Source organism: Sinohyriopsis cumingii, unplaced genomic scaffold (genome assembly GCF_028554795.1).
Source record: "Sinohyriopsis cumingii isolate HCF-2022 unplaced genomic scaffold, ASM2855479v2 utg002371l, whole genome shotgun sequence".
NCBI classification, from domain to species: domain Eukaryota; kingdom Metazoa; phylum Mollusca; class Bivalvia; order Unionida; family Unionidae; genus Sinohyriopsis; species Sinohyriopsis cumingii.
The window spans coordinates 93,067-237,245 of record NW_028316196.1 but is presented as its reverse complement, the minus strand read 5'-3'; the positions used below and the strand labels follow the sequence as shown (position 1 = coordinate 237,245).

General features: G+C 35.2%; 2 protein-coding genes and 2 long non-coding RNA genes across 5 annotated transcripts in view; 2 read left to right on the top strand and 2 right to left on the bottom strand.

Annotated features, from left to right (window-relative positions):
• Window positions 1-9,908: 9,908 nt before the first annotated feature.
• Window positions 9,909-11,620, bottom strand: LOC149770779 (uncharacterized). Its single transcript, XR_016418472.1, has 2 exons — window positions 10,290-11,620; window positions 9,909-10,145 (listed from the first exon to the last, which is right to left on the bottom strand). It is a non-coding gene; the product is annotated as an uncharacterized LOC149770779 (long non-coding RNA).
• Window positions 11,621-26,269: 14,649 nt separating this feature from the next.
• On the bottom strand, window positions 26,270-76,217 carry LOC149770778 (F-box/WD repeat-containing protein 8-like). Of its 2 annotated transcripts, none has more exons than XM_089949126.1 (11): window positions 75,606-76,217; window positions 74,762-74,866; window positions 70,086-70,250; window positions 66,584-66,672; window positions 62,349-62,524; window positions 54,459-54,679; window positions 51,635-51,832; window positions 51,223-51,350; window positions 45,394-45,567; window positions 43,854-43,964; window positions 26,270-33,510 (listed from the first exon to the last, which is right to left on the bottom strand). In XM_089949126.1, the coding sequence occupies exons 1-11, from the start codon at window positions 76,128-76,130 to the stop codon at window positions 33,363-33,365; spliced, it is 2,040 nt and encodes a 679-aa protein (XP_089805252.1). In that variant the 5' UTR covers window positions 76,131-76,217; the 3' UTR covers window positions 26,270-33,362. The 2 variants fall into 2 exon arrangements, with proteins under 2 accessions (XP_089805252.1, XP_089805253.1); XM_089949127.1 differs by lacking the exon at window positions 26,270-33,510 and adding an exon at window positions 37,678-37,885.
• Window positions 76,218-76,339: 122 nt separating this feature from the next.
• LOC149770777 (all-trans-retinol 13,14-reductase-like) lies at window positions 76,340-139,402 on the top strand. Its single transcript, XM_089949136.1, has 12 exons — window positions 76,340-76,634; window positions 88,860-89,042; window positions 93,863-93,972; window positions 95,128-95,259; window positions 98,609-98,813; window positions 101,833-102,030; window positions 104,652-104,771; window positions 111,161-111,281; window positions 114,224-114,354; window positions 126,939-127,105; window positions 129,569-129,728; window positions 135,611-139,402. The coding sequence occupies exons 1-12, from the start codon at window positions 76,430-76,432 to the stop codon at window positions 135,748-135,750; spliced, it is 1,872 nt and encodes a 623-aa protein (XP_089805262.1). The 5' UTR covers window positions 76,340-76,429; the 3' UTR covers window positions 135,751-139,402.
• A 3,991-nt stretch (window positions 139,403-143,393) lies between these two features.
• Window positions 143,394-144,179, top strand: part of LOC149770776 (uncharacterized) — a 24,646-nt gene continuing 23,860 nt past the window's right edge. The window contains exon 1 of the long non-coding RNA XR_016418471.1: window positions 143,394-143,652. This is a non-coding gene — a long non-coding RNA (uncharacterized LOC149770776). The remainder of the gene's footprint in view (window positions 143,653-144,179) is intronic.

Here is a 144,179-nt window from a genome sequence, read left to right as displayed (position 1 = left end):
CATTTTAAGATGGCAGGGCAAATGTATTTTCCGATAGATTTTCTGGTGTTTATCTGGGATATCCTTGTAGAAGGAGTGGCAATAGCAAGACTTTCAAGATGGCCACAACGATGAATGTCAGATCGGTACCATTTTCACCAGGACAATCTAAAATTCATACCAATCTTTTAGTAAAAAGAAGTAAAAATAACAAGTTTACAAGATAGTCGCCAATGCATTTTCATTCAGGAGAATCTGCGAGTCACAAGAAGTCCTTTAGCGAAAACCCCTTTGTGATACGCTAATCCATTTAGGACGATATACAATTGTTATTGTTGTACGACGGCCATTATGGTGCCGATGTTTTATGTCGAATAGTCACCAATTTCTTTTAGGATATATGCATATAGAAAAGTTCTCGTGCGCCTTGAATCTTGACCTTCCATCTTGTTCCATCCTATTTTGGGTACGAGTGCATGACCTAGTGGGTTAGAAAGCTGGTGTATGAGAAATAGGCTATTGGTACCATTACTCACGGCACGATTTCGGTTCCTGCTTGGGATGCATTATAACTCTCCGTACAGAACGAATTGAAACTTCTCTAACCTGTATGATGTATTATTTCATTAAATATTAATTCGGCCTTCTATTATCAAGCATTCTCCTATATAATGCAGGCATAGCACTTTCCGTTCTGTCTGGAGTATATTTATACCCCTCCTCTCTCTCTCTCTCTCTCTCTCTCTCTCTCTCTCTCTATATATATATATATATATAATAAGCTGACAACAAGCAAACTAGTTTCTCACTGGACTGAGAGCTTTCGACACTAATCTGTGCCTTTTTCAAAGGCAAACACAAAACAGAGACAAGACAAACAATAAACACACAAGGTATTGAAATTAGAAAATCTTACATAACTATTTTCACTGGAATCAAAAACCTTGAGAATGTTTTATGTTCCGACTAATTGGCTTCTGCTTGATTGATGATGCTGTGTTTCTATTTATATCGATGTACAAATGAATGTGCCATATCAACCATCTGTTTTTAAAAAATGTAAATTGGAGTAGCTGTAAATTATATCCCGTATATGTCTTTTATTCTGATAGTAATTATAAACGAGTGGGTGATTAATGAGCAAAATGAAGAACAAAAGTAAGTGTAAATGAGCTGGCTATAAAAAGATGATGATTTTGTTTGCGCGTGGTTATCTTTATCTAGTCTTTTGGTTGCAATTTCTTAAGCGGCGCGTCAAATAAGGTTCTTTTTCTTTCCTGGTTTCGGAACTCCAGTTGTGGTTGTGATCAATATTGTTAGAGATAAACTTATCTTCACACTGTTCGTATTCTGTTTATTGCATTTATCTTAATCAATCCCTGACACAAACCATCCTTTGTTGGATCCTGTGCACTAGAATGGTCTGTTATCGCCATATGAGTTGGAGAGAGAGAGAGAGATATTAAATGACGATATCAAAATTGAAATTGGAATTAAAATAGTCCTAAGAGTATTAGGACATCGACTGATATGTATTCTATTTCAGACGTTGTGATCTCATTCATTTATATAGAGAAAGCCAAGTTTATTAATATTGCCGAATATGTCTGAATCATGACTGTGTCTAAAATAGGCATTACAATAGTTTGTCATTCGGATCTATTTTCGTCATATTCTTCTGATGCAGCATCAATTATCAATACGGCATTACTCACCAAAAATCTCGCGCCATATTTCTTTCTTAAACACGTATCTGTTTTCTGTATATATCTCGATGACTCGTCTCAGTTTGAGTAAAGCAATAATGAATACCAATTTATCTTCTTAATATTGTATTCCTATGATGGCCTTATTCATCTTCCACTTCACTCTTATTACACTACTTGATAGCGGCTCCATCATCTGATAGTGCTGTGTGTAGTGCGGTCCTCAGACATGATAACCTTTTAAATCTGATATATGCTGGCATGACATTTTGATTTTGCGTCTGAGAAAAATGTACTTAACGTATGTACTCGTATATAAGACGAGTCGAACTGCAAACAACAAAGGCCATGATCTGCCAGCACATAAAGCGCCGGCATATCAGGGTCTATGTTGTTTGTTTTACTGATTATTCCAAGCAAACTGCATAGAACCAAAACAGCTGGCGCATTATACGACGGGAGATCTGAGTATGTGCAATTTGCAGTTGGAATCGACTGCTACGCGAGTACACAAGGTTCTCTCGTCAGCAAGAGGGTCCGAAATGCTGAACATTTAATTAAGTATAACTGCAAATCATAGGTTGATGTTTAGTTCACTGTTTTAGAATTTAATAATGACCTAACCTTCCAGAATTTAGAACCAGTCTAAAAAATTCAATAGTTCAATGAGGCCACAAAGCGATATAAAGGAGCATTGCTTGGCGATGTAAACCGGACAATACTGTGGAATCCATCGAAGTTAGATGGACGGTCATTACACCTTACACCCTGCTGGCTATGGGGATCAAAGATAGATTTCTAGAAGTATACAGGTACTCTGTTCTCACTGTGCTATCCAAGCCCATACAATGTGTATTGAGCATGGAAAACGTTTAGTGCTGGCCTTATCGAGGCAAAGATGCCCAACCGCAATATCTCAGGCCCTTTCGCCAGCCAAACCTCCTTGGCTGAAATGCTTGAGATGTTGAGACTAGTGATGGGAATCGGTCAGAAATTCTTAATCGATAATCGGTTCCACTTAACGAACATATAATCGATTATAATCGTTTACTAAGAGCAAGTTTTAATTTTTGTTTGTTATACAGTTATATCTTTGATCAATAGTTCAAAATGTTAATAAATGTACAGGAATAATCTCTTTTAATGACATGTATACTTTTACCTGATAAAAATATTATATTTTTGTCTATTGTGTTGTGTGTTATTTTTGTTTTACAACTGTGTTAAATGAACGCAACTTTTTATGGCTGATAAGTCACATGCAACTGAAATACTGCCACAATCCCCCAAAATCCTTTCATTCATATGTTATGTGTTTATAATTTTTAGTGTAGAAGGACATTGTTTTCTTGTTTGTCATTGTTTACAAATACTACAAATAATGATGCATTTAAAACTGAAACAAATCATCAAAATGTGTTTAAAATTATTAACTCAACAATTTAACAACTGTATCATGTAATAATGACTAAATGTTCCTAATTATGAACTTTTGCACATATGAAATATCCTATGGTTTTATATTTGTAGTTGTGGAGGGAATTAATAAATTTCAGGTCAACGTTAGTGGCTGGGTGTTTTAGTAATCTTCTGCATTGCATCTAACTAAAAAGTAGTCTCCCATTACACAAAATCGATTATGGAGTTCACAATCGATTATCATATTGGTTCGCTCAACCACCTGATGATCGATTATAATCCATAATCGGTACAACACTAGTTATGACTACAGACACACGGTACTAATGATATGGAAAAATGGGAAACAGCCTGGAAATGGGTGAACATAAAATAGAGTATATATGGGTTTGGCTGACCAGAATTGGTTAATAATGTAAGTTATGTTTTAGGAAAAAGAATTTTTTGAGAGCTTATCCTAGTAGTAAGTCAAAAATAGAGACACTGTTTTATTGATGGAAATTTAGTCCTTTAACAGGCTTGAGTTTGGAACACTAATCACTGAAATTGGCACCTGACTTTTGTTCAGAATTGAAAGCACATGTTTCAGACACACGCAGGTCCAGAAAATGCATTTCCTTTAGACAGAAGCTGACATCCAGGTTTCATCTATACCGATAAATATACGTTTGATCATGAGCACTCAGAAATTTCAAGTTATTGAATTTTAATATCATGGTATTTGCATAGGTTTACTATGGGAACTGAATTAGTACCGTGAGTCCTGCAAAGATGTCGTAGCAGTCCGAAACGTTACTAATTATGGAGATACTGCTGTCGAGTTCCTAATGTTTCATTAAATGGAATGGGTAGTTAATTGATGCAGCTTTTAACATTACTTTCAAAATGGATTTTCGTTAGAAGATTGGAATTGATCATTTTTGACCCCCATTGAGAAAGTTCTTGAGAAATGTTTAATCACTTGTATCGAAAGAGAAATATGCCCATTTCATCTGATTTAATATCAGTATCTTACGACATCGCCTTCAATTCTGACTTAAAAGTGGACCCTTGATTACCAAACGTTTGGAAAACAATACGAAGAATTCTCAGAGTAATGGTAAAATAATTACTTTTTTATCTTATGAATAAATAATAACCTTTAACTGGTTTTCGTGAAAGCGGGACACGTTTGTTCCTTAAATATCAGTCATCTCTTTGTCGCGATGAAAGACAATGCAAAGGCAATATGGTAAAAAGCAATACAGAAAACGCTGAAATCAAAGTAAATCAATACCAGAGAAAGCAGCGTTTTTTTAATAGAAATTCTTGTATAAGTTTAATATCATCATAAGTAATAAGATTTATTTTCATTTTTTCTCTTTGAACTAAAATTATTGATGAAAATACAAGACAAGACATTACAAGACCTTATTACACTGATTGTACAGTTTACAACATATGAGGTATGAAATAAGATGAAATAATGCTAAATAGGTATTACATAATTCGGAATACACAATCTATGAACTTAGATATTTGTCATGATCCCTTTGTTACATGTATTCACAATCTTACTGGAATCAGATCTCCGCTATCCTTTGTGAAGGTCTGACAGCGACCGCTTAGGTGTCTTGCTATGGTGACCTATATTATTATCATAATCGCTAATTTTATCAACCAATCAAATTAAGTCTGATATCTTTGGGTCTGGGAGACGGAGCAGCGTAGCTGATGCGCATCAATGTGTTCCGAACGATTTTGATTGACTTTCAGACTTTTGAAAGCTGCGTATCCATTGGCTAATTCAAGGATCACTAGAACATGACCCCATAGTGGTCGCTGTCCGATCTTCACCTAAAACAGTGGAGATCTGATTTTAATCAGATTGCCTGTACTCATTAATTTATGGTATTTATAAACGTCAGACCTGGAAATGAATTAATCAGGTTAAAATTTGTGTCTTTCATCATGGAATAAGAACAACGCAAGATAGTGATATACATCACCCATTTCTTGCGACTGACAGAGTGTACACTATTTTTCGTTATACGATGGCATTACAGGAGACATATGATTTCCAGATTTAAGTTTAAGTTTTATATATATTTATTGGTAATGAAGAAAAGATCTTTTCTAAATCATAACTAGTTTGAAAATATCTGTAATTAAGACATTTAAAAAACATATTAATGTTAGCTGCCCAAACTTGTCTGCATTGATCTTTTAGTTGTAGTCCTTGTTTTCGAGTCTCGGGCTCGACCAATGTGGGTTTCGTGTTATATTATCTTTATTTATAAGTTTGCAAATCACAGTCGATGGCATTCAAAATTTTGAACTTTTATATTCTTCAGAAATTCATTTTTCCTTCTCGAATTCCACTGGTTTTATTTTCTGTATTAGTTGCATCAAGTACATGTTGCTGATTACTGTGAATATTATATTTGAAGGCACAGTGAATAACTGATAACAAAAGACCTAAAAATGTACCACTTGAAAATGTTGTAACAATTGGAATTTACTTCAAGCCGTTAGTAAATAATACATTTGATTTTTATCACCGTATTTGCATTTTCCATCTCCTTTGCATAAACCAACTCTTCCAGCCGTACAAATATATATATATATATATATATATATATATATATATATATATATATATATATATATATATATATATATAGAGAGAGAGAGAGAGAGAGAGAGAGAGAGAGAGAGAGAGAAAGAGAGAGAGAGCCTTTAAAAATAAATTATACCCCCAGAATGCTGGAGACATCTACTCCCTTTTTTGTAATAATCTGCACTGATTTTATCTATGCCCTTAAGCTTCGCTTCAGAAAATGAAACAATGTCACAATAATTAATAAATTCAGATAGCATAGGTAATAAGAATGCTTGACTTAAATGCAAACATTTACAAAAGCAAGTTTTAAATATTCAGATCTGGCAGATCATACGTTGAGAAATGGAAAAGTCCCGAAATTTAAGGTCAGACGTCTACAAAGGGTACGTTTAAAGTTTCTGCATGAACAACTGTTTTACGCAACATTAAATTTCTTTCTGCATTTATTTAATTTATTTGACACAACCGTTGTACAAAATCTCTTTTTAACTTTGATTTATGGCTTCATCAGCTTGGATATTGCATTCTAAAATGGAGTGCTGCGATGATAACACAGAACTCATTTTCTCTTTTGCTCTTTGTAATCGACCCCACTAATGCCAGTTTTGGCACAAGCAGATTAGCATATCGGTATCAATCTTAATGTCTGAATTTTCAGTACACCTTGACTTCTTAGTTGGAGAGAGAGAGAGAGAGAGAGAGAGAGAGAGACTTTAATTATCGCCGAATAACCTATTTTTAAATAAGGTTTTGTGATTACACGCTTTCCTTATGTATTGTAGAGACAGAATGACGTGGATGTGAATACAGTTGAATAGTAAGCGGACACATCTCTGCAATAAGTACGAGTTTCTTACGAGTGAACATTCATATCTTCTCTTTCCAAACTTGTCACATTAAAGACGTAGGGAACGACGCGAGAGGATATAACACGTGATTTGCGATGCGGTAATATTTGATCTACTATTTAAATTATTGAGAGAGACACGTTTCGACAGAAACTGATTTCAATCATGATGACACTATAAATTCAGCATTGCATATCTTTCAAATTTAAATGCGATATCAATGCTTCCTTCCACGTTTTATACACAGGCAATTTGTGGGCTACAAGAGAGGATACCACTATAGCTCGTGGCGTTGTAACGGGTGTAGACTGTATTCACTAATACATTGATATATGAGTGGATCGACGGACTGAAAGATGAGTCGATAGATGGATGAATGTTCCGTTTATATTAACACGTAGTTGCAAACAAAATGTGAAAAGCGTTTGAATTCCAAATCTAGATATTAAAGAGATCATGTTTATGTGTCCCAGTCAAAGTTAAGTACCGAGACGATTCGACTTGATCTACACAGAATCACTTGACACAAGACCCATGTTGTAAGACTTCACGTGACAGTGATTCTTGAAACAAGCGTCACTGTTGTAGTTGTCATCAAGTGATGACTAATGGAGTGTTTTATTAATACACACTGATGTAACCTTCTTTTCGCATAATCGGCCAATACTTCTAACTCTTTCACCTTTCCCGCAGCAATAATGTTTTTCTAATTAAAAAAACAACCCTTTTTCCATTTCTAACATGGGTTAGTGTAGTGGTTTGTTTTACTCCCAACAAAAACGCTTTATAACAGTATTGCGTGTCTGCTAATTCAATTACTTGCTTCCTTGAAAACATATGTGACTCACCCGAAAATTGGAATCTGGCAAATAAAAATGACCTGTTAATTCTCTTGGCAAGAAACCGGTTGAGAGCGATGAGGCTACTTGATAAATCTTGTCGATCTATATTAATGGGGCGTGATTTTTCACTCGGTAATTGATACACAGTACCCATCCCATTATACAAGGACCCACCTAACGCAATCTTCCTGTCTGATCAAGCCGCAGTTCTCGTGCAGATATATAATTAAATTATAAGTAATAAAACCAACTTCAATTTTTAATTTTTCTTTTCGTGACAATTGATTTTTCTTGCAACCCATGGAATAAATATAAAAATTGAACTTAATTGCAGAACTGAATCCAGTAATAAAATAATTGTTTTAAAACGGATAATACATGCTAACAATTATTCCTGGAATTACACTGAATCCACGTATATTACCCTCTATTTAATTCTGTAAATTTATATACAATGCCCGTCACTAAAATGTTCCAGATTTATCCATTTTTAACAAGGTACACTGAAGCAAAGTCAAGTTAAAAATCACCAATATAGATACTAAAAGAAAGCTTAATTTGTGGTCTGTTTAGTTATGCAATTTTCGTAAAAGAATCTTGAAATTCAGTGAATTTATTTCAACTTCCAAACATCATATAAAGTCAACGGTAAATCTGCCAGTTGACCACAAATATGGCGGCTGATGACGTCATTCGGGAACTATAGCTTCAGTGTGCCTTGTTAAAAATGGTAAAATTTGGTGATCATATATAGGAGAAACTGCCAGGTTGCCGATCGTCCAGGTAAAATGGTCAGAATATCGTCTGCTAGTGACCTTATCGGGAAGCATATATATACAAGCTTTTAAATGCCTATATAATGATTTTACAATGCCCATATAAGGAATGAGTATGATCCAACTTAATATAATAAATATACTAGCGCTTTTGCACGAGATGGGATGGTTGTGTTTGCCGTGTCAAGTTAACCGTTTCATGCCAGTGTCACCCTCTCCTGAGGGCTAATTCAAGTATAGATGACAATATTTATTTCACTAAGAGGGTAATAAAGCTAGATTAGATACGAGAAAACTGAGGCCAACAACAGGACAGAACTGGCTTTTCAGAATATGGCATTCTTCTATGTCGCATTTTAAGAAAGATGATATTCGTGAACTTCAACAAAAAAGAACCACGCCCAGATCCATGCCACTGAGGTCAAGTCATACAGAATTAAACATTTTCTGTTATGAAGAATGTACCAGTAACCATGTGACGCTTTTTCCCTAAATCTAATGGTCCAAAAAGATATTATTTCTAAGGTATAGTACAAACAACATAGTCAATTAGCTAATTGTACTTTATATTGTTTAAGAAAATCAATATGTTGAATAACTAATATCCAGTTAAGGCACGTTTACACGATTTATTGAGAAGAAAAATGGTATTGGCTTCAGTTCTTGAACGTAAAGCATCATTAAACGAAGCTATCCAACTATAACTAAGTAATAATAGCGTGAAACCTCTAAAAAAACATCCATAAGTGTAGTATATATTCGCTTTTAAGGAAACATCATACAGCCAGATAATGCACCGGCAGATTAAGGTTGTATTTTTTGGTTAGTGCTAATCATTAGAAGAAACAAAACTAACCCTAAACTGCCGACATATTATGCGAGGAAGATCAGGGTTTATGTACTTTAACGATATAGATCGTTATTTTAATGAGAGGTCCAAGTCGCCCATTTACGTAACTTTTAAGTTTTATTTCCCAATACAGCAGTTTAAAGTACGACTCTGTGAGAAGTGCAAAAACCGGTACGAAGGTTAAACACCTTGTCATGGAGAAACATCCTGCTGTATTCCTATTTGGATCTGCGACATTACTATTTACGACATTGATTTTTTAATATAGTATAAGGTACATCATTATCGCGACTCAATTAATGTCATGAAATATTCGTCAGGATCCTGGATTCGAGTTTTCTGTTCGCGGGAAAGTGAGAGTCCTTCAATAATAGTATACTTTATTCTTCTTTTCTCAGCACTCCGCTTTCCTCCACTTCAAAGATCTCTGTTTAACTCTGATTGCACTAGACAACATGTATCATAAAGGAACTACTTTCGGAATTTCTCCTAAAAAGTCGTGTAGGTATTTTTCCAGTGTGTGTGTGTGTGTGTGTGTGTGTGTGTGTGTGCAAAAGTACTGGAATGGAACTTGGAAACAAAAGTGACAAAACTTGTTTGGTCTTCATGTTTGTTACGAAATCATACGAAATCTAGCATAAATATGCATCACTTTTATACGAGTTCAATGAAATGTGCAGGCTTAAGACGTATGATCGGAATTAGATCACAAAATAATATTTGAAAGAAAAACAGATTGATATCTCCATATAATGCACGATATACACAACACATTACCGATTCTAGTTATTTTTCGTAAGCCTTCTTAGCCAAGCAATACGAAATATGTGGTTATAACTTCTACCTTAGAAGTCGAAGGGGAGATAAAAAGGAGAATTTGCAAAAGTGTAATCGTAAACTTTAACATTTTAAAACAAAATTATCATTATCTGATGAAAAAAACATTATTTGATCTATATTGGTAAACGAATCCATATGAAATGAGATCTCGAATGGTATCTGAATTTTTTTATATATAAGAAAACTTTTGAAGCTGACACTTGTATTTGACATTTCTATGTCGGCCGCCTCAGTGTGATCATGGGAATGACACTTAGTTCCCACTCCCTCGATATGGTGTGGCCTGTAATGTGAAAAAAATGCCATTAAATCAACAAAAACAAAACAAGCTGCCTCTATCAAATTTGAAATATACGAAAGTCAACGTAAACATAAACAATTTGAAGGTTTGTGCTTTGCTAAAGCTTAACGGATATGCATTATTTACCGAATCAATCGTCTTTACAGCTTATGTCAATGTTGTGGCTTTTCCATTGCCGTTTCGTTCATCATTGGAAGGAATCTGTTGGATTTATTTGGCAAAAGATATGTATACTTCTTGTATACCTCGTCTTTGGTTATAGGAAACGTCACCAATAACTTCGGACCTGTAATTCCATGGAGAGATGACGAGGAACGTTTGAAAACATTACTACTAGGAGCGTCCAGTGAAGGTAGAAATCCAATTTTCCCACCGACGTTTCTGCTGAGAGATCGCTTCACATTCTGGATGTTGTGAGTCTCTGGTATTGTATCCCGTTCTCGACTTCTTCTCTGATACACTTTATAAGCCGCATTCCAGCTATGATTAGTTCTGTAATTGATTACATTTAGACATTCTCTACGGCTCTCTTCAATCGCATCTCTAAGATCTCCGTTAGTACGAAGATTAGAAAAAGACGTAGACCTTTGCGACACTCGGTTTTCAAGATTATAAGACATAAGTCTTTTCTCGGAGGCGAACTGTGCCAGAGATCGTCTTCTGTGTTTCTCTATGAGTTTTGTGTACTTATGGTTTAAGGGTAGGTCTGACTCGCCACTCGTTTCTGATCCATACCGTTGTAGCTTGGCAATCAAAGCTATTTCTTTTGCTTTCCGTTTTTTAATGGAATCCATGAATTCTCATACTTTCTCTTACATAAACCTGGTCTGTTCTGTGCAAATAAATTATTAAAATGGAAACACAGTCTGACATTCTGACCCAAATATTTGTTTCGAATTTTGTTTGTGCATATAGCGTGTCAGCAATTCATTCGATTTTAACACAAAAACACTGTCTAACATCGACAAAGTTGTTGTTTTTTTTAAAAAACAACCTAAAAGTCGCATTATGTACACAAAAGACTTGTCTTGATAAAATGAAGTCTGGCCGATGGTTCATAAATCTTTACTTGAAATGTCTACTTGACGTCTTGTTTTTGTCGTCTTTGTAGAAATGCATTTCTGTATTTTCGTCTAATTCATATTAACACCTTCGTATGAAACCTTTTCACTTTTTGACATTATCTGTCTAGTTGGTGTGTTGGTTGGAATATCAGGTTTCCCTTCCATTAAACGTTTACTTCTACGCCCATGCATAACGAACCAATTTAAAGAAACAATCCATTTACAATCCGTTTAAGAAAGTTCCCAGAAACCGCCTTCTCCTGTGCATAATAAGAGTATGAAAATATTATTTGTTACATAGGAACGAAAGGAACAAAGATTGGTGGAAGCATAACATCAAACAATATTGCATGTTCGCCTAACCGAATTATGCACAGTTATTCTCTGTCAACTATTTTTAACCATGCCTCCACATATTGAACACTGAACATGTTTGATGTTGGAATTTATCTTTACGATTGTTCGTCACGTTGCAGTTTAGTCTCATTTTACGACTTGTCAATATCTTTATTGAACCTGTCTGTTTTTAATGCTATCTTTATTAGTCTTTTTTATGCTTCATTTTATTATCATTTTATAACACCTTAGAAATAATCATAGCTTGTCTTAGCCGCATATTTATGCATCGACTTCTTTTAGACCATAGGCCCGAGTGGTCTAGTCAATACACACTTGGCTGCCATATACGTAAAAGCGAAACCAAAAGTCAGTTTGACAGGCGCTCATGTTTAGTACGATGCTTGCTGACATTTGGATGGACCATTTATTGTCGCAGTATGATACAGTAGAATTGGGAATAAGTTCTAACAGGTTAAATTAGCCTTCTCAGTACACAATACAAGTACTATAACATATTTCAACATGGCAACAGTTACTAATACTTAAAAACTGATTGGAGAGAGAGAGAGAGAGAGAGAGAGAGAGAGGGCACAATTACAGCAATCACGATTTGAGTAAGTTATTGAAATCGTCAATAAAAAATTCAACAACATATTTGCATAATATATATATATATATATATATATATATATATATATATATATATATATATATATATATATGCAAATATGTTGTTGAATTCTCTGTTTCATTTGCATCGCCCTTTCCCCCAAAGCAGTAACAGTAATTTTCCATCAACTCAGATCGTTACCGGCTCTACTTGGGACGGAACATGAAAAAGTCATTTGAAGTAACATTTTCTGCATTGAATAAAACGACCATACTATAATGATGACAAATTGGCACCATTTGTACAAACTTAGTTGGCCTTCGTCTTAAGATATTTTCTTTCCAGTGACATACATTTCTATTGAGTAGTATTTGACAATTCGCTTTATTATTTTTAGTAACAGCGGTCATATTTTATGGTGGATAATTTGGGTAGCCTTTTTGGTGTGGGCAATGGCTAACCCTGGTTCAAAAGAATGGCAGGAGTTGGCTTATTTTGAACTAAGCAATACTCAAAATATGTAGGGGCGCTGAAATTCGCCTTAAAATCTGTCTTAATTGTTATGATTTTGAATTTAGATCAACTCATAGTGAAGGAAAATTAATCTCATTAGATAATTATCAAAGCGACATTCTAGATGCCAGGGATATCAATATTGTAAAAAGACTGTCTTCGGACTGTTTCATTGATTCGAAGGCGTTTTTATTTATCATTGTGGTGCCACTTGACACAAACCTTAATTTTATATTCTATATTTTTAGGTTTTATTAATATTGTTTGTCCTTTCTTGTTGTTTTTGTTTTTGTTGTTGTTGTTGTTGTTGTTGTTATTATTATTATTATTATTTTGCTGTTCTATTTCTTTGAATTTTTCAAATTCATTATCATCATATTTAATTGGGTGCATTCACCTTTTTTATTAATATTCACCGCTGGCTAAAGAAGGCAGAAGTGACTTGCGTTTTTCTGGGGTGGGTGTGTCCGAGTGATCTAAAACCCAACAACAACAACCTGTGTTTTTCGAAATTTTATATATTTGTATTTAGCTTCATTTCTCTGTAATTCTCTGTAATGAAGTTAGATAAGGGAAATCATATAATTTATATAAAATCACAGATAGGAAAAGTAGGTCACAGTGGCCTACATAATCTGGTCCACCTTTTCGTCAAAATTACTTTTATGGTTCAAGTGTTTTATAGTTCAAGAGTTGTTTCAAATGGAGGAATGTAACTTGGTATGCTAACGTATATCACTAATGCCGCGAGCATTGTGAACTATAATCCTTAAGTTTTCTATCACGTCATCACTGGCATTCAGTCAATCGGAACCACTCCGGTGGCCTAGTGGTTAGAGCGTCCGCCTCGGATGCAGGAGGTCCCCGGCCGAGTCGTACCAAAGACTTACAAAAATGATACTAACAGCTGCCTCGCTTGGCGCTCAGCATTAAGAGGTTAGTGTTAGGACTGGTGTCAGGATAATGTGACTGGGTGGGACATCATGCTACATGTCTGCGGCATGATGCCCAGTGCTAGATATCACTATAAACTGTCACACTGCAGACATCGTAGCGATATGACTGAAAAATTGTGAAAGCTACGTTAAAAATCCAAATCACACACACACACACACACACACACACACACGCAGTCAATCGGAAGCCGACATTATCCCACTGGAAACGGTGACTGAAGAGGGAATTTATCAAGTTGAGTTTTTGACTTCGATGGTGACTACAATCTTTCTCGAATGCTATGTTTGTGATACGACTGGACTTTTCTTGAAAATATCATTAAAATGTTTTTTTTTTTTTTTTTTTTTTTTACCAAAATTCACAATGATTAATCTTCAAAAATGTTATGATAACACAAAATGAGAATTAAATGAAAATTTTTCTCCGCCTGGAAACAGTGACCAAAACTATATTCTAGCACGTATGTTAAAATTATGAGGGGGTTGGGTGGGTTTGTCATTAATAATAACAATGCATTAGAAAATAAGCCTTTGGAGTAGTCGTCTGTTTCAGTTAATGAGCATTCACCCCACCCCACCCCGCCCCTAAGCGAAGAACTTTGTGTGTGTGTGTGCTGTATTATTCGTCTTTCTTTCCGCCCGTCACACTTTCGTTTCCGCTATATACTACCTCTTAATGACCGTTTGAGATATGCGATGAACCTTGGTATACATATCATTAGTAGAAAGTGTGTCTCATGGTCATATCTGGGGTCATATCTTCAAGGTCAAGGAAACAGGTCAATATTTTAAGTTTCCTGTTCCACTTTCGTTTCTATCGTCTCTATGGCTTTTCTAGAACAAAAGTTGAAACCTATTATACAAGGTCAAAATCGTAGATCAATATTTTAATGGCTTTGTTTGCTTTGCTTTATAACTCAAAAGCTGGCTGATTTGCATTGATGACTGTTGCTATACTAACGTCTGTAACAAGAGAGTGCGACATGTACCAAAGTTAAGGTCGTATCTTCGAGTATAAGGTAACTGATCAGTTATAATAACCTCGTTCCATTCTGGCCATTTGTTCTAACGCTTCTGAGATCGAGCTGTGAAAGTTAATACTTCTGTAATCGTGTAATGTGATTTTGTATTTCACTCGGAATCGCGTTAATTATGGTCAAGGTCAAAGATCAGTGGCACCTTTATGTTTACCGCAATCTAACACTACTGCCATTTGAAACAGATGGATGAAATTGAGTACACCAATGCATCACTGTCACAACATGTACTGAGTACCACATTTGGGATCACATTTTCAAGTTTCTCAAAGGTAGGCCGAAGATTAAAAGTTAACTTTTTTGTTTCTGTTACATAGCTAAATAACTGTTTGATTTAAACCAGGGGTCTCAAACTCAAACCACTCCGAGGGCCGCATAAGGGCATTTTCGATGGCCCAAAGGCTACACCAGCTTTGTTATCTCTCATGATACATTGTGACGCCAATCATTTTGCGGGTCACATGATACGCAAGCAGCCCCGTGTTTGAGACCCCTGAATTAAAGGATGAAACTTTGAACCCATATGTTTCGCTACTAGTAAGCACTAAATCGCTATACAAGTCTGTAGTCTTAGCCGTATGCTTCTACTTCTATAGCGCATAAAGTCTTTAATTTGAGCTATATGCTGCTGTTTGTACATAATTTAGAAAGTCTTTCATTTGAGTTGTATGCTGCTGTTTGTACATCCCTTAGAAAGTCGTTAATTTGAGCTGTATGCTGCTATTTGTACATCCCTTAGAAAGTCGTTAATTTGAGCTGTATGCTGCTATTTGTACATCCCTTAGAAAGTCAGTACTTGGAGCTGTATGTTGCTATGTGTACATCCCTTAGAAAGTCGATACTTGGAGCTGTATGCTGCTATGTGTACATCCCTTAGAAAGTCGATACTTGGAGCTGTATGCTGCTATTTGTACATCCCTTAGAAAGTCAGTACTTGGAGCTGTATGCTGCTATTTGTACATCCCTTAGAAAGTCGGTACTTGGAGCTGTATGCTGCTATTTGTACATCCCTTGGAAAGTCGGTACTTGGAACTGTATGCTGCTCTTTTAATCCCTTAGTAAGTCGGTTGTTTAATCTGTATGCTGCTATATTAGTGTCCCTTAGAAATCTAGTTTGATTTGTATGCTGCTATTTTTACATCCCTATGAAAGAAAATAGCTTGGGCTGTATTCTACTATTTTTACATCCACCAGAAAGTGTATTGCTTGGGCTGTATGCTGCTGTTTTTACATCCCTTAGTATGTAGTTTGGTCTGTCTCTTACTCCTTTACAGCCCTTAGAAAGTCAGTTTTTTGAGATGTATGTGCTATTTTTGCATCCATTATGTATCCTATAATTTGAACTGTACGTTGCTAGTTTTACATCCTTTGGAAAGTATATAATTTGAACTGTATGTTGCTACTTTTTACATCCCTTGGAGCAATAATGCTTTCCTTTGGAGCAATATTGTTTGTTTTGCTTTGGAAAAATACTTTTAGAATTGTTTTCAGCTAAACAAATCTGCCTTAAAATAATATTCTATGGGTATGCTGGGAAGAGCTGGAAGGGAATGGAGCATACCCAGAGGAAAAAAAAACAGCAGGAAAATATACAGCAGTGCTGCATATTTGTGTTTTCTTTGTCAATTGACGTAATAAACTGTAACATGTAATTTGAACTGTTTGCCTTTTTTTGCAGTTTTGATACTATATCTATCTCTTTAGCTTTTTAATATAAAAATAAAAAAATATTGCTTTTTACAAACTCTCAAAAAGGACCAGCGATGGATGTCATTAGTGATAGTAGTAGTCATGACAACGGTGTAGCAGTTACAGCAGAGAGAGAGAGAGAGAGAGAGAGCAGTAGTTGTATTTCTTTTACTGTTGCAGTTTGTGTGTGTGTGTGTGTGCGTGTGTGTGAGTGAGTGAAAGGGGTAAACATGAATGAGAAATTGCATTAGCGGCTGAAAGGACTCACGTTACTAATATATATATATATATATATATATATATATATATATATATGGGTTTAGATGGGCAGGATTGGTGATAGTGAAAGTAAGAGTTTAAGAAAAATTATCTTTTGAGAGCTTAACCTAGTTGAAACTTAGAAAAACAGAGACGGTGTTTTATTTATAGCTTTTCAGTTCCTTGAGTTGGAAGATTCACTGATGAATGCACATGTTTGAAATACACGTAGAGCTAGAAAATTCCGTGGCTCATATGGTTTTCTCTACCCAGAAGCATGCAGGATGTGTCTACGCTGATCAATACAGTTTTCACCATGAGCATTCAGAAATTTAAAGTTATTGAAATTGTAATATCATGGTCATTGCATAGGTTTGCTATTGGAACTGAATTGGTACCATGAATCCTGAGGCATCGACATCAACAGGGGCACTAGGTCTCCTAGTTTGTGGAATATCTCGGTGAGAAACAGGCACGAATGTACGTAAATGTAAGCAAAAGCTTACAACCATGCATAAATAAAAGCTGCTGTTTAGTTAAGGGTCACAGCGAGCCATTATCCTAATTATATTGTCAAGAATGCATAGCGGAAAAGTTGGGTCATGTTGTAAAATATGATATTCACGAACTCCAGTCCTTAATCAGTGTCATGTGTGTCACACACGGCATCGTGAAAAAAAACTTTAAAGAGTGAAAATGATTTGAAGGGACAGGAGACCATTTCGTAATATCGTAACTGGAACAAACTACACTGAAGAGGAAGTGAAGAGAAGAAAAGACCTTTAGATGGATAGGTAGTCAAAGAAACAGCTTGATAGATGCACAAAAATCGATCGATAGATAGTGAAGAAAGGGACATGCACATAGACTGATTGCGACGATCAACTGGTTGTACCAGAGCAGGGACAGGATTTGTGGACCCTAGGAAAGATTCTAAAGTAGGCCTCTTTGAATTAGTAATTGTGAGAGTAGTGGGCCCCTTGACTGTTGTGGGACCCCTGAATCTGTCCTACTTGTCATACCCTATCCGTGGCTCAGGTTTTAAATAGATACATGTAGCTATATTGACACGGTATTGATAGATTGGCTGGCTGGCTGGCTGGAACACACACACACACACACACACACTATATATATATATATATATATATATATATATATATATATATATATATATATATATATATATATATATAAAGTTTAAAAGAACGCAATGAAAGCAAGCAGTATAAATTAATCGAAATGCACGTGAAGTCGGGAGCGCTCTGAGTGAGGTTTTCCTTTACAGATTGACTGGTGATTTATCTTTCGGTGCACAAGAATTTGACCCAGATGTATAAACTGCGAATTAGAGTGGTAGTGTACAAATTTCGATGGGGTTAGAAAATGCCAGATTTCTTTTTTCTTTTCTTCTTTGTTGTAATTACTAGCTGTCCCTGGCGACTTCAGACATGATTTTATCTCGCAGCTTGCACCGAACGTTTTTGTTTTCTTTTTTCGTCTAACATACCTGGCAAAACTATCTTATCTGCCATGAAAAAACACAGGCTAGCTTGCACACCTACCTTTGCATTTCACTTTTTAAAAAAATGTTGATTCAGCTATAATTGGAATTCGCAGAGGCACCCTAAAGCTCAGTATGAAGTCGTCGGCGTGGGTTCGATACCCACCACTGAATCAACCCTATTCACTATCGTGACCTATCCGTGGACAAGGCACTTAACTTGTCTCGGCGCGATATAACATTCAAACTCTCTCTCTCTCTCTCTCTCTCTCTCTCTCTCGTCCTCGTTAATTAGTGTACAGACGTACGCGAAGAAATGTGTCAGGAATTAAATTTATGTATATACATAAACGAGTTCATGGAAGAAAAAAAATGTTATATTATGAATGCTAATTTGGGCGGTGCCATGGAATGTGAAACTTAAGAATAACAATATTCAAAACGGGATAGGCTCAACAAATGATGTACTAAAGTGATCATGCATAATGCACGTCTCTATTTAGTCTGTACGTCAACTGTTCAAAGGCAGTGATGTCCGTAGGAGTTAATTATATAAACAAAGAATATAACAGGTGGAAAGTCACTTGAATAACGACATTGTTTCACAACATAATATTCTTGTTAAAAATTTAAAACAAAATAGTTAAATAATAATGCATTATAACAGTTCCGTTACATCTGATGCAATTAAGAGAACCATTTCAGTGGGATGCATTAAAAACTGAACTATTAACACAAGAAAGGAAAACGCAGATGTGACGGACGAAGTCACGATAACGAACAGTCTAGGATTGTCCCGCTAAAACGGGGTGGGGGTGGGGTGGGGGCTAATTTTTGTCATTGGTTCATTTTTTTGTTTCCAAATTTTGTTTTTCACAAGGTTTGAGATTTCTACAAAGTGTCTGTTAAAATTGGCTACAGCCTTGAAACGTTTAGAAGGCATCCGTGATCCTTGTTATCTTGTTAATGGTTTGCGTCTGGCACGTCTTGAATTTTTACCAGACCCGCCTCATCCCCTTTCACTAACTGATAGCTTAGTAAGTTTGGTGTGATCCTGTGATAAACACATTGCTATAGAGTTTGAAGCCCATGAAAACTTACGGGTGTCTAATTTAGCCACATTTTTCGTACACATCAGCGATTAAAAGTCGAGTGCGTGAAGGATTATCGGTAATATCCCGTTTCTGGCGATCCTGTACAAAGACTAAGGTCCCGACTTTTTTTTGAAAGCGAAATAAGTAATGGGTAGTTTCCCTTAAGAAAACTTAAAAACAATTGACGAATGATTGCTTGTTTAGAACAGAAACTTGAATGTGTTGGTAAGAAGCTGCACGTGATCTGTTCATAGCTCAATATTATGACAGAAATTTGGATGTAGGCATTGTTCAGTTCTGATGTTATTACTTGTTCTGTTACCAACCCACCCCGAAATCTTCGTGTTAATACTTATTTTTTTTTCAACAAATTTCACTCAGCTTATGCCAATTCATTGACTTTAAACTTATTAATTTTGTTAACCTGAGGTGTGTAATTTAAGAGAATGGACATTTACAAATTATATATATGTCAATAGTGATGCAAGTCATAAAGTTGGTAATCGTGTTTTACGGTGCTCCATGACAAACAAGTCATTCACAACTTTAATAGTGAATCCTACGGACTATACTTCTAATGTATGCACACAGCTGCCATTTCGGAAAACATCGGCTATTTACAAAACAAGATCAAATTGAGAAAATTTACAAATGATCGAACTTCTTGATTTCATTCGTAACTTTTCCACAAACCCTACCGTCAATTCCGATCCGAACAACGCTCAGCCATTTCCATCTTGTCAGGTTGAGAAAAAACATCCGATGACGTTGGAGGTATACATAACAATTTGATGTGTATGGTGATTTGCTTCTGGTGGAGAACACCACGTCAGACAGGAAAGGCCAGGATTGTTCTGATTGTGACTTTGTCTCCTTCCATCGCTATATTGTTCCATGTAAACACAAGTAGTTCAGAATATAGTTTTAAATGGTGATGAATTCGAGGTTTCTTTCTCTACTTAACGGAAATGACGAAGCTGCTCAGATATGAGTTAGTCCAATTATAGAAATAGCCGATGTTCTACTATCTGATTTGAGGTTTATTATTTTTTTCTTCTTTTTTTGCATGGATGATTCCTCCACTCCCCACCCCGGGTAGATTATTCCACCCGAATACAACCGAGGCATATTTTTGTTTCGCAGAAATAGCTGAGGCGACTCCTAATGTGCAAAAGTGGTTATGTATCAAGCAATCAAGTCGTTGCTCTGCCAACAGGAGGACATATGCAATGACATTATGTTTATCATTAGGTGTCCGGACGTACACTTTTGTTATCGCAACTTCTCCCAAAATACGGGGATGGCTGATATAAACCTCTACACCAGCAGTCATTAAGAGTTGATCCTAAATGGATGTGGTACCTCTAAAACATCCAATATGCCCGTTACGGCGATCATTTTAACATATTAATACTTGTACTTGTATTGCTTGTAACATATCCAATATTTCCGAAAGGCGTTCTTCATGAAAATTATGTTATCACTATTACTCTTTAATAGATGGTCGTATTGACATGGATTTCGCTAAAAGACTTCTTTTGAGTTTATTTAGTTAGTCTTAAAAAGTAAAAATTGGAGCAATCTAACATCCAATATTGCCGCCACGACGGAAATGTTGAAAATCTTGGGACTGCTATTCCTCCTGAAAGTACATTGGTATTGACGTTAAGTATTCACGAAGAGTTTTTATGTACAGTTGGTGCCAACAAATAATGGTGCTGCTATAACTTTCAATATGGCCGTCATAGTGGCCATCTTGAAAATCTTTTCATCGCCACTACTCCTGAACGGATGGTCATATCGACATGAAGTTTTCACTTTCTATGACGTATAGTTTGTCCTAAACAAATATTATGCCCCTCGAACATCCAATTGGCTGGCGTTATCTACAGGATTCCTGTCTCGATATTGTAGCCCGGCGGTAGTGAAAGAAGAAAAGAATTTCAACAGAGAACTGAGCGAGAATGCTGTGAAGAAATAACGTAATTCGAGCCCCCTTTGACAAGAAAGTAACACGTTTAATTTGGAACAAATTAATAACGGCAATTCCAATTCAAGTTAGATTATATCAATAGAATTTAATAGGAGGAGTGTCCAATTTGGATTTATTTCATCATCATAACGAGAGGTGAAAAGAGCGCAATGTCCACGATTGATTGCAACGCCTTCCATTCCTTGACTGTATATCAACGTCCTCCTAGTTAATCCTTTTTAAGCTCTATGATATGTCCCTTAATGGACTTCCTGCTCCTTTTATTTTGACCTCGTCCTTCTTTTCCTCGGACTTCTGTCTTCAGACTGTCCCGTCTCTCCCAGAAAGCTGTTCCTTAAAGGACAAAATAACCCCATAATTTCTGTATACCTCCTCTCTAGAGGTACATAAAATTCACTCACGTTACTCAGAGCATGTTGGCTATCCACATACTACGTAAATTCTGACATAGTACGGTAGGACATTGAACTCGCTTCCAGTGGTAGGTCTTAAATTAAAACGTAAGCTCTATCGAATATTACCGTATTCTTTTACATATACTACTACATGTTTGATTACCATTGCATGAAATTCACAAATTGTAACTCACATCAATCCTTAACCTACAAGATTATTCAAACATTACAAAATCAGATATAATTAGGTAAGTATCGTTAACTCATGATATCTGTATCGTCCTAACAAACAACGGAAGTTACTTCATATATCACTATGAAATCCTACACATATGAACATTTGGATCGCATGCAATCAATTCTATCAATGAACTAATAAATGTATAATTAAAAGGTAAATTGCATAAAATTTCTAGCATCAACACTTTCCATGAAATAAATTGCATAATAACTGTAGCATCAACACATTTCCATGAAACTGAATAAACTATTGATAATATGGAAACCTAGTCATAGCAAACACATTTGCATAAAACAATCAAATAATAGAATATTACGCGAAACTAAAATTGCGTACCTTATTGCTGTTCTCTTTCAGAACTTGTGCGTCCTAGCACTAAAACCTGTCTTTCTTTTTACAAGACGGCCACCTGGTCCCTTTCTTGTTTAATGAGGAAAGCACTATTCTCTTTAGGCTTCCAACGGAGTCGACTACTTTTCCCTTTCCAGGACATTTTCAGACTAAAGAATTTCGACTAAGGTCGTCACTTTAAGTTCTGATTGCTTCTAAAGTGTGCGCCTTAATTTATTCTGCCCAATCATAGGCATCGGTCCCTAATTTTTCCCAAAGAAATAATTCCTTTCATCAGGTTTAGACAGCTCGGAATCTGTGAACGATGGGGCGTAACAATTTTCCTTTGAAAAAATGATAAGTGGACATAGGTTCCTACCAAGCGATTATGGTTGGTAGCTCAGATTTTTAATTTCTAAGGACCGTGTTAAGATACCCCGGTCAATTGCACTGAGTTGGAATGCTGCCCCTTTTGAAGTTTACACTGACATGGAGGAGATGAACGAAGAAAGGTCAAAGTACCCTTTCACAAAGACTTTTCTGGCTTAAATACGATCAGATTTTAATGCTCAGTGTATTCAACTTTAAAGTTCACTGCATTTCAAAATTCGACACTTCACAGACCGAAACGAAAATAGTCTCAAATGTAACGTTCATCATGTCCGCCACGGTGGCAGTCTTCAAAATCGTGCTATTGATACCTTCCTGAACGTGTGGTTGTATCAACATGGGATTGTCACTAAAAGACTTAATCTAGTTGGTCCTCAATGAAAATGGTGCCAATTTGACCTAAAGATTGTATAATAGCTATTTCTTCTAAACAACCGGTCAAGATGTCATGGGGCTTTTATTATAAGTGTCTGCTTTATCCTACAGAGGAGATCTACAGTTTCATACTTTGCTTAGGGTTAAATTTTTAAAGAAAAATGCCTTTCCCACGTTTTCCTCACGGGTTATAGTTTTTTTTTTTTATATAAAAATTATTTATAAAAATGACTTTGTATATGTAGGTACTGTTCAAAGAACTTTTAATTCCATGTATTCTAGCGTATGATTGATGTGTGTAATATATGTTATTGACTACACAGCTTGGCCTTACTTAGATGAGCACCTAAAAAAATAAACTGATAGCTCCGCTTTGTCAATTTTACTTCCTGGACTTCAGAGGCAAATTGTAAAAAAGTGCTGACATATTTTTTCATTTTAGATTCTATTGGGTAATTCATTCATTGCACTTTCAGAAGCTGGTACTATCTGTTCTGGCAAAAATCGTTTTCATGTTTATTAACTGCTAAAGATAGTGTACTTCAGACTAATTCATGAAGATTTTTGGAGCACAAGGGAACAGCCGTTTTAGTTAGCTGTGTGCTCAGATCATGTACCATTTCAAAAAATATATCTAAAGAAATTTCAACCACAGTACATAAAAGTAACACAGAGGTATATCAATATTCTCCCATTGTGCATGTTGCGAATGTAATCAGCTTCACCTTATACCGGCACTCTCTCAGAAATTCATAATATCTGTATTGCGCCCCCGATATCCAATATGGTTGGTGTGATGGTGATCTTGAAATTTTAGTTATCGCCACATGTTCTTAATGAATGGTCGTAGCAACATGGGGTTTTCACTATAAGTCTCATATGTTTTCTAGTTTCTCATAAATTAAAATAAAAAGTGTTCCTCTGACATCCAATATAAATGCTAAGGTCAGACATCTTGACAAAGTTGAGTTACTTCTCCGAAATGGATGGCTGTATCAAATATTTAGCTTTCACTTCAGTACGTTTTATCATATGTAGCTGATAATTAACGAAAACGGTGCCAACATGGCTACTATGGTGGCCATTTTTTTAAAAATCTAGTCATTACTCCTCTGAAAGGAATGCCATATCGACATGGGGTTTTCACTAAAATACCAGAACAAAATGTAACTGATTCCGAATAAAAAATGGGGATCATCTGATCTCAGACATTATATCATGAAACCTCCTGCAAGCAGTGAGGGCATAAAACAAAAAACCAGTAAAACTAGTTTATAATTATCTTCTTGGAACCTCTAAAATTACTGTTAATATAACTAAGAGTGGCCCGGGGGTGGCCGAGTAGTCATAAAGCGCTTGCCGTTACCGATCACTGCCATACCAGGCTCTGTCAATGCGAGTCTCGGGTTCTGCCAATGCGAATATGAGAAAACTTGCCAGTAGCTTCAAAAAAAAAAAAAATCATGTCATGGTAGATCTTTTTTGTCTACCATTCGGTGATGTTACACGACTGTCATTTCATGATGTACGGCATTTAACTGTCATTTAGTGATGTATGGTATGCGTCTAACATTTAGTGATGGTTGATATGTGATTGTGATTTAATGACGACGTGTTAATACTACTTTAATTTAGCGATGTGTGGAATGTGATTGTCATGCGATGTATGGTAAATGACAGTCATTAAGTGATGCATGATATGTGATTATTATTTAGTGATGTCTAATATACTGACAGAATTAATGACACTGTCGCAACCAGAAAGTCAATATTTGAATTTTGTTGACATTAAGACAAGGAAACAGGCCAGGAAAATATTGATCTTGTGTTATTTAGCAAAATTACTAAATAACATGCTCACTGCTGGCAGATTAATATTATATTTGGGTTTACATCTAAACAAGAAACGTATACATGTATGCACAAAACATGTAGATTTTTTCTCCATATATCCAGTTAATTAACCTAAAACGAACAGCTTCAAATGAAGCATTAACAATCAAGTGTTTCTTATTTTCTCCAGTTAGTCAATCAGTAAAATCATGAACTTTAATAAAATTTTCGTTATTTATATTTAAGTTAAAAAATTTTTGATTTAAATGTTTTCCTAATTATTAAAAATATTAATTTCTAATGCAAAATTGTGAATTTCTGCATATGAAATGGAATCATATTTGTGAAAGAAGAATCAGTAACTATTAATTGTCAATGCGTTATTTTGTATGCCAATTTTCTAGTTTACTGCAGCAATGAAAGTGATGACTGCTTTTTACCTTTAACAATCAAATAAACTAATGTTTGCATGAAGTTTGAGGTAGAATAACATTAAATAGTTAGAAAAATTAATGAAATGGTATGGTATATGATGATTCTATTTACATTTACACTCTTGAAATGAATTGTTTTTATACAATGAATATCCTTTTCGCCAAAAATAACCCTTATTCCCACTTGAGAAAATATGGTTGAAACAAGTAAATTATTGCAATATTCCAACTATAATTATAACAAACACAATATTTATATTTCTGCGATTGACTTAAAAGGTATAAATATAAGGAATATCTGTATGATTCCATTTTGCTCCATTTAAAAAAACAAACAACCCATCTCCATTGTTTTTATTAAAAGTGCAATACATAAAATCGTGAACCATTTGAGATTGAGAGAATGAGCATGATAATTTGCCATGTAAAGCCTGGCTTAGAAGCAAGTGCGAATGGAATAGTATTTTGGTATTAATGACAACATATATGGGTGTTGTGACCTATATTTTTTAAAAGTTGTGACCTATATTTGGAGCAAGAATGTTTACTAAAGAAGACTGTGCCAAAACTATAAAAGAAACACGTTTGGTTAAAAGTAAGGTTCTAATAATTCAGTAAAATAGGAAACATGACTGCTTCTTGCAAGCTATAGCAACTATTTTCCCAGCCGGTCTCCACTTCCTGATTAATGTAAACAACCTACACTCAGTTGCTAAAGCCTCATTTTCCTTTTTGTGATTGATATTAGGAATGGCAACTTTTACCATGAATGCTGTTTGATTTGGACCATGGTGGATTCGAACCAAATTATGGGCTGATTTGGACCATGGTGGATTTGAACCAATTCATGGGCTGATTAGAACCAAATTACAGGCTGATCTGGAACACGTGAAATATTATTTGAAAAACATCAAACACACATACCTGATTTATTTTAGTACTTATTACTGTTTCTGCAAACATAGTAAGATAATGTAAAAAGTTGATTATCAGCTCTTAATTTTAGTTCTACATAAATTTATAGTAAAAAAAAGAAAACAGATATAAGCTATAAAATTTACAATTTTAATAACCCCCAATCTTTTAAATGTTCATAATAAAGAAAATGCAAAGCTATTAACAAAAGATCACAATGTTATATAAAATCAGCATTATATTGGTGTTCTTGAATGGTATTAAATTCAGTAAGCTGAAAGTACTTTAACTGATCAAACAGGTTTTGCAAACTGACGACCAGATGTTCTCACTGTTATTGTTTGCAATTAAATTACAGACATGTTTTTCAAACAATGTATTAGACACAGTGACAATGTGATGAATAATTCAATTCAGTGTGTTAGCAACTGCATAAAATTAAATGAGGAAGGAATACAATAACCCAAGATACTTTACAGAAAGATTAGTAATATATATTTCATCATTCTAAAGAGATAACACAACCATTTTAATTATATTATCATTTTCTTTATCATAATTATTACGTGGTGCACAGGATTAGCAAAATAAAAATGTATGATATTGACATATGATATTGTATGGATTTGACAGGATCTCAGCAAAGTGAGCCCGAGAATTTGAAGCAACAGGAGGGAATTTTCTTTAGTGGAGTCCCTATTTTTCTACAGAGAACAGTTTTCATGTTAAGTGCCAATTCTGCATAAATCAAACAAAAGCCTTAATATACGCAGACTGGGATTTACACCAGAACAAATATTTACTGCACAGGATTTCTTCAGACCTTTTTAGTGTGTTTTGATTTGCATAAAATTTAATTATACACCATGAATTCCAAGAAAAAAATTACAGTACTGTAAAAACATAAATAAAATATATTGCATCATTTTAAAGAGATACATCACCATTTTCATTACATTATCATTTTATTTATTGTAATTTATATGAAGTCCACAAGATGAGCAAAATATATACACACGATAATGTAATGAATTAGATCATAAATTTAACAGTACCGGTAATCCAATTTAAATTTTGGTATAAAAGTTATTTTTAGAACTATTAGTACATAGTACAATATACCTTATAACGATACTTTTTACATAACTCTAACAAAGGCATTAACATCCACAGCCATATGCGATATGCTGCCTGTTGTCAAACTTTAAATTGTACTATTTTTCAATGAAATACAGTAATCTATTTCAATCTTGTACGAAGTTGGGTCAGCTACTTAAAAAATATTTTACCATTATGATGGCTATGCAAGATAAACTGTCTTACATTATATCATTTGAATACAAATGATAATGGGTTTTGTTTCCATAAATGTAGTTTTAAACTGCGCAGTGTTACTCAGAAAAATGAGAAATGTTATATTTGAAACATCTGCAGATGTTAGATTTAAATCTAAGACAAAACTTAATAATATTTCTTATGGCCCTAAACAGCTTCTAATGTCATCTGAATCAGCCTGGTGTTTGGTCCGAATCAGATCGTAATCTGGTCTGAATAAGCATGCTCAAAATCAGCCATGGTCCGAATTAACCATAGTCCAAATCAGCCTTTACCCTCTTCCAACACACCTATTGCCAAATGGGTCTATTGTAGTCCAGACCCCATATTCTCCACATGTTTTGAGGAAAAAGCAGAGGCGTAAACTCAGTGTCCCAAAACTTGTCCGCCTACAGCTTTAACAATAATAAAGATAATGATATTATCTATCTCATCTTGGGTCCCTCTTCTAGACTTACATAATTTCCATGACACAGCTGAACCCTTAGTATCCCATTAGGCAGGGCAAACTACTAACATCACAACAAGCAATGGTGCTTGTACTTAAATCCACCTTGTGCTAAAAAGAGGCCATAACATCACTGTGTCCGGCTGCCAACATATCGTTTTTGGACAAAGCACAGAGAGACACTTAGTTACACGGAGTAATTCACAACATATCAGTAAAAAATAAAGTTTTTATTTGCACTTCACTCACTATGTAATGTTTTGATATATTCAACTATAATATACGAGTGGGTACAGTAATAATTGTGTACATTTTATTTCTTCATCATCCTTTTGTATTGTTTTCAAATCTACGTGGAGTAAAACTCTTGTATATGCACATTAAAGGAATATATATATATATATATATATATATATATATATATATATATATATATATATATATATATATATATATATATTTGTGTGTGTGTGTGTGTGCCCATGTGTGTGTGTGTTTCCCGGTGAATGAGTTGAAACCAATATACATTTATATCTACTTTGTTTCATTTTCAGTTAGTTTTGTGCAAAATGTGTATCATTTTAAGGGTGACTGTCGTCATTAGGGACAGCAGTTTTTGTATTACTGTTTCCACTAATAGATGCATAAAATTATACCTCCCAACAAAATGTAGTTGTATATATCTTTTAATTAAGGAAATTATTATCCACGTAGTATAAATATAATCAACCAGTGCTGCTCTTTTCAACACCGTAACTCTAATGAACATAATGCATTCTTATATGGTCTAAGCTGTCATTCAATTATGATTTGTTTGTAAAACAGACATTGAAATAAACATATAAATATCCTCTCCTTTTTTCTTAACTTTGTTACTGATTAACACATCAGAATCAGAAAAAAATGAATAAAATCACTAAATTATAATACCCCAAAATATCCCCAAACAAACACTGATGCATTGTTTCTAAATAAGTGAAATATATAATGCAACATTTCTAGATTATGCATGAATAATATCACATCAACTAAGTAGAGTAATTTTATGCGCTAAACAAAATATAAGAAATAGTCACTTTCCTACATACACCCCTCTCTATTTAAAACATGAATCACATAAAAGAAAACTTCATCAACATTTTTAATAGTGGGGGGGGGACTGACAGTTCCATTGGAATTTCCATTTCAAAATATTCAGGTTATATCTACTGGTGATGAAATGCATGCAATTTTGTGTATTATACTGTTCTAGAAAGATTCATCAAATTTGATATGTTTTATACAGTCTGCAGGCTTAAGCACCAATGTAACTAAAATGCACATGCATATTCAGATTAACAATTTAGTGCCTGGTACATGGTTTTCAGCAGGAACAATAAGAACAACAACACAGAAAAGAACACTGAATGTCATTATGTTGGTTCACCTTGTCCGAATGGCTATTTTTAGAAACTGATGTCACTGTGTGTGATGTTTCCCAGAGGTAAAAGGTACAATCGCCATACAGGAGTGTTATGGGTATCAGTGACCACTACTGATATACTGACTAACACTTAATGGGATACAATTTATTTTATTTATGATTTAAGCTGATTGAGAAATCAGGAATTTATGATTTATTTGCATGCGGCGTTAATCTGTGAATTGCTATTTGAGAATGGTGAAATTCACACCAAAATCGTGAGGGTTGGCAGGTCTAATTACAGCATAATTTCAGTTTTGTTATCTAAATGCAATTCTGGAGAATCTTTTTAAAAAGACTGCATAACAGTGAATTCACAAGTTTTTGAGTTACCAATTTTCATGATTTTGTGTTGCAGACCTTCCAACCCTGACGAGTCCGTATCAAGTAAGGCAGTTGATTTTTTTTTCCATAAGTCTGACCAGTTTTCAGTAAGGTGTAACAAAATATGTAGTTAAAAGTATTCAGAACAAACAGCGATGATAAACAATATATTCAACTGAAAAGTTTGTAAAGTATGCATAGACTTTATTTACCACTAGTACAGTGCACAAATTTTAGTTCCAAACCCTATGCAGCTCAAAGGCTTGTTGCTGTCTCCAAACTTGACGTAATTTCTTGAAATTCTTTTTCCATTTCACATGACGATGTCAATCATATTTTCTGCCATGAGTCATACTCAAACTGGCATGCAATGTCCAATAAACGTAATTGTGTCCTATCCAGCTTTTATTCACAAGAATCTGAATATTCCTTTTTATTTTTCCTGTGTTGATTATTAATATTTTTCAAGAGGCTTATTTTTCCTTTCGTCTTAAACCTGCATCTCTTTCTGGATGCCATTTTTAAAAAACATTATATGATCAACAGTTTGATCATGCAAATGCTTCACATGAACAAATAGGTGCAGATTAAAGCATCTGATGTGCTGCTGTAAAGTTAGTCTGGTTTCCCAGCCAATTTCACTACTTCTAATATGAAATCTGGTTCCAAATCAAACACGGATGAACATATTTATTCCGGAGTTTACATCAATGATCATTTTTCCGTAGTTTTTGCTTTTATGCCGTAAGTTCGTATTTTAAGGGTAATTTTCATAAGACTTACGGCAAAATCGTAAGAGTTGCCAGGTCTGGTGTTGCCTTGTGTTTGTCTCAAAATGAAAAATTTAAAGACCCAACAAACATTTACTGATGAAGTCATTAGTTATCTATCCCTGAAACCACCAATTTATGTATCAATCAATGTTTAATATTTTGCATAACCACAAAAATTTGATGCCCATAAAAATAACTGAATTTGCAGCGTACTTTAGTCCTGAGAAACCTGTCAAAAGTCCCAATGTTAAATTACATAGAACTCTTCAAACAGTGGTCTCAATGCTTATTATTTGGCACTTTCAAACAGTGAGGAGTTCCTATGTTAATTAAGCAGGACTTTTCAAACAGTTTGGAGTTCCGATCTTAATTATATAGGACTTTTCAAACAGTGAGATACCAATATTAATTATGAAGCACTTTTCAACAGAGTAACAATGTTAGTTATATGGTACTTTTCAAACAATGGGAAATACCAATATTAATTATAAACGGAGTCTGAACTGCTAAATATATGACACTTTTCAAAAAGTGCGGAGTCAAGTGCATATTTTTAGAAATTTCTGACTCTGAGACTCTCACGACCGGGTCAAAAAGAAATCATGATCATTTAATATTGTGGAATACATGTAACAGTCATGAGGAAAATATTGTACTATTAAAAATTAATGTAACAAACAATGGATAACAAATCATAACTACTTAATATTATATTCTTTTGCTGAATACACACTTATTTTAATGTTTCAACTGTCTTTTTTAAACATCAAACTTTACCTTGATACATCTGAGATACAGTGCTGATCAAAGGATCTTTTACAAGAAAAACTGCTTTGTCTCATATATGTTAAACAATATGGTAAAAATGAAGCTGTTGCAGTTACCTGGCCATCAACAGCTGAGTGTGGTGAAATCTCTCTCTCAATAATACTTTTACAACTTCTGTCAACAGCAAAGCATTAGATTCTGGTCCAGTAAAAATGTAAAGATAGCTTTTCTTTTACCTACTTGCAGGAAATAATAAAATGCATTCAAATTTCAATTCCATAGAAACACCAAAGCAATGACCCGTTAAAATTAAGTTTCCACTACGACATTAATTGATGCAATACTCATACTGGGCACTTAATAAATAACTATTTGGCTAAACGGCATAATGTACACAACGTTTTAATCATGTATGTGCACATAATGATCAGAGGAGTTACCTCCTTTCATTTATGTTGAGAACTCTCCACTCTGGAAGTTCATTTTTTCTTTACCAGTATGGTTGCAACCAATAAAAGACATAAAATATGTACTTTTGAGACTAACTTAACCTGCAATGACACCCCATGCATTAATGTTGGTAGGTTCGGAGAAAATCATTCTGTTCCAAAAGCATTTTAAGGTTTCTTCCCATGTTCAAGGCATGTTTAAACTGAGAGATAGAAACTTTCAAGTGGTTATCTGCATAAAAGCTGTAGCTAAATAGAAGGCTGTGTGTTTATTTTGATATGTAAAAGCACTAAGTTAAATATGTTACATCATTTTACAAAAGAATCATGATCTTTTATTACAAACACTTATTTGTAAAAAAAAATAAAACAAGACATAAAAATGGAACACTTCTGTAATGGCAAGAGGAATAAAAGTAAGTGTATATTTAATAATGTTCAGTGTTAAAATTGGAGAGAGACATAGTGATCCATATATTCTTGGAATGACTGAAGAAAAACTGAATGTTCCATGATAACACAACTAAAGCAAGATATCTACTGGAAGTCAACCTACAACCATTTTGGATTAAGTATGGCAGCATCACCTTCCATACACCAGTGCATTGTTTTACCAGCTATATCCTGTTTCCAGAAACTAAGACAAAAATAAACTGTGCAGAATGTCACCATTTATGGACAGATGGTTTGAGAACTGTTCTTAATAACTGCATTTAACCTCACACAGAAACTATGTTCCAATGTGGTGCTATGCTTAAGATGTACAAGTTGCAGCAGACTTACTTGTAGTCATCTGCCGCTATGCTCAAAATTAATTTATAGTAAGCATGTGTACAATAATTAAACTGACGCAGAGGCTCCTTTGCACATCTTAAAATTCTTTGGCTTCTGTGGCTGGGTTTTTAAAGACTGCTTACTGCTCTCTAATACAACTCCAAGCTAAGTTCACTCCATGGATAAAGATCTCAAGTTAGATTTAAGATGTATTCCTGAACATCATATTTCTTTTGCTGTTGTTTTTCAGTATTAGCTGAAAGTACATATTTCAGCAGTCTGACTGAACAAGTAAATAACAGAGCTGCCCTTAAGTATATTCCTCTTAAAACATCTTGAACAATGCAATAAAAATTAAATAAGACCAAAAAAATCAAAACACTCAAGTGTTTCAGCTAAAATAAATTTTGGGGATGGTCTCTCATTTTTATCTCATCTCTGCCAAAATTAGGCAGACTTTTAATCAAAGACTAAAAAATCACCATGGAACACCTCTGGTCACTTTATTACTTATAACACCTCGAAAAACATCCCACAACAGCTCATAAACTCTCCAGGTTACAACAGCAATGTAATCAATTAACAACTAGTCATGCACACATGTTAGGCTTCTTAATCTGTTTACTTGTCCATTCATCAATCTGGTCCCCATTAAACTGGTTCTATTTGGTTTCAAATGTGTGGATGGAATATGTACAAATAACACTTTCTTTTTTTTCCTTTGTCAAATTAAAAAAAAAAATCTTTTCATTTTAAAATGCAGTAGATTTCAACAATAAAACGGTATGTACAGTAGGCAGCCTTTAAATCTGTATTTTCGTTCTACCTCCTGTAGAATCACATGTATGAACATGACAATAACTAATGGGCTCCAACATCAGGATACACATTTAGGACTAAAATTGAAGTTTATCATAAGGTACAGCCAAGTTAAGGTTGTAATGAGAAGCCAAGGGTTCATCATAGGTGGAAAGGCATATCTCAGGAACTCCTTGTGTCATTTGGTTGGCTAGGAAGTCATATATCTGCACTGAGCCCCGATCCCTGAAATTACAATAAAAACATAAGATTTGTCACTGTATATTTCTGGCTGCATCTCTGAACCACACAATATGGCATCATAGAACACCAGACATTTCTTAGGTACAGATCAAATTTACTGGCTGACATAAGTATGCTCATTTACAAAACTTCATATTTCTTTGAAACCAAGGTCTATATTTGTTTTATTACGTGATTCACTTCAAAGCTTTGAATTTCAATGGGTCTCACCATAACTAATATACATGAATATTTTTCAGTACTATACTTTAATCCAAATAAAGACATAACAGTGTCTAAAATCTTACATTCAAACCTAAGCATAAAATATTTTTTTTTCCTTATCAAACCTTTTCAAAGAATGAATCCCATTCAAACAGACTCTCTTATGTCACTGCATTAAAGCAATGATGTAAATGGAACTGTTATGTCATGTTCCTTGGAAAGTTTTTATAGCAGGATAAGTACTAGAGTTATTTGCAGTAGTGAGCTGCCAATGGAACTTCTTGCTTCAATTTGCTTGGCAGGGCTTGAAATAGGAGAACTTTGTGTGGGAAACCAAACTTAGTAGGCAGTGCCTGAAGGGGCCATAACTGCTCTAAATGATGACACAGAAGGCTTGAAATCCAACCTATTGGAGGTCAATGGTAAACAGGTGCACGATAAATTGAATTGCTTTATGGAGATAAAGTTATGGAAGGACAGCCTTTGGTCATAACTCTTCTAAATGATTTTGTGGAAAACTGGAAATAAAAAGTCTCATCAATATAAATGTTAAAATCCATACCATGATCAGAAAACAATCAGGGGCCATAACTCCTGTAAATTATTTTATGGATTACTAGAGAGCAAACCAGTTCAAGGTCTGGGTATTAGAAAGGTACATGGTAAATTTCCTTTGAATCCAAAGCTGTGCAGCAGAAACAAAATCCAACAATCAGAGCATAGCTTCTACAAATGCCAGGATACACTGGAAATCAAACTTGTGCAAGGTCCCATAAGAACAGATTTTCAAGTTGTATTCGGTTGAAGTCACACAATCCTTGGTAAAATTATCTGCAGACATTAAAGTAAAGAGGGCTGAAAATCGTGGGCCATCAGTCCTCCAAAATGATGACATGGAAGATTGAAAATTTAAGTCCACTGAAGTCTCCTCAGTATAAAATATGTTGTTGGTTACAAAGGGAATTTTAACACATTATTAACTACAAGCATATTATGCTGTAGAAATGGAAACTTAATGTCTCTCCCAATGACAAAATGAACCAGCCAACTCTGGTTGGCCGCTAATCAATATTAAGCTTATGGTAAATTAATTTAAAATCCAACAAGTCTCTGAAGAGTTATATTGCAGAAACAAAATTGTTGATGGATGGATGGACAATGGGATTACTAGATAACACTACTTAAAAAATGTGTCACATTCAAAGTTGCAATTCAAATAATCTTCAAGATTTCTTGTTCTTGTCAGCAAATTTGAAAATGTGATACTGACTGAATTAATAACTATGATCCCTTCTACTATTTATGAAAAAGTAGCTTTACTGCTAATATTGGAACTCCATTCAAAATTTCTTCATATGTCTTTGGTCACTCTGGCCATTATCATTTCTACATCACATGAATGGAAATGGTGCATGCAAACTTTCAATATAGCTTTGCCAACATTCAATACTGAATAAATGCAATAATGCAGAACAAACAGGACTCAGATTAAAGCTCCATCCCCCATCCATCCAAAACTTAGTTAATAATATGATGATTCTGTTGCTCTCCAAATGAAGAATAATTAAAAATATTCCGTATAACTGGACAAGAGAAGGGGGCCATTAAAATCTAGCAGACCACATGATATGTAAATAAGCTAGGATAATTTCCAGGAAGTTTGCTGCATAGATATCATGATATAAACACAATGTCAAATCATCAGCTTGACACATGCAACTGTCCACAGTCCATCCATATTTAGCTCGAGGATTGAAAATCAAAGTGTAGAACACACTCTAAGCATCCCAGTGTCACTGCCAAACCCCAAAGATAAGCAAGGCTACAAGTTTAATACCAGTTTACAGGATGAGAAAACAAGTCTCATTTTCAAAACATTCAACTTACCGAGTGTACTCAATACTACATTTAGTCCAAAATATCAAGGTTTACCAAAAATAAACAATCTGAGCTCGATGATCTGGATGGAGAATGCTGTGAGAATAATAATTTTGTATAACAATTTTCAAAGACCACATTGCAATATAAGTTAAAAACTGATTTTGAAAGAAAATGCACCTTTAAAATATATATACAAGATAGATTAAGGCAAATCACATGACATCTTGTCAGTCAATGATCATAGGATTGAAAATACTGATAGACTTCAGAGGTGAAGTGACAGTAATTTACACGAGACTTAATCAATGCTATTCATTCTCCTTTTTACTATCATTAACAGAGTGCTGTGAAGAAAAAAATCTTAAAAATATTATTCAAAATGTTCTTTTCATTCACTAAAGAGTATATATTAACAGAACATTCTTTGAGACATTATTGTGGTGATTTCCTTTAAAAAGAATTTTCTTTTAGCGTTTTATGAATATACAAAATCTAAGGGAAATAACTAGTACAAAAGCAAATCATTTACCTAATTTGAGTTGTTTTCCTTGATATATAAATGTCGTTCAGGTCTGATGGATCAATGCCTTGTTGCAAGTTTTAGTAACATATCATTTGTTACTATTAGTAGCATATAAACCAATCTAAATGTACAAGTCCTTTCTAGAATATTAGAGGTGTGTAAATATACAAAAACAACAGAGGGCTGTTCCAGTAAAAAATATATCCCCCAGGGGGAAGGCACTTTCAAATTCAACCAACCCACAACAGAAGCAATTAAAAAACATTATGATCAACTGTCAGATATGTTTTAATCGAAAAACACTGCCCCCTACAGAAGCATACTTTTAAACATAATTTCTGGCTATGGGTTTGTGGGCAGTAGAAGCGATTTTAATATTGGGTTGGGGACGGAAGTGATTTAAATGACAGCTGGCAGGAGGTAATCTACTGAATTCTTATAGATCATATAATCTACTGCATATTTTTACTTGTATTCATTCATTATTATCAATCTTTTGTCCTTTTGTTTGTTTGTGTGTCAGCCATGTATGTCTCTGATACTGTGAAATCACAAATTTTCATGGTGGCTTATTATTTGTAGATGTCATTGATCAGTCCCTTAATACCTACTAATTTAACGTCCATGAATACAGATTTTATAATAGGGATTTCTATTCTAATACAGACATCATGAATTTGTATCATTACTTAACTGTGTGTTTACTAAAGTGATCACTATATTTTTCTTTGGTCTTAGTCATGCTGCTTTTAATTAGAATAATAGTTAAATCTTGTATTGCTTTAAATGTGTGGTCAGATGCTATGATTCCTTGTTATTATTATTGTTCAATAAATGTTTTGGTAAACTTATAATACATAATTTGTCAGAAAAAAAACCCATTAATGCCTGTGGAAGTGATGTTACATTATTTCTGCCTACTTTTACACTATCATTTCTTTTAAGAATATATATTTCAATTACCGATGTCTTATTTTTATGCTTGTTGCAAGACTAATATAAAGTTTAAAAAAAACAAAAGAAATATAGGAAGTCAAACATTTTTATATCATTAATTAGATTTTTAGAAATGGATGAAACTCAAGGAATCATTTTTCCCAGAGTACTCGTAAAATCAATGTCATTGCAGTTAACTGTATTGCCAACAGCATCATCATCATCACTGATGGCCTAGCAGTAACATTCTGCACTTTCAATCCAGTTGTCACAGGTTCTATCTCCCACTTCTAGTCTTTCATATGAGACTTATACCTATGGCTTGAGGGGCTTTCATGGCAGAGTGGTATAAGATGCTTGTCTTGTGATATAGATCGGGGGGGGGGGGGGGAGGGGGGCCGAGTGGTCTAAAGCATTCACCGTTATAAATCACTGCCATCTCACCTCTGTCTGCGTGGGTTCGAGTCTCGGGTTCAACCTATGTGGCAGTAGCTTCTCATGGGTCAGTGGTTCTTTCCAGGGTTTTCCTGGGTTCTTCCTCCAACATTAATACTGGCCATCATGTATAGCCTATCTTGTGTTGAAAAATGGCATTAAACCCCACAACAACAACAACAACAACAGATCTGAGGGGCTTCCATGGCCGAGTGGTACAAGATGCTTGTCATGTGATTACTTGCCTCCAATGTGTAAATGAGAATGTTGTCAGTTACTTGTCGAAGGTCAGTGGTTCTACATAAGTGGTGTTTGGCGTCTCAAAAGTACTTGTATTTTCTTCAGCAGCAAAAATTGGCTGCCATATATAGTCTTCATCTGAAAATAGTGTAAAGGCCATAAAGATCTACTGAAACCCGAGATCTCATGTCTAAATGACTTTGGCGGTAGGAGACAAACATCAAATCGACTGAGGCTCCATGTGCCCAAGTGTACTAAGGTGCTTGCTTTTACATCACTTGCACATCTCACAGAGTTTTTGTCACAAATCAATCAATTTGGGTTGGTGGTCTTTCGTGTTCTTCCTCCACCTAATATATTGTTTAAAAAAAACAACCAAAAACCAGACCAAACTAAATCAACCAACTAATCCACTGTGGCAACAGCAGCAAAGGTACTAGTCCATAATTTTTGCCATAGCTGTATGAGTTTATAAATTTTGACTCTAGTAATTTTTGTCGACCTTTGAAAATCGTCAATTATGCCTTTGACATTTACCAAAAAGTCATCATCAGTTGGTAGTCAGCATATGAGATGGAGAAGTTGTGAGCAATCCTGCATCACACACTGCCGAAAAGTTTACATTTTAGCTCACTTCAAGTTTCTCTAACAATGTCCATTGTTCCGACTAGAACTGTTATAACTTATTCAAGCTATATTCACTGATATCTGGAGATATGCATCTGTAATAAATATTTGTAACAAAGTATGAGAATGCATCAATGTTTTTCAGTGATACATTTGAATTGAGCAACAACCAGAATCAACAAACCAATAAATAAAATTATTCACATCTCTCAGGCAGAAGTACAGTGTATACTGGTAATCATAATCTGCCAAATTTGCTAATTTTTTTCCAACCATACTGATTCGGTGGACAGAATCACCAAAATGTAAAGAAACAGACCAGAACAGATACAACCAGAAGGTTAAAATCGATTTGATAGATCCTTTAAGTAGCTAAATTCACATTGGTTTAGTTAACTGTACACCCTTTATTGTCTTCCCTTTGATGCAATTTCTTACTGAAGCTGAGAAAATAATGTTGCACACATAAAAAAGAGGCACACTTCTACTCATTATTGTTTTTATTATACTTCTCCATTCCAGCCTGTTCTTATGATCTTGTCTCCCCCCACATACTGTTTGTATCATTTATGATATGTATCTAAATTTGTCAATTACTTTTCCTACTACTATACTAATTGTCTGTGAATATGCATATCAATGTGAAATGCAATGGGGAGACTAAATCCAAGATTGAAAACCTCTACATTTCTGGATGTATTCTGCTTGGATTCCATATTTCTGCACAAAACTCAAGAATTCAGGACTCGCTGTACTAATTCAGTTTTCCCACTGTAAACCTGTGCAAACACCATGATATTAAAATTCAATAACTTAAAATTTTAAGTGCTCATGATCAAATTTGTCTCAGTATAGACACATCTATGATGACAGCTTTTGTGAAAAGAAAACCATAACAGCTGCACCATTTTCTGGACCTACACAAATTTGAAATGTGTGCTTTCAATATTGCACCAAAGAGTCAGCTGCTGATTTCAGTAACAAGTCTTCTAAACTTGGGTCTATAAAGGGATGGAAATTATGTTAATAAAACAATGTCCCTCACTTTTTTCAGTTACAAGTAGGACAAGCTCTCAAAAGAATCTTTTTACTAAAATCTTACTTTCATTATCAATCAATCTGGGACAGTCAAACCCATATATACTCTATTTTATCTTCACTGATTTATAGTATGGTTCTTGTTCTTTCATATCTGTAGTGAGTCCTCCAACAACTCTCAATGGTTGTAATCCTTTTTTGACCATGCTGACTGGACACACTGTAAGATAATGTTCACGTTACAGAAATACCATGGGATAACCAGAGACCAATAAAATCAAATAAAATAGTCAAGTTATCTCCCCTGCAGGGATGCTGCCAGGATTTCAGGCTCTACTCTAAGTTTTGTGTGTGTGTGATCTCCAACGAGGCTGTGGTGGCGGGAGGAATAGCCATTGTTAAATATCTCCCTAACACTTAAATATCTGTCACTCTTTCTTACTGTTCCACTCTGTTAAGGCTCTACTGAAATCGAAATACTCAAAGAGATGTCATCTCTAGTTGTATAGCGATTATTACTGTGATGTCATTGGGCATGGTCACGTGATTGTGATGGGGTCTTGGTTGGGATGGCAGAAAGACCATAGGCTTACTCCATATTTGACAGCTAATTACAATGTTGTCAAAAGAATTAAAAATTTTCTAACAATTCAGTTGGACTTGAATTATATACTTGATTCATAGTCAATGAACAGGTTCTAAAATTGATGTGTTTATTTTGGAGCCATGTTCCTCAAACAATTCACGATTTGAATATACCAAAGGTGAAATTAGTACAGTTGCATCCTAAATTACTATCATGGCTACTTCAAATGTTATTTAATGTGAGACTTTAATGCCAGAATTCATAGCTTCAGTGATTTTTGGGTTAAAAAAATGAATTTGTTCTCAAACAACTCAATTTGGTGCAGATTACTTTGGTATTTTTTTATTGATACTGTTAGAATTCTTGATGTGTAAAAATTACACAAGAAACGAACAACATCAGATCAGAAAATTAATACCACTGGGAAAATACTGATAGGAATATGCAGAAATAATGATATTATTTAAATGGAATATGTGGTGACAATATTAGTGCTGGTTCTACAACTTTGCAAAATACACCTTGTACAAATATTCTGTTGTTTATAACAACACTGTAATAATTTCTGCACACATGAAGTTGACCCACTTTTTACTGTAGTCCCTTGCTAAATAATAGTTTTAGATTTTACAAAACTAAGTACGTTTTATCTTTTGACAATAATACATGATTACAAATATTTAGATTGCAAGAAAATAGAAGTTACAATTTTATTAAAAGTACTGGTACCAGTAAAACTAAAGGAGATGGTAAAAAAGAATCAGGATGAGCAGTTTAGTGGTGTAGTATATCAGAATGAAATCAAGTATTTTTTCATCAATTTCATCATTAGTTAATGACACTGCTTCAAAATGTTGTGTACTAGATAACAGTAATCCAATTTGAAATACAAGTACCAAATGATGGCTTGGAACCAAGTGCCAAAAGGTCTGCAGAAAATATCACCATGATCAAAATATAAATAGGAAGAATTGAACACAAACAGGACAAATTGTATCCATCTTGCTTTGAGTTTACAAAGATCAGTCAGTCTCTTATGTTTAATGTCATTTAATTTTTGCACATATAGAGCATGTACTTCATTTGGTAATACATCTGCATGATTTGAAAGTTTGTCTTGTTATTCTTTTGTTGCCAACTAGAGATCTACACACATGTAATTATGTTGCATATGGATTCTCTGATGTTCCCTATGAGCATTAATATGTTGTTTCTGAATTTAATATGATCCTCCTCCTCTGTGTATGAATATTATTCTGTGCTGAGAACTCCTTTCATTGTCTGCTGTCTGAAATGCATATGCATAACTAGCTTGAACAAGTTACTGTTCTTTATGGTTGTGCAATTTTCAACATCTCACAGGTATGGCCCCATGGGTCTTCTCTCTTTGATATCTCTGTTCCAAAAAGAAAAGTTTTCCAGAGGTCTCACTAGGATTTTAAAAACTAGAAGTCCAGGACTCCCATTTTGGTAAAAATAGGAGTCCCACCAGCAAAAGTTGCAGTCCCCTCCCAGAAAACTAGGCAAATTATAAGAACTATTGGTTGCCATTGAGTTTAATTTCTACATTCTTTATAACACTGACATAGCTCTTGTTTGTCCATCAGAGTGAGTCTGAATTTTGTCAATCCAAGGAAGGTCTTATTCAAAGCACTAAGCTAGGCATCACACACTTTCTTACACTTGGCTACTGTCCCATCCAAACTATCAGTTCTAGCAACTTTAGCACTCTCCTGAATCTCGTTACAATCTTCATCAGTTTTGCCATTGAACCCCAAAATATTCATTCAAGTCCAAGTCTCAACATGTCATGATTCCGAGGTCACGTGCACTGCTTATTCCGCTACACTCAGAAATGAACACAACAATGAAAGCTCAAGTTGTTTATTTGATGTACTGTTATAAATTGATGACAAGTACATCTCTGGGTCTTTCTGCCTCTGAATTCAAGCACTGTAAATATCAGTGGATTTTCCCACCCAACTGCCAGTCAAAGCCTTTGATCTTGCCGCCCAGCTATTGCAGCATGTTCTTTTTGATGTACTCTTATAATGGTGACATGTACATGGGTGGGGGGGCTTTCAGCCACTAAATTCTGTCAGTGTAAATATCAGCACAGCTAATTGATCAACACATTTTCTCACTAAGCAGGTGGCTGAAGCAGGACTGGCAAGTCTTTGAATTTTGCTGCCCACCTATTACATTTGTACGGAAGACTCTCGCCTAAGTGATTTTCTGCATCCCAATAAAAAATTGACATCCAAATACGCGTGATTAAGCATTTTCGAGACCTCTGAGTTTTCACTAACATGAACTCTGCCAAAGATTCACTTCCTTGAATCAGTGCTTTGCTGCCTCTCATGCCAGATTTTTTCTCTTCAATAATGCTGTATTAGGGTTTTAAGTCCAACATTCCCATAGTCTGCTTGTTCAGACATGGTTATCTTGAATTAATATAAGTGGCATATTGTCCATCCAACACGTACATCGGACTCGCACTCAACATCAATTTTGTGCTCAAAATCAAAGACTGGTATTTCCAGTGACATTTTCCCAATGTCCAACAGACCGATATACATGAAATTCATTGTCATCATAGCTATCACCAGCCAGTATTTGCCTACTGAAAACGTCGTCTGAAGACAAACCCTGTTGTGATTCAGCCAATTTGGTTTGCTGTGTGGCCCTTACTTAAAACACGCATTTGCAAAACTTCCATGATGAAAATAAGTTTAAAACTACCATAAAAATGCTTGTTCCAGGGCCAATGAACCAATCAAATTTAGTTTAACAGCCATTCATGTCGAACCGAAGTATCCAGCTATCTGGATGTCACATCAAACGCTGCGAGACTGCTACAGGCAGCGAGAATTACATTGCAAAATGCACTCTTACAGTTAAAAGCTTAATAAAAATTGCATACTGTGCAAAGCACGTTTTATATCTGAAACACTGAAATAAGTTGCTGAACGCGTATCACTTCTTTAAAAGTAAGTGAGTTCGTACAAATTACGTGCACTCATGTGTACTGGCATCATTTTCTGACCCAATGTTTTACTGACGTTAGACCACTAGGAGGGGGTCAGATGCGATTTTAAATATATATTCGGTTTATTTGTTTTTTCTGACAACCCCAGTGGCGATTTCTCATTTTGTTAACACAACCCACAACATAAGTGACTTTCCTAACCAAACTTCCACTGTCAGAATCAAAATAGTTTGAAACACAACCTCCTACAGAAGTTTTTTTGAAGTGCAGTCCCCGGGGGATATATGTTTTACTGGAACAGCCCAGATTGTGATCTACATTTTCAGGGTTGATTTTAGAATAGAAAATTTAAAAAGGGGAATTGTGTGAATACAGGAGAAATTTACTGAAGAAATCAAGCTTGAAAATATGATGTGCATTGTTCATACATTCAATTGATTTTTGAATTCAATTTTGTCAAAATTATCATAATAAATCTAAGTTCGTGGGAAGACCAGAGTAGACTTTAAAAAATTTCCAGATTGCTCCTTCATCAGAGGAGAAGATAAAAAGAGGTGTAAAGATAAAGCCAATACAGTATACTCTAGCTTATTTGAGTCCAACTGCAAATAACATAGATACTGATTTGCAATCCAAAATACACTAGTCTGGCAGATCAGGGTCTATGTTGTTTGTTCTACAGATGACTCCTGACCAACTGCACAGACCATGATCAGTCTGTGTATCATGTGATGACAAATCTGGATCTGTACAGTTTGTAGTTGAACTTGACTAATAAGCAAGTACAGACTGTAAATGTGTCCAAGCCTACAGTATGACTAATCATTAGCTCTGCTGCACTTCTTTAAACAAGCAGAAACACTTACCGACGATGGGCAACATAATTATCAAATTCATCCAGTCTGGGATATTTATTGGAGGGGATATTGCCTACAACCAATGTCCTATCCTGAAAGTGGCAATATCGTACAGGATGCCTGAGAAAAGACAAGGAAAACATGCTTAAGAACTTTTCTTATCCCATACCAGTGCATAAGTCTGTCTCTATTACTCACATACAAGTACATGAGATTGGCTATTTTTCTTTCCTTGTGTACAATATATGTCATGATACTTTACATACTGCATATTACATCTCAGAATTTAATGCAAGATATACACTTAATTTTACCTAGCTGATAGTAATGATTTTGAAAAAAATGTACATGGAACTGAATACAGAAAAATTAGTCTACAAATAAATCAGTCATCTGAACAACCAAAATATGCATATAAGGCTAAGGCTTTATTAATATGAACTATAATCAGAACAAAATGAAGGTTAAGGCCTTTTATCAGAGAATATGAAGTGGTAATATGCAGAAAGATGGGTTTGAAAACCTCAAAAAGCTGTTTCAGCAGCTGGACTAACATTGCAATTCTGTCAGACATACCTCTACTATTAAAAATATAAGGTGCCTTACTAAAATGTACACTTTTTTGTCATCTTCTTTTATTCACTCTTCACTTAATTTATTTATAATCTTAATTTTTATGGCAACCAAATTATTTGGGCTGTGCAAGCTAACATTTCAAATAGTTGCTACAATTTTCAAGGTGGCCTAATGGCTATAAAAAGTTTAAAAGGTACTTTGGGAGCTATTACAGAGTCTACATATTTATGGCATATAGTGACACAGTACCTAGGTTCCAGTTTAACATAGCAACCAATGATATATGACTTTCAAAAAACATTAACACGGAATCTTAATGCTGATGATGTCAATGCCACTGGCGCTTGCAGACATGACAAGAAACATTTGCATATCAGGATATAAACTTTTGACACATAGGTCCAGTTGACAATAGCAACTCATTATGTATGTATGTATGTATGTATGTATGTATGTATGTATGTATGTATGTATGTATGTATGTACACATACATGCACCAAATAATTTTGGATTTCATATATGATTATATTAAAGAAATTTAAACAGAATGACAGAAATATAATGAAACAGGTTAAAGAATAATAATGCATTCCATACAGTAAGTGATCCATTGCCAAGAATAACACAGCACCTTGAACTAAGCTCTCATGCACAAGTGCCTTAACCCAAACTGCCATGCATTCATCCCCAATTAGGATGAAACAAGGTTGACAATATGGACTAGAGGTGCATGAAAACTCAATAGGCAGGCAAAATTATTCCAACAGGTTAGAGTTATTATTCATGCAAAGCAGAAATCAAATTAGTGCCACAGGTAACAGCACCAGCATCCTAAAACACATGGACATGCACTTGTCCCCAAAAATGCTGGAACAGTCAACCATCAGTACTATATATATATATATATATATATATATATATATATATATATATATATATATATATGAGGTAGTAAAGGCAGCTGCATTTTACCTGTTATGCCAATCCCAAAGCTTTGTTTTCATCCTCAGGTCCCATACACAGACAAACCCATCTTCACCACCAGACACAACCTTCCATTCATCCATCTGTACAGAGGAAATAATGCAGCTATGTCCTGACAAAGTAACCACTGGATGCTCCTGCCGCATGTCGTATATTCGGATTCTGTGAAAAAAATCATGCATAATGAATACTCAGTCAACAACAGAAACTCATGTATATATATATATATATATATATATATATATATATATATATATATATATATATAAAACTTACAACCTTTCAAACCAAAACTTCTTCCACCTCCAGACTGGTTTTGGTTTTCATCTGGTTTGGCATTTTGTAGTACAGCAATACAAGTAGGCTATTTAGTGCTGAGGCAACTGGACCAAAGTGCCGTGCCCAAGGGCAAACCATGGTAGCTGACCCAAGCTGACCTGTAGGATTCATTGGATTTTAAACCTACACTCTTTCAGTCCAGCACACAAACCATTCAGCCATCATGGCTTATTACCTCAAGTTCAGAGCTGATAAAGAAATTCTACCAGTGATACCTATTTACAGCCATTAAAGGTATGAAGACACATATCAACAGCAATCAGCGCAGTTAGACAGATTTCATAGCCTCTGCAACATTGTGGCTTAGTAATTAATACAAGGCATTATTGACAGATATGAAGTGTTTACCGTATGCATAAGAAGAAAAAAAAATGCAGAAAACACTATGAATAAGAAGATACTCTACTTTTATGAAGACAAAACTAAACTGGCATTGAACTGCTATATATTGTATAGTAAATACCTGGAGATACTCATTTCACAAATGGGGCAGACCTGGCAACCTTAACAAGATCATCTCAGAAAGGCAACTGATTTTTTTCCATAAGTTTGACCAGTTTTCAGTAATGTGTCACAAATATCATGTACTGCTAATGTCGAGTTGGAAAAAGTGTATTTAAAACGTCTGGCATTCCAAACTGATGCATCAACAGTGAACATTATTTTAATCTGAAATGTTTGTAAACTGCACATACACTTTATTTATCTCTAGTACACTTGCACAAACTTTAGTTCCAAACTCTGTGCAGCTCAAAGTGTTGTTGCTATCTTTCAACTTTATGTAATTCTTGGATATTTTTCTTCATTCCACATTATGATGATTCTCCAACTAATTCCACTAAAGCTAATATGAAACCTGGATCCAAATCAAACATGGTCAAGCCAATTATCTGGATTTTACTGCAACAATCATAGTTCCATAGTTTTTCCTTTTTTTCCTTAAGTCGGTCTTTTAAAGATCATTTTTGTAAGACTTACGACAATATTGTAAGGGTTGGTAGGTCTGCTGGGGCCCCAGGTGGCTTAGTGACCTAAGGTGCTTGCCTTCACAAATCACTGACATCTGTCAGCATGGATCTGAGTCTTGGGCTCAGCCAATGTGGGTATGTGAGAAAGCTTGCCAGCAGCTTCCTGTGGATTGGTGGTTCTTCCTCAACCAAATATACTGGCTGCCATGTATAACCTATCATGCATTGAAAAATGGTATTATACCCAAAACAACAACAACATTTCACAACTAAGTTTGCATAAATAGTAGGCATTTCTGTTTAATTTCAAAAGATGATATGATGGATCTCCTACAGAATGTAAATGCAATAAGTGAACAACTTTTTCCCTGTCAGTACTTACTAATAGCCACACCCTTTTTCCTGTGTTATGTACATGTATTTAGCTTTGGATTCTTACTGCGTTCAATTCTACTTCAGTGTTTGTTCAAAAGACTTTAAACTTGGTTTTGGTTCTCAAAGATTTCATGCCACTTGGGCAATGATGGTCATAATTTCAGCAATTTCACATCATTGGCTTAATTGCATAATCCTGTCTGAATATACATATTTTTGGGGGTGACAAAACGTTTCATGGGTATTCATACCCAATTCTTAAAAGGTATTATCACGTCAAAATGTGTGGGTGTGTTTTGGATTTTTAGCATAGCTTTAAAACATTTTCAGTCATTGCTACAATGTCTGCAGTGTGTTTATAGCGATGTCTAGCACTGGGGCATCATGCTGCAAACATACAGCATAATGTCCCACCTAGTCACATCATCCTTACACCAGGTTGACCTGTCCTACCACTAACCTCTTATGCTGAGCTCCTAGTAAGGCAGCCGCTAGTACAATTTTTAAAAGTTTTTGGTATGATTCGGCCAGGGTTCAAACCCGTGACCTCCTGTATCCAAGGCGGACAATCTAAGCACTAGGCCACCAGAGTAGTCTGGTCAAAATGTAACAAGGTACTCTCTAAACTGAAAGTAAAGCAACATTTTCTTTACATTTGGGACAGTGTGTGTGTGTGTGATTTAGATTTTTAACATAGCTTTATTAATTTTCAGTCATATTGCTACAATGTCTGCAGTGTGACATGTCAGTGTTCACCTTGTAATTAAGTCATAAAAATTTCTCAGTTTTTGCAGCCAATAGATTTATTTCTCTCTTTTCATAACAAATCTGTAAAATAAACACCCAAGTACATCAACTATATACAAATAATCCCATACATTCACTGGTCTTTTTCTCCAATGGACACAACCTGTTGATATTCCTGTCAAGCTCTTTGTGCGCCTTTGGCAAAGATTTGTTTAGCCTTCCTTTTTGGGCTCAATGTGCAATAGTTTCTTTTCCTTCTCAATGAGAGCCTTTTCCTTTGAAGCTTGTATTGGCGACATGCAGTGCGTATATTCTGACAGAGGGCTACATCTGTTCTCTCATGCAAGAAATCTTTCTTCTTATAGTATTTAATTGCACTTTTTCCAGATGCCTTCTGAGCTTCAATTTTTCCATATACAGCTTCTTTTGTAGGTGCTGTTCCTAACTCTTCCAACCATGATTAACGTAGAGCAGAGGTCATAAAATGCCAGTCCTCTAGCATTCAGTTTTCTTATAAACTGACCAGCTAAATTTCCATCGACTTTTCGCTCCAGCCATTCCCATTTCCACATGTTTTTTAAACCTTTATCTAAACTTCTCATGTCATGGTCTCTCTCAACAACTCGGGATGCCATTTTTTGCAAACACGCTTCTTCTTTTCATTGTCATCAGTTTCCATTATACAAAGATTCAATGGATGAATTTAAACTTTTGACCAATCAGAATACTCTTTACGAGAGTTGTGGGCTAACTAATATATGAAACGAATACATTACAAGGGTCGTTGTGGAATGGGACCGAACAGACTGTTTTTAAAAAAACGGATCGGAGATGATATAAAAAAAGGGACTATATCAAGAAAAATCGGATTCAAGTCAGGAGAAAAGCGAATTCTGCTTTAAAACAGAGAAAACAGAGGTTTAAAAAACAGAGGTGGACGCTCTAACAACTAGGCCACTGGAGAGGTCACATCTGGGACAGAATGTACTGAATCAAATACACTATCAACTGACAATAAGCACACAAGTTTCACTCTAAAAAAAGATCTAAAGTGATTATGCTTTTCCATCACTTTAACCCTCATATTTGGTAATATTAAACTCACCAGAGGCCAAAACCAGCAGTCATAAGCATATTATTTATGCTGCTGGCAAAATAATACAGCAGCATAGGCTGTGCTGAGTCAGCACACAAACCTCATTTCTATGGTAAAAGTAAACAAGTTCTTGAGAAAACATGCAGCATGTATTTGGTGCAGAAGTACTACACAGAGACTAGACTATAAGCTATGCTTAGTAAACAATTTAGAAGCGACTGGGGAAATGACACACCACACATATTAAGGGGCCCCCGAGTGGCCGAGTGGTCTAAAGCACTCTCTGGCATGGATCACTGCCATCTCACCTCTGTCTGTGTGGGTTTGAGTCTCGGATTTGGCCAATGTGGGTATGTTCTTATGTTACATATTTAGGTTCAAATAAACAGTAACACAAGAAAGAGTGAAAACAACAAGCTTTGAAAAATGTAACAAATAATTTATTTTCCTGGAAAAATACTGTAAAAATGAAAAAATAAGAACTTAAGGTTTTAAGAATAAAATCCAAAAATAATTCAAGAATAATCCACGAATAAAATTTTAGAAGTCCTAATAATAAAATGTTCTAACGAATTCAAGTTTGATCCCGACGAAGAATTCAAGATGGAAGGCAATGACGTATGCTGCACCCTGTACAGTGTGGTTGTCTACAGTTCCTTGTAAAACTCAAGAAATAATCCTTCGGTTTAGGAAATCTGAATAATTTTGTTTAAAGAAACGTCTCTGTTCAAGAATTTCGTATGAGCATGTGTATAGTTCCAGGAAAAAAGAATTAATCCTTTAGAATCCAAATAATCTGAAGAAAAATTAACATATAACTTGAAAACTGGCTTCAACAGAAGGAAAGGGCTTGACATCAAGCATTTTTAAGCCCAGACAGATTATTTCTCTAAAACAATGGTTATACAGTAATTTTGAGATGCAGAATGGGTACCTGTATGAGGGTCACGTGATCATGTTTACATCACATACTCTCAGAATGACCCTGACAAAAACCAATCATTTTACTCTAAGAATAAAAATAAAAGAGTTGTTTACTTCACTAAAACTATTTAGCCTAGGGTCACAAATTAAATACAGCCTCAATCTCACTCTTATTACTCTCACAATAAAATAAATTTAAAAAAAGAACTTGTTGACGTGACTGTTATTAAATTTGAATTAAGGTCGGGAACCAGGTCAGCCTTACGTGTTTACAGAAATGAACAGTCAAGGTCAAACTATTTTCTGGAAAAAGTACTAGTTCCTAGTAAACAGAACTATATTATTTTGACATATAATGAAATTTAAAAAAAAATAGAAAGATTTTAAAACTTACAAACAATTAAATCAGATATAGATTAAATCAAATATACATAACAATGTGAGAAAGCTTGCCAGTAGTTTCTCATGGGTTGGTGGTTGTTTCCGGGGTTTTCTCTGGTTCTTCCTCCACCATCAATGTATAGCCTATCGTGTGCTGAAAAATGGTGTTAAACCCCACAACAACAACAATCGTATTCATTATCTTCTTTCTTCTTCTAAGAACCTGCTAACATTAACATGTGATTTCTGTTTCTTTTTGTTTGTTTAAAAGCCAAATCTGTCTGTCTCTCTCAACATAAAATCACATATGTAAACTTTTTATATTTTGTGATGCACTTAGATATTCTGCACTGTCTTCTGTAGCTAAACTGACAGAAAAGTTACATGCAATGTAGTGGACATCCATTATTACATAATTATATTGTTACTTTTCCACTGAAGCAATAAAACTGAATGCGTCCATGAACCATGATGTGGACATCCACAATGACCACCATATCTGGCATGTGAAGGACAAAATCTTAGAGGTATTAATATCAATGCAGAAATGTTGATTTTCCAAAATCCATGATGCATGAGCCATGCATAATATTACTACTAAATAGTGAAATGTAGTCCTTCACCATACCTACCTCATAAATGGACCACTTTATACTGTCAGTATTACCTTTTAGTGAGGGTGTACTATACTTACTAAGGATCATTCAGTGGGAATAACAAGATGTAGTGATCATATACAGTTATGCTATAGAGTCAATGTTGTATATACTTACAAGTCAAGGCACAATGCATACAACAAAGACCCTGATCTGACATAACATAATGCACCTGCAGATCAGGCTCTATGTTGTTTGTTCTACTGACTAATCCTAACAAACTGCACTGATTATCCAGATTTGCCAGCACAATATGCAATGGCAGATATGGGTCAGTGCAGTCTGTAGATGGTTTTGACTTACAGGTGAGTATATATGGCAGTTCACTTACTTTCTGTCAGTTGAGCCAGTAACAAGCATGTTGGGTGGACTGTGTTCCAGGTTAATACATGTTAGTTTCCATGTATGACCATACAGGGATGTCACCAGTCTATCACTAATGAGATCATACAATTTTACCTGTGAATAAAAGCAGAAATAATTATACTGATTCACAGATCTTGCTTATGTAAACTGTAAAGCAGTGATCGAGGGTCAGATAACTTAAAGTAAATTACTACAAATGACACTTTAGTGCCATGAGACGTAAAAAGTTTCTGCTGCAAGAGTTACAAGTGTTACTTTACATTTGTTTACAGGGTATTAAAGAGAGCAATGAACACAATCTAATTTTGGTGAACATCTGAAAAAAACACAACTTGTGTTCACTGACCTATGCTATACATTCTTTCCTAGAAACTTACTCCCAAGCCACACATAACGGCCAGCAGGGGTGGATCAGTCTTGATGTCGATTCCATTGATACTGACACCGGCAATGTTGTGTATTTCCCTAATTTCTTCTTCTGACTTGTGTAAATAATAAAAATTCACTTTCTCATGTAGACCCAGAGCTACAGCTGGTTTCTCACACTCTGCCTCAAATAGTTTACAGTGGGATATCTACAAAGAATTGAAATACATAAGATATTAAATATAATTAAAGTTTTTCTCTCACAAATCTTAAAATATCTGTACGGAGTTATGAGATTTTAATTTACAAGAAATGTCAGGGAGCCAATTCAGCACAACCATATGCCAGTATTTGATATTGCAAATGTTATCTCTCCACTAATAAAGAAAAGTCAAGGTGTATGCGACTGTATTGGCAACATGCACAACGGAGGGAATGTTGTCACACCCTCATGTTAGTGTTATGTCCTGTGTCTTAAACTGTTTAACATGTGATAATTAGTGAAACTATGCATGAGCTACAGCAGACAGCTGATCAAAATGGTTGCTCTGGTGTAATTAAAAAATGAGTCTGAACTAGTCCAAAGTACACCAACTTTAGCTGTTAATAAAATAGTGAAAATTAATTTTGAGTAGACAACATGAGCTTCTAAGTAACATTTTTCATAAAAAGCCAAGAGTTATTGGCTTGTTTTTTTCCAATTTACTTCTGAAGTCCAGGGAATGAAAATGATTAAGTGGAGATAGCAGTCTTTTGAGAGGTGCACATCTGAAGCAAGGCCATGCTTTATACTCTAACTCAAATTACACCAAACAATCATACATCAAAATAAAGGGAATTAAAAGTTATTTTAACAATAATTAAGATATATTGGTTAATTTATACATAACCAGGAAAACCAGTGAGGGATACATGGCAAATTCTATTCCTATAAAAAACAAGCCATATGCAAAGTATGAAACCTTAGAGTACAACATTAGGATAAATATGAACATTTGCACAATTGCTTTTCTCTTTTCACTTCATCATGTATGATTTTATAAATTAAATGGTAAATTAAGATTGATATTATGTATAAAAATAAACTAATTGTGCCTACTTGGTTTTTGTTCATACAATATGTCTTGTGGCTTCAAATTAGCTGCTTTGGCAGACATATTGTATGTCAGACTGGCACCATTTTCATTTAGGACCAAGTGGACATCATTGTAATTCTTTTCATGAAACTGTCAATGTGACAGTCCATTCAGCAGGAGTAATGACAGCATAATTTTCAAGATGTCCATCATGGCATCCATACTGGATCAACTAAGTATCACACGGAGACAACTGGCGAAAATCCCATGTTGATATAACCATCCATTTGGAAGAAGGAGAAATAAAAAAATTTTCAATTTGCATCATTTTCAATAAGACCAACCGAACACTGTAAGAACTCTTTAGATGAAAACCCCAAGTCAAAATGACTTTTCTGTTTATAAGTAGTGATAATAAGATAGGATCAACAAGGTGCTTAAATAATGATTCCAATGAGGAGTGATACAAAGTGTGTAATCTCTATTTAAACAGCTGTATAATCAGAGTCTTATAAAGGACCTATAGCTGTAAGAGTAACAAACACAAATGGAGCCTGCTTGACTTGTACTTTAGTAAAATTTTTATTTTCGGAAGACTGCAAAGGATTTTGTTATAATTAAATATTATAAGAATTTTAATACAAAGAAAAAAATTCTCATTCTGCAATGCTGTGTACTGTATATACTTGCTTATAAGTCAAGTAAACCTGCAAACAAAGATCCTGATCTGCCATTACATAATGCAAGTCCTGTAGATTAGGGTATGTTTGTTTGTTCTACTGATTACTCCTAAACAACGACAAAGACCTGGATCTGCTCAAGTTTTGTGTGCTGACAGATCTGGGTCTAAGTAGTTTGCAGTTTGACTCATCTTATAAGTGACTATATATGGTATACTGGACTGCCAAAGATAAAACACATGTATAGTTTGGGAGTAAGAAATATTAAAATCGATTTTACCATCACCGACTTCAACTTCTCAAAGGGTGAGAAGGTAGTGATTGGTGATTTCATGGTGACTGTTTCTGAAAATCATGACTGTAAAGAATTTTCATCTTCATCTAAATGTACAGATTTATCTTCTCGAGTAAGTCTGTTCACTACCACTTCAAAGACGTCAAGACGGTGAACATCCTATACCACTAAGCAGAAGCTTAAGGCTGAAATATGCAGAGAAACATGGCTACAGAACTGATGGCTGACACTTCAATATTACTGAATCAAATACCTGAGCATAGAGCTGTCAGAAGGACCACATCCACAGCAAAACAACATCAAGGCAGGCCACATGTGGACAACTATGATTGTCAGCTGCCAATGCTTTAGAAACAGCTGAGCAAATGGATTGGCGGAAGGTGCAAGAAAGGGTCAGCTGACATAACAACCACGATACATCTTAGAACAGCTTGGTTATATAAGACCAAGTATGATGAGGAGAGTGCTACAACTATCTTCAGAGCTTCACAGAGGTGGATGTGTGTAAGTTTACAAGTAATGACATTATGTCAACAACATGTTCTATTACAATTTCTCAGAAACCATGCAGTTTGTTTAGAGTAATCAGCAGAACAAACAAACATAAACCCTGATCAGCACATTTGTTATGCTATGGCAGATCAGGATCTTTGCTGTTTTCAGTTGCCTCGACTTCAAAGTGAGTATACATGGCTCCTTTGTATATGCCAAAGGTTATATTCACTATTAACAACTTGAAGAAAGTTTGCATTGTACATGGTACTTTATGGTAAAAAAAACTTACCCAACTTGTGAGAGCAATATGTTTCACCACAGAAAACTCAGATTCTGCACTTTTCTTTGCAATCACATCCACGAATGGACCATGTGTAAAGACAAGTGTTGGACAACTTTTCCTGGACAGATTGATATTGGTATTTCCACTGAACTGGGACATGTTCTGAGAGAGACTAAAGGTGGACACTGGCTGTGTTCCTGCTTCTAGACTCCAAATATCAACATTCCCTGTAATGAGAAGTATGTACTTTAAAAATGCAAAACATGAGTAAACACCTGCTGTAAATGCAGTTGTTTTGTTTCTTATATTTACATCATTCATCATCCCAAACCCTGTTGACAACCTCTTGGGAATAATTAATTACTGCAAATATGCTGTATTATGTCTGAGTACTGAAAATGAAACCCCAAAACATCACTGTCTGAAAATCCACTCATCTGTCAAGAATTTTCCTCTTTGCTTCCAAGTGAAACATTTTCACAACTACTTTGTCAAGAATGTAAAAACACATGTGAATCATTAAAATTATTTACTAACAAATTTTTTTAAGTATGAAATGTAAGTGAATAACCTTGTATCATTATAAATAATTTCCTCCTTCAACCACTTTTTCTTGTAAGAGAAATATAATCTCCCCAGTTATATCCACAGGCATACAGTAGCACTGTTTGTTCTTTAATCTGAGAAGAGCAAGAACAAGAATCAAGGCGATCATTTTTACACATGATATATCTGATATTATGTTTCAGAAATACGTGTCATATTTTTTATGTTAAACATGCAATATCATACCCCAAATGCCATACAAAGTATAATTTCTATGGCATTTAAGTGTAGAGATTGCTGAAGAGTGTGGCATGTATTGTTTCACAGTAAAGACAAAATAACCCTTATAATGTCAGGCACTGCAGTAAATAATACAAAAACATCCCAAAATTGTAACTACATGACACCTACAAGTGATACCAAAATGACTCAGAAAGAAGTTTTTAATATCCAAGTCACCATGACACCGAGAAGCATATTTGATCTTTTTACCTTCATTTCCAAGGAAAGATCCGTGAAATTAAGTACATACCAATATGTAATTTTTTAAAAATGAAACCATGAAATTGCATACACACCAATTTAAATTAATTCATAAGACCTAGGTTGAGCAGTCTCAGCAAAATCATGTTTATAAGGTTATAATGTAAAAGCTATAAAAAAAGTCTTAAAAATGAAACTGTTGCCAAAAAATGTAACTGATTCATTGTCACAAACTGTATTTCAGTAATCTAATTATGGTGGGAAACAAATATTTTCTAGTAAAATGTGTTTCTTTGTGAAAACTTACCCAATCACAAATACCTTAGAGGAACTACTACCTGACAAATCCAGTCCTCCCAGATAAAAACTTGATAGGTTCCACAGAGCCAATGATTTTGGCCATGTATAATCAGAGTTAGAGAAGATATAAGATAAGTCTTTGGTTTGTTAGATATCCTCTCTTCCATGATGATGAAAAGCAAAAGTGATTATGGAGTGGTAACCTTTGACTTTTTCTTATCAAAGAAACAGAGAAGGAAGTTAGCTATTTGAGGCATATATGCCTGAAGTGGTAGAATGTATTTCTGTGTACAGCACTGTGTAAAATATTTTCATTTGATTATAGAGTCGAGGGCCTCCTTGCATGAGTGATTCTCTCCACAACCGGTTGAGAGAACTTTATTTCTGAAGGCCAGTTTATTATGATCCGGACATACCGGTTCAGTAGGCCTGGGTATGGTTTGAAACAAATGCCATCGTGGTTGTTTAAGCAGATGAGAGAAATTTTCAATTTTCTGTAGAATTTCTACTGTGATATAAAGGCCACTGATTGATCCATAACTTTTCCCATCTGAGTAGTGCAATGAGGTTCAGGTGACACTTCGATTCTCTTGCTACTGTATCACCTTTGGAATCAGAGGTGGTGGAGGATAGGTGTATGCATTCACACTGTTCCAATTTACGGATAGTGCATTGATTGCCCAGGCTTTAGTATCTGGGACTGGCGAGACAAAGGTTGGGAGCTTGTTATTTCACCTTGTTGGAAACAGGTCCACCAATTGCTGGTCCAATCGGGTGCATATCTGAATGAAAACAAAGGAAGGAGAGACCATTCCGTCTGTATAAGATGATTGTTCTGGGTCAAAGAATCTATTGTATTTAGATGTCCTGGAATATGACAGACTTGAACATCATGTGTTATTGATGACACTACTTTATAAAGTCTCACATCAGTATGCAGTGGTCTGGGGACTTGGTTTCCCGATGCCATTTGAGATAAGTCAGTACTGTAGAGCTGTTGGACAGAATGTGGTTTTCCTTTCCAGTTAAAAATTCCTGCCAACAGTGAAAGGCTTTCAAAATGGCTTTTATCTCAAGAATATTGATATGTAGATGCTGATCTTGGAGAGACCACACTCCCCTGGCTTCCCAAAAAGGCAGTAGTAGGTGTGCCCCTAAGTTTTTTCATTTACATCTGCACAGACTGTGGTCTCTGGAGGATGTGGCAGAGGCATACCCACTGCGAGTTGTTAGGTCACTTCAAGTCTGCAGATGGTACCTCATATCTGAGTAGATGGGAAGAGGTTGGTCCAAAGGGCAAAATTTTGGTCGCAAATGGGGTAAAAGAATCATTTGTAAAAGGTGATCATAAAATGATAAAGTCCTCTGCTGCACTGTGCAAGCCTAGATGGTGAAGAAATTCTCATGCAGAGAGAGATTCCTTTGAAAGTAATGAAGCCACCATGATCCTGATTTTCAATGCCCATTCTTGAAGATGTACTCTGTTTATCTGTGTGTTGAACTATTTATCTGTGTGTTGAATTCCATACCTAGATGGAAAAAATTGTTGACATGGTAATAGATAGATTTGTTCTTGTTGATGAGGAAACCCAGATAGTAAGCAGTGTGTCAGGACTTATCATATTGTGTTCTTATGCTGTTTTTGCAGGATGCTGTCCAGGTAACTTGATGCCATTGCCTTGGCAATGGTCTGGACCTGTGCCATAAAATGGTTCAGATGAGTGAAGCTTCAGAGAATGATGCTGAGTCCAAATGGGAAGTATCAGAATTTATAAATGATGTTGTTGTATGTAAAATGAAGAAACTTCCTGGAAGCATTGTGAACAGGGATGTGAAGATCTTTTAAGTCGATGCTGCTTGTGAAGTCTGTCTCTTAAATAGCATTCAAAATGTGCCATGGTGTTTCCATCAAGAACCAAAGACAGTGAATGAATTGATTGAGGGAAATGTCAATGGCAGGGCACAGAGTACCATTTGCCTTTGGGACAAGGGAAAGTCTGGAATAAAATCACATGGAATTTTGAATGATTTCAATCACCCTTTTCTGCAGAAGTTTATTTCTTGCTGCAAGGTGGTGGCTTTGAATGAATCTGTTGGAATGTTTGTAGCTGACGAGACTCTGGACAGAGTAGTTGTTTTGCAAGTGATGCAGAGTCCCTCGGAAACCACTTGATGGGTTCAATGATCATCGTGGCATATACTGTCCAATTTGGCAGGAAAGAATTGAAGCCTTTCCCCTACCAGGATCTCTGGGATAGGCAGCTTGGAGATGATGTCAGTTTTTGAGAAATGGAGGTGGTTGTGAAGACAAACTCTGGTGTAAGCAATCGCTACTTCTCTGTCTTTTGTCCACTTTGGCTCCAAAGAACCATGGTTTATGAATACGATAGAAAAAAACAGAGGCTGGTGTTTGAGTCAAATCCCTTAGTTTCTTTTCTTGGTGTCTCAAAACTTCCCTGCATTAGTGTTGCGGTTGAAGGGTTGGAAAATTAATCTCCTTAGTGGCTTGTTTGTGTACTTCATTGATCTGGCCATTAAAAAGTAGATTAGAGGATAATGGTTGTAATCAATGCTTGGAATTATGATGGTCCTTAAAAAAGGTGGAGGTGAAAAGTGCATCCGTTCCACAAATTGTAAATTTGAAGCTGCTATGATGACATTGGCTAATGTCTGTGAAAAAAGGGGATGGTTGATGCTGATGTAATATTTTCAAAATGTCTGTGATTCAGCAGAAGTACTTTGAAGCTGGATTTTTCCTTTCCCATGATAAGATCAACAAGTGCTGGAACTCTGGACCAGGTGGCTGATAAGGTAGGAGAAGGAGGTAAAAGACGGAAAAGCCTTTTCAATGGAGTCTCTGAAGGATAAGTCCTTCCATGACATGCTGAAATCAGGAAGTGAAGGAGGAGCCTATGAGCAAGCATCATTGTCTGCTTGCATGAGGTCAGGCTAAAATCTCTTGAGTTGGCTTAGACATCATAAAGAGTGTCAAGGTCTGCTGTTAACAATACTCATGGAACACCCTGAAGAAGAAATGGTGATTTCCAAATGGTTACCAATTTGAGTCCCTTCTATTGACCAAGGATTAAGAGAATTGAGAGGTGGCATCTGTTGGAAGCAGAGGTACTAAGTTTAGCATTGTAAATGGAGAGTGCTGTGAGGCCATATGTGGGTCAGACTGGTTGCCATAATTATCTGTATATACCGGATTCAACAGACTGGATGACATATTGATTTCTGGGAACTTTTTATGTTGAGGTCTTTTTCCCTGAAGATCCTTTAGTAGGCCTAGACTAGTCAAAATGGAATGGACCATGTTTGTTGGGAGGATGTCGTCTGAGTCATAATGCTGAGATGGGTCATGGGATGCTATATCCATGTGACCTGTCTGTGTATCAGTGGTGTAAAAGGATACTTTGTTTTGTTCATTCATTCAATGTTTATCCTCAAGAGCTGTAAAGTGGAATCCTGAGGAAGCAAGGCTTAAAGGTATAGCCAGCAATGAGGAGTCCTGTGGTGGTGACATAGGTGCCAGTGCTGTCCCTGACTGTGTAGGTTTCAGCGTTTTGTAACTGGAGAGCACTTTGTTGATTTATCTTCCTTATTCGACAAAAATTCCTGCACTGTAGACATGTCAGCATGTAGGCTTACTACTATACTGAGAGAGGTCGAAAGACAACCCATGCAGGTAAATGCAATGAAGTACAGCATCCAGACATGTGGAGTTATACATATATTAAAGAGTTTTCTTAAAGTCTCAAGGACTTGCACATTAACATCATAAAAGTACAGCCCAAACTTTTATGTCTAGTTGCATAGGCTGCCTGCACAAGTACCTAAGTACAATTAATGTGTAAAAATGACAAAGTGTCGCTACAATTGTAAAGACAGAACTTTGTCAACACAGAAAAAAAGAAAAAGTTGGAGATATAGATGGAGTGTACTTTCCTTGTGAAGTCCTCCAACTATTATCAACAATGATTTTGGCTTTTGCAAGGTCTCTCATGATGAGAACATGCTTCTCAGCACAAGTGCAAGTAGACTCTGAGATATTCATGGGTTTTGGCACCAATCCCAACATCAAGGGGAGATCACTACATGACCCCCACCTAGGTGGGCAGATAACTTTTAGCTCTTTTCAGCTAAAAGTTTTATCTGTACTGCTGGATTTGTGAGGTAGTAGTAGTTCTCCTGAGGTACTATCATTGGGTAACATGTTTAAAGATGAAAAATATATATAAAAAAATTTCAAGCATCTGAGTCAAGTCGATTTGATGTGACGGACGGATGGATGTTACTACAGAACCAAATCAAGTAACTGGCAACATTTTAGTACTTAATGTTGATCTTTAACACAATCAATAGCACCATAGTCAATAATGTTACAAAATCTCATGAATTATTAGACCACTAAGATCTGGAGGTTTTCAGTAAGATAAAATCATAAATGTAACATGTACTTTTTAACACAATCAATAGCACCATAGTCAATAATAAATCTCATGACACTAGTAGACCACCAAGATCTGGAGGTTTTCATTAAGATAAAATCATAAATGTAACAAGTATCACCCAAAAAGCTTCAGTTATGTTCTTCAACCATTTTTCAACACATCCACAACATAGTGACATCATGATTCCTTATATTTTGCACTTAAGCAGCTAAATATAGCAATGAGTGGAGATCTATTGTCTCTGTTTGCTAAATATACCAATGACTGAAGATTTATTACTCTGTCTGCTATATATGCCAATGAGTGAAGCTTTACTTACTCGGTCAGCTAAATATACCAATGAGTGAAGATGTTATTTACTCTGCCTGCTAAATATACCAATGAGTGGAGCTTTGTTTCCTGTCTGCTGAATATGGTATCTGAATACTCCATGCAGGTTCTCGATTCAAGCAAGGTAAATAATTGGTGCCTTCATGTCACCTACTTCGGCAATGTTATGACAAATGACTGGAGAAGATAATTATGAAGTTGCTTGTTTGTGTGTATTATACACCTCTCACACACAATGGGTCCAAAAACACAGACTGCACTAATAAGCGAAAACTAGAGTTATCGATGAACCTGCATAACAATATGAAATGTTACCATCCTAGCTGGACAGTGAGAAAACCACATGGGGGGGGGGGGGGGGGCAGGCAAACTGATCTGTTTAATGGCTGAATAATGTTTTAAATTTGCGTTAAGAATAATTGTCAATAAAATGCTGTTTCTAACGAAGTTATTCATTTTTATGTCAAATTACTTTTATTTTCAAGATACCCAGCTGCTGAGAGATCATTAACATTATTCAACTGGTTTCAACAACCTTCATGTGTATGCAAAAACACTATATGTTGTTGTTAAGTAGTCTGGTTCCCTGATCTGTCTGCTCTCTGCTCTTGTGGAATGCAATGAAAGAAGCATGCTAGCAGGTTACCAGACTAGTTATTATAACATTAACAATCAAACAAGATTCCTTTCATTAAAAGGCATGGAATATTTAGGCATGAAACAGCCGTCATCAACGAAAGTTATTTTTTTTTATTGTTCTATTATAAAAATATTGATGCCATGATCTCATCAGTGAGGAAATCTTAGAGTGTCAATTCAGGATTACAAATTAACTTCAAACTCTGGAACTAGCTTCTCATTAATAAAATGTATCTGTGAAACAGAGTTTTGTGTCCTCAAGTATTTTCATTTCGCTTGGTTGTCTTGCTACTGTTGATCACATATGTGAATGAATATGCTAATTTAAGATACAGGTACACCACTGATTTTCCAGCAATGGATGGTCTGGCAGCTCTTTTAGTCCTGACAAAATTATGAGAGGGCACTTGAAATTCTCGACACCACCAAATTAGTTCACTGGGCACACACTCACTTGGATTGTTTATACTGCAGTTGGTGGTGGTGGTACTTGCAGTTTGTGTGATTCTTTGCTTATTTTACTTACATTTAACCCTAGCTATGGCTTCTAAGAAAAATTCAAGTGTCAGTGGTGGTGTCAAGCATAAGCATCAGTCAATATCAATACAAGATAAAGTAGAACAACTGAAAAAACTGGACTGTGGTGTTTCCGTGCTAAAGCTGTGACACATATGGTATTGGTTCATCAATTAATTACAATATAAAGAAGCAGAGTGACAAAATATTGAAATTCTATTCAGACAGTGATTCCAAGAAGTGAAAGAACATTAGAAAAACAATGAAAGATGGTAAGAGCACTGAGCATGACCGAGTGATGATGGAATGGTTTTGACGATGTCAGAGTGACGGAGAGGACTTGTCTGACAGGATGGAAATGGACCAGGCTCATTTGTTTCATAAAGAACTTAAAGTAGAACATGGGTGTGACTATAGTGAATGATGGTTTCAAAGGTTCAATAAGCGTCATGGAATTTCCATGCATAAATTGTGTGGAGAAAAACGGTTTGCAGACCATGGAGCTGCCGAGTATGTGGACATACAGATGGATGGACATATTTTATGCCCAAGTACTCGCTATGTCCAGCTTCTGCCAAGGCAGGTTCTACAACAATCGACCGTGTGCTCATGAAAAGATAACACCTACCTTGTGAGTAACATGCTGCCATGTATTTATCAGAAGCTGCAACATGAGTGAGGATATTGTCCAAGGTTCCTGTCTCTGACTGATCATCAATAACTAAGGCTGAGCTAGATGGCTGGAAAATACAGGTGGACTCCAAGTCAGATTTGTGCCAAAGTTTCACCTCTCCACTTGAGTAACTGGAAATTTATAAAAAAGTGGAATAAAATACACTGTCTCAATATTACAAATACAGCTACTTCCACAGTTCACCTTGAGAAATTCAAATGTTTTGATTATTCCTACTATCATGACCCAAGGGTGTCATAAACCCCAAGTCTGTTGTATATGTTTTTTCCTGCATACAAATATAAAATTTAGGTCACAAAATAACCACAAGTAAAATAGTATTTGTGTACATTTTATCGTTCTCCCTCCCAGTGACACCAGGGAAGGAAGCTCTGTGGCGGGAACAAAGTGTAATTCATCTGGAAAAATAATGATATGCAGTAGTGATTGTGGGAAGGATGAGTCATCAGTGGAGAAAGCAAAGACATCCAAAGCTAAATCATAGAACTCCTGATTGATGGAGTTTGACTTTATGACGGGCATCAGCAAGGGGAGCATTTTATTCCTTGCATATATTGCAAACACCCTACTGATATTTAGTCATTCTGGAGTGTAGAACATCCATCAACATAGATACAACAAAAGAATTGGGGCAATGCAAGAAGGCACATGTCAAGTCAATTTCAAAAGTAACAAACATGTTCGAACATTCTAACTAGAGTGGCCATTGCATTTCTGATATTCCCTCACTACAATGCAGATGCAAAATGATCATTTTATTATGCTGAGAAAAATTCCCTACGATTTTTAAAAGCGAGCTTGAATAATAGTACCATCTACAATGGTGAGTATCAAGATAAACTCTAAATGATACAGGCATCACAAACACCCCCCTCCACTGAACTACTGAAAGCAGTAAACACTCCATTCTATTCTACTATCCATTGTATCATAAGAGTGTGTACACATGTGTGTTGGTAATATTTGACAGTGCTATAGGACAGACCATTTAATTTTCAGGGAAGGCAGCTTGTCACTTTTTAGAGAAGAATGTTCTAGACCCCATACAGGTTGACAAAATATTCTTCCTCTGATTTAGGCATCAGTTAAGGTTTTCGTTATCTGAAGTGAGTAATTATTTTGCTGTCCATTCTATTATGATTTGCTAAAGAAGGAATAGTTATCAGTACGAAGCAATAATTATGTAGTGTGAAACTCTCTTTCCCATCAGCTCTGAAATAAAACCACCCATAAGTATAACCTGCTTAAATTTCCATTTATACTTCAAAACAGCAAGACATAATCTATTTAACCAAACTTCACTTATCCATACCACATGTTCTCAATCCAATTATTGGTCATAATTGAGTGATTTTATCTGAAGTATTTTTTCTGCAATAAAATGAATACTCAGTTTTATTCTACCTCAAAAACCATGTAAAATGCAGCAAATCCCATCTTTAGCAGACACCTCATTATAAGGAGACCTCCATATAAATGACACAATTCCATAAAAAGGGTGTTTGATGATAAAGGACACTGAGTCCCTTTTCTTAATTTCATGATTTGAACCTCTATATAACTGCAACATATCCACATAGGACAAATTGCATGTGTCCTTAATATACGGGTTTGACAAAATACTACATACTACAGTGCAACTCCGCTATAACGCGCCCCGCTTTAACGTGAATTTGGATATAACGCGGTCGTGGCATGGCTCCCGAAATTTCTTATATTTATTCACACATGAAAAAAACATTTTTTTCCAAAGTACATGAAACAGTGTATAAAAAAATTTATTATCATTATGGGGAAGAGTTTGCGTATGAATTTGAATTTAATATGATCGTGGCATGGTTCCTGAAATTTTAAATACATGTATGTGTATTTTTCTTGTACCGGGAATTATTTATTTATTAGGTCCGAGAAATAGTGTGTAAAACATTTATTATCATTTTGGGGAAAAGTTCATGTATGAATTTTAATATAATACGATCATGGCATAGCTTCTGAAATTTAACAATATCACCAGGTTCTTGACGTGTTATGCCAAAAAAAAACATTATTGGAAATGTTACTTACTATTGGTCCATGAGTCAATTCATCATGTCATCCTTGTGATTGTTTTCAATTAATTCTGCATACAATCGTTGCTCAAACAATAGCCAACATGTATTTCTTCTTTAACTGCATACACAACCAAGCATCAGACAATGCGGTAGTGGATAAAAGATTCTCACAATTTAATAAACATCAAAAAACGAAATCCGCCAACATGTTTGCTGGCTTGGCGGTGTTATTAGATGCAGACAATTGACTCGTAAAAAATGCCTGCTTTATTAGCTGGAAAGTGAAATGGTATGAAATTGTACACGTGTTCAGCTTTAAAAATTTTTTTTTACAAAAGTGACTGGTGGCCATTGCAGGCCTACTGCACTTAGTTACTGGGTTTTATATGTGTATGGGGTTTACTCATGAACTCGTTATTAATTTCCTATTTTTTTAAAAAAAATATTTTACCGTTATGGAAATGCAAGTTCACAAACGCAATTCCTTCTCTGCACTTTGCGCAATAAACAAATTATTATCATTTTGGGGAAGAGATCGTGTATGAATTCGAGTATAATACGATATAGAATACCATCGTAGCGTGGTTCCTGAAATATTAAATAATGTATGTGTATTTTTCTCGTACCCGGGAAAATACTTTTTTTAAAAGGTACGAGAAATAGTGTGTAAAACGTTTATTATCATTTTGGGAAGAGTTCGAGTATGAATTCGAATATAATACGATCATGGCTTGGCTTATGAAATTTAACAATTTCACCAGGTTCTTGAAGTGTTATGCCAAAATAAACATTATCGGAAATGCTGATTGTTACTGATCCATGAGTAAAGCCAGTAAGTCATCTTTGTGGTTGTCTTCAATTAATTCTGTATACAATCGTTGCTCAAACAATAGCCGACATGTGTTTCTTCTTTAATTGTGTACACAAACAAGCAGCAGCCAATGCAGTGGTTGATAAAAGATTCTCACAATTTAATAAACATCAAAAACCGAAAGCTGCCAACATGTTTGCTGGCTTGGCAGTGTTATTGGACGCAATCAGTTGACTAGTAAATAATGTCCGCTTTATTAGCTGGAAATTGAAAGGGTATGAAACTGTACATGCATTCAGCTTTAATTTTTTATTTATTTATAAAAGTGACTTATGATCATTGCAGGCCTACTGCACTTAGTTCTCGGGTTTTACATGGGTATGATGTTTGTTTATGAACTCGTTATTAATTTCCTATTTTTAAAAAAAAATATTTTATTGTTATGGGAAAGCTAGTTCACAAATGCAAGTCATTCTCTGCACTTTGCGCAATGATTAGTATAGTAGTTTTCACACGTTTCTTTCTATATTCACAAAATCTGAAGTAAAAGTTATATGCACGCTGAAAGCATGTGTTGATTGGTAATTATTCTTGTTATAGTCATTCAAACGAATAGGCGTACAAGCCTTAATTATTGGAAATTTGCAATGGATAAATGTACACGGAAATGCATATGAGAAAACTTAAGCAGTTTGAAATTTTTACTGACACCGTTCATAGACCCTGGAACATAATGAACCATACACGTGCTTCGTCTTTCTTAACCTAACTTTGCTGTCAATTTTTCCCAATGAATTCAGACACATAATGATGTGTGACAAAATTATTGAATAGTTTACATATGTATGCAATTTTTACAATGGAATTACATATTTTATGGATTAATTTCAAGCCCCAACGATATGATATCACGCGGCAAGTAAATGGTGTTGATGCTCTGTTCATACTATATATTAAACGTTGAATTCAGACACAATGATCTGGGAAAAAATATTGAATATTTTAAGTCTGTGTGCCATTTTTCAATGGAATTACATGCATTATAGATGAACTGAATTCCACGACGGCACGATAGTAACGGTGTTGATACCCTATTCGTCATATACATTAGACATGAATACAGTGAGTTGTTCTCTGAAAAAAGTAAAATACTTTAAAACCCTGCATTAACGTGACCCCGATATTAACGCGATCCAATTTTGTGGACCCCAATTATCGCGTTATAGCGGGGTTCCACTGTATCTTTTATGAGTAATACAATGGTCCATAGAACAAAGAATAGGTCAACTTAAAGTGCTGGCACTTACCCAGCCACTACTACCTCATCATATGAATCAACTGCACACAGAACTTTTCCTCTAAAATGTTCTAGCTGTAATAATTTGCCAATCCGCCCCTGAAAAACAGGAAATTTTTTAAAATTTATTTTCAATTTATATTTTATCAGAAATAATGTATATAGACAGAATTTAATACTGGCATAAATTAGGAAATCCACAATAAATTTTACATTCACAGCTGTTAGATTAAATGACACAAGTTCCTAACCAAGTGAATGAGTAAAACATAAAATTTACTTCTACTGTTTCCATCAGTGCATTATTTCAGAAAATGTCTTGTTTGATATACTAGAGCTATGATTATCACATGACTGACACCATAACAAGTACTTTAAATTGCAGAACCACTGCCTGTGTGAGATTCACATAACACATCATTATCAATATATTTGATATTTCAAACTTTCAATGTTTCGGGGGAAAATCTAAAGCACTCATAAGAGGATGTTCTGATGATAGGCCTCAGCCAATAAATTGGCCATAGGTGAGAATGCCCTCTCACTTATTCTTTATCAAATACTTAAATCTTCAAACTGTGCATTATTTAGGAAAATGTCTTGGTTTATGTACTGGATCTATGACTACATGACTAACAAATAACTGAGACCATAGCAAGTACTTTCTAAGTTGCAGAACCATTGATTGCCTGAGATTCAAATACCTGGGCATTGTAAAAAAAAGGGTTGATTTCAAACTTGTAATGTTTTGGGGTAAATATTAGGTACTCATGAGAGGGCATTCTTCTTGTAATGGATCTCTGCCCAAACCTCAGCATTACTGGGGAAAATGCCCTCACACCCATTTGTTATCAAATACTTAAATCTTCAATCAGATAAAAAAAAGAAGGACTTTTTGATTAAATGTCAAGCTGACCCTGGTGTGTTGCAAATTATCCTCAAAATGGGCAGGTTGCTCTAGTTATACAACTGTTATCTTTGACCTAATCAGGGTTCAATCCTGCCTTGAAGCAGATCGGCAGAGATGAGTCAGAAGAAAACTGGTTTTTTCCTCATTTTCACCTTCCTTTTCCAATTCAATTAAATGCATGCTAAAATGTTTGAGACTAGGCACACAAAGTCATTAACAAAGGATAAATCAGTTGGACTCTACAGCAACTCAAACTGTGTGTTAAAGGTCAGTTAATCTCGTGAAATTGGACCAAAAAAGTGTTTTTTTTTCTTCAGTTTTAATTTTTGTTTCTGATTCTTCATTTCTAGCAGCTTTAGAAAATTGAGCTGTGTAAAACTACAAAACAAATGAAACAACTGCTCATTTTTTTCCATTCAAACTTTGAATGTAGCACTCCCTTATTATAATGACAACATGATCCTATTATAAGGCAAGTATTGTCATGGATCCCATTTCATAATGTGTAATAAAATTGAAAAGTAATTTATTTATACTTCATTATGCATACATGTACTCACTATAAGGCAATATATTCTATGACTCCCATGAATAGCATTATAATGAGGGAGAGCTGTATTTGGTCAGGCTATTTCCATTCGAGATCATCAGTGTTTCTCCCATATTTATCTTTGCATTGCATAGCATGCACCTAACAATAAACAATGTGACTCACATCCATTGTTACATCATAAACCATCAGATCATGATCTATGAACATGTGACAGTCACAGCAGGTCTGGATCGATGCCATTTGCAGCTGAATGAATGGTACACTCATGTTAATAGATTTATACAGAAATTTCTATGAAACTGTCAAGGAATTACTTTTGTTTTCATTTATGTACAAATTTAATGTATAAAATGATGAAATAAGCTGGAAATATTCAAATTTAGTGCCATCAGCAAAATACAACCCAAACCTCATTGTCCCCAGGTGATTATTTTCATTCATGCCTAAAAAGGGGGCAAGAAACAGGTTTCTTTTCTTTTTACTTTCAACTGCATTCAACCGTATCTTTTGCAGAGATTACTGTTTTGCTGGATGCATAGATGAATAAAATGGTGCTGCTTTCTATTGACTATTTTGCCTGCAAGTAAGCAGATGGCTGATAAATGGACCAAATTCTAAACTGATTGGGGAATTTTTACCTTAATAAAAATCTGGCCTCAAAAGTAAATTTTTTAGTCTATATTTTTTAAATTAATATTTTTGTTGCTGTTTTGGGGGTATAATGCCATTTCTCAGCACAATACTGGCTATACATGGCAGACAGTATAAGTGGTGGAGGAAGAACCCATGTAAACCCTAGTAAGAACCACTGACCCACAGAAAGCTACTGGCCGCTTTACCCACACTGGCCAAGCCCAAGGCTCTAGAGAGATGAGATGGGGTGATCTGTAAAGGTGAGCACCTTAGACCACTCGGTCATCTGTGGCCCCTTTCTTAAAGTAAGAAGTCTAAATTACACAGTATCATGGTACAGCTACATCTTTATCTTTTTCTGCAATTCCATAAACTTGAATCTATCATAAATTGTTATGACACTATAGAACTCAAAACAAGATTACTACCTAATGACACAAAAAATGGCATTTGGGGATAATGAATTAATATGGTAAACAAAGCTGAACAAGGTGGAGAATAGTAAATACACAAAAACAATGATAAGGAAAGGGAAGTAAAATTTCATAACCATTTATTTTAAGGCTAGTTATCAGTCTCTTCCCTAACGCCTGCAAGCTGCCAGTTCCTTTCGAGATTCAATGACTAGTTTCTGTGCCCTATTAATGAATTCCAAAGCTCTGCCTCCAGTTTGCAGTCTATCTTTTATTTATACAAAACAAAATTACAATGGCTAGCAAAATCTCAAGCAAAGTCATGAATAACTCATTATATTATGACCAGGGTGCTCAGCTCATCTGACTATGAGTATGGTTCACTGTTGGTCTAACACAGTCACACTTTATAAAATATACGAAGTTACAATGTTATAACCTCACCATCTATTGTCCAATTTTCATACAAATTATCAGTATTCACCAAACACTGGTCATCATTCTATGTAGGATTTTGAAACTTAATGCCCAAGACTACACTTCCCTTAAAACATAAGTAGCTAAGAGTGCAGTGTATGAAAAAGATCAGACCACATTTTGAAAATGAGGGTCAAGGACCAGAAACTGGAGGTCAGGGCCACTCACCGTATAGATCTCCATAGCTTTCTAAGAAACTGATAAAATAAAAACACAACAACAACACTGATTACACAGAAAATGCTGTCCTACAGAATAATCATGAATATTTCTGACAATTATTTAAATCTTCGTGTAGAGAATTTTGTTTGTGAAGTAGAACCTGTTTTGGGAGCCCACCCCTACTGCCAACATAATATGGTCTCTTATAGAGGGTCATTTCTCTATATAACTGATTAGGCCGCACATGAACTACATGTAAGATCAGTGATCTTTCACCACATTATTTCACAACAAGCTGTACTGTAAGGAGTTTTGTCATGTTAAAATTTCCTTATCCAATGGTAATTACAGCAAGCACCCATACCTTCCAATTCATAACAAGAAACCTCTGCCTTTCCATATTGTGCTGAACCACCTGTTTCCATCTGGACTTGTCCACTGTCATGTAGATCTTCTCATACCCCAGCCTGTGGCATAGTCTGCACCAAAGTAACTCATCCTCTGCTAGACTTTTCCAACTTCGGCTGACCTAGAGAAAAATGGTATGGGTACAGTGTTTACTAAATGATAAGTTGGGGGGGGAATCTTGTCAATTTGTTTAAAAGCCGTGAATAGGCTTTTACCATCAGGTGAAGCTATCTTAACACAGACATTTACCAAAATTTTGTAAAGGTTATGGATTCATCATCAGGTTTTTATCATAGGAGAATTATTATGCATCTCTTATTTCTGCACAATGCTGTATTTGTTCCAGTAGTGAGTTGTAAATGTCCATGGATCAGTAATGTCTTTTACAAAGCAAGCATTTGTAAAAGACAGCTTAATATTTATGTTCGAAAATTTTTACTGACTGGGATCCAAAAACTATAGCATGGCATTCATATGTTGCAAACTGGACAATGAGGTTCAATTAAATAATTAAGTCTTCATCAATTTGCGAAACAAAGAATGCCATTTGTTATAATGAACCTATTATATCCTTAAAATGAATTAAATTTCAAAATACAGTGTATTGTGCGGTTAATGAATACTCACACTGAAGAAATTTGGATCAAAACTAAATACTCTAACACTCCTTTGGTGTTAGGATGTAATCAATATGATTTTATCATTATACTTAAAATTACTTATTGTACCATTCCATTTATCCATAAGATCCAGAGTATGGTCATAAAACAATTTTAAAAACAAGAATAGTGATAAGAATTTCAAGATGGTGACTGGTGTGACAATTGGATATCACAATGGCACAATTTCCATTCAGGAAAAGTAGTAATAACAAGATTTTCCAGATATGATGGCCATACTGGATGTCAGAGAGGCACCATTGCCATTTAGGACCAACTAGATATTTATTATACAAAGTTTTTTTTTTTATTGAAACCCTTGAGATGATATGACTATCCACTCAGGGGTAGCAATAATGTGATTTTCAAGACAGCAACCATGTCAGCTATACTGGATGTGAAAGCAGAACCATTTTCATTTAGGAACAACTAAACATCACGGTGATGTCTTCTTGTCAAAACCGAATGTCAACTTGACCATCTCTATTCAAGAAGAATAACGCACAAAGATTTTTAATATGGTGGCCATATTGGTTTTCACATCAGCATAATTTTAATTTTTGACCAACCAGACAGCATAAGAAGTCTACGTGAAAAGCATATATTATCGGTGCTCAAAGAAAAAAAATGTTTGGCCACAGGCCCAGTGCTGGTGACTATAAAAAAGTCACAAGCCTGAACTACTGTTAAATGCCTCTTTCCAGCATGGGTGGTAATTCTTTATCAACACATAGCAACTGTGCAGAAAAATATGCGTGTGATTATCACTGGATATTAATCAATCTATTTCATGGTTAAAATCATACTGAAGGGCATAGGTCAATTAACTAATCAGAATGTTCAATATGTTACATACAGGTGGTCTCCATTTCCAACAGACATGGTACACACAGAAATGACTTATGTCGATATGTTGTTAGCCATATATGCCAAAAATTAAATGCCCCAACCCCTTTTGAAGGCATTCTTCACAAAGTAAAACTCCATCAACTAAGAGTTCTGAAATTTATTTTTGCCTGCTTTGCTTTCCAAATTGCCTTAAAAAAATTAATCACACTTGAACACTATTCTGGCAAGTGAAACAATAATACTTTCCGTTTTATATATATGGGGTAAAGTCTGACTTCAAAGAACATTGCCACTGGTCACAAACTTGTCAACAATCTTTAATATAGATGAATAAAGCATTCTCATTCAAGGCAATGATATCTAATAGCTTTTGATCACCTAAACACACCAGACATTTGTCTGGTTTACCTATATAAGGTTGTTCCACTTCATGATATTTTCTACCTATGCAAATTACCACAATGGGCACACCCATTGCAGTTTTCAAATGCACCACACTAGCTATCTTGAGCCAATTATGCAAACCATGCAATGGTGGTTTATACCTGACCTTACTGCCTTATAATTGCCTTTATTTAAACTGCCCAAAGAAATCTAATACATCAGCTCCAATCATTACTGCATACCAATTATCCATGCTACATGTAATTTGCATATACTTAAGTGTTTAAAGTTTTGTTCTATTTTTGAAGATTACTGAAAATCATATATTGATTTTCAGAGGAAAAACTATGTTTTTAGCATGACATGGCAAGTTGTGGCAGGTAAAAATCAAGAAAATAAATTTACACATTTCATCAGTGCAGTCAAAGTTTTCTCAGGTAAATTAGGTTTTTGGATGAGCCTGAGGGGCTCCTCACCTGGAATTCAGGATGGGCCAGTTCTGAAATAAGAGAGACCACAGGCATCAGGCTATCATATATTTTGAGCACTGATTGTTATGACCATCCATTGACAGTTGAACTAGCAATATTAACTTCAAGATGGCTGCTGTGATTGCCATACTGGATACTTAAACATCACCATTTTCAATAAAAACCAATTAAACACTGAGGTGAACATGAGTGTCACGTTTTATGGCAATCCTCAGAATAGTTTAGGAGAAGCAGTGATAACAAACCTGTGCTAATGGTCTTACAGATAGATGTCAGCTGACAATTTTTGGACAACAGGTCATCCTATAAGCACTTTCAATCAATGACCGCTAGAGCTAATAAAAAGCAAAAATGTGTTCATATGCCACAGATGCCCCCAATTTTATGATGCATTTAAAATGACAAAGGTCTATGTCATACATCGGCCATAACTATATGAACATCTGCCAGAAAGTAGTAAAAATCAAACTTGCCATAGGTCTTCTTAGCACAAAACATTATATGAAAGCTGGTTTCAATATATGAAGTTCTTCAAAAGTTAATGAGCAGAAATGGAAAGCAAAGTGCTATATCAAACAAAGACCATAACTCCATAAAATTTTCTAGAAAATGGCATTAAGATCATCTTAATTTAAGGCATAATACAAAGTCTGATTTCAATTCATGAAGTCATTCAAAAGTTATTCATTGGTAGTAAAGTTAAAGGGCAAATACAGACTACTGCTGTTTAAATTTTTTCTGCTATTAGACATTGAGCATGGAATTGCAGGCAATTTTGTTTTTTCCAATTAATTCTACAGGTGCACCTTCTTTGGTCACAAAAAGTTGAAATGTATGTGTATGACTTTTTTTAAGTGGATTTCCATCCACATCAATGTTGGCACTAGCTGTGGCAAAAGTTGCTAAAGACAATTACTGGCAATGAAAATATTCAATATATGCAATATCTAGCTGAGTTGCAATGTAAAGTCTTTGATGCCAACTAAAGTAAAGTACTTTCAAGGCTAAAATATACACATTCAATCAATCATTTATTAATTTTAAAAGAAAAGTAACCCAGAACATAATGGGTAGTTATTATAGTAAATGCTAGTAGATAATAACAGAACTCTTAAATTAAATGACAGCAAGATCCAGAATGGAAACTACCATGATATGGCTCATTTCAAGTTAAGCAGATATTCAAAGATATTGTTGTTTTCATGATTTACTTGTGCATATGATGAAACCTTAATTACAATAATGCAAGGAAATTATCACAGTACAGTGCAGATGACCAGGTCAAGATAAGGATTTTTGCATCCTAATGATTTTTATTTTCTAAAAGTTTTCCAGGAGATTTTAAAGAGAAAATAAAAGACAAATTTCAGGAGTCATTTTTAAAGTCTGATAGTAATACTTTAAATACACAATACCATAGCTGAAGGCACATGTGCAACAATTTCTTAGTTACCAGAACCATAGCTACTGACATAACATGATGACTGTTGCAAAATTGTTCAGTGCAAGTTGCAGTGGAAAAATAAAACAATTTCTGTAACAAAATTTTTAGCTTGGCATTTTAATATCAAATTCTAGGACATTTTATGACAAAAAGTAAATTTCAAGGAGGTTTCTATGATATTTTTTGTTGAATTCAAATTCCAGTTGGATTCCAGGACCTCCTTAAAATCATGATGGCACAAGAACCCTGTAAGAAGGCAAAACTGTCAGGCACAGATTATCTCACCTTTTTTTTTATAGTGCTACTAGTGCATTATGCACTACTGTTTTCCTGTGTCCCTTTAAAATGTTGTGTCCCCCAGATTTGGAGTCTGCAGAACACAGTGTCCCTTGCAGTTGGGATTCTAGGTGTGACACTGTATGTCTTGATTCATGCTCTTGATACTCATGCTTCCATCACCTTTCCCAATGTCTTGCAAACCACTCCTATTCTTATATATACCTTGACACCTGACAATTATACTTGCTTAACAGTTAAGTCAAATTGCAAGCAATACAGATCCTGATCTGCCATTGCATAATGCACTTTGCAGACTAGAGTATATGTTTATCTATTCAAATGATTAAACATAACAAACTGCAGAGACCCAGATCTGCCAGCACATTTTGTGATGGCAGATCTGGGTCTGTGCCATTTGCAGTTGCACTTTACTTAAATGAATATATATATAGTAGTAGTAAAAGTTGTAAATTTTTAGAAACTTTTATGCTGTGGAAGAGTATTTGAATCTCTAGTTATATCTTACCTGAGCACAGCTGCATAAATCTCTTGTATCCAGATACTTAAAGATATGAATGGCTACTTCTCTTGGCAATGTTGTATCAAAAAATGGAATTTCGTTTATTTCATCCTGAAAAATTATAAAACACTGACAAGTAAATTTGTTTAAAGGTCAAGAAATTAAATTACTTACTCACAAAACTGTCATTTAACTTAGTTATTTTTCCAATTTGTGTGTATTCTTGAATACCGTAGGTGATTTTGCTAAAATTGTTTTTTCTTCTCAACTCTAACCTGCATTAATACAAGTATATGAAAAACAAAATTTTTTTGTAGTGGCAAGTCTAAAAGGAAGAAAGTGTGTAAATGAAAATATGTTATAATATGCAGTACTGTTCCTTAATGTATTATCATCATTCAACAGCAGGGGAAGAGAAAAATAGTTGGATCAAAAGGTTAAAAAAATGGATCCTAGACTGCAGCTTGTGAAATTTACAGCCAATGAGACTGACAAGTAACACTAACAGATGAATAAAGACAAGAGGATTTTTCCTCAATAGTAAATTATATTTATATAAGAGTCCCATGAGAAAATTACAAATTCAGGGTTCATCAAATCTTGTGCATGGAGCCCAAGGCATACCAGAATATTGGGTCTTGGCTACCATGCTCATTCCATCAAGACTGAAACATGCTACACGAGGCTGTTATTTGAGCAGTAAGATGTGGCATCAAAACATAAATAATATGTAATATGTCTTACATTAATGGACCATGCTAAGACTAAGTTGTCCTTGTCCATGACAGGTTGCAATAAACCTACAGAAGATTATATAAATAGAAGACACATGTCTCCAATAATAACCTACCAAGTCGGCAATAAAGACATCTAAAAACCTCTCTTTTGCCTGCCATTTATCAAGTCTCTGTGCAAAAATATCCTCTATTTTCAGCCGTTTCTTCTCCAAATTACTTCCAGTAATTTTCCTTTTCCTTGCCTCTGGAAGCTCACTTTGAGCAACTGATTTTAACGTCTTGTTTACATCATTTTTACATTCCTCTGATTTTCCAGAATGAGAACCTTCATGTAACAAGTTCCCAACGATGGAAAATGGGTAGTACATTGTATTACGCGCAAGAGCATCTTCCCCAAGTATCCCTCGAAACGCTGGATGAATGTTTTTACAAAACTTGCATAGTACACCGTTACTACATCGACAATGATCATTGTTTTCAGCTGATTTTGAGTCTTTGGAAATAGAAGCACGGTTGATAATGTTTCCCGTGTCGCTGTCACCTGTCTCTACATGGTCCCGAATTTGTTTCGTTTCCTTATTCAACCAAAGTTCTTTTTTCCACTGATCTCTAAACTTTTCCAACTCGTTTACTGCCATACTTAAGATCTGCCGTATTAAAAAAAAATATACGGTATATAATCAAGCTAAAAAACAAAAATAATGTTGAAGCAGAACAATTTTCGATGAAGGGTAGACGCTTTGATTCTTTGTCGTTAAACGCTTATTTCAATTACAAAGAAAATCAATCGTTTGAAAGATAAGTCTTCAGACTGGTTAAAACGCTCTCATATATATCATATATCACGCGAATACGACCCCCAGCGTATATACAAACCTGAACTTCGATCGGTCTGTCATCTTGGTAAAAGGGAAGGTGTCAGATTAACACAGTCAGCATGGTGCTAGGAACAGTTTTTGAATACCTTTTGTCCAGTCCATCTCTTCTTATATCTTTGCTCTTACTGTACGTCTTTGTGTATTGTCTGTCATTGATGTTCTCTGGGCCGAAGCCTGGCCCTAACCCATTCTCTGCGCAGTGGGTGAAACCTCCCAAAGAATTGGTGACTGATCATGCCACCAGGAACAAAGTTCTAAAGCAAAGTAAGAATAGCATACATGATAATGGGTTGCACGAAACACTCAATAAACCAAATTGTTCATCAAATATACCTTTGATACACCTAATATACAGTTCTTTAGGCATATATTGCACGAAAATAGAAAAGTGGCTTGGTGTGCATTGGTAAAACATGCTCATGTATATTACTGGTTTGTATAAAATCTCATTCAAGTTATTTGTTTATTTCTTTGTCTTATGTTATGTGTTTAGGCTCTAATAAACATTATCAAAAGAAAGAGTAAAAACAAGCGTTGAAAAATTTAACAAATAATTTATTTCCCAGGAAAAATATTGTAAAATGGAAAAAAATAAGAACTTACGGTTTTAAGAATTTAATTCAAGAATAATCCATAGATTAAATTTTAGAAGCTCTTGTAATGAAATGTTCTAATTAAATTTGAGTTTGAGTTCAGACTAAAAATCCAAAATGGAAGGTGATGAAGTATACTGTAGTCAGTATTGTGCAGTCGTGTCTACAGTTCTTTGTTGATTCACAAACAATAATATTCCAGTGTTTGAATTTCTGAATAAAATTTTGAGAAATGTCTTTGTTCATGAATTTTGTATCAGCACTCAAATATTTCCAGGAAAAAGAATTAATCTTTTAGAATCCAAATTATTTGAATAAAAATTAAAATATAACTTCAAACTGGTCACAAACAAACACTTTCCAGTGTAATGCCCAACTGAGAAATATCTCTCTAAACATCACTATTAAATCTAAATACTGTGCAATTAAAAAGAAAACAGAATTGCGAAATAGGGCTGATTACAGTCTAAAGTCACATGCTCTTAGCATGACCTTGATAAAAACCAATCATTTTACTACAAGAATAAAATAAAAATAGAAAGTTGTTTACTTGTCTCAGTGATTTCTGAATCAAGGTTAGGAACTAAGTCAAAAATAGAAACCGTGTTTTTATTATTAGGTGTTTGTGAAAAGATTCAGGTCAAACTGAATTTTCTGGAAAATATCAAATTCCTAGTAAACAAAATCACATTACTGTGACATGTATTGAAATTGAAAATAAAAAGATTTTAAAACTTACAAACAAGCAATTAAATTAAATAAAATATAAATTAAATCAAATATACATGACACTTTGAATATTTTTGAATGATGTAAACATTTTCAGTACTTGACTCTTGTATGATATCTTTATAGAGTATCATAAGTACACGTATTAAAAGCATATTTAGGTGTGCATAAAATATATCACAAATACACCATAATTTTTTAATATAAACAGTGTATGTTCTTTGTGTATCATGCAATTGACAAAATTTCAGAAAAGTTGATAAGTGATTTGTTTTTACCAAGATTATCCCAATACACAAATTTGCAATTATTTTATTAAATTAATTAAATTCCAGCTAAATAATCTCATTAAAATATTTTGTCATACTGTTTTCCCCATGTTTGTTTATCTTCAAAGGTAGAATTCATACACCTTTTTACTTAGTTAATATTTCATATTTGTTATTCAAATTTAATTTAATTTTGAAATGCTTATCTATTTTTTCCAAGAAACCATTTATAAAATAACAGAGAAGACAACAACAAAATTAACATGTATTTAGTAGTACAAATTTTTATCATTATAAACAATTTTATAAAATTCAAAATAGAGCTAGATTTTATATCTATGAACAGTATACATGAATGTTATCAAAACATGCATGTAATTATGCAATTGTTAAGCTATGCAGAGAAAATTCTAACCATCTTCTGCAACTTACCTACTTTTCTAAAATTGTTATTTAATATATGACACCTGAATCACCTATATATACTAGGCATATCAAATGTATATTTGGGAGTATTTCAGGTACATTTGGGGTGATTTAGGTGTTTCTTGTAAACCATACATTGACTTATCTGGTCCTATAGGTAATTGCCTTTCTTTTAAATACCCAGGAATATCCATGATACTGTAGGGTGTTGTGTAAGTTAAGATCCAGTTGTATATTTTTTATTCCCCATCATCTTTCATAGCATTTTCCCCGCTATAAATAAATATTCTTATTTCAGTACATTTTATATAAAATGTTTACTTCTGAATATAACACATATGCTTGGCACATCATGTGAGTATGCTTAAAGAATACACAAATAACACTTTATTAATAAAGGAAAACACTGTAAAACACAATCTGCTTGAGTCCAAAGTCTACTCCCTCTGAGAAGTAAAGAAATGACAATTACGAATAGAAAATTTATTTCCCATGAGTGGCAAGTAAAAAATATTTTTAACAAAAAGAGTGGTGAATGAAATAACATATATTTAATTCCTGAAAGTGTAATCAATATATTGAGTCTGTTATATAGAAATTTTTTTGAGGGGTCCCACAAGAACAACGTTTCCATTGAAGAAAACAGTTTACATATACTGTGCCTCTTAGTTGTACATGTAATGCAATCTCTGTTAAGTAGAACATCTAGTTTTTTTTCAGTCTGCTGATTTCGTTACCCATCCGATGTTGAATCATCTGGTAGGTCCTAAAATTTATTTCCATTTCATTCAGGCTTACTGATGAATCATGAACATACATGATTTTATTACTATCCATGCCTTCTTTATTTCTCATAATGTTGCCAACGTCATTTTAAGTTACTTTTAATGAAATCTCTTGAGCAGTGACTTTTTCTTCTTAATCAGTCTATTTTCACTCCATTGACCAAAATAATATGTTCTACATTATGTTTTGATTCAACTTGAAAATTATATCCATTCCATTGTAATATGAATGGCCTTGCTGAAATTAAGAACACATTCTTTATTTTTCTCAGAGGTGAATGGGCTTTCATAAGTCAGAGTTTTCTCCTCACAAAATGCTCTTTAGTCTGAATGATTCTGTACAAAATCAATAATGATGGGGTTTCAGTTGGAATTAAACAGTTAAATAGCATTGGTATTTGTTTTATCGGCAGATAATTGTACTGTGTAACTCCATAACCTGCTTCCCACATACTCTAATTTTGCCTTATCTGGATTGGTGGGTCATCTTGTACATGGTACTGTTATATGATGATAAAACAAATATAAGTTTATTTGACACTGACTTTCTATTCATACAGATTTATAAACTTCAGAAACAAGAAGCACGCATAATTTTAGATGCATCTATTGATCATCCCTAAAAAGCATTGTTTACAGAATTCAAATGGTTCACAATATATGACATGATAGATTTTCACAAGGCAGTTCTTTTATATAAATGTCTACATGTAACTGCACCAGAGTATCTTCTGGACTTATTCAGGCCCTTTTCAACACAATACCTGTTGAGATCAATATCACATGGAAACCCTCTAGCACCAAAGCCGAGAACAGAACAATTTATAAAGAGCTTCCAATACTCTGATACAGTTCTGTGGAACAAGCTTACACTACATGTAAAATCTGCTGGAAATATTAGAGTATTTAGGAAGAGATATCATGAGCATGTATGTGTTTCTAATGGATAATGGAATTTAGTATTTTAATTCTAAACATGTTAAAATAAACAGTAATTATTGCTATCTTCATATAATGTGCATTGTTATACTCTCCTTATGAGGGCCTCAAGGGAGAATAGTCCTTGACTAATGAGTCACCCTCTATAAATAAAGCATTATTATTATTATTATTATTATTATTATCATTATTATTATTATCATTCATAATTCAAGCTGCCTCTTAATTAAAAAAGCTGATACAAAGAAGTCAGATAAGTTGTATGCCTCTATGTTTTTGACTTCAGTAAATAATTACTTGCACATTTGAAAAGTCAGTATGGTCAGACTTATGTGGCTTTCAGGAGTTTAATATTTGTTCATACAAATGAAATGGGCAAGTCATATAAAGAAAGGATAGATTCAGTCATAATGGTACTAGATGGTATGTGCATGGACTTGGTGATTCTCCATACAGCGGAGAAATCTATGGGAATGACAATATATCTTATGGAAATATGTTTTGCCTCAAGACACATACATGTTCTTCACCTGTACCAAAGGAAATGTTTTTGCATTGTGTGGGTTATTAATTTATCTGATAAATATTGAAAATATAATTTAAGTTTTGAATGTTTTTTTGGAAAATATTTTACTTCTCTGTCTTTAATAATATTATGGCATCTTCAATTGCTTTGCAGTGGAGAAAATTTGAATTAGCAATGTCGATACATCTGTACATCCATCTGTCAGTCCTTGTAACTGTTATGTATATTTGATTTATTTCTTTGCTAGTTTTAAAAATAATTTATTCCATTACATGCTAATGTAGTGTAATTTTATTTTCCTGGATTTGACATTTTCCAGAAATTCATTTCCAGAAATTCAGTTAAGTTTGACCAGACTGTTTTTTCATAATCAATAATAATATCAGATGCTGACCTAGTTCCTGACCTTGATTTAGAAATCAGTGATTTGAAGTAAACAACTTTTTTTTTAAATAATTTTTTTCCCCAGAGTACAAATCGTTGGTTTTAGTCAAGGCGCTACGGGGACCATGTGATGTTAGGCATGTAAAATGCTTCTGTGTTGTTCTAGAAACATGATCATGTGACCCTCATATGGGAATCTGTTTTGCATCTTAAATTAGTGTATCACCTTTTTTTATAGAGAATTTAGCCAGTCGGGTTTTAAATCATTGACACTTAAAGGTGTTTTGTTGTGACCAGTTTGAGATGAATTTTTGTTTATTTTTCTTCAAAATTTTTTGGATTCTAAGAGATTATTTTTCCCAGGAAATACTTTTGCTCTAAATAAATTTTTGGACAAAGACAGTTATAGAAATTTATACAGAATTCAAATTGGAATATTATTTTCTGTGATTCAAGAAAGAACTGTTGACATATCAGTACGACACTGACCACAGCATACATCATTGCCTTCCATTTTGGATTTCATCAGGATTCAAACTCAGTTTTATTAGGACTTTATATTACTGGGCCTTCTATTTTTTAATTATTGGATTATTCTTGGATTATTTTGGATTTGATTTGTAAAACAGTAAGTTCTTTTTCTCAGTTTTACCTTATTTTTCTAGTGAAATAAAATATTTGTTAATTTTTACAAAGCTTGTTGTCTTCACTCTTTTCTTGTTGCGTTTTGTAAGAGCCTAAACGTAACAGTAGGCTTGTTAGCAAGAGTTTGTAATTTCATACACTAATGAAATTTGGTAGGCATATAAACATGGCAGATGTTTTTTTTAGGTCAATATAGAAGTTTTAAGTTGTCTTTTGGGACAAATGCTTTGAAAAAATACCTTGATAGCATGATCAAGCAAAAAACACTTGAGGTAGGCAAATTAAATATGGTATGCTTATTTGGATTCATATATAGATAAATCTGAATAGATCTTCAGGCCATTTTGAACATTTTTCGTGTTTTACACATTGTATTTAACTTTGTGGACTTTACATTTTGAAAAAAATATGCTTTTTAGCAAACTTATGAAAAAGCAACTTGAGATAGCCAAATGAAATCTGGTATGTATATTTACATGTGGTTGACCTAAATAAATTTTCATGCAGATTATTTTTTTAATAAAGTTTCTGAAATGTTTAAACTTGTTGTGACAGACGTTTTGGTCTGAATTGGGGGTATATGTGTTTTGCAAACACAAAGATAAATGTTGCAAAATTTACATTCATTGCCAACATACTAATTTTTATTAAATCATAAGAAAATAAAATGAAAAACCAGAAACAAAGGATTTTGGTCAACTGATATACAGATGCAGCATATTACCGTAAGAGTTTGCTACACAAAATGGCTCCTCATCTTTCTTGGTGTTTAACAGTTAGGATGTCAAATAATTTACATTAGGCTCAACATTTTTCATTAAATAAACTGCTTCATAGAATCACTGTGCTTAGAAATAGTGATGTTGTCCAGATTATTGTTCTTGTACTTCTCATTAATGTCAAATACTACCCTGGATGATCCACATGTGCATTTTCTGTTATGTCTGTCCATCATCCTTGCACCATCTGTCTTATGTCTGTTCATCGTCCTTGCATCATCTATCTTATGTCTGTCCATAGTTCTTGCACCATCTGTCTTATGTCCATTGTCTTTGCACCATCTGTCTTATATTGTCCATTGTCATTGCATCATTTGTTTTATTTATGTTGTCCATTGTCCTTGTATCATCTGTCTTATGTCTGTCCATTGTCCTTGCATCATCTGTCTTGTGTCTGTCCATTGTCCTTGCATCATCTGTCTTACGTCTATCTGTTGTCCTTGCATCATCTGTCTTATGCATATCCATTGTCCTTGCAGCATCTGTCTTACATCTGTCCATTGTCCTTGCATCATCTGTTTTATGTCTGTCTATTGTCCTTGCATCATCTGTCTTATGTCTGTCCCTTAGCACAAGTTTGTCATTGCTACAACTCCTTAACTACTTGCAGTGAGCATTGCCTTGAAACTTTACTTATGCATTCATCCCATGATATGGTTGGGCTTAACTGAAATGGTTGCTGCTAGGATATCCAATATAGCTACCATATTGGCCATCTTAAAAATCTTATCACTACTCGTCCTACATGGATGGTCATATCAACTTAGGGTTTCACTTAAAGACTTGTATTGTTTTTCCTGTTTGAAAGTGGTACTGATATAATGTTCAGTCTACCAGCCAATGCACCCATCTTCAGAATATTGTAATACTTGAAATGAAGATAATATTGACAGGGGGTTTTGACTAAAAGACTTCTTGTGATGTCTTCATGGACATAAAAGAATAAAAGGTACCGATCTCACATCTAATATATCTGTCACTGCAGCCTTCTTGAAATCGCTACTACTCTTCAATAATAATAATAATAATAATAATAATGCTTTATTTATAGAGGGTGACTCATTAGTCAAGGACTATTCTCCCTTGAGGCCCTCTTAAGGAGAGTATAACAATGCACATTATATGAAGATGGCAATAATTACTGTTTATTTTAACATGTTTAGTATTAAAATACTAAATTCCATTATCTGTTAGAAACACATACATGCTCATGATATCTTTTCTTAAATATTCTAATATTATCAGCAGATTTTACATGTAGTGGAAGCTTATTCCACAGAACTGTACCAGAGTATTGAAAACTCTTTTTAAATTGCTCTGTTCTTGGTTTTGGTATTAGAATGTTTCCATGTGATATTGATCTCAACTGGTATTGTGCTGAAAAAGGCCTGAATAAGTCTTGAAGATACTCTGGTGCAGTTCCATGTAGACATTTATATAAAAGAACTGCCTTGTGAAAATCTATCCTGTCATATATTGTGAGCCATTTGAGTTCTGTAAATAATGCTTTTGAGGGATGATCAACAGATGCATCTAAAATTACATGTGCTGCTCGTTTCTGAAGTTTATAAATCCTGTCAAGCTCAGATTTGGCACAGTTTCCCCATACATTAGAACAATAATCCATTGTTGGAAGAATATATGACTTGTAGTATAGATTGCGAGTTTCCATAGGTAAATATTTCTTGATTCTGCTGAGAAGGGCAATTTTGGATGACAGTGTTTTACAAAGCTTATCAATATGGTCATTCCATAATAAATTATTATCTATAGACACACCTACAAGCCTTTCATGTTTGACATTTTCTAATGGATGATTATTTATTGCAAGAGACAGTTTTGGGTTCCCTGACTTGTGTAGCTTTTGTGATGTCCCCAAAATCATACATTTTGTTTTACCTTCATTAATTACCATCCTATTTTGTTGTGCCCAGTTTTGGACTCTGATAAGGTCTGAGTTTAATTTCATTTGGATAACTTCAGTATCAGAACTAGATGTATACAAAGTTGCATCATCTGCAAACAAATCTGTGTTTGTGGATTCATTATTTAATGGTAGATCATTGATATAGATAAGGAAGAGGAGAGGGCCCAAAACTGAGCCTTGAGGGACTCCTGAATGAATAGTGCGAGTTTGAGAGCTAATATTGCCAATGCTTACTTGCTGAGACCTTTGGTTTAGGTATGATCTAAACCAGTTTAAAGAAGGATTGTCAAATCTGTAACAGTTCAACTTTTGCAGCAGAATTTCATGATCAACAAGATCAAAGGCTTTCTTGAAGTCAAGGAAAACAATCCCAGTCATATGTCCATTATCCATTTCCTTCAGCCAAAGATCAATTAATTTGGTAAGTTCTGTTTGGCACGAGTGGTACTTTCTAAATCCTGATTGAGCTTTATGAAATAGAGAGTATGTTTCGAAAAATTTATAGACCTGAATGGCTACATGCTTTTCAAATAGTTTTGACAATACAGGTAGAATTGATATTGGTCTGTAATTTCCTGGATCCTCCTTTTCTCCTTTCTTAAAGATAGGTGGAACCTTTGCACATTTCAATGTTTCTGGAAAATTACCATTCATTATACTTAAATTTATGATATGCGTTAGTGACTTTGTTATTACTGGTGCAGCAATTTTAAGAATTCGTGGACCAATACCATCCAATCCAGAGGATTTATTAATATTAACCTTAATTAGCATATCAAAAACATCACCTTCACTAACATTAGCTATTGAAAAATAATTTTCATCAGGAATTTTAGCTTTTATAAATAATAGAAGAGCATCAAGTTCAATTGGGATATTAGTCTGGTTCTGAATACTCTTACTGGAGATGCTTATGAAGAAATTGTTGAACATTTCCACAATGTCTTGTACAGATGTTGCTATATCATCATTTTGCTTAAGTCTAGGGGGAAGGCAACTGTTCTTGCGTGGGTTCAGCTCTTTTAGATGCTTCCACAATGTTTTGGTACTCTTACTTTCATTAATAGCCTGTTTATAGTAGTTCTCTTTTGCCTTATCTATCAGGTACTTAGTTTTATTTCTCCACTTTCTATAGCTTTTCATGTCTTTTTTCTTGTGGAAATTATCTCTTAGGTGCCTAGCCTCATTGATCTCAGGGGTAATCCACTTGGGTGTAATTTGGTGTTTAACCCTTTTTGTTTTAATTGGGGCATGCTTGTCTAAGGCTGCATTGAACATCTGATACCATTTGTCCAAGGCAGTGTTGACATCAGCTATAGTGCAGACTGATTGGAAAGGTTTGCAAACTAAATCATTTAAGAACATTTCCTCATCAAACTGTTTGAAGTCCCTGTATTGAATTTCAATGTGTTGGCCATTTTTAGATGATTTCGGAACATGTCTAGTTATACAGACTGGGTAGTGGTCACTCAGTGCATACACTGGTACCTTAATTTCACTTATGTTTTCAGGTTTATTAGTATAGACATGATCAATGATAGTAGCACTTTTATCCGTTACTCTAGTTGGGGTGTTAATTAATTGAGTAAAGTTGTAAGTTTCAAAGCTACTTATCCATGTTAATGGTGGAGTTTTCATATAGTCAATGTTAAAATCACCTAATATGATAATTTCTAAATCTTCCTTAAGTAATGCTTTTTGAATTTGAACCTCAAATCTATCAATCCAATCAGCTGTGGAACTAGGTGGCCTGTAAACCGAACATAAGAGTATTGGCTTTGATTGGGCAAGGGTTACTTCGATCCAGATGCTCTCTACCCCAATAGTCTCTAGATCAACACGTCTGTTATAACTAATGGAACTGTCTACATAGAGAAGAATACCCCCACCCCCCATGGATTCCCTATCTTTTCTTTCAAAGTTGAACCCCTGTATTTGGAGAGCCAAATCATCAGTATCATCGGAAAGAAAGGTTTCACATAGACCTAGAATATTGACTGATCTAGTTTGCTGTAATATTAACTTTATCTCATTCAGTTTAGGGAGGATGTGTTGAATATTTAGGTTGATTACTTGCAGACCTCTTTTGAGGAGGCCAAATACATGACAATTTTGATCAGAGGATTGATCTTCAGACAAGGTAGTATGCCATATATTGTTTTTAGACTTGACAGATTTCTTTACATTGCCTTGATTATTTACATAAACATATGAAGAAGATAACATACAAGATCCATCTGTTGTACCATGACCACATGTAGTGGATATTTGAGAATGGTCAATATGAGACTGATTTACATACATACAAGAAGACATTAACATATTAGACACTTGGGGGGCCTCAGAGGGAGAAGTAACTTGAACAGTATCACACAGTTGTTTACATGTTAACAAGTTGCACTTTGTACACAAATCAGATAGTGCCTGAAACCTGTTTATAGAATTATAATTATTACATTGAAAAGTGTACACATATTCTAATGCATTTTGTTGCTGGATATGTGTTGCATAGGCTTGTACATCATAGCCTTCTACCTGTTGGTATGTGCACAACTTTTGCTTATGTCCTAGTTCATTACAAAGATGGCAGCGAATCTGTTTTCCATGCAGACACCGCTGTGTTACATGACCGTGCTCTCCACAATACAAGCAGTTGTCTGACTCATGCCTAACCCCTTTTATAAGTCTTATGTACTGGTCTATATTCCTAAGGAGCATGGCAGTACCTCTGTTGGACAAGTGGATTTGGTCTCGCTGGTACAATTGTTGGTTCACTCGATTGTCTTTGAAGAAGGTCCAGTATTGCGGAACAAAGAGTATTTGGAAATTTTCACACAACATACTTAGGGTGTCATTTAGTTGAGTCATAAGTGCATCCCTTCTTGGCGGTAGACCTGAGATGATTATTTTACACTCTGCGTTTTTGGACCTGATGGCATACAACAAACTTTCATAATCATCCTCAATGCCCTTCAAAGATTGGCCATTACTGTAATTATTGCCACCAATGAGAAGAATTACAGTATGATATGGTGACATATCCATTTCCAATATTTTTTCTGTAATAGTGTTAATAGTAGCACCTCTATGAGTTTTTACGTCAGTTTTATATAACCCTCTTGTTCTTACTCCTTTGATTATTGATGATCCTATGAGAAGAGATCTGTCTTTAACTAAACCATATGACCATATTAACATGGGGTTGTCATTAAAAAAACATCTTATGATAACCAGTTGCTCCTGGATGAAAATGGTGTGCCAGTCATGGATGATCATGTCAGCAAGGGGTTTTGACTAAAAGACTTATTGGGATATCTGCTTGGACCTAAGGTGGCGCTCTACAGTTTCACATTTTGCATAGGGTTAGAATTTTAAAGAAAAAGAATTTCCCTGGCTTTCCTCACTAGTTATACTTTCTATTTAAAAAAGACCTTGTATATCTTGGGTATAATTCAAGGAACCTTTAATTCCTTTTATTTTGGTTTATGATTGATGGGTGTAATATGGGTTATAGAGTATACAGCTTGGCCTTACTCCAGATGTGCACCTTTCAAAAAAGTGCTTGCACCACTTGGTCATTTTCACTTCCTGAACTTCAGAGGTAAATTGTATAAAAAAGAGCTGATAACGATTTTTACGTTTTATATATTTGGTAATTCATTCATTGCACTTTCAGAAGCTGGTATTGTCTAATCTGGTAAAATTTATTTTCCCTTTTTTAATAGCTGCTATGGAAAGTGTACTTTAGACTAATTCAGGCTAATTTTTAAGCACAAGGGAGCAGTCATTTTAGTTACCAGTGTGCTTAGATCATGTACAATTTCCAAAAGTAGAATATCCAAAGAAATATCCACATTACATTAATGTAGCATAGAGGTATGCCAGATTCTCTCCATTGTGCCTGTTTTAAATGCAGACAACTTCACCTTATATACGTCACTCTCTCAAAAGTACTTAATAACTGGTGAACGCCCCCTAAATGAAATTGTGCCAATCTGATGTTCAGTATGGCTACCACAGTGGCCATCTTGAAAATCTTACTATTGCAACTCCACTTACATGGATGGATATATTAACCTGTGGTTTTCCCAAAAATATCTTATGATGTCACATTGCTCCTGAATGAAAACGGTGCCAGTCATACATCCAATATGGATGCCACATCAGCTGTATTAAAATCTAGTCACTATTCCCCCAGAATAGAGGATCATTATGACATGGAGTTTTCAACAAAAGACTTCTAATTATGTCTGCTTTATCCTAAATTAAGATGGAGAAATCCAATATCTGTAACACATCAACTAATTTGAAAATCTTGTTACTGCAAAAGAATTTCAGAGATGGTATATACACTTGAAAGTTGAAAGAAGAAATGGTCTTATCTTGAATTCCTGGAAATTCTTATCGCCTAGTTGAGTGGAAGTCCCTTTTAGGGACTCTTGTTTTGTGTTCTGAAGGATTAAAGACTTTTTTCTACTGTTTTCAAGGGTTCAAGCCAAACAAAGTGCCGGAGAACCTAGATGCAGTAATTATAGGAAGTGGAATCGGTGGATTGACAACAGCTGTACTTCTTGCAAGAGCTGGAAAGAAAGTTTTAGTACTGGAACAACATGATCAGGCGGGTGGTTGCTGTCACACCTTTGTGGATAAAGGATTTGCATTTGATACAGGTTAATGTAACATAAGTTTTTCATAGTCCATCAGTCATTATATTAAATCAATAATGACTAAATCATGTTTGTTTTTTCGAGGATTTTGAAGATGTGAGTACATAATCTTGTTTCTTCAAAATGATACAGCAGGGACTTGCTATTTACCCTGTTACCTATATAGCATACAAAAGGCAAAGTTGTCTCTGATTACTTGTACAATATTACATGCATGCATTTACAGTTCTCTATTAAAACAAAATCTGTCCTCTTTCTGTAGAAATTATGTTTTTCATCCTCCATACTTTTCAGAGATATATGTCAGGGCTGAGCAAATTATTTTTTTAACAACTAGTCCAGGACAAGTGGTTTCAGAAAATTCACTAGTCCCACCTTTCTCTTCACTAGTCCCACCTTACTTTTCACTGGTCCCAAAATGGTAATCACTTACCGAGATTTGATGAGACGTATGTACTTAATCCATAGAAGAAAAGAAAATAATATACAACATAATTATTTCTTAAAAGAATTTAATTTTTCAAAAACATTGGTTGTTATACATTTGGCTTCTTCAGGTTCTTGTATATATGTTTTGGCTGATGGATTTGAAAATATGTCCATGTATATGTCTGCCACCTGTACCAGCACTAAGCCAGCAGTTGATAGCTCTGTCTGGGTTAAAGTCCTCAAGCTATGGTCCATTTGCAGAAATGTTCATTAGCATTTGTAAACTCTTTTGGTTTAAGGAATTCCTTAAAGAAGTCTTGATTAAGTTCATTGAACTAAATCCTCGTTCACACTCAGAAATAGCTACCGCACACTCAGTATCCGGCTTACATTTTATCCCTCCATTTTCAAACAAATTTACCTTCTCCAAATCGCCGTTATTACCTTCCTTGCGAAAATAATTTTGCAAACTCATTTTATCCACAGAGTAACTATCAGCTTGCTTGACAACTACTTATAAAGTGATCATAACATCAGTTTTCTCTTTTAAATACGAACTGAAATGGCTCTTTATTTAGCATAATTGTTTCGCTTCAAACACAATATCTCACTTGGAAGTTAATCATCTGTATAATCAATTATAAATTAAAGAATCATTACTGTCATTTAATCAGTTCATAAAGGAAACCAAGATTGATGTCGGTAAAGTACATTTCATTAATTTCATTACACTGACTCGCTAGATTAAAATCATAGTGAGCCGCTCATTATGATCTAGATTGAGTAAACTCATTGCAACAAAACCGCTTACAACACTGCTAATTGATGATCCTGGCTTTTTTTTGCTTGACATGTTTTGATTTGCCGATAATTTGGTTGCTTAGCCCTGCGGTAACAGGATGTAAATGTATACATGAAGTGGGGTAGAATTAAGTATTCAGAACGCCCGGATGGCATGATTGGCCAAATAAAGGTAGATATAGTGATTAAAGCACGAAAATAAGGACTAGCCCGACTTTTCTTAAAAAGCATTTGTCCTGGACTAGCAACTTGGAAAATTTTACTTGTCCGACTTCAAAAGTGACTAGTCCGGGACATCGGGCTATGGGACTTGCTCAGCCCTGTATGTGTACAAGTTTTGAATTTATTTTATAAAATAGTATTTTAACATAGTAAAGGTTTATTGGTGCAAATTAAATTTAATAAGTACCTGTAAGTACATGGACCAGTGCATGTAGTTGGGTTCTGTTAAATGTACAATTAATAGAATACAATGTTGGAGAAAAAGTGGAAATATCCGATCTTACCCTCCGACCCAGGATGGTGCTCATTGTTAACATAAGCTGATACAAATATCTACTGAAAAGTGCTTGGTTTCGCTATGCATCTCTAAAAAAAATGTTTCAAATGGCAAGAGGAAGAGATCAAAGCATTATCTTATTTGCAACACTCCTATTACAACCATATTATAATTAGTTTTAAAGCTGAATTTTCTCTTAAAATATGTAATGTGGAACAATGGCTAAAACAATTTGAAATTGAAACATAATAATGTAAAAATATAGTCGCCGGAGTCAAGACACAGGTGTAACCTGAGTTAAACAAATAAACAAAAGTTTAGCTGTTTTGTACCTAAAACAATGGTTGACAAAGCAAAGTGCATTGTCAGAATTTGCATAATTTTCATGTTGGACTTGAAATTTGTCCTACCTTGGCTACATTTGTGTAATAAAGATAACAAAAGGCCTAAACAATCATAGGAACACCAGAGATGCACTCTGGTTAACTCTGTGACATTGTCAGAATTTGCATAATTTTCATGTTGGACTTAAATTTTTCCTACCTAGGCTACAGTTGTGTAATAAACATAACAAAAGACCTAAACAATCATAGGAACACAGTGCATGTTTATAATCTGAAACCTGTACTTAAAAGTGGGCATTGTTTTAAAAACAATCATGTCAGCATTGACTATATTCCCTATTAATATTTTTCTTCATTGATGAGGTTAAAGCTATTCATGCCCAACTTGATGATTTTGGTAGATTTCATGTTTAGAACTCTCAAGAACACATTCAAGGTGCTGAAGTCCTTTATTGTGACGATACTCATTTTTTGAATCAGAAATGCAAGACTTCAATTGTATCATTTTTGGAAACCTTTGGCTTAAATTTTTGAAGTCCCCAATTTCTTTTGTGTAAACATATTAGTACATCTTTTGTATTTGTAAGAATCATGAAGGGATTAGAAATTTATTTGATAATTCATTTGTAGTTTTGTTTGTACAGTGAAGGTAGGGAAGTAAAGAATTAAGCAAGTCCAGAAATTTGTATAGTGAGATGATCATGAGTGGAGAGAGAGATACGTTGTATGACACCTAATTAAATACACAAAGAATGAAGTGATATATAGTACTTTATTTATCCTTGATTCAGAATGCACAAACATGTAATCATTTTCATATAAAATTTACATGACCAGTACATGATGCACTTTATAAGGTGACATTCATGCACAGAAATCATAATTATGTAGACAGTTTAAATTTGAAAAATACAACAATACCACAATGATTAAAAAGTAATAATCAAACAAAAATATGACAAACTTTCATTTCAGGTCAACTCAGAATTAGGGTACTAATAGTGAATATGATCTACAAATGGAATCAGTGATATATATTCTATGCTATAATGTACTACATAAAGCATGACATAAATAATTATGTCAGAATGCTCAGGTGGCCTAAGTGGTTAGAGTGTCTGTCTCAGATGCAGGAGGTCATGGGTTAGAACCCTGGCCAAGTCATACCAATGACTTATAAAAAAATATTACTAGCAGCTGCCTAGCTCGGCACTCAGCATTAAGAGGGGAGTGTTAGGACTAGTCAGTCTCTTATCTGGATAACGTGACTGGGAGGGAGATGATGCTACATGTCTGCGGCTTGATGCCCCACTCCCAGACATCTTTATAAACTGCCACACTGCAGACATCATAACAAGACCACTCCAGTGGCCTAGTGGTTAGAGCATCTGACTCGGATGCAAGAGGGCATGGGCTCAATTCCCAGCCAAGCCATACCAAAGACTTATACAAAAATGGTACTAACAGCTGCCTCGCTTGGCACTCAACATTAAGGGTTAGTGTTAGGACTGGGGTCATGATAATGTGACCAGATGGACATCATGCGGCATGATGCCCCAGTGCTAAACATCACTATACACTGCCACACTGCAGACATTGTAGCGATATGACTAAAAAAATGTTAAAGCTACGTTAAAGATCCAAATCACCCACACTCTTACACATACCACCTATAGCAAATGAATTTGAATGTTTTTGAGGCATGGACAAATTTGCAGAACATCTTGGAAGTCATTAAGATGTCTGCTGTCACAAATTGAGGTGCCTCATTTAGAAATTTGAGCATCTAATATGCCAGTGCATCCATTGGCAACACCCTACCTAAACTAATCACCTTTTCTGTCAATTATTTTGTCCTCATTCATCTGCTTGTAACCCTAGGACAATTCACTGATATTTGATAGATGAGCTGTCTTATCCGTGAACATTTGCCTTCATGTTTTATTTGCATCATCCTCGCCCCATTTTTAAAGCAGTTTTAGTGGCTTCTTAAAACCAGCATTGCTGAGGAACTATTCAAACATATTCTGGTGCAATATGTTGTGAACAGACCCACTTCTTCATTCCGATGTGTCTTATAGCTTATTTGGTGCTCTGTTTCATTTTTTGAGTTATGGACTTTGTCCATCAGTTTGATATCACTGAATCACTAAACAGAGGTTGTTATAACCAGCATAGCTCTAAATTTGTTAAAGATAATCTAATGCAATTTGATGTGAACAATATCTTCTACTGGTAATGGAAGCATGTCTTTTCTGTTTTATTTGTTATAGAGTTTTGTGCTTTGTCATCCATTTTATATCTTTATTTTGGATGAGGAACCATTCAGCTTATCTGTGTAATTTGGTATGAACACTGGCTCCTAGACATTGAAATGTATTTTTGCAGTTCATTCTCATCTTTTCTTTGGTTCCAATTTTGTTGAGTTATGTGCACTGTCAGTTGATTTCATATTTACACAATGAAAATTGTCCATTACAGCCCCATTATAACTTGAAACCTTTTAGACTATTTCATATAACATTTGAATTAAAGATATATTTATTTTTATTTAAGCTTTGTCTATTATTTTGAGCATGGTGATAGCCCTCTTGAATATTTTGATTCAAGGTTATTTTTGTGATTCTAGTGTCAGTTTAAAGTTGGATTCGGGAGGGAATGCTGCATTTGCTAGAAATTGGATTTAAACTGAAAAGGAATTAATTTAACATAAGCATACAGTGTACTGGTATGTTTTGATTGTCTTACAGGAATTCATTATGTTGGAAAGATGATGGAAGGAAATGAGACTCGCATACTGGTTGATCAAATAACTGAAGGACAAGTGGTATGGGTCCCCATGGATGAAGCTTATGATACAGTAAGTCTGCATGAACAAAATATTTTGGTTTTCAGGTATGTTTACTAGCCAGAATTCAACATGCTAGATTAAATAATCCTATAGGCTCAGCTGTTAGCAGAATACTTTATGGCATTGACAAGTGACAGTATAGATTTAGATCTGCCATTACATAATACACTGGCAGATCAGGGTCTGTATTGTTCACTCTAATGATTACTCCTAACTAACTGCATTGGTCCATGATTTGCTGGCACATTATGCAATAGCAGATCTGGGTGTTTGCAGTTGGGCTTGACTTTTAAGTGATATTATATGGTATACTGGCTGTCAGAGAGAGAGGGAGAAAAAGGTTCATAATAAAGAAGCCAATGGAGAAACGTATTTATTTTGTTTTACCAAACCATCAAATTCAATTCAGTGTTTTCAAATAATATAAGACATGGTCATTTAACTATGTTGTCAATCAACATAAGACTTGGCAATGCATGACCAGAAAGATTAGTTAACTGAATTATTTCAAAGATAATTAAATTAGCAAGTCTTTGACTCAGCTGTAGAGTATGGGAGTCATGTTGGTATCATTTTTCAAACCACATTCTTTATGTCAATTTTGTTTTAAGCTGTGTCAGCATTTGGTTTTGTATTTTTCTCAGTTTGTCTGAAACAAGAACAGTCCCAAATACTGTCATGAAAGTTTGGTTAAGGTACATTCCTCATGCGGAGCACAGCATGCCACTGGCAATTGGACACAGTGACCTATTTATCGTGATTCAGTGATCATTAAGCTCTTGCATTGTAAACAAAATCTCTTACATTGTTTTATGTGCTGTCATTAGACTTGATTAAATTCATGACATGAACTTTGCCTTATACTTGTAGTTATGTTTTTGTCATTCCTTCATTGAAGAAAAATATGGGATATAATCAGCGTGGTTTCTTTCTTTGTCATCAGAGGCAATGTTGACTCAGTGCTAAAATTTGTAGCATGCTCAGAATTCTGAAAATAACTCCAAAACAGGTGAGACAAATCATATAAACTAAAGGAGGTACTAGATAAATAACTCTGAAAAAGGTGAGACACATTGTTAAACAATGTGATAATAGAGTAGGCAACATTGTCAAGTGACATTATCCAGAAATCTTGTTTCTAAAATGCTTTCTTTTGGTCTCCAGGTTGTGCTGGGACATCCTACAAAAGGCAAACATTTTCCGATGGTTGCTGGGAAAGACAAGTACATTCAGACACTTGAAAAACTGTTTCCAAGTGAGAAAGAAGCCGTCCACAAATTCGTGCAGATTATGCAGGTAATGAAGAGATATGAACTGTATGAGAAATTTAAACTTAAATGTGCAAATCTAATAATAATAAAAATAATGCCTAAATTATAAATAAAATTTCAGTTTGCATTTAACCAACTGACCTGAATTATGAACTGCATTTTATTACATTGTTCTGGCATCAAGACATATTTTGTTCAGCTTTTAGTTTATTCTTTATCCTGATCATTTTGGTACTTTGCATTTTTTATAAGGTAGTCTATTCAGTGCCTGATCAAGCAATTAGGAAGGTGTGTGCCATGTGCAAAACCCATGTTGAATGTTACTGTCATATATTTATCAGAACCAGGACATCAAACTAATAGAATATTTTACAAATTTTGATCAGTAAATTGACTTCTAAATGAACTTAAGGAAATAAAAAGAAGTTTGAAGCAATTAAACTCACAGCAAATGTTTTGATTTCAATTGTCTGATCTCATTTAGACTTTGTAGCTGTCAATTAATTTTTTTATCTACTCATAATTAGCTGATGATGGTTTTGTTCAGTTCATATTTATTTTTGTCACTTGATTTTAGTTCTCGTAAAATGTATTTTTTTCTTGGTACAGTTTTCATAGTGCTTGATGAGACTGGCTGGTGATCCATTTAGTTTTGTTGCTATTTCCAAAGCTACTGTTAAATCACTTTAAATTTATGGAACACCTAGTTATTGTCATTTCCAACGGCATGCTTGATTATAAATTTAAAGTCATGGCAAAATATGAACTAAGCTGATATTCAAAGGGTGCTACTCCATGCCTCTGCTCCTCCCCCACTTTGAAGTATGCCATGGTAAAGCATAGCTTGTCTCTTTCTTTGATTAATTTTATTTAGCAAGTTGTTAATTTGGCCAGAGTTAAATGTATGATCAGTGTCTAACACAGGATAATATTTTCTTGTCGTTACATTTTTATGAACACATTAAATTCAGTATATTCTGCAAATAATATTTTCACAGTTGACAGTATGTGTATAACAGCAGGTAAATGCAGGTAATTGTTGACAATATACGTATATCAGCAGGTAAATGCAGGTAATTGTTGACAGTATGCATATAACAATAGGTAAATGCAGGTAATTGTTGACAGTATGTGTATAACAGCAGGTAATTGTTGACAGTATTCATATAACAGCAGGTAAATACAAATAATTGTTTTTGTCTTTCATGTTCCTCAGTTATTTAACTTTTCTTCGTAATTATGATGATTGTTGAATTTTGGGTTTCAAATATGCCTTATAAATGTTTATAGTATCTCAGATAAAGATGAAAAAGGTGATTAATTGAACAAATATCTCTCTCTCATGTTACTTTTCTGTGTTAATGTCATTTGAAGCTTCAGATGTGAGAAAAAAAAAACAGGAAATAGTGCCTAAGTGTTACAGTTATCCTATTAGCAAACACTTCATTTTTTTTCTCCCATTGGTATGTAAAGACAATCATTGCATAAGTTGTACACCTATGTTACTTTCTGGATATGAAATGCATATAATGTTAATAGTTACAGATTTTCAAAAGAAAGGAAGATGAGTTTTTTTCTTGTAAAATAAGAAAAGATATTATGGGGCATTAAGATTCAACTTGTAAAAGAAAAGAACTATACACATCTGTTACCTTAGCTTTGATATTTTGGGGTAGGGCTATTTCAGTAAATATCACTTCCACTTTGTATGGGTACTTCAGTTTACATCAATTCCACGTTTTATGGCAATTTAAATACATATCATTTCCACTTTGTATGTCTATTTTGTTACATATCATTTCCACTTTGTATATTTTGTTACATATAATTTCCACTTTGTATGGTTATTTCAGTACATATATCCACTTTGTAGTGCTATTTCAGTAAATATCATTTTCACTTAATATGTCTAGTTTGTTGCATATCATTTCCACTTTGTATGGGTATTTCAGTTCATATAATTTCCACTTTGTATTGTTATTTCAGTGCATATATCCACTTTGTAGTGCTATTTCAGTACATATCATTTCCACTTAATATATCTATTTTGTTACATATCATTTCCACTTTGTATGGGTATTTCAGTTCATATCATTTCCACCACACAACATAGATCAATATTAAACTCTGGCAGTACCATATGTATATATATATATATATATATATATATATATATATATATATATATATATATAGTTTGTTGCAAACAACATAGACTCAGATCTGCCTTTGCATACTGCACTAGCAGATCAGGTCTGTGTTCTACAGATTATGCCTAACAAGCTGCAAAGACCCAGATCTGCTGGTGCATTATGCAATGGTTGATCTTGTTCTGTTTGGTTAGACTTGACTTATAAGCTAGTATGTATAGAACTGGATATATGACAGTGTTTGGTCAATGTTACAACCTGATTTGTTGCATCAGAGTTCAGGGAGATCATTCTCTCTCTCTCTCTCTCTTTCTCTCTATCTCACACATACACACACACACACACACACACACGACAAAGTCTTGAAGATTTCATGATGGGTTTCTGAACATTTCTAGTACAATAGGTAAGATACTACATCTTTGTACATTTGTCCTTAACATTAAAAATGTATATTTTAACAACAGTGTGTTTGGTATACTTATTTATATGATGCAGACATTATACCAGTTAAGTTTGACTTATTAGGGTGTAGATATATTTTTTGTCAACACTTTAAATAACATCTCAAAGAAATGTTACAAACCAGGGTTTCTCTTATTTATACTGCAACAAGTCTCTCACCCTATAAGTTTCTTGCCCTTTTGTTTTAATCTCCTTTCTGTTGCCCAAAACAGTATCTAGCAACAACCATTTCAACAATGTGAATATGATGTATGACATATTCTTTCTTGATACCATGGACATGCACAGTCTCACTAGATACCAGGGACATTTAAGTTGGGTTCAACTGCAAAATCTTGATCTGCCATCACATAATGCGTTGGCAGATCTGGCTCTGAACGATTTATTATGAGTAATCAGCGGTGCAAACAACATAGACCCTGATGAGAGTATATATTGTTTGCAGCTGGACCCACTGTTTAAGCCAGTATATACTGTAACATTGATGATTCTGGTAGTAACCAATATTTAATTGTGAACTGTCCATTTAAGCATACCTGGTACCCAGGGAGGGCAATTTAAAAACATAATCAGCCAGGGTATTTAGATTATGCTGGATGCTAATGAAAATCTTATTGTAAATATATATATGGATGAATACTTAAATTTGAAATTACCTTCCCTGGATACCATATATGTTTTACAAGTACACAACCAGACGTAATGTCAGATCTGCTTAGTAGAATATTTACATCTCATTTTGTCATGATATTTTTACAGGATAACAAAGGGGCTTTCACTGGAGTTTTGGCTGCCAAATTCATGCCAAAGCCTCTTGTCCAAATCCTGACCAAGACAGGCATTTATGGACTGATGTTCTCCAAGTACTGGAAATATCACAAGAAGAGCATTAAGCAGACTTTGGATGACCTCACTGATAATAAAGAGTTCAAAACAGTCATGTCCTATCTTTTTGGAGATGCAGGTGAGGCAAATATTTAGTGCACATAAATCCAAGATACTTGTCCCTCTATTTAAGCCCTTGAATCATGATGCTAAGCCTGTCTTTCTGTATGTTTGTCCATCACTCTTGTCTGTCTGTCTATCCATTCACATTTGTTGTCCAGTTTTAGTGGGGTTATTGCGTGTTTTCCATTAGTATTAATTTCCACTTTATCTTTTCAGCACCATTTTAGACAGAGTTATGGCCCTTGTTGCAGTTAGCTTTGAATATTGTTTCATAGACCTAGATGAGTCTTTTATGAGTTATGGCCCCTGTTTCAGTTTGATTTGCATATTGTTTTATAGACCTAGATGTGTTGTTTATGAGTTATGGCTATTTCTAAATAACTTCATGTCTTTACATAGGATGTTGCTTTTATTGATAACTCCAGGAAGGAGTTCAAGCATTCCTCATCTTCATTTACAGGGTTCATGGCTGCTGAATATCTTTGGTCTTTCCAACTTAAGTAGGCCCAAATGAGCAATTTTCTTGTGAACAAAACCCTTTATGAGCAGGGCAAATTTCTAGTGATAAGACCCTTTGTGGGCAGGTTTTGTAATGATAAGGCCTCTGTGGGCAGAGATTTCCAGTGATAATGCCTCTGTAGGCAGGGATTTCTAGTGATAAGGCCTCTGTGAGCAGGGATTTTTAGTGATCAAGGCTCTTTGTGAGCACGAATCTCTAGGGAGCAAAGCCCTTTGATTACGGCTTTGTTATTACAATATAACACCAGTTTAATTGTATAGGTTTCATTATGTACAAATATTGTTTTCCCCATTTCACTTTACCATGGTGACAAGACATACTGCTCTTTCCCTGCACTAGACAGGTATTTGACATACAAGGCCTTTTTCCCAAACAACTTGCCCTTGTTTTAGTTCCAGAATGCCCTATTTCATCTCTACAAGACCGCTCTGGTGGCCTAGTGGTTAGAGTGTCTTCCTCAGATGTGGGAGGTCATGAGTTTGAACCTCAGCCGAGTCATATCAAAGACATACAAAAATGGTACTAATAGCTGCCTTGCTAGGCACTCAGCATTAAGAGGTTAGTTTTTGGGACTGGTCGGCCCGGTGTCAGGATAATGTGACTGGGTGGGACATCATGCTACATGTCTGGTGGGGGGCCCTGAGTGGCTGAGTGGTTTAAAGCACTCTCTGTCACGAATCACTGCCATCTCACATCTGTCTGCGTGGGTTCAAGTCTCAGGCTTGGCCAATGTGGATATGTGAGAAAGCTTGCTAGTAGCTTCTCATGGGTCGGTGGTTCTTTCTGGGGTTTTCCCAGGTTCTTCCTCCCCCATTAATACTGGCCGCAATGTATAGCCTATCTTGCACTGAAAAATGGCATTAGACCCTATAACAACAACAACATGTCTGTGGCATGATAACCCAGTGCTAGACATCACTATAAACTGCCACACTACAGACATCATAGCAATATGATTGAAAAAAATTGTTAAATCTATGTTAAAAATCAAAAATACACATCTCTACAAGCATAAGCAATCACTTAGGTGTGTTACAAGTCTATGCTCTTAAAATAAATAACAGAAAAGAGTGAAAGACGACAAGCTTTGTAAAGTTTGACATATAAATTTATTTTCTGAGAATACATAGTGAAAATGAGAAAAACAATTTATGGTATGGTGAATTAAATCCCAATATAATCCAAGAATTACATACACAAGTTCTAGTGATTAAAAGTCCTTAATAAAATTCAGTAAAATTTCAGAAAATATCCCAATACTGAAGTCAGTGACATATCTGTGGTAGCTATTCAAGTGTTGATGTGTCAACAGTCTTTTGTTGAATCATTCCAGGTTTGAATTTCGTATAAATTCCAGTGAATGTCTTTATTCAAGAATTTTATTAGAGCACTTTTGTATTTCCAGAGAAAATAATCAGTTGAATTCAATAATTTCAAGACAATAAAATTCAGCCCAAACTGGTCACAACATAGTACAGCTTGAAAGTGCTAGATGTTAAAGCATGAAGGGTAAAATCTTCACAGTTACAATATATATAGTTCTCTACATAACCTGAAGTCACAATCAGCATTTTCTAACAACAAGCATTACCTAATGGAAAATAACCTTCTAGAATGATCTAATGAGATTTGTTTACTTACAACACAATAACCTGTAAAATTCACTTAGGAAGTTCCAAAACCCTGACCCATATAAACATATTATTTACTTCATCTATTAATAAAGATCCTTATATGAAGCACACAAACATAGAGAATAATTTACCACTTCAGTGGCCTAGTGGTTAGAGCATCTGCCTCGGATGCAGGAGGTCGTGGGTCATTCCCCGGCAAAGTCATACCAAAGACTTATAAAAATGGTACTTACAGCTGCCTCGCTTTGCGATCAGCATTAAAAGGTTAGTGTTAGGACTGGTCGGCCTGGTGTCAGAATAATTTGACTGGGTGGGCCATCATGCTACATGTCTGCGGCATGATGCCACCGTGCTAGACATCTCTATAAACTATCACACTGCAGACACTGTAGAGATATGACTGAAAAGTTTTTAAAGCTATGTTAAAAATCCAAATCATACACATTTAAAGTTCCCCATTTTTAAGTCTGAAATGCCCTCTTTGAAGAAAACTTACTATGCTGCTGTTAGATCCTGGGGGAAACACTAATATAGGAATGTAAGCAATAATCTTGCAATTTTGTTATTAATATTTCCAACTTTATTTTGCCTTGTGTTGACTGTACTCTGGTTGCATAAAGTTGTTTATGGTATTATTCATTTGTTTTTCCAGTGTCAAGTAGTGTACTCTTTAAAGTTTTCATGTCTTCAGCACAATTATATCACTTTTCGACAAGTGTTTTCTCTGTGTTTGAAAGCCAGGGAGGGATCAATTGCAGATATAGAGGTGATGCTGATTCCTGTGTAAAGGTTTTTGTTGACAAATTTTTATTCTGGTGCTACCTTATTCTTGAATTCAGTCAGTGTTTTTGAATACTTGCTTTCTTTTGTAAATGTTCCAGGACCCTTGCCAAGCCAGCTAAGCACCCTGATGTATGCAAGTCTGTTGAATCACTACCTGCCAGGGGCTTACTATCCGCTAGGAGGTTCCAGTGAGATTGTGTATCAGATCATTCCTATCATAGAACGTTGTGGAGGCAGAGTTCTTGTTGATGCTCCAGTTTCACAGATACTTCTCAATGAAAATGGAAGAGCAGTCGGTGGGTGATTTAGATTGTGTTTCCATAAGTACTTGCTCATAATAGTTGTAAATATTTTCTACTCACCCATGTAGTCCGGGATACACTGTTTTAATATCAGAGTTGCAGTGGAACTTGCTGTTAATAGTTATAAATATGTTTATATTCTACTCTCCCATGCAATCAGTACAATGTTTTAATATTGGAGTTGTATGGGGAATTAGAAAACTTATTAAATGCCTTAAAATCCATTTATTCAGTAAGTTGTAATTTTCCATATTTTAATTTGAATCCAATTGCAAACTGTACAGGCCCTAATCTGCTGATGCATAATATGTCAGCAGATCTTGGTTGATGCAGTTTGTTAATAGTAATCAGTCTGCTGGCACATTATTTGATGGCATACCAGTGTCAGTGTTGTTTGCTGTTGGACTCAACTTATAAACAAGTATATATGGTACCTTTTTTTACTTTTACAAAATCAGCAAAGTTTTCAGTTGCAATGGAGTATGATTTTTGTTCTAGAATAGACAGTTGTATTATAGGTATCTTGAACAGCTTAATTAATGATATCAAAGTATTAAGGTCTGGTTCAGGCCTGGTTGCAGGTCAGAGTACAATGTGTTTGCACAGTAAAATTAAGGATACACTAAACATTATAATGCTTGTATGTTCATAGATTTCATGGTAACCAATTAGATGTCAGAATTGTGAATTAAGCCCATATTTGAGCATGAGGAGTTCTTGTAATCTTGGAGACCTGTTTTTATATTGATCATTATAGACATCAGTGGCAACTAGACTGGAGATTTATATCACCTTTTCATAACTGATTTCCATGTCCAATCAAGAACTTGCATTGGTTTAGAATTGCAGTTCTGCAGTTTCCTATTATTTTTGTCCCATCTGACTGCAGCTGCAAGTGAGCTTAATGGTATAGCCCTGTAACCTTCAGGAGTCATGTACATCCAGTGCCAGTTGCTGTTTTACATATCTCCTAAAAAACTACGATTGAGACCAGTTTTTACCAAATTTTGGCACAGAGCATCCTTGCATGCTAATCTTCCTTCAAATATAGCCACTGTTAATAAGAGTAGAAATGCTACTGTAACTAAATATAGAGAAAAAACTTTTCCAAATTGCGGATTAGAATTTGACCTGACTCAACAGAAAATGTCCTGTGATAGAGGGTTTTCCGATTTATACAGTTCATGCTAATCCAACATCAAAAATGGCCACCGTTACTAAAAATAAGGTACAAATGACTGTTAAGCAAAAATTTTGATAATATATGACATAAAGCATCATGGCCTGAACACCTTTGAGCTTTGTAAAAATAATCTCTGTCTTCCGTCAAATATGGATGCTAAAAGTAGAATAACCTTTAAAAATCTCTCCAAAACTGTTGAATAGACTTTTATCAAATAATTTTAGAAAACATCATGTTATGGAGGCTATTTTGAGTTTGTACAAATAATGCTGATGTATTATCAAATATGGGCATCATAACTAAAAAAAGAAAACTCTAAATGACATCTACCAAACTGCTGATTAGAATTTGGATAGACAACATCCTGATATGAAGACCTTTCAGTTTTGTGCAAGAGATGACTATCGGAAATCAAATATGACTGCTTTTTCTTGGAATAAGCAACTTGGAACTGCTAAACAGAATGTGACAGTATTTGACTGAAAACATTTTCGTAGAAGGCTTTCAGATTTTTACAACTGATATTGACCTGTGATCAAATATTGCCTCCACTGCTAAAATCAAAAGACCTTTAAATGTCTCCAAAACCAAAGAACAGATTTTGATCATTTTTGACAGAATTCATGGTGACATAAAGACATTTCAAATTTGTACAAATGATGCAAATCTGCCATCAAATATGGCCGCCACTGCAAAAAAATCAAACACCGAAACTAATTTTTCGCCAAAACTGTTGCTTAGAATTTGACAGATCTTGATAGAAAGCATCATTGTATGATGTCCTTTCAAATTTATACAAATTATGTGGATTTGTTATCCAACATTACCACCAGTGTTAAAAGTGGAAAAACATTTCTATGAATTCTCAGAAACCACTGTACTTAAATTTGACTAGGTTTGACAGAAGCATTCTTTCATTTTTGAATGCCTGATAGATATAGTAACTATTACTAGACAAACTTTTAAACAACTTCCTCACAGAAAACACTTGACAGAATTTGACCAAATTTGCTAGAAATCATCCTGGCTTAGATGTTCAGTTTTAAACAAATGAGGCCAGTATTCCTTGAGACATTGCCACTTTTGCTAAAAAAAACCCAAAACATTTACATAGTTTTATCTAATGAAAATACTGAACAGAATTTAAATATTTACACAAAGTGTCCTGGCGTACAGGCCTTTCAATACTGAAAAATGATGCTGATGTGCTATCAGGTATGGCAGAAGAAAAACAATGTGTTTTTGTATCACAATATGCATTCAGCATGATTACATGAAATTTCAACAGAAATCATAAAACTGACCCAGATTTCTTGGCCAACTTCTTTTGCATTTGGCTGTTAAACAGACGTCAGCTAGGTGATTGAATGAACTCTGGCCCACTTGGGTCTATTGTTAATTATGACTTACCTGGTTTTCTGTTTATTTTCAGGAGTACGTGTACAAAAGAGCAGTGGCGATTGTGACATATATGCCAAAAGAGTCATCTCTGATGCTGGTATACACAACACATTTAAGTACCTTCTTCCTAAAGAAATTGCTCAGAAATCAGGTAATTGTTCTGTGTCAGGGTGCTGAGTATGTTCATTTTAGAATGTATTTCAGTCATTTTCAGGCATTTTACCTAATCACCATTCAAGAAAGGATACCTGATTGGCTAAAGTGTCACAATGATATACTAGTACAGCATTAAATTATTGTCTTATGTAGTATAGATGGGATATGCAGGTTTTATATGGTATGGCCCTTTGTTGTTCTGCATTCGTCAGTGACAGGGTTCCCATGCTATGGGGAAATCTGGAAAAGGTTGGGAAAAATTATAATTTTTGTTCCTGACCATGAAAAGTCTTGGAATCGCCCTAATATTGATGAAAGTCGGGAAAACCCACAGAATTTTCTGGCACCACTTGACGCCCAAAACAATCCTGTAATTGAGTCATAACTAAACTGATCGTGAGTTAAATTTATCGAGTTCTAACCAGAATATTCGGAGGGTGCAGTATGGATTATTTGGTTGCCTGCAATAAACATATATGCTGAGTCAATCCAAATGCCCAGTGGATTAGATTCGTCTAGTAGACTTTTATTTTCAAAGTCAGCTCGATATCCATATCTTTCCTTACACGGAAGGTATGAAAACCAATCTAGCATCACAAGAGTCCAGAATGGTGGTGGCAAAGTGTAGCTGCTTACTTGATGGCCTAGCAAACTTTCAGTGTTGCTAGATCAAGTGATACATGCATGAAATCGATATGAAAATTACTTATTTTCTCAGAAATTGTGAGTTGTAAAATCATTATGTCTTTAATCTGCTGAAAGAAAAGATAAAACTACGCCGTTGATGAAATGTGCCCTGGTGCTCAAAATTTGCATTGCTAGTCGCATGAGTACTGTACACATATCTAACAACCCACCTTTTCAAATGTTAAAGAGAAAAAATAATTAAATGAAAGTTGTATATTTGTTGTAATAAAAATACAAAAACAAAAGAACAGTATTATTGTATCACGTGATCACCGCATTGACATGTGATCTCTCCTTAATAAATCAGACTGGCCAGATTGCTTGTTTTTACAAAAAGTATCTGACTTTCATTTAATATAATTGAATTTCTGTACAACAATATTATACGGGAGTTTGTTGTTGATATCACATGAATATTGGACTTCTGATGTCCTCATGTGAGATTTGTGAAGTCATGTGACTAGTAATGCAAATGGCGAGTACTGAGCCAGGTTTCATCTTTGCCATAGTTTCATCTTGTTTGACTATGGATTAGCGACATAACAATTATAATAGTTGCCATTTCTGAGAAAATAATGGTGAAAATAAAGGTTAATTCGCCAGATCGGATTCATGCGATGGTTGTCTGAGAGTTGTGCATTGGTGCGTCACTGTCTTTTGAATGTATTGTGTGGTTTTTTAGTCTTCTTGCGATTCTGAAGCGATAAAAGACGCGTGAGAAAAGTCGAATCGAGCGGAGGGTTGTGGTCATGCTTGTACTCCTCGTATTCATTTATATTACTGATAAGATGATTTTATGTTGTCAGAGATTTTGCCGTACTTTATTAATAAAACATCAGACTTCTGTGCTTGAACCTTAAACCCTGAAAATCCTCTCTGCTATATATCTGCTAGAATCATACAAATAATTACATTTTTGTAAAAGATGGAAATGTTTACCTTAAAAAAATTATGCATCATAATCAAAATTTCCCGGCATATAGTCTGTTTATAACTTCTTTAGTATTTTTCTCCATAAACAAGATATTGTAAACACATTACACTCTATTCATTGTTGTTTCTCTTCCACATAATAGCTCATTTTTTAAATAAAATATTGAATTTTACTAATTTTTTAACAAGATTGGTTTAGTTGGTTTAATATCGCTTGCCATTTATTGGCACTGTTATGTTGAATTTTGTAAAACTAGCTATAAACCTGATCAAATTACTTGACTGAAACAGTCCAAAGTAATGTATTTCATTTTTATGGTCCGGTGGATAAACATTACATCTTTTCAAAGCTGTGCATAGAATTGGCTGACATATCGTGAGTCACGAAAACACGGTGCTGGTATCCTGTGTGTCCAAAATTAATATTATTTTGAACAGAATATTGTGGTGACAATTGTCTCTTTTCAAATGGTATGCATTACAATATTTTATTTTCGTCAATCGGTCGAATTCGATGTGTTTTTTACTTTAGTATTGGAGACGGAAGCCTTAAGTGTGCAGAAATGCCTGATATTCTGTTCAAAATAATAAAAATTTTGACACAGGGATACTACCCCCTGTTTTCCGGACTCGAGATATGTCTGCCTATTCTGCACACAGCTTTGAAAAGATGTAATGTTTATCCAATGAAACGCATTACTTTGGACTGTTTCTGTCAGCAGTTCAGTCAAGTAATTAGGTCAGGTTTATGAAAAATAAGCTATTACATGGAAGAGAAACAACAATGAATAGGATGTAATATGTTTACAACATCTTGCTGATGGGGAAAAAATACTGCAGAATTTAGAAACAGACTATACGCCAGGGAATTTGTTGAGAATTTATGTTCTAGCGGCAAGACACGTTGGGTAGCAGATGATTTTGTATGTATGGGACAACTTCTTGCAAAATTGGAAACTTGGTTTAAAATGCTATATTGTTTTAAGGTACACATTTCCATCTTTTATATAATGTATTTATTTGTATGATTCTAAAAGATGTATAGTAAATCAAATTTTCTGGGTTACAGGTTCAAGAAGGTCATGGAGTGGGTCTATTTGTTGCCATTTAGAAATCAAATTTTTATGTGCATTTCGAGTCTAAATGTGGGATATTTGTGTACACTTTATGATTATCACTTTTCTTAATAAAAGTATGATCGTTCTTTCTTGATACAAAATGGATTTAAGTAATCTTGGCAAAGCCGCTGAATAGTAAATGACCAAACTTGATGGAAAGTATCCTGGTACGAAGATCTTTCAGCTTTTATACAGAATGATGCTGGTCCACCATCAAATTTGACTACCATTACTAAAAATAGAAAAATCAGAAACTGCACAGCAGAATTTGACTACATTTGACTGGTAGCATTCTGGTATTAAGGGCTTTCAGATTTTTTGTACAAGTTATATTGTTTTCGCATTAAATTTGGCTGTCATTACTACAAATGGAAAGTATTTAAATGGCTTTTTGTTAAAAGTCATTCTTAAGAATGTTACCAAATTTTTGGAAAGCATTCAGGCCTAAATGACCTTTATTTTTCTAGAAATTTGTGCCATTTGCAATCAACTGTGGCTGCAATTACAAATCATTGTATTGCATCCAGCAAAGCCTTACGTTCCCACTTTTTGAATAGCTAATGTGCGTTACTGTCTTAATAAGTTTTTGTAAAGGAGATACATGTATATTTGTATTGGCTATGATAGTAGTACCATTGGTAAAACTTTACACATACATTAATCCCATGGTTTTATTGGTCCTAAATGAAAATGGTGCCAATCTGACATCCAATATGGCCACCACAGCATCTATCTTGAAAATCTTGCTATAGCAACAACTCCTGAATAGATTGTTGAATCAGTATGGGGTTTTCTCTGAAAGACTTGTTATGGTATCTAGTTGGTCCTGAATGAAAATGATTCTCCTTGTTCATCCACTTTATTCTTGAAATATGTTACCATTACCCATCCTGGACAGATAGCCGAATTGACATGGGGTTTTAATTGAAAGACTTCTTTATTATGTCTAGTTGGTCCTAAAGGAATTAGTATTAAACATGGATGGTTGTACTGACATGGGGTTTTCACTGAACGATGTGATGTCAAGTGGGTCATATTAGAAAATGGTGCCAATATAACATTCATTATGGCTTCCATAGTGGACATAAAAATGGTGCTGATCAGACAACCAACTTAGCCACCAAATCTTGTTATCATTACTTCTCTTAATCAGATGGCCATAGCGACATAGGGTTTACACCAAACGTTCTCTCCTTACACCAGGTTGGTCCTAAATGATGCCAATCGGACATTCAGTATGACCAGTATGGTGACCATTAATTATATGACCTTGAAAATCTTGCTATTGCTACTTCTCCTTAACAACACATATGGCTGTAATGATAAGGCATTTTGCCTAAAAGAATTATTATATCTAGTTGGTCCTAAATGTAAATATTGCAAATCTGATATTCAATACAAGCATTATGGTGGCCATTTTGAAGATCTTATGCTACCTCTCCTGGTTGGATGGTCATATTGACATGGAGTTTGCATTATATGACTTCATATGATATGTAGTTGAACAGAAATGAAATGATTTCATTGTGACCTCCCAAAACTTGACTGGTCTCATAATGACTACTTCTCCTGAACAGATAACCATGCTGACATTTTGTATTTAAAGAAAACATTTGTGCATTATATACATTTGCTTCTGTATTTCTGTTATGCTAACACAATCTCTAAAATTGGCTGCCTTGATGGCCATCTTGAAGATCTTTATATGACTGTTAGATTGCTCTGGTGGCCTATTGGTCAGAGCGTTCACCTCAAGTGCAGGAGGTTGCAGGTTTGAACCCCGACCGAGTCATACCAAAGACATAAAAATGGTACTAACAGTTGCCTTGCTATGCACTCAGCATTAACATACATGCCGACCATTACGCTTTTGGCATAATCATTATGCTTTTTTTCACTAAATTACACCTTACGTGTAAATGTATTCAGAATACATGTTTAGGGTATATCCCCCTCCCAAAACAATTAATCATTTGTTTTCTCATTTTTTATTAATATCCCATTAATCTTTCAGACTGTATTCTAGAAAAGACGGCTTCTACATAACTACGTCGTAAGAGTATGCTTGTCCATAGACTTGCATGCACTTTCCTAACAGTATTATTTTCTATTTATAGCAGCTGCCCTATTTGCAAGAAACATGCTGGTTTCTACATAAACTTTTGACCTCGGTTTCTATTTATAGCAGCTGTATGGCTTAGTTAGGAGAGAACAGGCTGGTTTTCTAATTTATAATCTTTGCTCACAGATTCTTTGTTCTAATTTGTATCCGGTACAGAACCAGTCTATAGGTATTTGGTGTTAAAAGTCAAGTCAAATTTATTCTAGCCGATGCATGTGTTAAAGCAAAAATGTTTTTCAAATAATTTCAAAGATGGGTTAGAAAAAGACGAAAAACCGATTCAAAGATGAATGCATGATTTACACAATACAGTGTTCCATTCTAGGGCAGCTTCATGTCCATTGCAGATTGTGTGGAAAGGATTTTAATATTGGTCATCATGATTGTAAAACTAAGAAACCTTGAATTAGCTCATTTTACTAACTGCAAGGTAACTTCTTTTTTACAGCAGAAATAAACTGTGCAAGTGAATATTTGCTTGGCTTTATATTTAGTTGTATTAATGTGAACATGTTGATAGTAAAAACTAGAGCTGAAAAAGTATGACTCCAACCTTGATTTAAGGTCAGATGTCCCAACTTGTGCATTTAGCTGTACTAGCTTGTGAACATGATAACACAAATATGAAATGTTTTTTTTTTATCAAACCCAGTAAGCCAATGTGTGGACATATCAAACCAAGTAACCCAATGTGGGGGCATATCAAGCCTTGTAAGCCAGTGTGTGGGCATATCAAACCCAGTAACCCATTGTGTGGGCATATCAAACCCAGTAACCCAGTGTCTGGGACATATCATTCCCAGTAACCTAGTGGGTTGGCATTTCAAACCCAGTAACTCAGTGTATGGGCATTTCAAACCTGGTAACCCAGTGTGTGGACATGTTAAACCTAGTAACCCAGTGTGTGGATATATCTGAAGAATACCTTGGATATTACCACTTCAGTAATTTTATTTTTCCCCCAAAATGTTCCTTATAGATATAATTGAACTTAGCATGCAGTTATGTCTTGACATGTCTGATACAAGTTCAGTGACTTTCTGTCCATAATATCAGGTTCAGTATCAATGGCCACAGCAAAATAGCTTGTACTACACTTAAAGGTATTTTGTTAACATGTTAACTTGAACATGTAAGAAAATAGTTTCGTTACAAAATTTGGTATGTTGGGATTTCTCAAGAATATTGGAAATGGTTACAGTACTCAAAAGTTAAAATGGACAGAAGAAATAAACTTATCTTGGATTCCTTTAAATTCTTTTCAATCCAGTAAAGCAACAGTCCCTTCTAGGGACTGTTGTTGATTTCATAATTTTTTTCACAAGGAATTTTGTATGGTCCCCAAAGATTTATGAAGTATATGTTGCACTGTATGAGACCTCAAATCTGTTTTTAATTCTTTTTTGAAAGTTCATTTTTTTCTTCAGTGTTCTTAGAATTACAAGGGATATAAGATTTTATTGCACAGTTGTGAATAAATAATGTTATATTCATACAATGACAGGTGCAATTCTGAATTTCCAGCGCTTTACCATCTTCTTGAAAATGTTGGCATCAGTATATCTAATCTGACTGTGTTTGTGGGCCTAAATGGATCTGCTGAGGAGTTGGGGCTGACAGCTGGGAACACATGGTCCTATTTTGAGTAAGCATTACAGTGTTGTTCACAAGCCATTTTGTTGTCCACTGCATAATTATTTTATTCCAGTCAGCTCCAACTGCATAGACCCAAATCTGACATCCCATAATATACCAGTGGATCTGAGTCTGTGCAGTTTTTTAGGTGTAATCAGGTAATCAGTAGAACAAACAACACGGACCCTGATTTGATGGTGCATAATGTGCTGGCAGATCAAAGTATATGTTGTTTGCCATGGGTCTGTACTTATACACGTTTCACATTATTAAGAAATTTCCACTACAGCTTGAGTTTTACCACTGCATCTTCGTAAGCATTCCCATACAGCTTATGATATTTTTGTTACTTTAAAACTTCTAGTTTCTTTCAATTGGATATTATTAAATTATTTTGGAAGGCTGTTTTATGTAAATCAACAAGTAGATGTTGTTATAGTAGGGTACTGATGAAGGGGAAATTAGTGTTAACAATCAGCAATTAGGCCTTAGTTGTTTTAGTAGGGTACTGATGAAGGGGAAATTATTGATAACAATCAGCAATTAGGCCTTAGTTGTTTTAGTAGAGTGCTGATAAAGGGGAAATTATTTCTAACAATCAGCAATTAGGCCTTAATTGTTTTAGTAGGGTACTGATGAAGGGGAAATTATTGCTAACAATCAGCAATTAGGCCTTAGTTGTTTTAGTAGGGTACAGATGAAGGGGAAATTATTGCTAACAATCAGCAATTAGGCCTTAGTTGTTTTAGTAGGGTACTGATGAAGGGGAAATTATTGCTAACAATCAGCAATTAGGCCTTAGTTGTTTTGAGTAGGGTACTAATGAAGGGGACATTTTTGCTAACAATCATCAATTAGGCCTTAGTTGTTTTAGTAGGGTACAGATGAAGGGGAAATTATTGCTAACAATCAGCAATTAGGCCTTAGTTGTTTTAGTAGGGTACTGAGGAAGGGGAAATTATTGCTAACAATCAGCAATTAGGCCTTAGTTGTTTTGAGTAGGGTACTAATGAAGGGGACATTTTTGCTAACAGTCAGCAATTAGACCTTAGTTGTTTTAGTAGGGCACTAGTAAAGAGAAAAGTATTGCTTCCTCATTTGACAATGAAACAGCACCTTTGTGCTTATTTACAACTTTGGTAACAAAAGTTGCCACAAAAACCCTGATTTATTCCACAAATTTACATATAATTCTCATTAAAAAAGCAAAATTAAAATAAATTTACAAACCGGTTCATACTTACCATTAATAACAACATTGTTGCAATGTAAAATTGTTGAATTGTTTGATTACAGCACAGTACCAACATAAACTGTCAATAAGTTCCTGAGAGATGCAAATATACATTTTTGTGGTATTCATGTTGTAAAAGACTGACAAAAAATGAATGGATTAATCAAACCATAATTAGAAATACTGCTGCCTGAGTGTTGTTCAGTTATGAAAAGTACTCACAAAGTGTTAATTTTTTGTTTTTAAAGATCAGTCTTCCTAATAGGATGTATTTTGGTTTCACATTCTATTTTCTTGATATACATTGAAAACATTCAAATCATTATCCATTGCCCTGAATTTTAAAGTGGCACATCTAGTAAGGTTACTTTTCTTTAGTGGTATATAATATATATATATATATATATATATATATATATATATATACACACACACACACAGAGAATCAAACCTGGTGTGCAGTTTCACCATTCAGACTTGGTTTTCAAGCAAATATCATTACACCTCTCCTTTGATAGCTTGCACACATTGTGATCCAGAAAGATAGACTGCACTATAAGCTAGGGTCCAATTTACCGTGGGACCTCAGAAAAATTAAAATAGGGATGCCTTCCCTCCTGGTCATCGAGAAAACCTGGGGGGAGGGGTAATGGGTGCTGTATAATGGCTGAATTCTTACTGTACAATCATGTTTGTATTAATTGTTTATAAAGAGCTATTTTCATTTACCAGTTTTGATTGTGATTTTCTTCACATTCAACAGATAGGGGCCAATTTTATTCTCTTTCAAATTTATGTTCCACACAAGATTACTCTATCCAGCTCTCTTTAATTCTCCTACAAATGAATATCATCACTGACTCTTACCCAGAACAGATCACTGATCTTTGTTTGCTTCATACACTGTAACAAAATACTAATTTTACCAATAATTGACAGGATATGTATGACTGAAACAGAACTGATTCTTTGTTTGACCAGCTTGTATAATCTGGCTTATCAACAGCTTTTGACACTTCAAACAATATCAGGATTAACCAGTTGCTCATCCCACCATGATCAGAAGACAGTTGGCTAATATGAAATGCCAGTGATGAATAGAGAATGAAAAGGAGTATCAATTTGGGTAATATTAGTAAAACATGACTGAAACTTAAATTGCTTTTACAGACAAATTTTGTAAATATTGACTAACCCTGACCCTAATGAAAACACGTGCATCTTCTGTCTCTCCTGAATCATTAACTTGCAGGAAGTGTGGATCTAACTAAGATCTCTTATTTTTAAATGATAAAAACTGACTAACCTTCAAGTTTGACCTAATGACACCTTTGAATTTCACTGACACTGTGACTGGAGTATGTTTGAATCAAGCAAGATAAGAAATGTGTACACATCAATTCAAATAATACCCGTTTATATAAAAATGTATGCTTCATCCAACAAAACTTTAATGTTCATACATACAACAGTCACTATATATATGCTCCAGTTACTGCTAAAAGCAGAGCGAAATTTTACTTAGAAAACACCTGGCTGCTGATCACAGAAAGCACATGACCATTATGTACTTGATTTTAACATAGAAAATTTGAGATGGGGAAATTAGAATGGCCATTTTGACCAGGTAATGCTATATAAAGGTATCTGTTAGGATACATATTTTACTGTACATGATAATGAATTATATACTTATAGCAACATATATACTTTTCCAGTGTTGATGTAGAAAGAGCATGTGAGAACTATGTGGCCTTGACATTGGAGGAAGCTGCAGAAGCTGAAGTCCCTCTCATGTTTATCTCCTTCCCCTCTGCCAAGGACCCCAGCTGGGAAAAACAATATCCAGGTACAGTGAGTACCTAGTCGTATGTGTAGGTCATTATCACCAAAAACTGTTTACTAAGTAAAGCAAAGAATTTTTCAGCAATAAATTTTAGTGCATTATCCAAAAAATAGGTCACACAATGATGGCTGTTAAGTAAAACTAATAAGGTAATAAAAGAGTTAAATTTTGTTTAAACTGTCCAATAAAAACCAATATTGGTAATTAGGAAAACAAATGGCTTTATACAGGGATTTACACATTTTTTAAAAGTCATCATGCCTGGGACAGGCTGATTGGAAAATTGAACTTGCCCTTAGAAAAATTGAACTTGCCCTTGGAAATATTGAACTTGCCCTTGGAAAAGTTTGAGCTTGCCCTTGGAAAATTTGAGCTTGCCCTAAATGTAGTATCTGAATTGGACTAAAACAATAAAATAAAATATGCTATATTTTTTGGAAATCACATTATATTTATTGAGACTTTTGTTTCCTTTGCATCTCTCTTGACACATTAAATCTATATACTGATAATGGATGTTATCCAGAGATGTATGTGTAAATATACACGTAAATAGATATGTTGATTAGAAAAAGTTAAAATGCAGAATAGTTGGAAGGACAAATTAAAGTAGACATGTACATGTATAGATAAAGGGAGTGGTAGAAAAGATTTTGGGAATAGCTACATTTTTGTTAGAGAGATGGAATGAGGGAAGAAGAGAGAATTAAATCAAGATTGTTTGAAATCATTTATTTATACTCACAACTCAAGAATTTGTGAACACTTTCTTAACAGTGATCGTGTAGTGACCTTCAGATTTGCAACAATCGCCAAACTATTTAAGATTCAAACTTTTGAGAATGATTTGAGAACACCTATTGGTGTCCATTTAATTGTTTGCCAAGCAGTATGTATCGTGTCTCCTGTATTTATCATGTATAAATTATATCATAAAATTAATGCTGTTTGTGGGTGCTACATTTTCCTAACATCATTTTTTTAACAAAATCCTCTGGGTAGATAGTTGTTAGAGACAAGTGGCTTTTATTTCTGAACACAGAGTAATCTCTCAAGCTGTATTTTTAGCAGTTATCACCTACTTGTCATAAAATTTGCAACAGGCATCAAAACAATTTTTGAAAAGCCATAGTTAGTGTCAGCAATCTGACAAACTGCCCAAGGCAAATTTAGGACACTGAACAGTTGGTGAATCCCTGATATGTACAAATGTTACAATTACAATGTAACTGATAAGTTAAAATATAAACTATTTATTGCTAATTATTTGTCAAGAATTGCCTTAAATAGTAAACATATATTCACATTATAACATCTTTGCTAGAAAATGCAAAACTGGCCTAGACAGAGATTACATCATGAAAATGAAAGAATTTGTTGCCAGGCATGCAGAAGAAGATTCTGATACATATTGTAATAGACCTGGGGCTCTAAAGCTGTAATAGGATGGATGGGAAGGGTGGTTTTTCTTTGTCATAAACTTAACATGTTCTTCATGTCAATGAACTTATAAACTGCTGAAAGAATGAATTTAAACATTGTAATGTATCAGAAGTGTATAGATCGCGACTTACCTTGATATCTGTATTAAACCGTTCATGTTTATGTCAACTGTGATTGCCGGTCATGTGGTAACATGCATCATCAAATTCAACCTCGCACATCATAAATACTCACAAAATCTTCTGGAATCTTATTTCATATGAATTTGTCACACCAAGAAATATGTTTATCGCCCTTAAATTCCCATGTCAACTCATCATTTGAATAGCACTAAGCTCTGTGACTCCAACAGCTGACATCACGAAAATACGTCTGCAGGCAAGATGGCCGACACTAGATCATATGACCGGTTCCACACAGTAAATTTGTCAAGTTCATATTTTTTATTAAATTTCACTTGTTGATTGTAAATGCTGGCCTTCTTTTATACTAGAATAAGTATGTTTTGAATATTTAATGGTGTATTCTTCGTTTTTATGCTGGTCAATATATTTTTAATGTTATCAGCGTTCATCGGTAGTTGTGTACTCTTCACCCAAGGTTTACTGTCTTGGTTACGATTTCAAGTACGTTGATGTTTGACGGACATGACAAAATACGTAATGTTTATATATTTGCTAATGACAGAGTGTGAACGGACAAGTGATGATAGTTAAATTGTATATTAACCCTCAGTTTGTGTCGCTGGTTGTAGAGTATCTGTTCGGCACCACCAGACCTGTTCAGCGTCCCGGACAAGCAGTGATTGGTTATGTTTACATCACATGACTACTTTCTAAAGAGTATAAATAGGAGTGAAATTCTAAATTCAGCAGATAGCTGTCAACATTAGCGCTTCTATCTACATCTCTTCACCATATAAAAGAACACTGCATTAAGGTAATTATAATTACAAATTTATTGGATGGCATTAAAAAGCTCACAGATACTTATAAAAATAAGACAATTCTACAAATTTTAATTTCTTTATTCTCAAAAATAGACTGGACTTATCTATAGTACGACAGTAGGAATCAATTTAACTCAAACAAATTCAATTCACTGCTATTGATTCAAGCTTAATATAAAAGTAATATGGTGCCACATAAATAAACAGCTATCTCCTGCCACACTAAGAATTTAGGGTTAACTTTCAAAATACTCCGTGGGTCATCCATTTCTCGCTGAATGATTATGTTAAGGTTATGAAGGCCAGCATATTATAGCATTTGTGTATTGCATACGTTACATGTAATCAAACACATACATTCATGTTTTAGTCATATTTCTTGTACTAAGCATCTTATCACACTTTCATAGTCAAAAATAAAAAGGTCCTGAGTTTGAACATTCTTGCAATTTATTATTACGTTTACACAAGTTATCCCATAACCCCCCCCCCCATCTGTTACAAATGGTGTCAGAAGTGGGATGTCATAGTTCTATGTGACATCCAGGATCGAACCTAAGTACATTTTCGAAGTGTGGTGGCAACATCAACAGCGCTAAATATAAACCCATAATTACTTGAGGTCCCAAAGGAGAGCAAAACACCAGTAGATACCCCAGTGTTCGTTGTTTTGAGAATGGCACAAAGTCCCGACCCAGAAATTGAATTTAGACAGGAGGACGAAGATGAGATAGAAATTGGCCAAGGAGACATATGTGGAAGAAAATGAAGTTTCCCATGAAAGCTCTGATGAAATCTGTAATAACGAAGATGGTGGAGATGTAATGGAGTACGAAGCAAGGCAAACTGCCAGGGGACCTAGAAATAGCAGAACAACTAGTGTTTTTAGTAAGAAGCCAGAACCATTTAGTGGAACTGAAGATTGGGAAGAATATATTTCCCATTTTGAAATCTGCGCAGAACTTGGGCATTGGAAAGAATCTGAAAAAGTTCTAGCTTTGGCCGCAACCTTGAGAGGACCAGCCAGAACGTTTTACATTAGTTTATCTACAGAAGAAAAGAGATCTTACAAAGCATTAGTCCGACAATTGGGACAAAGATTTGGCAGTACAAGACAACAGAGCAGATGGTTGTCATGACTGGAATCCCGTAAGTGCTTGACTGGGGAGCCGATCGCAGCATTGGCAGATGATTTAAGACAGATGTCACAGAGGGCATATGTCAACCTTGATTCAAGAGCTCAAGAAGCATTAGCTCTTAACCAGCTTTATAAATGTATTTCGCTAGAAATGAAATGCAGATGCGTAGACAGAGACCGTTGCACAGGCAGTCAAAATAATTGAAAGATACGAGGCCATTATGGGTGATCAGGGAAGAAAATCAACCGTCAGAGGCGTGTTCAGTCATAGTGATCCAGGAAAGAATGTGAATAATATACAGACAGAAATCGATAGGACACTTGAGAAGTCTATTAGATTGCTTACTGAATGACTTGAGCGACTGGAGAACACCATATTTTCCAGACAGGGCCAAAATCATACCGGGAACAAGACCTGTTTCATATGCAGTGCACCAGACCACTTTTTCAGTAATTGTCCCGTTTATAAGAAATGTCAAGCTCAGACCAGTATTACCAGTTAAAGTTATGGAAGCAAGCCAAGAAGAGAAAATCCAAGGGGACAGGAAAACTTGAAGCCGTCACCTTTGTAGGCCGGGAGTTGATGGATAAGGAATGGCCTTCTGAAGAAAAGAATGGGACTGACACATATGAAAACTGTATACGTTTGGGGCATATTGGGAAAACAACAGGGAAATGGGATAATGGTCTTTTTGTGAAAGGTGACCTCTATGGATTACCAATACATTTCCTAATAGACAGCGGTTCTACCTCTACAGTACTTCCATATGATCAATACTTGATGATGGATGATGATACGAAACCTCCACTAGAGCAAACCCACTTAAAGTTACCCGACGTAAACGGCAATGAATTAAAAGTGCACGGATGTTTCAACATGCCACTAGCACTTGGTTCCTCAGTTTATAGAACGACTGTCTTAGTTTGCGACATAGACCTCTATGCCATTTTAGGACAAGACTTCCTGATGCAGCATGTCAGCAAAATTGATTATAAACGTTTACTCCTCTGCACAAATTACGGTGATATTCAGTGTTACACAGGGGGTGAAGCCAACATGGTGTGCCGTGTTGTAGTGAAGGAGACAATCACAGTAGTACCCCCTCAATCTTGAATGTGTATACCAGTTTTAATACCAGGATCAGAACATCTGATACTGGCGTTATTGAGACCTCTCCAAAATTGTGGCAGGATAAGAAAATCGTACTCACAAGAGGAATAATACATTTAAAAGCTGAGAATCAAGCGGTACAGATATTAAACTTTGGCTCAAAACCAGTTGTCTTATATCCAAATACGACACTTGGAACATGCGAGTCCTGTTACCATACTCCAGCTCCAGAGTTAACTCAGTGCAATGCAATATCTTCTGTGGAATCTCAATCAACAACTGATAAACTGCCAGAACATCTACAAGATTTATGGGAAAGGAGCTCTGTCCACCTTAAAAATGAAGAAAGGAGAAGGCTAGCATCTTTGCTGATAAAGTACCAACATATCTTCTCGAAGTCATCGGATGACCTTGGAAGGACTGATCTTGTAAGCATCGTATCAACACAGCAAATGCAACTCCTATAAGGCAGCCTCCACGTCGATTGCCTATTGGAAAAAGAGAAATAGAGAAGACAGAAATCAAGAAAATGGAGTCATTGAGCCCTCAAACAGTGCATGGAGTTCCAACATAGTGTTGGTCACCAAGAAGGATAATTCCACCCGATTTTGTGTAGACTACAGGAGACTCAATGATGTAACGGTGAAGGATGTATAACCCTTACCCAGGGTTGATGAGTGTCTTGATGCCCTTTCAGGTTCAAAGTGGTTCAGTTGCTTGGATCTCAATTCTGGATTTTGGCAAATTGAAATGGCCTCTGATGATAGTGAGAAGACTGCATTCACTACTAGTCAAGGTTTGTATCAATTCACAGTAATGCCATTTGAGTTAGCAAACAGTCCATCCACATTTGAGCGTCTTATGGAGACTGTCCTGAGAGGTTTGCAGTGGGAAGAATGTTTGCTATACATGGATGATTTTATGGTCCCAGGGTCGACTTTTGAAGAAAGTCTCATAAGGTTGGAACATGTGTTTATCCGTCTGCAAGAAGCAAACCCTAAGCTGAAACCATCAAAATGCATTTTTTTTCAGAAAAGTGTAAACTTCCTGGACATGTCATTTCTGAGAATGGAGTTCACACAGACCCAAGCAAGATCGTTGCAATTAGGGATTGGCCAGTTCCACAGAATGCCAAGGAAATTAGAAGCTTTCTTGGACTAGCTTCCTATTACAGGAGATTTTTCAAGGGATTTGCCCAAATTGCAAAACCGTTGCATAAGATATGCGAAAAGGGCAAGAAATTCAATTGGTCCGAAGAATGTGAAACATCCTTCAACTGATTAAAACAGGCTTTGATGTCGTCTCCAATATTGGCATACCCAAAGCCTGGACTACAATTTATACTAGACATGGATGCCAGTGACCTGTCATTGGGGGCAGTTCTGTCGCAAGAGCAAGATGGTCTCAAAAGAGTTATCGCCTACATGAGCAAGTCCCTCAACAAGCATGAAGTTTCATACTGTATCACTCCGAAGGAGTTATTAGCAGTTGTGCTAGCCACAAGGAGTTTCCACTCCTACTTGTATGGTCAAAAGGTCCTCCTTTGCACAGACAACGCAGCAGTGAGCTGGATGCGGAACTTAAAAAATCCAACTGGACAAGTTGCAAGATGGTTTGCAGGAGCTGGGTACATATGATATAGAGGTTACTTACAGGGCTGGGCATAAATACAGAAATGCCGATGCTTTATTGAGAAACCCATGTAAAGCCTGTAACAGACAGCAAGAAGGGAACACAATGTATGACGATGAGACTTGTTGTCAAAACGCTGCTAGTCCAATAGAACAGAAGGTACTTACAGGTGTTGGAGACAATCTAAGAGTTGAAGCCCTCAGAGCTGTTACCAGAAGTCAGCAGAAGGATAAAATGGAGCAGTTAAAGAACAATGACGTGTGGCTTGCTGGATGGGAACCAGATGAAATTGGAGTCTGCAACAGAAGGACCCCAATATCGGATTGATAATGACTGCTCTAGAAGAAGGAAAAGATAGGGTGAAATGGGAGGATATCTCCAGCAGTGCAGCATCATTAAAAACGCTCTGGAGCCAGTGGGACCATCTATGCTTATAAGGAGGCATGCTGTATTGCAAATGGGAACACGATGACGTAGGCACGAAATTTCAGCTCATCGTCCCTGAAACCAAGAAACGAGCTTTTGAAGTATTATCATGACATACCAACAGCAGCCCACCTTGGAGCTGAGAAAACTCTCGAGAGATTGAAGACTGGATTCTACTGGCCATGTATGAAAGTATATGTTCAAAAATATTGTCGAAAATGCGACAAATGTTCTGCCCGTAAACCTTCAGGAAACCATAATAGAGCCCCTTTAGGACAATATGTTGTTGGAGAACCCTTTGAACGAGTAGCAATTGATATTCTTGGGCCACTCCCAAAGACAAGACTTGAAAACAATTTCATACTTGTCATCTGTGATTGTTTTACTAAATGGACAGAGGCCATTGCTATACCAGATTAAGAGGCTGCAACCGTTGTGGAAGCATTTGTTAACAACTTCATCTGTTGATTTGGAACACCACTGCAGTTACACTCGGATCAGGGGAAGAATTTCGAGTCTCAAGTCTTTCAAGATATGTGCCGATATCTGCGTATTGACAAAACGAAAACTACAAGCATGAGGCCCAAGTCGAATGGAAATGTAGAGAGATTTAATTGCATGCTTGAAGTGATGTTGACCATGTATTGTGAATCAAAACAGAACTGTTGGGACGAAATACTGCCACAAATTATGCTTGCATACCGCTCTTCTGTGCACTCAAGCACTTTGCAGACACCAAATATGATGACTTTGGGACGAGAAGTTGTCATGCCACTACAAGCAGTAATTGGACAGCCAAACAGCATCGATATGCCTATAGAATGTGGAGAGTATGTATCTAACCTAGGGAAGAAGTTTGAACGGGTTCGTGAAATAGCTAGGAAATGCCTGAAACAAAGGACAGTACATCAGAAGAAATATTGTGATCTTTTAGCTAGAAAAAGATCTTTACAATTAGGACAAGCTGTGTGGTTACATGAGCCAGTCAGGAAGGTTTGAGTTTGTAAGAAACTTACCTCGTCTTGGAAGGACCCCTTTGTTGTTGTGAAGAAAACTGATGATGTGACTTATCGCATGAAGAAGTCGATAAAACAGCCGTCGAAGGTATACCACTTTGATCGTTTGGCACCCTACCATGGGAGGGACACCCCATTGTGGGCAAGGCAGTACCAAATGTTGGAACCTGGTCGACCATGAGGATATTACAGCACTCTATTTACCGTTAGATGTACATGCATAATGTAATGTAGTTCAGTTTTATTTCTGACGGTTGCAACAATGCAGAGGCATCAAAAATGGTCAGGAAAAATCTGTTCAGGATGGGCACCGATTTTTATTTTTATTTGAGTGGTGTATGCTAGCACACCATTTCAGCTGGAAGGTGGAGCGCTCTGCCGTGAAGTTTATGTACGGATTGGGACTGGACTGATCACCCAGTTGCATCTCCAATGATGGTATACTTATTCCTGTCGGACGGACAGAATAAGTAAGATGGTTCCATTATCAGACGTGATGATGGAGGCGGTGCATCCATGATAGACATGATGTTTTCCATTTGCGATGAAACAACAATATGGATTTGAAGTTGTTTTTTTTTTAATTATTTTTTTTTGTCGGATGAAGTGTTGTGAAGAGTGCTCATGGTAATAGAGTAGTATCCAAAGATGGGAATAATTTTCAAGCTTCCAAATTATCCAGGGCCTTTGAACCACACATTAGTAAAGGATAAAGAAAGACCCCACCAACTTGCATGGGAGATAGCGATTAATTTGTTAAGTTACTGATTTGGCACAGGTGATGATTATAAATGGCTGATGTTAATGAAATCCTTTTTTTCTATTAAATATTCGACCTTTGGTTACAGAATGGCTGCCTGCACATCAATACTAATGTGCTGGATCTGTCCAGAAACATTTAGTAACAACCAGGACTTGAAGAACCATCTAATGGCCAGTCCTCACAGCTGCATGAGGTCATTTGCCCTTGGTGTACCCGTGAAGAGTCGACGTACAGGAGAATGACAGAACTGAAGAACCACATTGAAAGACGACATGCTTCCATTCTGAAGACACTATAGCATGAATTTTTTAGCGAGAGCAATGGGTTCTGGCTGTCCCTACAGCCAGAAAATTATAAAAGAATCGTGAGTCCCAATGCGTGGGAGTCGACTATGGCAATTCCTACAAGAGCAGCAGTGTTGAGCTGGCTGCAAAGTATTAAGAAGCCAACGAAGCGACAGAAGGAGTGGGAGTCTGGTTGGGATGCCATGATAGGGCAAATGTCAAAATCAGACCAGTACTCAAGTATGACCAAAAGACACGATACGCCAATGTCAGAATCCAGGTTTGTTCCTGACTATGATCAAGGAACCGCAGTTGAAGAGACCCCGATGTGAGTCATACTCGCCCACCCGACCGGAAATCCAGGCGGAACTTGAAGTGCAGTCCTTTCACATGACAGGAGATGGAGTTACAATACATGTTGTATCCACGAATGCTACGTTGTGGTACAGGTGTGACATAAAAAGAGAGGAAACCAGTGCAAGGTTGTTGGATACTCTCCTCTGGAGAGTGAATGCTAGAGCGCACACCTCTTCACTGATCCCTCCTTCCGTGATGACAAATGTAGAAAACCCTGAAAGAGAATTAAAACTCAAGTTGGCCAAAATAATAGGAATTAATAAAGATGCCATCATACATATCAGCCAAGCTTCAGCCACATTCACCCCACCTCGTGTAGTTGAGGAACCTTCCATCAGTTTACCAACCATGCCAAAAGTAAATCTAAATCCACCAACGACAAGATCTACAATGATGAAAATGCCCAGTATAGCGAAAGAAGCTCCTGAGGCCCTAGACTTGTCTATGAAGAACTCTTCTCCGCCACTGATTCAGGACGCAGCTAGTGACACACCAAAGAAGTGCTCTATCATCAGGGAAAGAATTTTGATGTTTTTGAAAAAGGGATGCATGCCTCTTTTGGCCCCTGCTCGCCTGGACTGGAAGAAAGAGCTGCAGTTCACGTTTACAGAGGGGTCTACTGTGATTCACTGGCCACCGGAGGGATGGACCAAAATGACGCCTGACCAGAAGCTGTTGACATGGGAATTTGCAGCCATGACATTAGAGACGGGCGGGATCAAGGATGAATCCAGCCTTGGAGAGGATTTACCTCCTAGACAAATACAACATGCTGGCCCTTCCAGGAACAGCTGAACCAGCATATGGGGGTGAGATGGTCTCAAGAAAAGCCAGATATTATAACTACGAATGGCTGCGACAATTGGCCATACATGGTTGCAAATCAATGGCGGATGAAGAATTTGTAGCGATGGTTGAGGGGTCAATGTCCAGAAGAGACAAATCCACTGATGACGTCCTGAGGGAGATAAAAACAGTTCCCCTGCGTATTAGTTAAAAAGTATTGTCTATTAAAATTGATAGTCTAACTGAAATTGTGGTTCTCCTTTTGATTCAGGAGAATCAATTTTATTTAAGTGGGGGTGGTGTAATAGACCTGGGGCTCTAAAGCTCTGATAGGATGGATGGGAAAGGTGGTTTTTCTTTGTCATAAATTTAACATGTTGTTCATGTCAATGAACATATAAACTGCTGAAAGAATGAATTTAAACATTGTAATGTATCAGAAGTGTATAGATCGCGACTTACCTTGATATCTGTATTAAACCGTTCATGTTTATGTCAACTGTGATTGCCGGTCATGTGGTAACATGTATCATCAAATTCAACCTCGCACATCGTAAATACTCACAAACTCTTCTGGAATCTTATTTCATATGAATTTGTCACACCAAGAAATATGTTTATCACCCTTAAATTCCCATGTCAACTAATCATTTGAATAGCACTAAGCTCTATGACACCAACAGCTGACATCACGAAAATATGTCTGCAGGCAAGATGGCCGACACTAGATCATATGACCGGTTCCACACAGTAAATTTGTCAAGTGCACATTTTTTATTAAATTTCACTTGTTGATTGTAAATGCTGGCCTTCTTTTATACTAGAATAAGTATGTTTTGAATATTTAATGGTGTATTCTTCGTTTTTATGCTGGTCAGTATATTTTTAATGTTATCAGCGTTCATCGGTAGTTGTGTACTCTTCACCCAAGGTTTACTGTCTTGGTTACGATTTCAAGTACGTTGACCTTTGACGGACATGACAAAATACGTAATGTTTATATATTTGCTAATGACAGAGTGTGAACGGACAAGTGATGATAGTTAAATTGTATATTAACCCTCAGTTTGTGTTGCTGGTTGTAAAGTATCTCTTCGGCACCTGTTCGGCGTCCCAGACAAGCAATGATTGGTTATGTTTACATCACATGACTACTTTCCAAAGAGTATAAACAGGAGTGAAATTCGAAATTCGGCAGATAGCTGTCAACATTAGCGCTTCTATCTACGTCTCTCCACCATATAAAAGAACACTGCATTAAGGTAGTTATAATTACAACTTTATTGGATGGCATTAAAAAGCTCACAGATACTTATAAAAATAAGACAAGTCTACAAATTTTAATTTCTTTATTCTCAAAAATAGACTGGAATTATATATAGTACAACAATAGGAATCAATTCAATTCAAACAAATTCAATTCACTGCTATTGATTCAAGCTTAATATAAAAGTAATATGTTGCCACATAAATAAACAGCTATCTCCTGCCACACTAAGAATTTAGGGTTAACTTTCAAAATACTCCGTGGGTCATCCATTTCTCGCTGAATGATTACGTTAAGGTTATGAAGGCCAGCATATTATAGCATTTGTGTATTGCATACGTTACACGTAATCAAACACATACATTCATGTTTTAGTCATATTTCTTGTATTAAGCATCTTATCACAATTTCATAGTCAAAAATAAAAAGGTCCTGACTTTGAGCATTCTTGCAATTTATTATTACGTTTACACAAGTTATCCCATAACCCCCCCCCCAAAACAATCTGTTACAATATAAACACTAAATAGAGGTGCTGATATATCTATTGTGGTGAGATCTCAGGGTATCAAACTTGTAGAACATTAGGAACTGAAGTTGACCCTTAATAAATTAGCTCAAGCATGGTTACTGTATTTTACCTAGACCACTGATGTAACATAAAATTTCTTGTTTCTTGTATCATTCTCTCAGTTCTTTTGGACATGACCACAGACAAAGATCCTTGCAAATCTGAGCTTGCCTGAACCTAATTTGAGCTTGTCCTGGGAGTCGGCAAGTGGATTTGTAAATCCCTGCTTTATTATACAGATGGAAGAAGGCTTGAATTGTGAAGATTAATTTGGTGTTTTTGTTATTCTACAAATAAAGATTGGACTGAGTCACTGTAGATGCATGTCATTGGGTACTGATCATATTTTTGGCACTGGTTATATATACTCAGCTCTGGTCAAGTTTTTGACACTGTCCATGTTATTGCCACAGGTTATGTTATTTGACATTGTCCATGTTATTGCCACAGGTTATGTTATTTGACATTGTCCATGTTATTGCCACATGTTATGTTATTTGACACTGTCTATATTATTGCCACATGTTATGTTATTTGACACTGTCTATATTATTGCCACAGGTTATGTTATTTGACACTGTCCATGTTATTGCCACAGGTTATGTTATTTGACACTATGTTAGTGCCACAAGTTATGTTATTTGACACTGTCCATGTTATTGCCACAGGTTATGTTATTTGACACTGGCCATGATTTTGGCTGCGGCCATGTTATTCGGTACTGGTCATGTTTCTGGCATGCTTCATGTTTTGCATGATCAAAAGAAGAGGATTTTTTACAATGTTTAATTGTCAGTTTCGGTTTATATGTATTACCATCAACATTATTTTTTTGTTGTTGCAGGAAAGTCATCAGCCCTGTTGATCACCTTGTGTCCATATGACTGGTTCACAGCCTGGGAGAAACAGAAATGTAAGCATCGCAGTGAGGATTATGTGGACCTAAAGGAGAGAATTGGCAAACAGATGTGGCTTCAGTGTCAACAACTCTTTCCAAAATTGGAAGGAAAGGTATATGTAAACATTATTACCATAGCTACTCACATATAAGTCAAGTCAAACTGCAAATAATATAGACCCTGATCTGCGTTCTGTGGGATTTGTTTTCCTTGTGTTCAAATACTTTTGTCCAAGATATATACATATACTTTGGATAAAATGACAGTACATAATTTAGTAAGCTACAGCATGTCATAGACACAGTACACATCAAAGCAATAGTATATATCACATAGCAAGAGCATAGTGAGAACATGTCATGCACATCATAGCAAGATCATATGTCATACACATCATAGCAAGAACATATTTTATATAGTATGCATCATAGCAACATGTCATACACATAGCAAGAACATATTTTATATAGTACACATCATAGCAAAATGTCATACATATCATAGCAAGAGCATATGTCATAGACATCATAGCAAGAACATATGTCATAGACATCATAGCAAGAACACATCATACACATCATAGCAAGAATATGTTATACACATCATAGCAAGAATATGTTATACACTTCATAGTAAGAATATGTTATACACATCATAGCAAGAACATGTCATACACATCATAGCAAGAACATCTCATATACATCATAGCAAGAACATGTTACAGAAACAGTACACATCGTAGCAAGAATATGTCATACACATCATAGCAAGAACATCTCATACACATAGCAAGAACATACGTTATAGAAACAGTACACATCATAGCAAGAACATATGTTATAGAAACAATACACATCATAGCAATAATATGTCATATACATCAGAACAAGAATATGTTATACACATCATAGCAAGAACATGTTATAGAAAAAGTGCACATCATAGCAAGAATACGTCATACACATCATAGCAAGAACATCGCATATGCATCATGGCAAGGACATACGTTATAAAAACAGTACACATCATAGCAAGAACTTATGTGATAGAAACAGTACACATCATAACAAGAATATGTTATACACATCATAGCAAGAACATGTTATAGAACAATAAACATAATATCAAGCATATGTCATACACATCATAGCAAGAATATGTTATACACATCATAGCAAGAACATGTTATAGAAACAGTACACATCATAGCAAGAATGTCATACACATCATAGCAAGAATGTCATACACATCTTAGCAAGAAAATACGTTATATAAACAGTACAAATCATAGCAAGAATATGTTATACACATCAAAGCAAGAATGTCATACACATCATAGTAAGAACGTCATACACATCATAACAAGAATGTCATACACATCATAGCAAGAACATTAGAGTTTTACAGTGATGAGCTAATGACTCATTGATGATTGTTCTTCGCATATTCTAATGAGTTTGTTAACTTCTTATGATCAGGTCTTGACCTTGCCTTTGTCTTCAAATGATTCTGGCTATAAAGACCATACCCACAAGCCACACTTGTAAGAGGTGCCAACCGATTGTACTTGGCTTGTACATCTGGAAACATCTCAAACAAATGAAAATTTTTGATAAAAATTTAATCCAATCAAGTTATAATGCATTTTTGAATTTTTAAATGTATTTCTGTTTGAAGCAAATTAATCACCAAAAGAAAGCAATTAATGTTTGTCTGCATACTTTTGACAGCTGGATTTTCCACAGTTTTGTCCAATTCATTACAATTTGACTTGAAGTCAGATGCAAAATTGGATCAAAACTTAAACTAGTCAAATCATGATTGATTTTTCCTGAGCTTCTTTTAAATAAATGTCAAAGATAATCTTACAACAATCTAAGCATGATTCAGCTATGTACATCAGTTTTCCCATCCCAGTTAATATTTATTTTTTGTAGGTGTGATATTATTGGCCAGTAAGTTGTTAACAGTAGCCTAGCAAATGGTGATCACTGGCACATACAGGCCTAGCAAATGTTGATCACTGGCATGTATGGTATAAATTTGTTCAGGACAGCATGCACACAGTAGGAAGTTATGTCATTTTGACTGATGCTCCAGCCCAAACAAATTGCATCATAAAAATGCACAAGTTTGAATTTCCTTGCAAAAGAAATGAGTCACATTTAAATTCCATGTGTCAAAACCCAAAGGTATGGATATTTTGAGAACCATGTACTTATTATAAGTAAATCTTAATTTGAATCAGGCTTCTTAAGAAAATTATGAATATAGTAATATTTTGTACAACTAATTATTTATACAAAATAATGACCATAATGTTATGAAAAATGAAAGACAGTATAATATACCATATTTATTCATTTATAAGTAGAGTCCAGCTGCAGACTGCACTCATCCAGATCTGCCATTGCATAATGCATCAGCAGATCTGGGTCTGTGCAGTTTGTTAGGAGTAATGAGAAGAACAAACAAAATAGATACTTATCTGTAGGTGCATTATGCTACAGCTTATCAGGATCTTTGTTCATTGAAGTATAATTGAGTATATACAATATGTAATCCATTTGTACAGCTTGAATACATGGATGTTGGAACACCTCTCAGCAACAAGCACTATCTTGGGGCTCCAAAAGGGGAAATGTATGGACTGAACAACACCTTGTCTAGATTCTCTCCAGAAGTGTCCATGGAGCTGAGACCACAGACTAACGTACCAGGCCTTTATATTACAGGTAATATAATTATCTTATTTTCGAGGTCACCTGCACAAAAGATATAAATCTTCTTATGTCATTATGAAGATAATATTTTCATGATCTTTTTATGCCTCACAACAAATGTGTTTGGGACAATAGTGTTATCTTTGTCTATCTACAGTAGGACCCCGCTATAACGCGCTCCGTTATAACGCGAATTCGGATATAACGCGGTCATGGCATGGCTTCCGAAATTTCAGGTACTTTATTACATGTATTTTTCTCAAAAACCCAAAAAATTCTTACAAGTATGAAAAATAAAATACATAAAGAGTTTTATCATTTTCGAATATATGATGACTGGTGAAAGTGCGAAAAAGAACATGTAGAAAATTTATTGTCATTTTGGGGAGGAAATCACACACAAATTCGAATTTAAAATAATCATTGTGTGGCTTCTGAAATTTAAAAATTTAACCAATTTCTTATAGTTTTGTGCCAAAATAAACATCAGAAATATGAGTATCCGAACCAGTGGCTAGGCCTTTTGAGAACTTTGATCTTTGTTTATTGTTGAAAAATGACAGCTCATAAGTGTTAATATTATTATTACTGATCCTTGAGCAATGAAGCTATCATGTCTACTCTGTGTTTGTCTTGAATGCATTCCGTATACAATTGTTGCTCTAATAATATCCAACACATGTTCTCTAAATTGTATACACAACTAAGCAACAACCAATGCGGCGGTTGATAAAAGATTCTTGCCAGAATTTATGAATCAATTAATTTAAGTACATTGTTCATCATCAAAGTCAACTGCCAAGCTAAACTTGTTCAAATTAGGGGGCAACGATTTATAAAACATCAAAGAAACAAAAGCCGCCAACATGTGCGTGTGGCTTGGCGGTGTTTTTTTTATGCAATCTGTTGACTAGTAAATAATGTCATCCATTTCCTACAAATATACCCCCATTGTTTAATGACAATTATTCTTGCTGTAGTCTTTTAAACCAATAGGAGTAAAAGTGTTAATTAGTGGACATTTAGGATTGAAAATGGGAAACGGAAATGTAAAGCTTTTACTGTTAAAGAAAAGATTGAAGCATTGGACAGGATTAAGTCCGGTGTTAAACAATCACAGGTAACTAAAGATTTAGGTGTGAATGAATCAACAGTTTGAGGATGGAAGAAGGAAGAAGCAAAATTAAAGAGATGGTTGTGGATATGTATGAAAGTGAGGGAATTATGAGGAAAAAAGCAAGACTAGCAGGAGACACCTCGGCGGCAAATCTTGGGATGCCATTACACCATGTTGCATTGAGAACTGCTGGGAGAAATGACTTGGGGTAGAATTTACTGTTACACAGGAAAACAGAGGTAACATCAGTGATGATGACAATAGTTTATTTAATGGATTTTCTGAGAATGATGTGTTCCAGGCTGAGAGGGCATTTGGGGAGCTGATGCAGTCACGTGAAAGTGTTGATGAATGGCTTAATTTTGATAATAACTGCCCAGTTGCAGACCACGTTTCGGATGCAGAAATTATTAAAAATATTAAGTTCAATAACACCAATTGTGATGCTGACGATGGTGATGCTTCTGATGATGACAGTGAGGACACCACACCTGAGGATAGTCCACCATTAGCAATAGAAGCAGTCAAGGTTTAGAGTGTGCTTTTAGATGGATGGAGACGCAGGATATCGACTATGTTTGAATTCTTCAGCTGAGAACTATAATTGACTTTGCCAAGAGCAAACGTGACAGTAGCACAAAGCAGCTGAAAATCAGAGTTTTTCAAACAATAGTAATGTATTACAATTGACGGATGAGAAATGTAGTGGTATGAAATTTATACAGACACCGTTAATTAACCTTCGGACATACTGTTTCTTCATTCGTTACATACACCCATTACATAATTTTTGTTATTTTTTTCCATTGAATTCAATCACATAATGATCTGTGACAAAATTATTGAATATTTTACATCTGTGTGTGGATATTTTCGCTGGAAGTACTTGTATTGTGGATTCAATGTATGTTATGAGATTCGCTGGTGAGTACACGGTGTTGATACTCTATTCATGCTATAGATTAGACATGTATATATAAACTATACACGTGTATGTAACAATGCATGGTTTTCTGAATAAAGTAATATATTATATATGCAATTTCTGTTATCACAGCAAATGTTTTTCTCATTTAGTATACATTGATCTAAAATGGTAATTGTGCCAATGAAGCATGCATTTTCACACCCACTTTTATTACCCCCCCCTCCGCCCCTCCACCCCCCACCCCCATTAAATCCACAAATCTGTTGGTACTGTATACATGGTTGCTTATAACACGGTTCGATTCATAACATGGTCGGATTCTATGACTCCCAACTACCGTGTTATAGCGGGGTCCCACTGTACTTATTAGTACCTCCATGCATTATTTGTCCAGTTACATCTTGCATTTAGGTCACTTTCTTGGGCATTGTTTTGGGAATTTGTATTCTGTATATAGTGTCTTTATTATTTTGAATAACATATATCATATCATATCATATCATATCATATACAGTGTGACCCTACTATAATAAGATGGTTGGGATCCATAGAACCTAACTGTGTTATGTACTGAACCATGTTATAACCAACTTAATCAGTTAGATGTGGAAAATGATGCATTTTCCCAAAAAGTGGCTAGGCGAGGTGTGTGTAATAAAAGTGGGCACAAAAATATGTGCTTTTGATTAAATGAAGACAAGACTAGTCTGAAATACACTGGTGTATTGACAACTTAATTTGTTTAGTATGGTCCATTATGCATTAAATAGTGTACATGTACATGAAAAATCCATGAATTCAAGCATAGATCACATGTTATGAATTCATGTATCTATCACATTCCGATAGAAAACACAAATACAATATAAAAATGATAGTCCTTGTTAGATCTATATCTATTGTCAACAAACATGTGTCACTAAACAATTCACTATAATATTGTCACCAGTAGCACATGGCTATATTTGGTTTCATGCTACATGTACATGTACTTAAATTGGCGTAGATTTTGGTCACCTGGAGACAGCTATCATCATGCCAAGCCTACCCAGAAGATGAAGCTATTCGTAGGGAAATGAAAACATGTGAATAAATGAAAAAGTTGAACAAACATCTTTCCTAAATGCCCCACATTCAATTAATTTGATGGCCAATTATGTATCAAAAGATTAAAAATTTAATTTGCTTTTTATGCTGTCTTTGGAAGCGATCATCAACATAAAAAAAATTCCTGCCGAAGGAAACTTGCATGGCACAATAAACATGTTCCAGTCATTTTAGAAAGTGCAACAACCCATCATATTCCATTACTTTTATTTAAATTTGGTGCTGACTTCATTTGATAAATGTTGTTTTGTTTTTAATGAAGGTTGTAGCAGGCTTGCTTTGATGAAGGGTGCATGTGTTATTGAAGTTTAGGATAACCAAACAATATGCCTGTTATTGTGCAGCAGCATCAAATAAATGTTGAACACTGGGTACATTTAAAGAGAAAAAAAATTAACCATCATCTGGTTGATTGTTGCAGTTACTGTTCTCGCAATCAGAGGTTGGTCAGTGGTAGCTAGTCTGGTAGTATGACTATTATAGTGTATCAAACATACAGTACTCAGGCTAGATGTCAGTGGTAGCTAGTCTGGTAGTATGACTATTATAGTGTATCACAACATACAGTACTCAGGCTAGATGTCAGTGGTAGCTAGTCTGGTAGTATGACTATTATAGTGTATCACAACATACAGTACTCAGGCTAGATGTCAGTGGTAGCTAGTCTGGTAGTATGACTATTATAGTGTATCATAACATACAGTACTCAGGCTAAATGTCAGTGGTAGCTAGTCTGGTAGAATGACTATTATAGTGTATCACAACATACAGTACTCAGGCTAGATGTCAGTGGTAGCTAGTCTGGTAGTATGACTATTATAGGGTATCACAACATACAGTACTCAGGCTAAATGTCAGTGGTAGCTAGTCTGGTAGAATGACTATTATAGTGTATCACAACATACAGTACTCAGGCTAAATGTCAGTGGTAGATAGTCTGGTAGTATGACTATTTTAGTGTATCACAGCATACAGTACTCAGGCTAGATGTCAGGATATTAAGCAGATTATTAATTAACAATGCACTATTAAGATGGTTTGAAAATGTGAACAAAAGATTTATTCATGTTACAGTAGATAGATTCCAGAGCATTTATATCTAGATTTGTGACTTTCTTTCATGGTGCCTTTTGAATTTCTCCACTCCAAACACAAGATTGTATATACAAGTTTTAATAACAACAATGTTGTAGCCCAAATAATTGCCAGATGGTATATTGTTTTGCCAATAAGGAAAATAAATTGAAATTTGCAGATTTGGTGAAGCCCAGTGCAATCTTTGAATAAACGTTTTACACATTATTTTTCATACTTTAAAAAAAGAAAACAAAAATGTTGTTTGTGTACAAGCAAAATACATGTATATGAAATTTTAGGAGCCATAAATGGATCATCTTATATTAGAATTCATTAACAGTATCCTCCCCAAAATGATAATAAACTTTTTACACATTATTATTCATACTTTAAAAAGAAACTTTTGTGTACGAGAAAAATAAATGTATGTGAAATTTTGGGAACCATGCTAAAATTGTTATATATATATATATATATATATATATATGAATTTATGTTATAATGGAGCTTCCTATAGCAGGGTCACACTGTATTATATTATTACAGTGGCAGATACAAAATTCTGTCTTAAGTCAAGTTTTTATTTCACTCTGAAATTACATAGTGTATATTCCATTGTAGACATGTTTTGAGAATAAATTAATGTTTTTTTATTTCTAAAATGTGAAGAATTTGAACCAGTTCTATTAATGATTTTATACTTTATATGTATATGTCCTGAACTGTTGATATAACAATGTCAGTGTAGATATATGCTAGCAAGCCTTGATGGCAAAGATGACATTTAGCACTATGAGAATTCAGCTATTAAGTCCTAATTAATCATGGTGATTCTCTGTGGGCTTGGGCCTTAATGACAAGTGTGCATACTGGTAATAACAATTCAAGAGGGGAATCACATTAATGACAAGTCTGCATACCGGTGATAACATTTCAAGAGGGGAATCACATTAATGACAAGTCTGCATACTGGTGATAACATTTCAAGTGGGGAATCACACTTGCTGCTTTAAACTTTCAATCAGTAGGTTAATTTAACTGGATATTATCATGAATGTTTATATTTTCTCTGCAAATAGCTCTTGTCAAATTGTTTTAAGATTACCACTAGCTTAATTGCCTCATGCAGTATACTGAGAAAACAAAACTTAAGTTTAATATAAGTGTTTTCTTCTCACATTGTCTTTGATCATCAACAGAGACAGCAAAATATATGTGTACACAACTGGTTAACTTGCTGCTTGGTTAGACAAATGCACCACAAACAGCACTAAACTTAATATTAACTAGGAGTTTGCAAGTCTGTTGCTTACATAAAAATATAAAATGAATTTTCTCCTGCCTAAATCTAAGTCCATATTTTAGTTAATACCTATGCAGGGGAATTACTGCCATACTTATTTGTCTATATATTCTCTTAATATACAATAAATATTCTAATTTGTAATTTTCAGCATTTGTATTTGCTATTTATTTTTTATGTCTATTTTCATTTGCGGGAAGAATAGTAGGGGAGACAATTTTTGGTATTGCAGAAATCATCTGTGTATCAAGGTCACCTTTGCTCAGTCCTATTGGCGGTCTTTATATATTTAAATTCACAAAAGGCTTTGGAGTTGTTTTTAAAAATATTTAAAGTTTTTTTCTTCTTTTCCACCATCACAGGTCAAGATGTGGTGTCATGCGGATTTAGCGGGGCTCTTTTTGCTGGAGCCATTACAGCAGAATCAATTCTGCACCGCAACGCGGTGACTGATCTCACCAACCTCACCAAGGAAGTGAGAGCTAAAATTAAGACAGAATGAAATTAGATAAGGGGAACAGTTTTAAGTATTTTTTATTAAATACAGTAAAATCAGCACATTTTTTCCATGATACATGCAATTGTAATACATTAACTTAACAAAAATATAAACATTATTATACAATTATATTATGAATCCACCACTATCCCAGTATAAGGCCCTTCAGTATACAATCCTGTTATGATGTAAGTCTGGTTATAGATCCCTTAATATTCAGCAGACTAATAAAATCAAATGCATAATGTGCTTCAATATAAGGATGTCTCGCTATTAGGCAGTATATTCTATGGCTTCCACAGATGGCATTATAATGAGGGAGTACTTTATCATGTACTTCATTATAAGGCAGTCTCACTGTAAAGCATTATAGTATATGACTTCCATTGATGACATTATAATGAGGTGCACTGTATTATGTACTTCATTATAAAGAAGTCAGTATTGTCTGTGGCTCCCAGATTTGGCATTATTATGAGGGATAACTATCATATACTTAAGTATAAGGTACTCTCACTATATGGCAGTATATTCAATGGCTCCCATGGATGGCATTATAATGAGGGTGTATTGCATCATGTACTTTATAATAAGGCAGTCACTCTATAAAGCAGCATATTATATGGCTCACATGGACTGCATTATACTGAGGGAGTAATTTATAAAGACATTTTCAATGACAGATTTCCTTTCTATATGTATCATGAATATGATGGTTCTGTTACCTAGGTAACAGCTTTGACCGAAGACTTCATCATTCCTTTTTTGCTATTTAGAGTTTCATTCATTCTTCAATTGTCATTCATCAGGAGACCACAGCAGTACACATAATGAATTATACTAATGTTGACACATTTGTTTCTTTACTCTGTTCATTTATTGAGTACAGTCATATGAAGGGAAATGATAATATTAGTACAGATGAAGCAAAAAATAAACATCATATACTTGCTTAATGCTTTGTGCAAGCAATTAATGTTATAGTTTGTCTGGTAATAGTCTCTGTTAATTGTGGCAGGTGGAGGGGGGGGTAACAGTTACCTTCCAGAATCTTGTCTACAGCAGAGCAAAAGCAAGAATGAGTTTGAACACAGTGAATGTAGACTTAAGATGGAGTGAATTCCCATACCTGATCAAGCTAAATATGTACATTATAACAAATATATTAAAAAATATTATGGATGTTGCAAAAAATAATTTGAGTTATTCTTTTTCATAATGATTGGCAACAGTCTGGTTGGCAAGACAATCTTGAATTTCATTGGTTCACACCAGTGTATTTTTTGCTTTGGTCTCTTGTATATATATCCACCATGGACATCACTGTGTTTAAATTGACTTAACTGGACTTCATCTTGTTTAAATTGAGATAAATGGATTTCATTTTGTTTACATTTTCTTAATTTGTGTGATATATGCTGTATGTATGGTGAATTTGACTGAAAGTAGAGGGATACAACTTCACTATTTCTCCAAAGACACATAAACCAGACTGTGGCAACAAAATATATCAAATATGACAACATAGAGACAATGAACTTTCAGCCACATTGGATTGATAATTATACGTCTTGAACTTGCTGACTCTGAAGGAAATATTTTTTGCAGCTATTGCAGACAATATCACAAACTGACATGGGTTAGATATTTAACCAGTGTATTCGTCAATGAAACTTATAAATTCAGGATTTAATCAAGCAAGTCTCATGACAGTTTTGGACCTAAACAAGTCTGTGCAGAACAGTTTCAACAAGACACTGGCCAGAAAATCCCAGGAGTTCAAGTTGCATAACACTTCACTAGGATAGGCCATTTCAAAATGAAATGAGATAAAAAAATGAAAAATAAAATTGAGAGCCTACACACTAGTTCAATATGGAGAACCTTTTCAGATATAAAAATTCTATGTGTATTCCAGGAGAAGAATAACCAGTGCTAATAAATAAATTTTGTGCTAATTGTTAGTAAATTCAGTGCAAGAGATATAGCAGTTTTTTCTGTCAATTGATAAAGTATTTACTGAAGAAAAATACTAATTAATTTATTTCCATTCTTGCTGATGGAAGTATGGATGCTACTGTATCGGAGCAAGAAAAGGTGTATATAAGATATCCTCACAATAAAAAATTAAGCCCTTTAAAGAATTTGTTGCACACTGTTTCATTGTTTTCTCTGTGGATTAAAATGCATACATCTCATCAAATCTAAGCAGGTGAGTGAAATTGTCTGACAATTTAAATTGTAGGTGGGACAAATGAATTTTCTCAAACTATGTCCAGGACATGTGGGTGGTAAAAATTTGATCAGCTCTGGGTGGTCATAGTGAATGTATTAAATGCCATTTTCTGACTGAATTTCCCTTATTCAGTCATTTGTAGTGTGTAAAATTGAATTATAAAAAAAAAACTTAAGTAATTTTGAGGCTACCAAGAGGTTAGTTGTAAAATAATTCAATCAAGAATTTTTCAACAATTTCACTTACACGACAGAAATAAACAGAGTCTATTTTTAATTTGACATTGCTTTTTGATATGTTTACTTAGATGGGTTTTGTTATGTTGGTTTAATTTAATTTGTTGCTGAAATGATTAAATTTTGTCTAATATATTTGTTTAATGTGTACGTTTACCTCACAGGAGGTTATTGTCAGAAATATTGTCATGGAAAGAAAACCATTTATACATCCTTTAGTTAATTTATACAATTTTATTTGCTAATTTTTATTTTCTTGTTCTCTTTCTTCATTCTGTTTGACTGTATGTATGTAAAATAGTGATTTGCAAATCTACAAATGAGTACCATGAAATGTTGATTATTTTCAAATTATATTAAAAATTTACATTTGTTTGTTCATTTGCTTTTGCCTTTAAATATGTGAAAAATGTGTTCATTTTTTCTTGACTATTAGCATTTAAGGACATGGATGAAAAATCAGTAACTAGCGTTTTTATGATTGTTATTTTGATCACACTGTTTTGTTCATCATAGAGGAATGGTAACAGTTATGATAAAAAAGGAATAATTATTTTTATGTAATGCATATCACTTACTGGTATGAGGGCCCATGGGAGCTTAGGTTTTTGTTTCTTTCAATGATCAAATTCATGTCCTTTGCATTGGAGTCAGGCATACATGCCATGTGACCCCTAACCTGGTGGTATGTAGTCTTTCAACCCTTGCGCATCATCCATATGTTGTCTGTCATATGACTTTATCACAAAAACCACAGAGCAGAATCGGAACAAAGATGAAAAGAGCATCTGACATGACAGGCTTTCAGATTTGTTTAAATTATACCAATCCACCATCCATTATGGCTGATGTTACTTAAAAATATAAAAACCTTTCGACAACTTGTTCTCTAAAACTGATTATCAGAGTTTGACCAAAGTTTACCAAAATCAACCTGGCATAAAATGCAAATTAATTTTACAACTGATACTGATCTGCCATTAAATATGGCTATCATTAATAAATATTGCAAAAACCTTTGAAAGACTTTTTCTCAAAATCCCTGAACAGAACTGATTATGTTTTACAGAAAGTATCCTGGCATTAAGCCCTTTCAATGGGTAACATGGTCATATTCCGACCAGTAGGGTGATTCCGACTGTAGATGCAAGTCCTGCTATTTACAATAAAGATGTGCAAATTACATGTTGTCTTCTTTGTTTTTATTTGTACAAATCTGTATGCAAATTAGTAATGATGTTTCCAGGCGACGAAGGCATCGCGTGAAAAAATGACGTAACCTCCTCTTCATTCTTTCCTCCGCACCATTTCAGAAGCAGCATTTACGAAAGTTTTTATTCAGCTGTTCCAAGCTGAAAATAATTATCCCCCCCCCCTCACATGTACACACACACACACACACATAGGATGAGGGAGGTCGCGGGTTCGAACCCTAGTCAAAATTATACGAAAGACTTATAAAAATGGTACTAACAGCTGCCTTGCTAGGTGCTCAGCATTAAGAGACTAGTGTTAGGACTAGTCGGCCTGGTGTCAGGATAATGTGACTGGGTGGGACATAATGCTGTATGTCGGCGGCATGATGGCCCAGTGCTGGGCATCACATTAAACTGCCATACTGCAGACATCGTAGTGATATAACTGAAATATTGTTAAAGCTACGTTAAAAATCCAAATCACACACACACACACATGCATGCATGTCCACACTTTGACATAGGTTGACTAGGATTCGAACTCAACAACTTTTGGCTGCAGGCTAACCACAGAACCACGGCGCCCTATTGACTCCACTATTTTCCTTTTGCGACGGAGCATATTGAACCTGTGCTTTCATTTCCGAACTCGCACGGGTTAGTGGAAAAGGTTGGGGGAGGTGATCAAATTTATACGACCCATTTGCCTTCCTATACACCACTTTTCTCTCCATCATCCGAGGTAAACGTGGGTGCACTTAACGACAGAATAATGGACAAGTGGATCTATATCTATCTCCATGATTTATTAACAAAAATGCTGGAAGTTAGTTACGTCTGCCAGTATGTAAGTACTTGTGTCTGCCAGCATGTAAATACGTATCTTTCGGTGTACGTGTTGGTGCATCATGTCGCAGAACTCGAGCATACTGTTGTTGTTGTTGTTGTAGCGGTTTAACGCCATTTTTCAGCACAATATAGGCTATACATGGCGGCCAGTATAACTAGTGGAGGACGAACCCTACAAAACGCTGGGAGAAACCACCGACCCACGATAAGCTACTGGCAAGCTTTCTCACGTACCCACGTTAGCCGAGCCTGAGACTCGAACCCACGCAGACAGGTGAGATGGCAGCGATCCGAAACGGTGAGTGCTTTAGACAACTCCACCACTTGGGGTCCTATCAAACAAACTGAAAGTTTCTTCATACCATGGGATATGACTGAATTCATAAACTCAGATCGGTTTTAGTAAGTTCGATCCATTTCTAGAATGTGGCGTATCCTTTGTATAGATCGCTTACGAAGAGACGACCACGCACAAACGCATATGATCCTGCAGCCAAAAGTGCATGAGAAATGACCAAAACTTAAACTAACCAAAGAATTACAAGCAATCACAAACGGAAAGACGCACACTGGTAACACTATATATCCCCCCCCCCCCCAGTTACTTTCAACAACTTCATGTGATTTTCAGAGCAGCCTGCCATGTATGTATCATACATATCAATCAAACTTTAATAAGGGCTATTGGTAATGTGAAGAAGCTTTGAAGGGTGATTGAGTGTTGTATAGAGAAATATCTCTTATAGCAGGTAATCAGTAGAAAATTATAAATTATTAACTTTAAGAAAACACAATTGTGATTTAAATGTCTAGGTACTATGTGCATGGCGGAAAAGTTATTTGTGTGATATAACATAGACAATTTGATAGTGCATCTTACAAGCACCAGCTCACGACATCGAGATAGAACTGAGTTATTGCATTGTAATTATCATGATACACGGAGATGCAACGAGCGTTACATGTTGTGTGTACACAAGGCTGTGTGTGCAATGCAAGTAGCTAACATGATTATGCCGTGTAATTGGGATTGCCGTATTGGTCTTTTCTCTGTCTTTATGTTTTAATCTTTATAAGAGGGATGCTGTGTTGTAAAATTATGGCTCGGGATTTGTCAATGTGTCCACGAGTAAGATTAATTTCTTATTTAGTGTACGTTGTTGTGGGGTTGAACGCAATTTTGTAGCGAACGAGAAGCTATACATGGCGGCCACTTTAACTGGTCGAGGAAGAACCCAGTAAAACCCTGTGAAGTATCACGAACCCACGGGAAGCTACTGGCAAGCTTTCTCGCGTACCCACATTGGCATAGCCCGAGACAGACAGGGGTGAGACGGCAGTGATCCATAACGGCGACCGCTTTAGACCACTTGGCCTCCAGGGACCCCACTATTCACCATGTAAACGTGTAAAATAATGAGTGTCGGATATTCACAAAGGCAGTGTTGTGCTATGTTCCGAATTGAAAATCATGGCAAAAACGATGGCCCGTTGATCGTGCGCTTTATTTACGATCAAAACTATTCACACTACAACTTTTAATAAATAAAATATTGAATTATAAGCAACGCATATAATGTCTATCCGACTCATTACATTCTTTTCTTAGTTGTTTGTCGTTGAGTTTAATGTTATAACCTATGTTATAACAAACTAAGACAAGACCACAGTTCCGTCAATGAAACTTGTGTCGGTTTTGCTTCGTTATCATTATGTTATGTTTGGGACCGACCATTTCATTTTCATAAGGAAGAGAGATGAGCGGTTGGGCCAGTGACTTAATCAAAAATACTCTTTCCGAGTTTACTATGAAACAAAGTTATTGCTCTGAAATATAAAGAGAAGAACTGATTGAAAACGTCATAATAATCGAAAAAATAATATACTGGTACAAACGATACTCCCAGCACCCCTCCCCCCAAATGAAATGGTCGGTTTTTTAAATTCATTTATCATCCTTAGGATCTTTTTAACATATCAGATAGAGCGTGTTATGTATGCGTTATGTGCTGTTTTTCACCATTATGACTTTGGGGAAGTGATTCGTCTATCAGTATTTCAGTCACCTTTCTGTAGATCACTGTGACCTTGACACAAATTGCAGACGATCCCTACTCTTATTGAATGTATTGGCTTCCAAACGTTACTATTCAGATTTATCAAATTTACTTATAATTATAGAACTGTATATCATAATGTGCTGGCAAGCAATAAATTATATACCATTTTAAGATGTCGTTGTACATTGTAAACTCTCTCTCTCTCTCTCTCTCTCTCTCTCTCTCTCTCTTTATATATAATAAATGTAAGTAGACAGAACGGAAAGTGTTACCCCTGGATTCTATAGGAGAATGCTTGATAATAGCAGGCAGAATTAATATTTAATACCAATAATACTATAATACAGGTTAGATAATTTCATTTCGTACTCTACGGACATTCGAACCCAGGTCCGTGGGTAAACGGCACACATCGCCTTGCCTGCACACACCAACCCATATTCCATTACGACAAAGCACACATCACCAACAAAATGATGCTACTTAATCGATGTAATATGCACTCGTGTGTAGGAGATAATCGCATGACGCCCTAGTATATATATATAGGTTTTAGTCTAGTTCCTTGTACCAGATTCATAAGATTTAGTTTCAATTTTTCTTTGATTCTGAGCAAAACGCGTGTTTTAATGTTTTTTGTATTGATCACAGACCTCTTAAACCAAAAGTTGAAAGGCGACCCGGAGGTGGGGTAGGAGGAGAGTTAAAAATACACACACATGCAGTAGAAGATTTAGCAACTTAGTATAGGCGCCGTCAATGATTGAGACGGGCACGTATACTGTAGTCAGGTGCATATTCTAAACACACAAAAAGACCAACTATTGCTGATTAACAAGTGGATATATATATATATATATATATATATATATATATATATATATATATATATATATATAGATAGATAGATAGATAGATAGATAGACAGACAGAGACAGAGGCGGAGACAGAAAGAGAAAGACAGAGACAAACAGATAGATAGACAGACAGAGACAGAGGCGGAGACAGAAAGAGAAAGACAGAGACAAACATACAGTCTTGATATAACATTGAAAGCTATACATAAATGCATTCATATATACATATATGTATAATTTACATACACTGGATAAAACTGTGCCAGTGATCCTATCACTAGCATCAGATCGGGTAACAGCCTTTGTTCGAATTTTACACGTGACTTTAAGATAGTGGCATCTGTAATAAACAGTGCAAGAGTACTGAGCGGAGAGACTTTACTGTTCAGTTAATCAAAATCTTTAATGTAGCAATTTGTGTTCAATTGAACAGGAGAAAAACACCAATCCGATGCGGACCATATGATCCGGGTAACAGACTAACTAACTCTCTCTCTCTTTCTCTCTCTCTCTCTCTCTCTCTCTCTCTCTCTCTCTCTCTCATATGCATTTATGTCTGGTTTTCTAACGGTTTGTCGCAACCTCATCATGTCTGTCAAACTATCCTTCTAATTGTCGCTGTGCCAGTCTGCCCCCTAATTCTCTCGCCGCCCCCAACATCAGTCATGCTGTCATTTTCGTATGATACATCTGTATTGTTTATTGTTTTTTGTCGTAAGATATGACACGTACTGTTGTCGCAGGAATTATTACATGAAAATTTATGTTTCATTTAATTTATTTGTTACATGTATAATATTATGAAGAAGACATATTTTTTACTGTCTCCACGACAGATCGGAAATTGTTTTGTATTTTTTCTTAAAAATAAATTGATCGAAAGCAATCTGTGTTACTTTCATTGTCGGCCGCCATTACAAATTAACCTTGACATTGCGAAGTCAAATTATTAACTACGGTGGCTTTTCATACTAAACAGTTGAAGCTCGTGATTAAAT

Coding starts and splice junctions, on each gene's coding strand:
- LOC149770778 (XM_089949126.1), bottom strand. CDS start 76,130: ATGGCAGTAAACGAGTTGGAAAAGTTTAGAGATCAGTGGAAAAAAGAA. Junction 70,251..74,761: donor ATTTATGCAGCTGTGCTCAG/GTAAGATATAAC, acceptor ATTTTTCTCTAG/GTCAGCCGAAGTTGGAAAAG. Junction 45,568..51,222: donor ACTGGCTCAACTGACAGAAA/GTAAGTGAACTG, acceptor TTTTTTTCACAG/AATCCGAATATACGACATGC.
- LOC149770777 (XM_089949136.1), top strand. CDS start 76,430: ATGGTGCTAGGAACAGTTTTTGAATACCTTTTGTCCAGTCCATCTCTT. Junction 111,282..114,223: donor AACACATGGTCCTATTTTGA/GTAAGCATTACA, acceptor ATACTTTTCCAG/TGTTGATGTAGAAAGAGCAT. Junction 127,106..129,568: donor TTCCAAAATTGGAAGGAAAG/GTATATGTAAAC, acceptor CCATTTGTACAG/CTTGAATACATGGATGTTGG.